The sequence below is a fragment of the Panicum virgatum genome, chromosome 1N (genome assembly GCF_016808335.1).
Source record: "Panicum virgatum strain AP13 chromosome 1N, P.virgatum_v5, whole genome shotgun sequence".
Taxonomy (NCBI): Eukaryota; Viridiplantae; Streptophyta; class Magnoliopsida; order Poales; family Poaceae; genus Panicum; species Panicum virgatum.
Genome location: NC_053145.1, coordinates 47004034 through 47142220, shown reverse-complemented (window position 1 = coordinate 47142220; position 138187 = coordinate 47004034). Strand labels below are relative to the sequence as shown.

Below are 138187 nucleotides of genomic sequence, written 5' to 3'. Positions count from 1 at the left end.
GAGGAGAGAAGAAGAAGAACGGAATGCAGCTGCTGGCGACACTCTGACACGGTCAATGCTTGCTCCAAGCTCCAGCGTGGACCGGCGAGAGCACATTTATGGCGGTAAGAACGACAATCATGGCCATGTTTGGTTACTATCACATCAAAATTTCACAAAAAGACGAATGCCCGCATGCAGTACTAAATGAAGTCTATTTGTAAAATCTTTTTAGGAATATGTGTAAATTTTCGAAATGAATCTAATGAGCCAAGTTTCATCATGATTGGCTACAGTGATGCTACAGTAACCGCACCCAGTCATCCTCCAACCGTGCGGTCAAATGCCTCATTAGCTAGAGTAACTGCTACAGTACTATAGTTGTGGAGGTAATTTTGTAATTTGACTTTATTTAATACTTATAATTAATGGTCAAAACATCATTTCTCTCTCGTGAAAACGTTTTCACGCCTAACTAGTGCAGTAACCCATTTCTGTTAGTACTGCATGCACAACCGGGGGTAAAGTAGAAGTTTACGCTGGGGCATGCACATGCGGACAGCATACCACTAGCTAGTGCAGTAACTGATTAAATGAGAGCGCATGATCCTATTTATTACGGGAAAACCAGCGGTCCAACGATTGCCTCCTTTCGATCAGTGAGTGACCCATTTCTGTTCCTGCCCTCCGGTTGAGGTTGAAAAAACAGCTCAGCATGATTTGCTCAGTTTGTGCACCGTCTTTTTTAATCTTCCCGGCCTCGGTGTTCAGTGAAATTACTTGGATATGTTGATGCAGTCTCACCATTCTTAACCATACTAAATTCAAAGTTCCAGTTTTCAACAAGTCGATGGTCGTATCATGGTAGAAAGCATTCAAGGAAGGGCCAAAAGTTAGTCGTCCCACTGAGGCACCGAGTGAGCTGGCAGTGCCACATTTATAAATAGACAACGTATCTGATGAAAACCAAAATTTCGTGAAAACTCGTGCAAATCACGGTAAAAATCGTCTAAATTCACCAAAAAAATCATACATATAGATGATATGAAGATATACAATCTTGTAAAATATCTTGTCCAAACTCGACTTCATTTGTGAGATATAAAAATAACAAAATTCTAATATCTCACAAACGAAGTCGAGTTTGGAGAAGATATTTTGCAAAGTTGTGTATTATCACATCATCTATATGTATGATTTTTTTGGTGAATTTACACGACCTTTTAGTCATGGTTTGCACGAGTTCTCACAAAGGTTGTGGTTTCCACTGGATACGTAAGTCCAATTTTCACCCTCGAACTATCGCAAAAGTCTGATTTTCAACCTTCAACTACGAAACCGGACAACATAGACTCCAACTGTCAAAACCGGGCAAATTTGGCCCTTGGGGTGGTTTTGAAGGTGGTTTTACGTTTTCTTAAAAAATTAGATAAATCTAATTAGATTAAAAAATCAAAACTAATTCAGTTTAAATCAGAAAAATATGAAACTAGTACCAAAATTTTTCTAAAAATGTAACCTATCTATTATTGCTCCATTTGAATCTTAGTTATTAAAAATAATAAGCATAACTGCAAGTAGCCAAATATTATGAACATAATAAAATTAAATCTGAATAGCTCACAAGTCATGCGACAATAGATAGTTTATATTTTTAGAAAACTTTTGATACCTATTTCATAATTTTTTGACTTAAAATACATTACTTATAAATTTTTTAGTGTAGAATTGAATATTTTAATTCTCACAAATTGGAAAACCACCTTCAAAACCACCCCAGGGGCCAAATTTGCCCGATTTTGACACTTGGATGGCCTATGTTGTCCAGTTTTGTAGTTGAAGGTTGAAAATCGTACTTTTGCGATAGTTGGAGGGTTTAAACCGGACTTTTCCCTAAATAAGAGGTCCTATTATAAAACCTTGTGTGCGTTTGCTGGAGATTTTCAGAAACATTTTTGAACCGAAAGTCTGGCGCCAATTTGAGCCAACGCTAGCTGCATCACCCATCCATCCATTCATTCTGAAGTCCGAACAGCCGAATAAAGCAAGATGCCCCCGGTCTAGCCCTACTAATGAGTTGGAACCCGCACCATACCCAACCTCATCCAAAATTAACATATTTAGATAACCAACCCCACGCAACCCAATTAGTTAATTTCTCAACTCTAACCAACCCGCCCCATTATAAACGGGTAACCCATAAAAACACATGGGTTCTACTATGCAGAGGAATTTAGTGGTTTTACACTTAATGTGGGGACCACATATATATCTAGCCACACTACTTTGCACAGAGTATCTGTTAGTCATATTGATTAATCTCTAAAAATTTCAGTCAATTTCGATAAAATTTTATAGTGTGAACGTGAGATTTTAATTCTAGGGTCTGGCTATTAATGTGGAGTCCACATGTAGTTCTAGCCACGCTGCTTTGCACAGAGTAGCTGCCAGTCGTACTGAGTCATCTCCAACAAATTTCAGTCAATTTCGATAAAATTTTATAGTGTGAACGCGAGGTTTTAGTTCCAGAGTCCGGCTCTTCATGTGGGGCCCACAGGTAGTTCTAGCCACACTGCTTTGCACAAAATAGCTGTCAGTAGTACTGAATCATCTCCAACAAAATTCAGTCGATTTCGATAAAATTTTCTGATATAAACATGTGGTTTTAATTTCAGAGTCCAGCTCTCACGTGAGACCCACATTTATATATAGTCATACTATTTTGTAAAAAGTATCCATTTCAACCCACCCAACCCGCCTCAACCCGCATTTATATAGAACCCGCCCCGACCCACCCCATTAACTAATACAACCCATTTTAACTCATCTAAACACACTCCATTTCAAAACCCACCCCATAAAACTCATTTCAACCCAACCCATTAGCAGGCCTACCCCGGTCGTTCGCTCTACCCGATTTCAGAATGAGTTCAGAGTTTCAGTTCAGACCGCTTGGGTCGATTCATATATCCATGCAACGCAGGCAACAACTCCTACCACGCGGGCGCCCGAGTTCGTACGCGCTCGGCGCGCCCGCATCGCCGGCGAACGGGCCGAACGGGCGGCGCAACCACCAGCAACCGGGGGGCCTGGGCCTGGCCCCGGAGTAGGGTGGTAATGGGTCAGGGCCTCTTCACAGTCCAACAAAACTTTTAAATTGTTTAGTTCAAAATTATATAAAATTAAGGTCCGGCTTTTTTAAGACCCGGCTCTTAGATTTTGTAGTTTAAAATTTTGAGCCCTTTACCACCCCTACCCGAAGCGAGGGAGGATGCCGACAGGGACACATGGTTCCATCAATACGGGAAGCGAGGACATGTCCGCCCGCTCGCTCGTTCCCTCCCTGAGCTCGTCGTTCGCGGCACGCGCGCGCGTTCCGACGAGCGGCGCGCGCGGCCGCCGCCGTCCGCCGACGGGAGTAGCTGGGGGCCGCTGCTGTGCGCGGTTACGTACGTGTGATTGGACGGATCCTCGTGTTATTAGCTAGCAGCCGGGCGGCGGCCGGCGGGTTAGATCGGGATGGTACCGCGTGATTATGTCACGATTAATATTAATACCGCGGTTGTGATCGCCGGGGGCACGCGTAGTTATAAGCCGTAGATGCGGCGTGTCTTGTACATGTCGAGTCGATGGATCGGATCGGATCGGGGGGGCATTCATGGGCGTGCGCAGCCGCTAGCTCTTGTTGATCGCGCGCCGCCTATGAGGTTAATTTTGCTGGTCCGCACGCACGCACGTACGTACGTATGAGTACTTGTGCAGCATGGAATGTGATAGGTACATGCTGCTTAGTACTCCTAATTATGGTCCTGCCACTGACACTAGTCACAAGCTATCACCTTCGTCAAAGGCGATAACACTTTGCAAGTGCAGGAAGGGGCGATTAACTTTATGTGAGTATAATTAAATTTAAAGTATCCTTACTAACACCTATGCATCCGTGGCGCACTGATAGCGCGTCTGACTCCAGATCAGAAGGTTGCGTGTTCGATTCACGTCGGGTTCAATACCCCAGTCCAATTCGGATTCCTTTTTTCTTTTTACTTTCTGCCGGTCCAGTCCAGGCCTCCAAATGTATTGTTTTACGTTGTTCAGGGCCAGGCCTCCCTATTGTTATATGGGCCACTGTCCAACTTGCTTTATGGGCCACTTTTTTTTTAAATAGTGGGTAGTAGTTGGAATGCTTGGTCGTTGTGTGTTTTTGTTCACTATATATAAATACTTTTATCTTCTGTCCCGATCGCACTCGAAATTTTACTCAAACTCTATTCTCCTCATTCTAGGGCACTCATATTCGAATCCATGTGTCATGTTTTCTACCATAATCGACCTCCGAATTATCTCAAGAATAATTTATTCTTCCAATGTCGCAAAAGGGAAAATACGAAGGCTAGGGTGTATACCCTTGTCCCTGTGTGTCACTCTTAGCCCTGTTTGGTTTGTGCTATGCTAAGGAATAGTAATATTTTGACCGTTAATTACGGTGTCAAACAAAGTCATTTTACAAAACCAACTCCAGAACCCCGCGCTAGGAACTCTGAAGAATCTAATGAGGCCTTTGACCGCGTGATCAGATGATAGTTATTGTAGTATTACTGTAGCCAATCATCGATTAATTACCGTTATTAGATTTGTCACGAAACGTTACACCCATCTTTGAAGAGATTTTGTAAATAAATTTTATTTAGTAGTCCATGCATAAAAGATTCTTTTCTAGCAGAGAATAGCGTGGAAGAACCAAAAAGGGCCAAGACCAAGAGGTAGTAGTAAGGATGTGTTTAGTTCACTTTGGATTTTGTATTTTGGGATTTTGGAAGAGAATTTTTCAACACTTGAAGTATTAAATGTAGATTAATCACAAAACTAATTATAGATCTCGTCTTTAAACTACGAGACGAATCTAATAAGCCTGATTAATCCATCATTAGCATATGTTTATTGTAGCTTTGCTGTAATAATTTAGTGTCGAATCACGTCCTAATTAGGCTCATTAGATTCGTCTCGCGATTTATAGTCTATTTGTGTAATACGATTTACTTTTCGACTATATTTAGTATACCATGCAGGTGATTTAAATTTTTTTTTGAATTTTAGGATTTTGGATCTAAACACGCACTGAAACCTAAAGTCACGGATCACATAGGTGCTCCACGTCCAATCCACGCCACACCTATTCCCATCCCCCACGTCCTTTTCCGCTCTCCAATTCGTCGCAATTTTATTCTGGCGTGCCAATGTCTTCCCTTGTCTGGACCAACTTTTGTTAGATACAGAGGCGTCCCCTGCTGACAGTGACAGGGATATGCCCTGCTCTCCGCCGCGACGTATCTTGACCCGGTTCGTCGCGGATGAGTCTCCTCTGCAGTACTGCAGAGGGACTCACCCCCTGACATGTGGGCTCGAGTGATGTGGGGCCCACACATCAGTGAGGGTGAGTCCCTCTGCAGTACTGCAGAGGATTTGCTTCCGTTCGTCGCACCGCACGAGTAGCTAGCTGCCAGCCAATGGTGCTCATGTTCGCGTAACGGTCTTCTGAAACCCATCGAGATCTTCAGTACTGCCGGGAACGGAAAATAAAGAGCCTCCCGCCCATAGTTTCGCGCCACTTCGGCCCTGCAGACGTGTTCTGCTGATGTGGCTGAGGGCGATAGGGCTCCCGGTGGCACCACCTCGCACACCAGAGCTGTATGGATCTGCCCAACTTGGGGGGGTTTAATTAGTATATTATCTTGCCCCTGAAAAGAAGTTTTTTTTAAAGGAATCCCTGAAAAGAAGTGGCAAAGGAGCTGAGCCTGGACCCTGGCCCTGCATCCCATCGAGTTCGCATGAAAAGCTCTGTGCATCTGCACGTCAGGACAGCAGGGTTGGGTTTTGTGGTCTACCAGCGGTGTTTCTCCAGCTCGGAATCATGCCCCGGCATATTCCCAGCACCGGTTCCCAACCCCAGTCACGAACACTACACAAAATGAGAGCACGACCGCGATCGATCGACCTGGCAGCGTGCGGTTTGCGTACACGTAGAGACCGAGTAGGATTGCACTGCGCCGGATACGCAGGCGCACAAAACCTTTGTTAATTGGATCCGTTGCGCATGCGTCGTCATCCGAAACTGAGCGGATCGACGTCCAAAGATACGAGACAGATGAAAAGAAAGCCGGGGGAAGATATGCTAAGATAATCCCCCCCCCCCCCCCCCCAGCGCCCGGTACGCGACAGGCCCGGGGAATCAGAGGATCTAGAAGCGGGCGCACCTGTCCCCGTGGGATTCGCCCCTGCCGGCACACGGCAGTTTTTTTTTCTCTCTTTTGTTTCTCAGCAGGTGAACCAACCTCCCCGTCTCGTCGCGTTACTGCTGCTCAATGATCAGCCGGAGCGCAGCCCGCGGGGCCGCCGTGTTGGACGGAAAGCGACGGGTGGGGCGCCACCACCACCGGTGCCGATGCGGCGGGCACGGACAAAACGGATGACACGGGGGGCCGGATCGCCCGCCGCGGGCTCCACCCACCCCTCCTCCCCCACCTGCGCCGGCGACGCAACGCGGCATGGGGGAGCCACAGGCCCACAGCCAACTGGAAGTGGTGGTGCGGTGGCACGAGGATCACCGATCACACACCCTGGAGAGCTGGAGCCGGCGGCCGTCTCGTGGCGCCTGCGGAAACTAGCTAGATGAGATGCGTGGGACAGAAGGGTGGCAGGGGGGACTGATAGCTCAGGCGCCACCAAACCATGCTAGGAAGGGAGCGTTCAATGCTGGATTAGCCCGGCACGACTATAAGTCAAGCATTTAGGTTTAAGATGATATCACTCCCATCTGTTTCCCTTTCAAAGGGAGAAAGAAGCACTTGCTAGATACTAGGCTCCATGATCGGGTGGATATTTTCCCTTTCGACCAATGTCCAAATTTAATGGCTCTGTGTGTTTGTGGTGCAATCTTCCGAGGGATTAGTAAGAGCTGAGATGAAATTTACTTTATTTTAAATGAGAACATCATGCTGCTACCGTAGAATTTCTGCATTCCAAGTAAGATCATTTTCACGCGGCCACGCAACAATAGTCCTAGCACATTGCAGGATTGATGCGGAATTTCTGCTTTTTAAATTGATCTTTCCAACTTTCACATAAACATAGTCTTAATTTCTGTATTCCAAATAGCATCTCTAGCTGTTACACAATAGTACAAATGTTCATAGAAGTGAGTGTTTGAGTTGTACTGTATAATCTAAAAAAATATTTATTGCGAGATTACTGCAAAATTTCGGCGTTACACATAGGCTGTTCAAGCTGTTCCAACAACAATATTCTTAGTATGTTGCGGGATTGCTGCACATTTTCGGCATCCGAAACGGAACTTTCCTGCTGTCACATGAAAATACTCTTAGTCTTAGTATGTTTCGGCATGCCGGCATTAACCTTGGAATTTTGTGCATTCAAAAGGGACTTTTTCAGTTGTCACACAACAATAATCTTAATAAGTTGCGGGATTACTGCAGAATTTCTGCGGTGGAAAACCTTCACAGTTATCGTCCAAATAATATAATGTTGGTGCGTTGTGGGGTTACTACAAGGTTTCCGCGTTACGTAATATTCATTTGTCATTCAATAGTACTATCAGTATCCCATTATAGTAGTAATTCCAAATCGAATCAATCTACAATTACACAAACAAACTTCTTTTTGTCCCTTTTGCATGACAATATTCATTTGCACAAGTACAGTACAACAGTAATCCCTTTTTCCAATCCGGTGACTAATACTAATTCAATTTTTAATGATCCGATCGCGCAGGCGATCAAGCTCAGTAATCCCAGAGGGAGGCGTCATGGTGATCCATGTGCTGCCGCGATGATGAGATCGCGGCGGGGTTCACCTCCGAGGTGAGGCCGGTGTCCTGCGACGCGCCGCCGCTCAGACGCTCCCTCTCGCCCAGCTTGCTGTACCACCCGCCGCCCTCCCGCAGGAGCTCGTGCACCATGCCGCCCACGCCCGCGCCGCCGTCGTACTGCGTCTGCATCATGCTCGCCAGGAACGGCGAGGCGGAGGCCGCCATGGCGAAGTGGTCCGCGGCCGCCGGGCCCGCGGAGGGGAGCAGGCCGAAGGGTGGGTTCAGGAAGTGGCCCTCCAGCGCGTTGGAGAAGCAGGTCACGTGTTGTGACGGCGGCGGCGGTAGCTCGATGCCCGCCGCCGCCGCTGCTGAAAGCGACATGGCGGCGGCGCCGCTGCCGCCGGACACGTCCATCAGCGGAGGCAGCGCGCACGCAGCGAGGTCGTCCGCCATGGACACGGACGGCCCCTCGACGTCCGCCGCCTCCATGCATGCGCCCGAGCCCGACGACCTCTTGCCGGCAGCCACAACCGGCGGCTCGATGCTCTTCTTGAACACCCTGCACAGCACCCACTCGTCCTGCGCGGCCAAGCAGCAAACAGCGGTTAGATGGATCCACACGACCACACGCCACTCGCTGGCGAGGAAATGGTCCCGACCGAATCCGTAATAACAGAGGGAATCGACGGCATGCATCACATGCAGCGACGCGCACCTTTGACGCGCCAGCTCTGATCGAGGGGATGAGGCGGCTGCTGCTGCTGCCGGCGGCGGCGGCGGCGTGCTTGCCGTCGAGGCGGTACTCGTGCATGACCCAGCCGGTCTTGCCGCCCTTGGGCGCCCTCCCCGTGTAGAAGACGAGCGTCTTCTTCATGCCGACGAGGGCCTTGCCCCTGAAGATCTCCCGGTCCTTGCCCGTCGCCTTCCAGTAGCCGGACTCGGTGGCCCGGTTCGTCCTCAGCCCCGTCGGGTACTTGCGGTCCTTGACGCAGAAGAAGTACCACTCCTTCTCCCCCATGGTCGCCCGAGCTGCACACCACCAGCACCACACATAGCGCGCACGTGCGGCGTCAATCTTTAATGATCGCACGGACCTCTAATCGAATCTGATGGTGACAAGATTGTTGCAGCGATCGATCAGGCGGCAGATCGAGGCTAGCTGCACGTACCGGGCAGGTCCCATGGCTCGCACTTGTTGAGGTCGGCCTCGCCGACGGCGCGCGGGGCGAAGCGCGCGTCGGCGGCCTTCCTGGCGAGGTAGTGCGTGATGAGCTCCTCGTCGGTGGGGTGGAACCGGAACCCCGGGGGCAGCTCCATGGCCTCCTGCCGCTGCCGCTGCTGCTGCTGGTGATGGTGCACGTCGTTCTCCATCTCCTGCCTGGCTAGTGAGCCAAGGATCGCCGTCTAAACCCTTTGTTCGATCACAGCCTGAGATGCATAAACACACAAGATAAGCCGAAGTACTACTCGTCAGCATAAACAACGACGACTTGACGAAGATTATTGGTAACAGTACAAAGCACTTCAATAATCAAGAACCAAAAAACTTAAACAAGCAACAACGACGAAGCTGGGTCGTCGTCGATGCAGCGCGGCTGATAGTACATGGCGAGCGCCATAAAGAAACAGAGATCAGTAGATCACAGGTAGCACAACCATCAGAGCATACGGGTGCGGGTCTGATGGAGATCGAAAAGGAGGACGCTAACCTTTTGGGCTCGTTGCGGGCGGATTCGTCCGGAGGGGGGGAGTGGTGGTGGAGTTGTTAAGGGGAGATTAAAGGTGGGAGGGGGGCGACGGGGGGCTTATATACTGCGAGATGAGGCCGCGCGGCCGGGGGTGGCGCTGCTGTTTTAGAGGGAAAGAGACGTGGCGGCGAAGCAACAGCACGCGGTGGTGCTGGTGCTTGGTGGCCCGGCGGCCGGGCTGTCCGGGCGGGGGTTATGCAATGGGTCTCTCCTAGTTAACCTTTTGACTTTGATGGCCATGCATGGAGTGGTTAATATTTTTTTTTACCTAGCACATGATCCTTCAGTATCATTCGAGGGACCAGTTGGTTAGTTTTGTTCGTCATCGCTGAAAATGGCCATGTAACTCTTGTTTGGAAGAGTGACGCGACTGTTCTCCGTCAAATGTTTTGACCATTTCTCCAAGGTTAGATTGGGCTGGTTGCAATGCATTTTTTTTTACAAATTAAGGGATTAATTATCAAGCTCACGGCGTGAGAATAATAATTAAACCGACCTTTATTTTGATGACGAACTGGAAATTTTCCAAAAATAATAATGAATATTTAAAGTGAATTACATTATGCACAAGTGGAGGTAGTGTTGCTAGTTAAACTTAATAAACTTGCCTTCACATATATTGCGCAACAAGATCAATGTGCAGGAGTCAGCAGTCATGGGGTCTTTGCAACAAAACAGTATTTCCCGTGCGAATTCCTCCAAACGGAAGCAGGTTCTCTATCGTTGTTGCAGAGGGACTTAGGTGGCTGACAGGTGGATCCAAGCCCACCTGCCAGCCAATTGAGCCCCTCTGCCAAAACTGTGCTGACGTGTCCCACCAAACATATATGTGCTACTAGAAATTTTTGTCACTTGTAGCTTGCAACTTCACAGTTTGTGCCTTTTGTATTACTGATCAATGTGCGGGTTTATCATGCTCACGGCGCCGGAGTAACAATTAAACCGAGTTTGTTTTGAAGAAAAACTGAAAACTATCCAACAAGAATGAATATTTAACGTGAATTATATAATACTATACAAGTGGAGGTAGTGTCCGCTGAACTTATTAAACTTGCCTCACATGTTGTGCAACTAAGATCAATGTGCAGGAGTCAGTAGTCATGGGGTCTTTGCAACAAAACAGTATTTCCCGTGCGAATTCCTCCAAAACGAAACAGTACCTTCTTTTGGTATGGGCGACACAAACGTCGTCGCGTACCCGCGTTATGGGCAAGATAAGAGTATCGTGCCAAACACAGCACTGCTACCCGCCTCTTTGGAGCTTGATCCGTCTGCTGTGTCAAGAACGCGTTGATTCGACAGCTGGCGCCCCATCCCGTTTGGCCTGTCCGTCCGATCCGGCCAATGGAAGTGCCCACACGCCAAAAGACGACGCAGCAGGTCCCCAGCCGCCGCTAGCTCGCTCCTCCGACGCGTACAGCTAGAGCATCTCGCAGCTAGCAGCGCACCTCATCAGCCCCGTACATGTGGACAGGGGCGGAGCTAGGTAGTCTCCGGGGGGTGCCTGGGCACCCACGCCGAAATAAAAACTCAATGTTAATCATCAAATTTTCACCTTATAAATTAGAGAGCTAGCAGCAGAATCATGGACAGGGCACCCCCTCGATTCAACTCTAGCTTCGCCCCTGCATGTGGAGTGTGGAGTTTGGGGACCTCTCGGCACTGCAGCAGCATGCTACTGCTACGAAGACGATGCAACTAGCATGATCCTCGTCCAATCATCGGCCGGGGCCCGGGGAGCGCTGCGCAGATCCAATAATGGCCCGTGTAATGTAACCTTGCCCTATGTTGTGGCGCTGCGTTTTTTTTTAAAAAAAAAGTTGTGGCGCTACGTACGAGATCTGAATTTCTGGCCATTTCTGCACTGTTGTGCATGTAAAGCCAGCTCACAGTCACAGTTAACGGCAGGCATGGCATGCACAGAACATTGGATATTTCTTTTGGGCAGCTAAAAATCAACCTCTGGGTGTACTCATCCACATCGAGATCATGGGAGGACCGCGAGATCTTTCCAGTCGGGTCCGTGTGGAGGGGAGCCCACTGATTTTCAGTTTAAGTGGATCGATCCCATCGATCTGATGGCGAGACCTTACCTGAGTTGATGTTTGTTCAATTTATTCTCCACGGTGCATGGCTATTTTGTCACTGTGTGTGTACTTCAATTCCTTCACGAATTGAATTTGCAGAGCGACACTGTATGCCTCTGCCAACCGCCTACTAGTACAGATGGTTATATCGTTTCTCCGTCAGGTACAGTACTCTCTAACTAACTTATTTGTTCTTTCTCGATCGAAAAAATATGGATCCGTTCTGTTATCTTTTGAAGGATAACAGTGAAACTAGCTAGTTTTATCAAGTTGGAAGTATATACGGACTCATTCATAGGGGTCTTTTTGTGAAACAAGTTGGTGGATTCGTGCGTTGCTACGGGTGAAAGACATTTAGCCTTCGTACAATCGTACTCGTAGCCATGCCACACCGTCCTTCAACGTATGCGGTGGTATTACAAATGTACGACCGCGGACATACACGACATTATTAGGAGAACTGGACTAGGAGAAAGAAATTAAAGGGCAAGCGTAGTATCCATACAACACACGCGTATACGTACTGCACAATCCTAACTCGCAAGGCCGTTCGCCACTTGCTACACGTATGGCGCCTGCAGATCACCGGAGCGCCAGGTCGCGCGTAGCACATGCCTCTTGGGCTCTTGGCTCTTGCAGCGGCCATCTCCTTCGGCCTTCCCCGTGGCGCCATCCCGGGCCGGCTGGACGGGTTTCCGGCGGCGGGGTGGGCCCGTGGGAACGGCCGGGGGGCGCGGGCCGTCCCCGCACAGCGCACGTCGCCGTCGTCCCCCTCGCCCCGGCCATTCCGCATTTCAACGGCTGCCCCTGCCAATGGACATGCGGGAGGACACGACGGCGTAGATTCGCGGATGGATCGGATATGCATGCCCGCCCGCCTGCCGCTGCCGGCCGCGTACCGACGTACTCTTGGAGCTGTATGTATGGCTGCGAAATTAAGCGAGCCAGATTAGGTCGACCGGGGGCGCGGCGCACGTGCGTTTTCGCTTCGATCGCCTCTTGGAGCTCGGATCGAGGGATCGTCGGCGTCGCGGATCAGCTGAGGCAGATGGGGAAAAAAATGGTCGGGAGAGACCCGTGCTCGGAATGGATGAGCATCCGTGGCCCGTGGCGGGCCTTTCGTTCCGTTTCAGGCTTTTTCAGTTCGGTAAGCTGGCTGGCTGGCTGCGGTGAGGAGGCCGGCCGGCGGCAGAGAAGGCAGCAAAAGCGGCAGGCAACAAATGTCCCGGCGCACGTCTGCCCCGGCCCTCGCTTTTCCTTTTTTGCCCCGCGGCCGCGCAACGGCGACTTGCCGACTTCCCGTGCCGGAACCGCGCGCGGGCCGGGTCGCGTGTCGCGACGGCCGCCGCGCACGCGCCCCCCGCTCTCGGTTCGGGTCGGTTCGCGCGCGGGGCACCCTAACTTTGCGGCGCAGTGCGTGGTCCCGTCCCGCCGCGCTCGCCCGCCCCTAGCTCGATCGCGCTGCCACGTTGGTTACGGAGCCCCCCGCTACGGTAGCTAGCTCGCCGCGCCGGCCGGCCGGGCCAGGGTTCGTGATCGGCGGCAGAGCACGCAGCGCACCGCTCCGGCCGATGGCGACCGCGCGGGGGCGATTGCGTCCCGCGAGCGGCCCGGGGGTCGTGTTTTAGTACAACCCCCCGCTCCATTAAAGAAGATTATCTCCCCCTAATCATTGCGTGTTGCTTTCCCTCGCTGCTGCAAGGACGACGGCGACGATCGTATCGCGCGCGCATCGGCTCCGAGCTCGCCACGTATCCGTGACGAGGACGACCCGTCCGGCCGACTCTCGAGTGCGTGCGCCCGGTCCCGGACGCGCTCGAAAATCATGCCGATCGATCCATCGTCACGACACGTTTCGTTGTCACTATCGATCGATCACCCCCCACTGTGATGTGATTAATTACCGCGCGAGACCTTCCTAATTAACTGCACAACAGTAGTTAACGGTTCCTTCCTTAATTAACACCGCTCGAGGTAGCACCATGCAGCTAGCTGTCCCACCGTCGGAATCGGCCGGGCTGGGCGCCGCGCGTCACACGTCGCGCCCCCCGGGTCTCATCATTGCCCGCACGTACGCACTGGCGCCGTCGCTCGCGTGCCCGGTCATGCTGCGCGCTGTAGCAAGCAACCCACCGCCACCCACCGGTGCCCCCCGCCCAGGTCAAACGGAACAAAGCGGATCGGAGAGCGACCCGCGGCGCCGGCACCGATCATCGTCGGCGGCACACATGGCGCGACGCCGGTCAGGCCACCTCGCCCGGCCGCCCGCGCCGATCGATCGTGTTGCTTCTCGAGGCTTTTGAGATAGAGGGAAGACCTGCCCGGCTGCCCCGGCCGGTCGACGGTCGTCGATGCAGCTAGCGAGCGCACCACCGCACGATCACACAGGGTAGACAGCTAGGAGCTAGCAGCAGTGGCCAAGTAGCCCAGGCCTTTCCAAAGACCCCACCGCCTTTCTGTTCCTTGCTTGTGCCCCCACTCCTCTCTCCGGCTCACCGGCAGGCAACGCGGCAGCGCAGCGCGCGGCAAATAAAGGGGGACGGCACGGCGGCGGCCTGGCCGGCCGTGCGAGTTCGGCCAGTCCACGGCGAAATCTATGACCCCAGCATGCTTGCGAGTTAAGAATGCTATCCGTTCGGCCGCGCGGCAGCGTCTTCGCGCTGCCACCTTTCCGTCTTCTTCCCCGGCCGGCCAAGCTTTCGTACGTGCAGGCGCTGCGCCCCCCGTTCCGACAGATCGATCACGGATCGTGCGTGTCGCGTCGCGAGTCAAAGGCTAGCTCAAAGCACTCCGTGGCACGCAGCCATGTCTTGACCATGCAAAGGTTGGTGTGTAAGTGTGTTATACTATACTATACTGACATAAACATGGCATGAGTGGTCTGAAACTGCAAGGAACTGCGGCTTCAAAGTCCAATGGTGGTTCAGTTCTTGGTAGGCACCAAACTGCAATGTTCAGAATATGCTATGTGCCGCCGCCAATTGTCTATTGAATCCGTTTGTTATTATTGCTACAAGCCCGCCTTGGCTATCTGTAGTATATATACCAGTCAGGATCTGCCAAAGAAATGAACTGGATGCAACATGCAACGCAAGGTATGATCTAATGATCAGATAGCAAACAAACCGAATGACCATTGAGTAATCCAGATCTGCAGGACTGACGTTGGGGCTGCATTCAGGCAAGCATGCAGGGGAGACCATTTGTTACCTGAATCATCAATTCCTGCTTTCCCCCTAACTGAACAACTAGCTCGTCTGATTTAGGAGTGGTTGCAAAGGTGACTTGACTTCTTGAGATGACACCATCAGAATCACAAATCAGGAAAAACAATATTGTACTGTAGAGAGCTACTAGCAGCAGTGAGCAGCAGTCAAACACAAATAAACAATCCCAAGTTGTTCGTCGCTGATTACGGATCCCCGGTTGAACAAGTACGCGCCACGTCAGCTCGCACTAGCCCTGCCTGTCGTCTACTATGCCCCGCCGGAGATATGAAAACGCAGCTGAACCACTGCGCACTGATAGCTGAAGATATGTAAGACTGAATTGTCAGTGCACAGGTGTGTATGTGTGACAGACACAAAGCTTATTTACTATTTTTGTGACTCTCAAATAAGGTCTTAGTGATTGTTCTAGGGCTGTCTGAAAAAAAAAATCTCAACCACTTCAGATTCGCAGCACTCGTAATGGAACGTAGTATATGCTTATTTCTGCGCACGAGGCAGCAGCGCGTGATTGGAACCAAGTGTAGGGTAGACCATCAGAAAGCAAAGCTTACATCAGTTAGTGCTGTATCAGCAATGCAAGCAATAACAAGCTGCTATTTCCTCCTGTCAAATAACTCTAAACAAAGGTGCTCAGATCATTCTTGTCGAGTCTTACTTTGACACGGTATGGGGCGTCGTCCACTTGTGCCTGTACAAGTTGCTGTCTCGCTTCCAGCATGTTTGGCAGATCACCCTACTCTATCGCTCAGTTCCCCAATAAAGAAAAAGCCCCACCTTTTTCTGCATAAGTTGAGACTTGTGGCTGGCCCAGTACTGATATGCATTGTCTCATCAGAATATGACTGAAAATGAATCAGCACCTAATAAAAATGGTCACGATGTGAGCACTCCAGAGTATATATGATGACGCCGTAAATGATACCCTCTTATTATGCTGGTCACTGTCTCCTGCCTCCAGCATGTTCAGCCTGATCACCTGGTGAACTGTTTCTGCCATTGATGAGTGGACATCTGTAGATGATCATCATTTGTCATCGTCGTCTTCATCTGGATGAATAAATGCTGTCTCCGTTTATTATCATCATCAGACAGCGCCTGAATCAACAGGAAGTCATGGCAAATTAAGCTCCGTTAGAAATATCAAGTTAATAAAGGAGGAGGCATCTGCTGTGTACTTTAGGTTTGTGTACCAACTAGTGAGGTGACCCTCGCATTTGCGCGCCTAGTATTGATATTCTAAATATATCTTGTATATTTTATCTAATTATTATTCATAAATTTAAATCTTTATCAGCACAGGCTATTTACTTCAGTAATCAAGAGTGTTTCTCTACAGCTAGTGTAGTGGTGTCTCCTTTTGCCTATATCTTTTTTTGTCAATTATGTGGCCGCATGGGAAGCACACAATCCTAATCCTGTCACGACTATCTATCTCCTCGATCTTAGCTACTACCATTCGCTGTATTAGTAGTAACATGTTTCTTATCTGCCAGCACTTGCAGCAATGCTGCCCACTACTTAGTTCAACTGGCTCAGTTGTTCTTTTGCTAGCTTCCCTACTTTATGATCTTCTTGGTCGTCTGTTGCTACTATGTTTAATTCTGTCGTTTGTTGCATGGAGCCATGCCTCCATGACCTAATTTTTGTTTGGGAACAATCGATCCAATTTTTTGCTTTTTGAAAGCCAACAAATCTCCATAGTGCAAAGCACAAGATACCGTTCACAATTTCAGAAATCTATGTTCATGTTCAAGCGGGATGACCTTATTATACCAATCATGTCCTGATCGATATTATCCTGGTTACTGATCTGCTTGTGGTGTTATTTTTTTTGAGCTTGTGGTGTTAATTGTGAGGTGCGGTATGTCTTGTAGCAATGTCGGCAACAAATCTTTGGAGGGTGGTAGTCTAATATAGTGCAAAGTCTAGAATTATCTTGTTTATTTTGACTAATAATGATATAATTGTGAAGGTGCATTTGGGATTTTAGTAATATAATAAAATATACGTGTGGTAAAACATGTTAATTGATTGTGTAGCTAGTATCCTATAGTTATGTAGGATATGTAGCTTAATATGCAAAATGATAGATAGATTTATATTTATAAATAGAAATATATTTTAATGGTACTGGTGGGTAATTTGTTACATGTATATGGGTATTTTAGGTTAATTTTTTCGTAATGGCAGTGGTGGGTAATTTTAATTTTTCTTTTTTTTTTCTGATTAATGTGGGAATTTCTAGATTTTGAGAGCCAACATGGATGCTCCATTTATTAACCAAATAATAAGATAATAGATAGATTATTCGAGATTATACTTTTTTTCAGTCAGCCACTACTAGAGGCCTACGCCAGGATAATGAGGTTATTCAATACCCACTAATATGTATGTAGATCCATATCGCTGAACCAAAAGGAGATCTATGGGAGCTTCTCAGTTGTTTGCCCAGTTCTATCACGCCACGTCTGATTCTTATCGGGCGAGAAAAAAATTACTGCATAGCGGCACAGAGAGTGTCGCCTGTTCGCCACGCAGCAAGCTTCTGCCCGTCGCGTCCATTTTACGCGCTCCCGCATAGGGACGACACGTGCGTCGTCGGTGCCTCTCTAACATTTCCCTCTCCAGTCGGCTGCTGCCTTCGTTGATGCTGTTAGCCTGTCACTGTTCTCCACCTTCCTTGGTAAGCGGTTGGCCTTACCGAAGCCACCCCCTTGGCCTGGAGCTGCTGCTCTCGGCCACCACTACACCGTGGCTTCATTCTTCATGACCGGCTTCGACCACCATGGCATCCAACCTTCGTTCCCCATTTTCTGTTCGATGCACCTCATGGCTAGCGGCTCTCACCCCTGCGGTCACTGATGGAGGCCTCCTCTATGGCTAACTGGTGTGTGAGGTACTACTCGCTGCCGCTGAGTAAGAACATGGTGCTGAATCACCAGATTCTGATATTGTTCCGTCAGAACATGTTGCTATGCCGTGCAGACTGCAGACCATGCTATTTCTCTTTTCCTCCTCTACTTCTTCTCTCCCTTTATATCTTCTTTGTATGGTCTGGTTACTTTCTTTTGCATTTTATTTTTATTAGTACAGTCTGGTTTCTTTGTATTTTCTTTGTAGGATCTGGCTTCCTTCTCCGTGTCACAATACCTTTCGTGCACTCACATTTGCTCCTCTAGATTGACCGGATTTGGAGGCAGCGATGTGCCGGTGGAATGGGGAGGCAAGGCAACAGGAGGAAATCTTAATATCCACGCCTCCAACTGCTACTTGTGATAGGAACAAAAAGGTTGCAGGAACATTATAAGTGATTTTGTTTAATTTTGCAAATGAGATTCAATCTGTTCTTTTTAGAATGCGAATTTTCTTTCCTGTATGGCCAGATGTTGCTTATGTAAAATAATGAAAGCCAAATTGTCAAAATGGTTTCTTTTTTATAAGAAAATTGTCAGAATGTTTGGTGTAAAGCTGTAAATATAGTGCCACTTGCAGTATTTTATACTAGGAAAGGTAGATTTTTTAAAGAAAAAGATTTAGGGTGTATGGCTATTTTTTTCCTTACAACTCTAGCCCTGTTTTTTGAAAAAAAAAACAGTTATTTTTATTGCACCTGGTATTGCTTAGAACAATAAATTTGAATCTTTTTCATTCTTGCCGAGAGCAAAGGAAAATGAAGTACGAACCAATATTTCGCGACTGAAACAAACTAATGCGAACGTACATGTGAGCATGATCCCTACCAGGTTGTTTACCAATCAAAACAGAGGGAGAGGATATTAGTGTGCAAAATGCGCGAGTGCAGTACAGGCGCGGCGTTCATTCTCGGTGAACCAAATGGAGGCCAACGAGAGCCTGAGCTATTTTGCCAATGCTATCGCGCCGCGTATCCGCTGGGCGCAACCGCCTCCGTCATGCGGCAGACGCGTACACGCGCCTGGCTTTTTTTACTCGGCTCGCTCACTTGATGATATTCGTGGGCCCAACCGGTCATATGCGCATCACATGTGGAGGCTTCGTGGCGCCGTCATTCGTGGGCCTAACCGGTCATATGCGCATCACACATGGAGGCTTCATGGCGCCATTCTTGCCTCGCTAAAATTTCCCTCTTTCGTCGCTCAACATCACTCTTGCCGTCCCCTGCTCTTTGCGGACCTGCAGTGGCGGACGAGGGTAGATGTATGCTGCTATTGTTTGTTTCGATTTCTGAAATACATTTTTTCTATGCACGTGCTTCGCAAATACTAAAATTCCCAGGTACCAACTTAGATTTTATTTGGATCCAAATGCTAATAGGTGAAAATGCTAAACTTTAGCACTAGCTTCTCCAAACGGTGGTGGATGAGCTAAACTTTAGCCAACACTCAACTTTAATATGTGCATGAGTGTTAATATGTGCTAAAGTTTAACACTTTAGATCCTCCAAATAGACCCTTAGTCCACATATTTTTTTTTTTGTTCAGACCTACATCCTATTTATACGAGGTTGTTTGGATCCAAGTTAATATCTAAAAAATTCTAAACTTTAGCACTAGCTTCTCTTAACAAGAATCCCAATGGGATGAGCTAACCTTTAGTCAAGATCCAAAAAATTTGAAATTTAGCACCTAATTTAGGCAATTCAAACAGGTCCAATTCTACAACCCTGCATGCGCCAACATTATTCGTCGCCTTTATAGTTTGTACTGTTGTACTGCAGCAGTAAAGGCGCCATTAATTTATTATACTATGCTAACACTGATAAATAATAGCAGTAAAGTGCAGCGTTAGCGCGCCAACCATCCTAGTTAGGTTAGGTGCTACAATGGATATCTTGGTTTCTGTTGACTGAAACCAGATTTGACTGGACTGTCCTGCAATTGATTTTCCGCAGACGTATGCTTTTTTTCCTATGCAATCTTTTGAGAGAAGTAGAGGATCTTGCTGAGGGGAATATATTCATTTAGATTGTAAAGTACAACTCAGACACTCACCGATATGAACACAGATACACAAATCGAACATCTATAAACATCTTTGAAGACCGTGCCGACAAATCCTCAAGATTGACGAAGTCACCACATACGTCTTGCTATCAACGGGACGTCACCTACTATTAAATCTACCACTAAAAGCACAACGCCATTAAATTAGAATATTCGATCACATTGGGAGTCAAACCCAGGACTTGAATGATATTGAGGCTCTTATACCTACTAGACTATAGATATTGCTGCTCGATATCACACGCGTGACCTTGAGTGGACCTGTCACGGGCAGCCCACACGTGTTTTGGGTTTAAAATCGGCCCAACAAACCGACCTACATATGTGATCCAGTCGAATTTGTTGCTGGAACAATTATTTTTTGTTCAGAATAAATTTTTAATTGTTTCGACAAAAAAATTTATTTCTCAACCAACCAAAAAATATTCCGTAATAAAAAATTATTTCACTTTATATGATGATTTGACTGCCAACATTTGCCGTCTACGGCCCTTTCCCTGCTGAGCGGAATATGTGAGTGGGTTTGTATTCTGCAGTATGGCCCGCCATGCCAACTTGTCAAAGCTTCTATGGCCCATACAGCTATATAGTGGGCCGGGCCGAATTTGAGCCCAGATAACATCCGCACAACGAGGTTCGGCAATATTCCAATAGAAAAAAGTCATTTCTGTCTCCCTCAACTTTGGACCGAATTCGTTTTTCCTCCCTAGACCACAAAATCGGTTATTTAGACTCCTCGAACTTCCGAAACCGTTCGCGCGACCTCCTTTGAGCGGTTTCAGGGTGACGTGGCAGCAGTTTTCTTTTTTTCTTTTATATTTATTTTGACTGTATCTTTGAAAAATCATATTAAATTATAAAAAAAATCATAAAATAGAAAATCCAATTTTGTTGGACTCCACATGAGTAGATCTATGCAGTGAACATATTATATAGTATACTTTAGTATAATTTTTTTGCTGTAATTTTATATATATACTTTTCTATAATTAATTTATAGATACCGTTTTCGTTGTCTAATTATGGTGAAATTTTTATGGTGGGTTAATCATTATATGGTGGAGCTGTAATAAATATTTTATGATTATAGGATCATGTATGACTGAAATATAGATTTATCTAAGTTTATCTATTGATTCGTCTAAATTTATCTAAGTTTATATAGATAAATCTATATATCAGTCATACATGATCCCATAATTATAACATTTTTACTATAGCTCCACCATATAATGATTAGTCCACTATAAAATTTTTAACATAATTAGACAACGGAAACTGTATCTATAAATTAATTACAGAAATATATATATAGCAAAAAATTTATACTAAAGTATACCATATAATATGTTCACTGTGTAGATCTACTCATGTGGAGTCTATAAAATTGGATTTTCTATTTTATGATTTTTTTGTGATTTAATATGATTTTTCAAAGATTCAGTCAAAATAAATATAAAAGAAAAAGAGAAAACCGCTGCCACGTCACCCTGAAACCGCTCAAAGGAGGTCACACGAACGGTTTCAGAAGTTCGAGGAGTCTAAATAACTGGTTTTGTGGTCTAGAGAGGAAAAACGAGTTCGGTCCAAAGTTGAGGGAGACAGAAATGACTTTTTCCATTCCAATATGCAGTCAATCTATTCAATCCGCGTGCAGTGCACAAAAGCCCTAACCAGCTCGTCACGCGACTACTTGTTCACCAGAAGGTTGCTTGAATCGATGCTTGTGTGAAGCAACTAAGAGGATCCTTGCAAAACAGTTACGGTATGACGTTCCAAAAAAAAAAAAACAGTTACGGTATGACACAGCATTTTTCTTTTGAAGTGAAGTACTACAACACAACATTTGACAACAGCAGCAAAGTAATCTAGTGCCAAGCAAGCTCTGACCTAACATGCGCCACCACTAACATTTGAGTATACATATATTATTCAGTTTATCTCCAGTAAAATATACACAACAGAAAACTGAGTGTCCGCAACTTACAACATAAATAGCATCTGTATTCAGTAATCATCCCTGGTATAGGTTCATCCGATCCAGCAGGTCCATGTCGAGCAGGCAAGCCTAGAAATTGGTGCTGTCCAATCACGCACATCTCATGATGATTTCTTCGAATTCTTGTCCTCCCATTCCTTCCGAGCCTTCTCGATCATCTTGCTCACCTTGTCGTGGAAGCCAGGATATGGTTCGTACCCACCAAATGTGTGAAGAATCTGAAGCAAACAAGATTGTCGTGAGGTGATCTTGTTGTGACCTATCAAGCGAGGCAACAGGGCAGCCAAAAAACCACGGCGATGCAAAAGTTCACCTCTAGCAGCACAAAGAATGGAGCCATCAAGAAAGCCTGGACAAGATTGTCAAGGAGAGCAGGCGCTCGCTTCTGCAATGAAGATAAAGTTTGCAGGTCAATGGGTGTGATTACAAAATACATAGTGTCAAGGCTAATAGCATGACAGAGACTTGCCTCGAAAACTCCATGACCAATGAATTGCATAGTCCAACAGACCAACTGAGCCACCAATACAACCTTTAATAAAAAAATACATGTAAGAGTTAATGATTGAACCATAAGCCATAAAAGAAGTATCTTGCAACTACCTCAGTTCACACTGACAATATGAAAAACAGACAACAAGAGTTTCTATAATCATTTCACTTGTTAGCTCCAGGCAACTAGATTCCAAACATTGCATGCCTTATGTATTCAAAGTACAATGATATAAGATTTTGAAATTCTGATGTTACAAAAGAGGATCGCTGTGCAAGGAAAACACCTGCCTAGTCTAGCTTCTGAAATATGTAAGTTATAGCGACTTACTGTATTAAAAGAACTATTAACTTTTGGGAAGTAGACTTGAGAGTTAGTTTATTTAAACACAGTTTAGCATAGATAAGTAGACTTAAGAATTAGTTTATTTAAACACAGTTTAGCATAGATGTAGTCGAATGCCTTCCTGTTGATGCAGGTAAGTAACTAAATGCAGGCAATCAGTTTGTTAGAAGCACCATTAATGACCACTAATGGTGCAACAATTAGCAGCGGATGAAGTAAAATGCAATCTGCCCTTTTGTGGTTGTGGTTATACAAGAAGTTTAATATAAGGATTAAGGAATTGGCACATCAATAATGAGCAAGTTTGTTATATGATAAATATATAGATGTTCCCTGTCAGAACAATATATTTCTGTGATACAAAGTATGAAAAATATAAACCCTTTTAGCTAAAGGTATGATAGTTGAAGAGTCAAGTGACCAATAGTTTCATCTCTTGGGAGGAGTTTTATGAAGGAGAAGGACCACAATGAACTAAAAATTATTTATCCAGTATGATTTTGTCCTATTTCATGGTGAACATTATCGATCCGGACCTTTGAAGATCAGCAAAAGAGTGCCAAGCCAGTAACATGATGTTAGCAATGGGAGATGGCCCACAACCCTTTTCACAAATTGAAAGCAGCTTTCCAGAACTAATCAGCTAGGATACAATTCGATCTAGTTAGCATCTAGCAAATAATCTCCCGAACATGCTTATTTCTTCTCTAATAACGAAAAGCATTGCACACAACATGATCAACAAAACTACAAAAGCATTGATAATTAATTATGCTCTTAGCCTACCATCCAACAACAAACCAGAGCAGATTGCTAACAATCAATGATATCACCAACACATCTGCGCACAATTTATTTGACCATTACTTCACTCACAACAAAAACTAAATCATAGATGCTGCATATGGATATTGAGTAAACTCGGTCAATAAAAGATGGTCATTTTTCCCCTTGTTACCGTATCAACTATATAAAACTAAATACAACATACTAATAGTTCCCTATGACATCGTCATGTAAACAAGACAAACTCTGAAAGAAATTAGCATGCTATGCAAATGAAATTACCATGAGCCAAGTCGAGTGTTAATGAACTAAGAAAATTCATATAACAGAGCTAGGTCACAATTTCACAAAAGAAAATCCATCAAGAAACTCTGAGAGATAAATCTTTTACCACCTCAGAAGAAAAAAAAAAAGGAAAAAAGCTGATCAAGACTTCACACGTGAACCCCTCTCTAAAATCTGAACTGATAGACTCGTCAAATAGAAGGGCTACAGTAGCTAGTGTCATCCGAATATCCCTACTGCACCCAAAGAAGCGTCAGAATGTCATCCCAAAATCCCAAAGTGTAGTTACAGACTACGAGTACAGGACCAAACTAAGCACCGCCCAGTACTCACTAACACTAATGATGTAGATAATCTGAAAATTAATGCAATCTGCTCTTAATCAGATCGACAAACAATTCCCCCCCCCATGAGTACCAAATCAGCATACTAGTAGTAGAGAAATGATATAAATTGTCGCCGATTACGGGGGCAAGGCACATATACATCTCAATCCAAGCACCGGAAGACCTGACAAACCATGAGGACGACCTCAATTCAACGACCGATGCGAGAGAGCCCCTACCTTCCATCCGACGGAGAAGCCGAGGCGGGCGGCGAGGGCGCCGCTGGCGGCCCAGCAGAGGAAGCAGAGGAGGGCCCCGAGCGCGCCGGCGCGGCGGTCGAGGAGGAAGTAGTAGGTGCCGTAGACCGCGGCGGCGATGCCGGCGGCGTGCGCGAACGGGGCGGTGAGGTGGAGCAGCAGGAACGCGGTGAGGAGGATGGGCCAGACGAAGAGCTCGTGGATGCCCACGTTGACGGGGTTGCTGTGGTACGCGCCGTAGAAGGCGTAGTGCCTCTCCAGGTCCAGGAGGCCGCCCCCGCCGCCGCCGCTAGGCTTCGCCATGGCTCCCCTGACCCTTGGTTTGCTTGCTTGCCGGTGCCTTTGCTGGGTGGGTTTCTCGTTCCTGCGGGCCGTGGGGGCAAGGATGGCTTGGTTTGGCTTTAAGTTTGGGGATCCTCGTGACTTCGATGGTTGAGTACACACCATTCTGCGTGTGTTTAGATCCCACCCCGTAAACGCAAAAAAGCCGTAAACGCATTAAAGTGAAAAAGAATCTTGCTAATTTGAAGTACTAAATGAAGTCTATTTACAAAACTTTTTGCATGGTTGGGCTGTAAATCGCGAGACGCATCTAATGAGCCTACTTAATCCATGATTTGCAACAGTGATGCTACAGTAACCATCTGCTAATTATTAATTAATCATGGATTAATTAGCATCATTAGATTCGTCTCGCGATTTACAACTCATCTGTGCAAAAAGTTTTGTAAATAGACTTCATTTAGTACTTCAAATTGAGAGTTTACACCTTTTTGCGTTTTTGCAAAAAGGAACTAAACATGGCCTCTGTTTTTTTTTTGTTTGAAAAGGAGTATTGCAAAAATGTGACATTCATTCATCACATTTTATTTGGTGCAAAGCAACCCCTAAACTAAATTGGTGCATTTACCACCCTACCTTAATTAACCAATGTTTTGTCATATAATATTGGTTTAAGTCATGTAATCATCTTACTAATCATTGCCTAGCAACGTCTAATGTTAAGTCACTCGAATAAATTTTTTACAGAGTACCCAATTTAGAGGATTTAATTTTTTTTTCGAGTTTTATATCTTACTAAGTATATTACGTTGCTAAGCAGGGTTTAATGAAATAATTCTGTGGCATATAAACTTCCATTAAATCGCATTAAACCATTGTTAAATAAATGTAGGAATGATGATAAATGCACCAGTTTAGTTAGTTAGGGTTGATTTGCTCCAACTGAAACATGAGGATGAATACTTCAGGGATCAAAAAAGACACCTTTTCCTTTTTAATAAGATAGTATCATACAAGAGTTGTGTCCAATTTTTCCTCCCATATAAATTTCAAGACTCGCATTTGAGGAAACGGGCACCATGCGTTGGAGACGACACGGCATACGCGGTTGCGGAGGCAGGCAAGCAGACGCCGTGCAAAGGCGCCGAAGTCAGCCTTGGCATGTGTTTTCTTTTTCGTAGAGCAGAGCAGGAGTGGTGGCTCACCCTGCTAATGGGCTGAAATCCAAATTGTACCCACCTCAATCCATGCACAGCATAGATGACTAAATAATCCACCCCAACCTATTCATTGATGTGCATAATCCAAACCACACCAAACCGTAATTTTCTCTCACTCCACATCTAACCAAACCAACGCCATATCCATGGGTTCCACCCATTAAGAAACCATTTTAAATTAACGGTTTCACACTGCTCACGCCATGCTACTACAGGTCGTGCGGCCGGGAGTTGCCGAGACTCGATTCCAAACAATTACAGGCCACCAGAACACGGAGAGCTGAGTGAATATGGCCGCGTTGAATTATCAAGATAATTCCTCGGCGACTAGCATGCCTACTAGTAAAAATGACAGCCCCATCCTTTGGGCTTTGGGGATCAAGCAATATAACTGAATCAATAATATTGCGATCCCACAAAAGAAAGATGACTAGAGTCTCAGGCAGTCAGGCAACATTAAGCTTCAGGCAACATTCAGGATTTCTTCTCAACTCAACATCAGGACTGCAAAATAAGCAGCAGCCTTACAGAGATACACCAGTGTAACAATCAGCGCTTTCATCTAAAACTGTCACCAGACAGTCGGCAACTACTTAAAAATTGACAAAACAAAAAAGGCTCAGTACCATCATAGTACCAGTACTATTACTACCAATGACCTGCACCAAGAAATATGAATTATGATGAACACAATCCAAAACATACTAAAATTCTACCAATGACCTGCGCCCCTGGGAGAGCCTTCCAAGTTACAATCTGGTCGTCAGAAAACATGGGGAAGAAAATGTGGAACAACATTGACAAGAGCAAACATGCAAAGTTCACTACTTTTTCTTACTAGTGACACTTGCAACCACCTGTAGAAGTGACAGATGATTAAACGCTAGCTCAAACATTTTCAGTGACTGGATAACAGCTTGTAAACAACCTAGGGTGGAAAAGGTGACTGGTTTATTTAGGGTAAACACCACAATTCAGAACAGCATAAAATCCCATATGCAGGAGTTCCAGCAGAAGGAAAAGAAACTAGGATAATCAGAAGATAAAGCATAACAACTCATGCTTGTGATGCTGTACTATTAGTTCACATGCCTTTGTATTGTTGCCTGCATTATCTAAGGTTAAAGTAAGCACTTTCTCCCTTAAACCCCACTCGGTTAGGCTGCTTACAATAGCCTCTTCTAAAGCATAGCCGGTATGAGGATACTTGACTTCCTTCAAACTAATGATTTTCTTCTTAAACTTGAAATCAGCATCCACATAATGTGTAGTTATGACCATATATCCTAAGTTCTGAAGGGAAGTCCACATATCAGATGTGAAGCATACACGAGAGTCTAAGACTGAAAACTCATTGTGAAGATCTTGCTTCATCTTCTCATACATCTTGAGGCAATCATTACGAACGGTTTGGCGCCCTACACATTTCATTGTTGGTTGTAGAGTTTCCATCCATGGCTCGAAGTAAGGGTCTTCAAATTTATTGAATTCGATTTCAGCATGTATGACAAACCGAACCATGCGCTCACGACTTAAGATGGGGTCAAACACAAAGGTATCTAAAGATTTTTTCTTTATGGTGGCTAAAAAATTGTTTCTATCAGCATCCCCAATAGCCGGGCAAGTTGTAGCAATATGACTTCTAAGACTACTAGTGCCCGATTGAGCCCCAAGTCTCAGCCCACAATTAGGCCTGGGCATTCGGTTCTAACCGAACCGATCGGTTCGGTTCTTCGGTTCTTAAAGAAGTTCGATTCCTCAAAAACAGGAACCGTTCGGTTCTTTTCAAGATTAGGAACCGAAAAATTTCGGGTTCGGTTCTTTCGGTTCGGTTTCGGTTAAAACCGATGGAACCGAACTTAGTTGAGGACCCAGGAACGTGCACCGCCGGGCGCGCCACCACCGCCGCCTGGAGCCCTAGACTGCCGATGGGCGAGGACCTCGGCTGCCCGGCCGGCGGCCGTCGTGCGCCTGGCCTACCAGGGAGGCGCAACGCCGTCGCGACCCGCGCGCCGGCTGGCCGCATGCCCCGCTAGAGGCCGCTGGGGAGGGCGGGGCCGCGGGCCCGCGGCCGGGAACGGGCCGCGGTGGCGGTCAGGGAGGTGCCGCGGCGGCGGGCGGGGAGGGCGAGGCGGGATCCGGTCGTCGTCGCTGCCGCTGCGCCTGCCGGGGGGAGCCGCCGCCGCGCGTCGGTCGCGTCTGCCGGGGGGGAGCCGCCGCCGCGCGCTGGTCGCGCCTGCAGCCTGCACCGGCGCAGGGGGCTGGGGCTAGGGCCGGCGACCGGCGGCCATGGGGCGGGCAGGGACGGTGGCCAGGGGGCGGGAGCCGGAGGGCGGCCGGCGCGTGCTCGGCTGCTTGCCAAGGGTGGGGCTGAGGGCGGTGGCCGGCGGTGGGCGCGGGCGGGAAGCGAGGGGGCAGGGGGGAGATGGTGCGCCTCCGTGCCGTGGTCGGGGTCGGGGCCTCGGGCTCGGTCCTCGGGCGGAGTGGAGGCGCCGGTGGCGGACCGGCGGACGGCGGTGGCGGGGCTGGTGGGATGCGGCCTTGCGGGAGTGGAGGCGGCGGGAGCACGGGGCTGGGGGATGAGGGAGTGGAGAGGCTGTCGGTGGAGGCTGAGGGGGTCTGCTAGAGCTAGGGTTCAAGATGGGCTGTTCTACATCTTGGGCTGCTATTGGGCTATTGGGCTTTTGGTTGGGCTACGGTTAGTTCGGTTAACCGAGCCCAAGAACCGAACTAACCGGTCTATTTCGGTTCCGCAGAATCAGGAACCGAACTAGGAACCGAAATTCTCGGTTTCGGTTCTTTCGGTTCCGGTTCCCGGTTCTTTCGGTTCGGTTTTCAGTTAAATTTGCCCACCCCGACCCACAATACTTGCAAACTGCCTTCCAAACGTCATCTACCATCACCAAATCCTGCTCAAAGTATTTCCGTACCTTTGATCTCCTAACACGTGGTTGAGATGAATCATGCCCATCATCGGTTCCAAAGCTATCAGTTGTGTGGGATGTGCTTGCAGACATTTTTGAGGTAATAACAATGAATCTGCACAAGCAAGCAATGGCTGGATCAGTTAAAATACTCATGAATAAAACCAGAAACAAATGTCACCGACTTGTGCCTAATTAGCCAAATGTGCCTGTGTAAATATGATTAGCCAATTGTGCCTAATTTGTCGTGGGGGAGGGCAACTATCCCAATGTCTGCAGCAGCTCCCATTTCATTTTTCCTTAGAATAAACTGGAGCCAAGTTTCTTCTTGGAGAGTAGAAGAATCTGCTGCCTTTAGAACCTAACTCTTTTGTTGATAAAGCTAAACTTAATTCAATGTTTGATCAGAAGAGGCGAGTATCTTTTTCTTTTAACTTGTTTTGTAAAGATTTTGCATTATCGGAGCAAATGTTGAAGGCTGAACTGACTTGCACATGAGCTTGGATCTGATGAGCCTGACAAAATAGACAGCTCCCTTTCAAAATTTGATGATGGTCCTTTCTTCCTAGATCAATTCAGTCTGGTAAATTTGCAGAACTATTTTTGGCCACTCCTTCTAGCTGTTTGAATAAGAAAATCAAAGTACTAATGGTGTTTGAGATTTTGGCCACTCCTTCATCGACGGATTTCAGATATTTCATTAACTTATTTTAACAGGGTGTCCTGACACCAGAACAATGTACTGCAGAAACTGAACAAGATGGACGCATATATGCAGACAAAGCAGGACCCTGAAGTGCCGCTTGCTCTCACAAAGAAGAAGTTTGGGGTATGAATTAACTGAACAAGATGGATGCATAAGAAATTTGGACCCTAACCCTTCTCGCACGAGCACCCAAATCGGAGGAACCACCACCAGCCATGGGCGGCGGCAACGGACAGAAGTCCAAGATGGCCCGCGAGAGGAATGCCGAGAAGAATAAGGCGTCCAAATCGTCTTGTTTCGGGGGCTTCTGCTCGATTCCTTGTAGGCAGCCAGCTCGAGGCCAACAAGAAGGCCATGAACAACTAGAGGGAGGGCCGTACACACCGGCGGAGGCGTGGCAGCGGCGAGAACCGGCGACCGCGAGGCGTGGCGGAGGTGGCGGGAACCGGCGATGCGTGGCGACGGCGGCTCCGTGTCCACGAGCGTGGTGGCGGCCAGCGGGTGCTGGGAGGCGTGGCGGCGGCGGCCAATGGAGGCGTGGCTGCGGCGGGCCGGCGAGGCGTGGTGGCAGCGGGTCGGCGAGGCTTGCTGATGGCGACGGTGGCTGGTGGAGGCGTGGCGCCGGCGAGGCACCCGCGACCGCCTGGCGTCGTGGCGGCCGAGGGTGGTGGAGTCGCAGACTCGCAGGATAGGTCTGGCCGTCCGTGGCAGGTCGCAGGATAGGGTTTACCGTGGATGTCTAACCGTTTTCAATTCATAGTCTTGATCCATTTAGAACCAAATCATTTAGGCCCAATCCAAAGCAGGCCGAACTATTTATTCCAGCATCCAACTCAAACCAAATCAATTAATATGATGTGCCCATTTAAAACCAACCAAAACAAGTCCAGAGCAAATCCAATCCACTAAAATCACTCTGGCCCAAACCATTTGCAAGGTTGAGTGGTGGCGCTGCCGAGGCAGGCGGCTCGCCGCCTCGCCCAGTAGAGGAGCGCCGTTACTGGGGTTCAGACTCCGACGGTGACGTTCGTCCCTGTATCCCTGCGCGTCGCAACCGTTTCCCGCAACCGAGGGTCACGGACTCACGGATCGCCGGCGCCGGTGTCCGTTGACGGAGTCGTGCCGCGTCGTGGGCTTCATGGGTCTTCACAGGCGCGCGTGGGCCGTTCCTCATCTAGAATTGGACGTCCGTGTGAGGCCTATGATGGAAGCTGCTAGTTTGTAGTATTTTATGGTAGGTATAAATAATGCACGTTTCCAATCTCAAAAAAAAATGCATGTTTCCTATATATAAAAAAGGATAATAATGCGCGTGCTCATGGGTTCGTCTGCGCAGATAAGCGTGACTCACCACCTATCATATCGTTAGAACCGATGATTAATCTTCTTGCGGCAGTTGGGTACAGAGCCAGCCAATCGGGGTTTGAACCTTATGTAAGAAGATACCTCCCTCAGATATTATATTCAGAGAGAGAGGTAGAGTTTGTTTGAATGGATTAAGGCCGTGTTTAGATGTTTTGCAAAAAAATTTTGCGATGGAATCTTGCTAATTTGAAGTACTAAATGAAGTCTATTTATAAAACTTTTTGTACAGATGGGTTGTAAATTGCGAGACGAATCTAATGATGCTAATTAATCCATAATTAATTAATAATTAGCGGATGGTTACTGTAGTATCACTGTTGCAAATTATGGATTAAGTAGACTCATTAGATTCGTCTCGCGATTTACAGCCCATCCATGCAAAAAGTTTTGTAGATAGACTTCATTTAGTACTCCATGTATGTGTCGAAACATTCGATGTGACGTTTTTCTTGCGTTTACAGGTTTATGGGGTGGGAACTAAACAGGGCCTAAAGTTGAATGCTAAGCTATAGCATCTATTAGCACTCATAGTTTCTTCTAAAGTTTTTGAGTTTTAACTAAAATTGAGCCCCCCATTAGTATTTCTGTTTGGATATGCTAATGTTAGAGGTTAGTCCTTTGAGGGCGCATTTGGATCCAAACAATCGCCTATTACACTATAATTAAAAAAACAAGAGATACGCCTAACACGTGTTGCAGCCCCCCGAGCGGTCGGCTTTCATGGTATCTTTTGTATTCTATGTGATACACATGATCATTGGCCCCCTTATGTATTTTTACACGTAACAGTTGAGTGAAGTCCTTTTCTTTCCTTAAAGTAGTTATTTTCCACGCTGATTACGTGTCTACATATCACATTGACCACTGTTCTCCGTTATGTAATTTTACACGTAGCAATCATCCGTCCAGCAATTTCACACCGTCCCTTGTGTAATTAGCTGAGAAACAGGCAACAGACTTTTAGTTTTTTTTACCATGCAATCTATTCATATTTCCCGTAAAACTTTGCGGGATGATATTACAATTTCAGACACCACACGTACGTACGACGTCGTCAGGGAAATATTTTCAAGCCGGACCCTTTTTCTATAGTATGGTTTCAAAAAGGAAAAAAGGATCCCTTTTCTGGTTCTCGCTAATTCGGAAGGTGTTTATTGTTTAATTTGAGCTAGTAAGCCATAGGATTTGCAACAAAACCATGGCAAGCATCCAGCAAATACCCTTTATCCTTCTCCATCCAAGGGAGATGGCGCGCAAATCCTGACGATCATTTCGAACACACGATTCCTGCTCCACCGCAGCCTGCCATCACGCGCCGAGTAGTGGCGCGAGGGAGCGGCCCAGCGGAAGAGGAAGACCGCGAGCGTGGCTGCCGCGTGGTGCGGTCGATGAGGAGGCAGTAGGCGCCGTAGAGGCCCCCGCAGGCGGCGGCGGCGTGCCGGAACGGGGCGACGAGATGGAGGAGCAGGGCGACGGCGAGGAAGACGACAACGCGGGCGGCCACGCCGACGCGGTCACTGCAGTGGCAGGCGCCGTCGTAGAAGAAGAGCACGTCGTCCGTCTCCAGGTCGAGGAGGTGGCTGCGAGGCGCCATGGCTTCGAGGAAGTTCGATGGCGAGTGGAAGAAAGCTGATCGTGTGGTTCTTGGATGCGGCGCTCTCGTGGTGTCAGCAGCGGACTGATACTTTGCATTTTATAGGAGGGGCCGATGACAGAGCCCAGACGTTAACTTTTGTCACGTGGAATGAAATGTTTCACGTGAGAAAAAATGATGGGTATATTTTGAGTCGACTCTTGGCGAGTAAAAAAAGCTATCAGCCCCCATTTGTCAGCTTCCTGGTCACGTGTCCTTCACCAAAACCGATACGTAACCGCAGAACTCTTTAATCATCTAAACAGAACTACTCAGTTTTTCATTCATTTGCAGCAGGATTCGGTTTGATGCATCGGCTCGCTGATGTAGTGATGTGTAGCTTCCTTCTACTCTGATGCATCGACACGCCCCTGATGAAGCCCGCTTCCAAGTTGAACGCTGAGTCGCTGCGAGATTATGAACACTGTTGGAGCTTGACCCAACGAATATTGTAGCTATTTCAAATAAAATCTCAAAAGCCTATGTAAGCATGAGGAAGTTGAGAAATGCTACAAACTTTTTAGTCCCACATTACTAATGGAAGTTGAGGATGACCAACTTAAATAGTGAGACTATTTTTGCTTCAGCAAGCCATATATGTGGAAAGAGAAAGGAAATCTCACATACATGTGCTTGCTTTGACAGTTTTATTTTTTGTGATCCTACACAGGACAGGGCGAATAATATTTTTTTGGTAGCGACTGCTCAAGAATTTCATCACGGCACGTCATTCGTCCAAGTCGGCTGCTATGGTGTATCACTGTCTGCAACACCGTATGCTGCACTCCGTCCGCAGAACCGTCTTCATCCCATCAGCACGTTCGTGTTCCCGACGGCACCTGCTCCGTACGTGCACTGTTACATAATCCAGTTCTTAATCATGTTTTTTAAATTCATGATTATGCTATGTCTTGTTGTTAGTACGATTGAGTTGTTTATGTTAGATCTTATCATATTCATGATTTATTTATTTTGGAATTTAATCATGCATATGCCTAATTATTTAACATCCATGCATGTTCAAAGGACGATCCAAGCCTGGGAGCAAATTAAACCATCGAAGAATCCCTCAACGAACAAGACGTGGAACAAAATGCATTTCACGTGGAAGATAAATGGACAGATCAGACTCGCTACTCACATACATGCCACTTATTATAACCTATCATTATCCGCAGTAGCATGGTGATGATTGAGGTGATAAGCAACACATGGGCATCGTTACATTTTGTAGATAAAGCGCCCCCATGTTTAGCCTATTGGAGGGTGCTATTTATTGAGCAGATGAGCTCTGGTAAGTGCAAACTTTTTGGATTATCGGTTTTGCAAGGAAAATAAAGATTATTAGTGGCAGTTGAAAGGAGTCCGGACAAAACTTAGAAGGTTCCATTTGAATTGTTTCGGAAAAAGGGTATTTATATACTATGTTATACACGGCTACAAAAGTTACCACTTTCGTTTATCCGGATATTGCCACAAGAATTCCCAACCCTTCAATGGTGTTGTTCTTTTTATGGAAATGCTAGTGGACGGGAGTTCGACCTAAGTAGAAAAATTGGACGCTGCAGTGTACCACATCTTCCATCCACATCATACATGACTCTAGAGTTTAGAAACTAGAAATGGTAGGCCCTACTGATTCCTTGTCTCTTGTTCCTCCAGCTCAGTTAGGTCCTATTGATACCTTATCTCTACTTCCTCCAGCTTAATTAGGTAGGCAGTGTGTGGTTCCGGAACGAGTTGAGATGGAGTCATTCCGCCCAGTGTTTGGTTTATGAGCATGGGGATAGAGCCATCCTAATAAAGATGGAATATTCCCTTCAGAACTGGGATGGCTCGATCCCGCAAGAACGAGTGAATCACTTCCACGACATCTCTTTCCATGAGCTCCTATCGGGCGTAGTTCTGTTGGTGTGGGGCGGGGCTCAGACTAGTAGCCCAAGACGGAGCTTGGACAACGTGGGGTTGGAGTCCAGGCAATGCAGGGCGGATCTTGCACGGCATGGGAGCTCGGTTCGGTGCGAGCAGGATCTTAGATCGGCGCAGGGGGCGGAGCACAGGTGGAGCCCACTCGGTGCGGGTCGGAGCTCTGGGCGCCCGCCTAGGCAAAGCTACCCGGCAGCGAGAGAGAGAGAGAGAGGCCCACATGTGGAGGGTGTCACAAGGGAGGAGGAGGAGGAGGAGCCATGGCCGAGGGAGCTTGCGCTGCTTCAGTGAAAGAAAGGAGGAAGGGAATGAGTTTCCGAAATGTGTGCCCCACGTAATGGTTGGCAGTTCCATCCTCGTACCTTTAACAAAATAAAAATGAAATCATTCCATTCCTTTAACCAAACACGTAGCATAGAGCGAGCTCATCTCAAAATCAGGAATGGAACCATTTTCCTTCCTCACTAGATCTCCGGCCAAACGTTAGCGTAGATTTCCAATTCCATTTCGCTCTCTGACCAAAATCTGCTAATAGGGATGTAAATGGTACAGATATTTCTCAACTGTATTCGGATTCGATCCGGTCTATAAGGGTTTTTATCCGTCCGTATCTGATTCTGAGTATTCAATATCTGTAACCAATCCGTATCTGAATACTCAAAAGTTACATTTTTTATATGTCAAAACTAGCACTATCCGTATTTGACTCCGTATTCGAACAAAAATATGAAAACAAATACGATATCAGTAATATCCGTCCGTATCCGATCCGTTTACATCCCTATCTGCTAAAAATGATTTCATCTCACATCTGTGCTATTTTGAATAATTCACACTTGAACCACGTACGACCTACACAGTTTCGCTCACCTCGCCGGCCATGCGTCGCCGCCATCGTCGTCCGGTGCGGCGATGACTACAGGAACACGACGGCGAGCCGCGTGAAGTAAAGGCACCGGCGCACCTCGTAGAGCAGAGCAGGAGTGGTGGCGCTGCCGAGGAGGGCGCTCCGACGATGACGTTCCCTGTATCCCTGCGCGTCGCAACCCTTTCCCGCAACCGAGGGTCACTGACTCACGGATCGCCGGCGCCGGTGTCCGTTGACGGAGTCGTGCCGCGTCGTGGGCTTCATGGGCAGGGTTAATGAAACCGGTGGGAACCGGTCCCCGGTCAAACCGGTCCGGCCCGGTTACGGTTTGGGCCGGTATCAAACCGGCCCCAATTTAAAATTCAAATTTGAATTCAAAAATTAAAAATTCTCAAACCGGTCATACCGACTGATAAAACCGGTCAAACCGGCTGGTAAATCAGTCAAACCGGTCGGTATACCGGTCGGAACCGGTTGCACATGCGATTTTGAATTTGGATTTGAATTCAACCGGTTTCCAGTCAAACCGGTCCGGTAAACCGCTACCGGAGGGCAGCGGTTTGACCGGACCGGTCGGATTTGTAAACCCTGTTCATGGGTCTTCACAGGCACGCGTGGGCCGTTCCTCATCTAGAGTCGGACGTCCGTGTGAGGGCCTAGGATGGAAGCTGCTGGTTTGTAGTATTTTATGGTAGGTATAAATAATGCACGTTTCCAATCTAAAGAAAATAAATAATGCACGTTTTATACAAAAAAGGGTAATAATGCGCGTGCTCATGGGTTCGTCTGCGCAGATAAGCGCGACTCACCACCTATCACATCATTGGAACCGATGATTAACCTCTTGCGGAAGTTGGGTACAGATTGTGGTGCCAGCCAATCGGGGCTCCAACCTTATCTAAAAATACCTCCTTCAGATATTATATTATTCGGAGAGAGAGAGGTAGCGTTTGTTTGAAGGTAATGGCTTTGGTACAGCCAGCCGTAATTTAATCCACTCGCACGGCCGCTTCCCATTAACCGTTCTTGTATCAAACGGCACACGCATTTTCTCCTTCCATTATCTACTAGTCGCACATTTTCAGAAAGGGGGACCGTGTGTCTGTTCATTCCCCTTCTCCCCTTCTCTCTAGGGTTTGTCTCTCTCATCTCGCATCCACGGGCGATTCGCGCATCCACCGTGCGCATTTCTGGATCCGGGCGGGATTGGAGGGGAGAAGAAGGAATGCATCGGCGAGATTGAAGCAGGGGGAGGGGGGAGCGCAGAACCCGATCAAGGTGAGATGAATCCCCAAGTGTGCATCAGACAGCACATCCTAGCATCCCTCGCTCCCTCTCCTTTCCCCCATTCTTCAGTTTCATTTCTTCTCTCATCAATCCCCGACTCGAATCTCGCCGGAGGATGGCTTGCAGGGGAGATTCCGGATGCGGCGGCGAGCAACGGTGGGCTGCTTTACCACGAGGTTCATGAGGGGAAGCCCTGCGTCGTGCACTGCGTCAACACCTCCCTGCAGGGGCCCTTCTTCTCCGTGTTCGACCTCGCCGCGCTCGCCGCCGACCTCGACCAATGGGAGCGCCTCGTCATCCTTGAGGGCTCCTAAAGCCTCGGCGCGGCCAATGCTGCCGGTGGGGACTTCCTCACCAAAGGATCCCACAACATCTCCCTCGGAGTGACTTCACCATCCAAGTCAGTCCAGGCCTTCCAAGCTCCTTGTAGATTTAATCCAGTTGTGTTTCATAGGCTGGGTTGGTTTGACTGATTTGTAGATTGCAGCTTGTTCTGTGGGCTCAGTTTCTACTTGTTTGTCTATTAAGATAATTAGAATTTAGGGGAGTTTTGCTTGAGCATTGCTGTTTGGATCCCTTCGATTGATTTTGTAGTAGGTGATTCTAGGTTTAAAGTGCCAGTGTATACATTAATAAGATGGAGACTAGAAGTGCCTAGTTTAGAATGAAAAGAAAATTGTCTAGACAATGCATTAAATCAGGTGATTGCCAATGGTGGCGCCATGTGAGGTCTGCACGTGATAGTTATAGGCTTTGTCCTTGAATATATGATGATTAATCATGCTTTGTTGGATACGAATGGGACAAAGGGACTATCAGTACTTCATATCTTAAACTATCAAAGAACTGAATTGAAATTTGCATGATTCTCTACAGGCGATTTGATATGGGATTTTACTAGCAAGAAAAGCAGCTCTGTTTGATATTGTGTATTCAAAGTGCCTGATGATTTTTTAATGTTGCCTGACATTTGTGTTCTAATTAAGATGCCTGATGATGTTTATTATTTTTCCTAAACCACATATCTGATGATGAATGAGGCTTGATGAATGCTTTGTGCTTGCTAGTAAATCGAATGATTGCTTGTGCTATTTTTAAGCAGCTTTCAGAATTGGGCTTTATCTGTCCTGGCCTTTTTACCTCTCACCTATTTTAGATAAAGTGCTCTGCTTCAATGTGGAGGTAGTTTTTATTCACGGGAGTTTTATACGTTGAGAAAAGCAGCTCCTCCTTAGAATAATATGCTTTGCACCACATCAGACTTTGAACCATATTTTTGTACATATGAATACTCAATCAGGCTTGCTTAATCAATATATTTCTGTAGCAGTTAAAATGAGGATAACATGCTCCAATGTTTGTACTACCGGATTATTTATCTCAGTAGCTTTTCACTACTTTTATGAAAGAATTTGTGGTCATCTCTTCACCATAGATTTTTTTTACTCATAATCACTGGTCTGCAGACATTCCGTGAAATATAGAGACTACTAAGCAAAACTAATGGCAAAGTCATTGGTGATGTTATGACTTCTTCGTCTCTTGCGGTGCGTGAAAATACTAATCTTGATGATGCCACAAGGTTGCTACTTGAAACCAAATACCGGAGATTACCATATAGTTGATAGTACAGGGAAACTAGTAAGTGGATCCATCCTTGTAGTTCTGGTTCCTTTTGCTTTAGATCAATACCCTTAACAAAAATTTTTGAGCATTCTTGTTTGTAACATATGAAATTTCCATTCCTGAAATTATGCCTTTAGGTGATGATATGCCATCTTCTTCTACTGATTTTAGTTCTTGCAAAATGCTAGGGTTAGGTTGTGTGGGTTTTGATTATTTTTGCCTGTTCATTTGTTTTAAGTTGCTTCTAAGTTCATTATAGTCGTGGGGTTTTTCTCCTTGGTTGATTAGGTTGGCTGGGAGATTGGGTGCTGAGGTTATGTGCCACTGCCATGCGTATGTGGATCCTGACAGCTGCTGGGTAGCCATGTTGGATTTAGCCTCCACGCAGTTGCATGGCTTGGGTGCCTACAGAATAGGTTTTGCTCCTGGGAAATTTGGACAGGTCCGAGCTTGTGGTCTTGGCTCATGATCCGGAGCTTGGGCCTTTGGGTTTATAGTGCATTAGTCAACCAAACCGTTGTTTGTTCTACATAGTAACAATAACAATGATGGTGGTGTTGTTGACGCTGTGCTTTACTACAATTGAGTAAGGCTCCCAACTGAGCATGCTCATCAACTCTTCTGGGAGCTCTGTGCTCTTGTATCATGCAAGGCAGTAACCGCTGTTTTTACCGAGTCTATTTTTCAATTTCCTTTTAGATTAAATTTGCATCCATCCATCTCCTTTTACTAGGTCTATTCTTCTGCATGCTTGTTAGCTTTTTTCTGTGTTAGCTTTTTTCTGTATGGTTGTTGCCTTTTAATAAATTTTAATAGGCATTTTAATACTATCCTACTAGCATTTAAAATGTTCACATGAAGCAATTTAGAAAAATTCCCGCTTTTTGCCGATTAGTGCATAAGCATTGCATGCAACTTATGCCAAACAACTAGCATTCTGGTAGAACTTATAAGCATTTATAGGTAGTAATTAGGCGACAATATTTGTTATAGATGGGCAATAATATGGTTCCCAATAAATATTTTCCTCAAATCAACTCAACAAAAATATCAACACTAGGTAAGCACTTTAGGCAAATTATATATAGGAATTAGGCAATAATATTATTATAGATGGGCAATAATATTGTTCCAATAAGCATTCCCCCCAGTTCATTGTTTGTGTCTGGTTTGCTGGTTAGTTGTACAAATAGGCATGAACAAGCTCACAAGTCACACAAAGGCTTGAATTGGGGGATTTGCTGGTTATTAATACTGATTCAATTTCTTGTTTTGCTGGTTAGCTCATCATCAATTTAGGCGATTTTGCTGGTTATTAATACTGATTCAATTCCTTTGTTTTGCTGATTAGTTGTCCTCATTAATTTAGACAATTTGCTAGGTTATTTGTACTGATTCAATTCCTTGTTTTGGTGCTGTAGCAGGCTCACACAAATCTGATGATGGTGTCGGTCAATATTTTTTTGGTGCTAGAGAATGAGGCCTGAAGATTTATTTTGTTTGAATGTTTGGATGGGTGAAAATTGCCTTTGTATATGCTTTAATTTTCTTAGAGTTCTTCATAAATTTGCTTAATTGGTCTCAAAAAGTTGCTCCATGTAACCATTGAGTTGAATGACAGTATTGGTGAAGTAGAAATAATATAACGTGAGCAGATTAGGAGGGGTGGTGGTGGTTGTAATTCTAGTAGATTTTTTTTGTGATACTACCTTTTTTTATATACTTTTTGATGTACCGACTCAGTGAGTTCCAAATATGGAAAGTAGTTTTTTTTATTCTATTGGTCTTTCCTAATCAGGGGTGGCCGTACTGTCGGACTAAATTACGGCCGGCCGTACGTTAGAAGTCCTTGTTTGAATGTGTTAAAGTTGAGTGCTAAGCTATACTCATAGTTTCTTCTAAAATTTTTGAGTTTTAGCTAAAATTGAGCTTCCCCGTTAGTATTCCTATTTGGATATGCTAATGTTAGAGGTTAGTCCTTTGGGATCATTTGGATCCAAACAATCGCCTTATACACTATAATTCAGGTTGCAAGTGGGTCAGGTTTGGATCAACCAGTGACCGACCCAGCTGACCCATAAGCATTTATTTTGGGTTTTGGGTTAGTCCGACCCATTGCAATATTTACATCAGTGACCCAATTGGTTAACCCAAAACAAATGCAGCCAAGTACGTCGCCGACTCGCCGTCCGCCCGTCCGTCGCGGCGGTGCTGTTGCTGGTGGTGGTGGTGTGCTTGGCCGTGGGACTCGTCGCTGGTGGTGGTGGTGGTGTGCTTGGCATGCAGCACGGCGACGAACTTGCCCAAGATCTCGGAGCCGGCTTGTACCTCCACCCGGCGCTGGAACGGGAGGCCCTCTCGGAGCCGGGGGGTCGTCGCTCGTGCTGGCGATGCTGCCGCCGGCGCCGGCCGCTCCGCTCTTGAGGGGCAGCGCGCGGCCGCCGCCCGCCATGTCCGGCCCCGCCTCCGCCGGCACGGACCGGCGCCGGCTGCCCCTTTCGCTCTGGCGTGTGCTGCTCCGCCGCGGCCTCGTTGCGGCGAGGCCTTCCGCGGGGATAGAGATGGGAGGCTTCGCCCCGCTGAGGAAGGCGGCGAACCGGTCGAGCACATCGGGGTGCTCCCGACGGAGCCCCGCGCGCGCGGGACCTGACGGCGCGCGCGTCGCCACGGCCCTCTCCGAGTCCGACGAGGAGGCCGAGCAGCTCGTGGTGGTGGTGGTGTGCTTGGCCAGACCGGCGTCGCCGCGCTCCGGGAGCTGCGCACCCTCGCCGCCGCCCAGCAGTCCGTCACCAAGGCCATCGTTGAGGCCGGCGGCGTGGCCCTGTTGACCTCGCTGCTCGGCCCCTTCACGACGTTGGGGCAACAGGAGGTAAGAAGTGGGGGCTTCTATGTGCTGGATCTCTGATGATTTCCCCGGCATGGCTGCACTAGCAAAGACCTTGGATCTCGGCGAGAACGATGATGGTAAGGCTCTCCACCTCAGTCCTCTGATATTTTGTTGGGTAACCCAGTAACCCACACGGTTGGACCCAGAGGACACCATAAAATCTGTGGGTCGGACGAGGGCGCGTTTAGTTCTCAAAAAAAAATTTTGGTTGTCAAATTAACAGTTTGACCAGATATCGGGAGGATTTTTCGGACACTAATTAAAAAACTAATTTCAGAACTCACCTGGAAACCGCGAGATGAATCTTTTTAAGGCCTTTGAACGCATCATTAGCACAAGTGGGTTACTGTAGCACTTATGGCTAATCATGCACTAATTAGGCTCAAAAAATTCATCTCGCCCTGTACATCCAAACTGTACAATTAGTTTTGTTGTTTAACTACATTTAGTACTCTATATACGTGTCCAAAGGAGAGGCACAAATTTCGAGGTGAAAATTTTTTAAAACTAAACGCGCCCAGAGTTTTAACACCATTCTATATTGTTTGGGTTTTGGGCCATCAGGTCAACCCGATAAAACCTGCATCCTGAACTATAATTAAAAAAAAGAGATACACCTAACACGTGTTGCAGCGCCCGAGCGGTCGGCTTTCGTGGTATCTTTTTTATTCTATATGATATACATGATCATTGGCCCCTTATGTATTTTTACACGTTAACAGTTGAGTCAAGTCCTTTTCTTTCCTTAAAAGAAAGAATAAAGTAGTTATTTTCCAAGCTGATTACGTGTCTACATATCACATTATTGACCATCCCTCACTCCCTTATGTAATTTTACACGTAGCAATCGTGTAATTAGCCGAGCGGACCCTTTTACTAGTATGGTTTCAAAAAGGAAAAAAAAAAGAACCCTTTTGTGGTTCTCGCTAATTCGGAAGGTGTTTATTGTTGGAGCTAATGGCAAGCATCCAGCAAACACCCTTGATCCTTCTCCATCCAAGAGGCAAGAGAAATGGCGCGCGAATCCTGACGATCATTTCGAACACACGATTCCTGCTCCACCGCAGCTGGCCATCACGCGCCGAGTAGTGGCGCGAGGGAGCGGTCCAGCGGAAGAGGAAGACCGCGAGCGTGCCCGCCGCGTGGTGTGGTCGATGAGAAAGCAGTAGGCGCCGTAGAGGCCCCCGCAGGCGGCGGCGGCGTGCCGGAATGGGGCGACGAGGTGGAGGAGCAGGGCGGCGGCGAGGAAGACGACAGCGCGGGCGGCCACGCCGACGCGGTCACTGTAGTGGCAGGCGCCGTCGTAGAAGAAGAGCGCGTCGTCTGTCTCCAGGTCGAGGAGGCGGCTGCGAGGCGCCATGGCTTCGAGGAAGGTCGATGGCGAGAGGAAGAAAGCTGATCGTGTGGTTCTTTTGGATGCGGCGCTCTCAACTCTCGTGGTGTCGGCAGTGGACTGATACTACTGCCTTTTATAGGAAGCAAGAGCCCGGCCCAGCCTTTCGTTCGAGCCAACAGCCGGTAGGAGGGGCACATGACAGAGCTCAGACGTTGACTTGATTCTCACGTGGAAAAAATGATAGCATATTTTTCTCCAAATAAAAAATGAGAGCGAGGATGCTTCTTGTCCTTGCTAATTGCCTACTCAACATTGGTGTGTTTCACATTCCAAACTAGGAACTAGTTTATCAATCAATGCTTATTCGTTTGTCAACAGATTGACAGTGATTGGCAGTGAGAAGAGAGGATGAGCTAGCCTGAGCGTGACACGGGCATCGCCTATTATTGATCCGATCCCTCAAATTATTTGGGCCCAGGTTTCTTCAATTATCTAAAGTGATCCATGAGCTTTATTTTCAGATGATCACATTTCTCAATATTAGGCTAGAAATACACGTATGTTATTATCTAAAATGAAATAATCCGTCATAAAGTGATAGCATAATTTTTTTTTTGAGATGGACTTGTGACGTACTCATTATATATTAAACTAAACATATATATTCCTGGGCTCCTGGATTATAAAGTCATATGCAGCTTGTAAACTCCATATGGTGCGCTCGTGCTGTTTGAATATATATGTTAAAGTTGAGTGATAAATTTTAGCAACTATTAGAACATCACCGTTAACAGCCTGTTTGGGTATGCTAGTGTTTTTTAGTCTTGGTTAAAGATTAGCTTACTTCATTTGTATTCTTGTTTGGATTGGCCACTGAAGTTGAGCACTTTTAGGCATTAAGTTCTTGAATCTAAACACTTCCTAAATAGACAAGTTAGTACTAAGTAGCCATAAGTGGTTATGCCGTCAAAGATAGGAAGCAGCCAGAACGGGAGAGATTGTTGTGCAGAGAAGAGGAGCAAAGCAAGCAACTACCACCTTCTGTTTTTTTTTTGAGAGAACGACTACCACCTTTTGTTACTACTCCTGTTCTAAATTGTATCTCCGATTTTAACAAATTTATAAGAAAACACACCAATATTATAACATCCGATTAGATTTATTAAATCCACCATAAAAGGTACCTAATCATTTATATATTACATGCATTGCTACTTATATATCTTTTATAAACATGGCTAAAATTTATATTTAGGGGATATAATTTACGACAAATCTAAAGTGAACTATACAATCACCTGATATTCAGCTAGAGACACAAATTAAGCAGGCGCCTACTCTTGTTTCACACTTGCACAGGCTGGTTGTACTGGTACACTGTAATCGGCTAAAATACAGGACTGATGGAAAGCGAAAAAAAATGCAAGCCATTCATCTTAGCTTCCAGGTTGAACGCTGTGAGATTATGAACATTTTGTCTGATTTGTACAATATTGACACGCAATCTCCAAGCATATATATATCACAGATCAATATATCGCTCATACTGCCATACATCAAGACAAGAGTCTCAGACCAGCTGCCTGATGTTCACAATGGGAGGAACACACAGACAAGACTACACTCCACAACCCTGTTCCTGGACTAATCAACTTGATCATTACGGAAGATGGCACCTGCGCAAATCCTACTGACCCATGAGTTCTGCCCGATCGTACAGCCGGCAGAGGAAGGCCGCACCGCGCGGTAGAGGAGGAAGCAGTAGGCGACGACGTAGGGCCCTGTGCAGACGGCGGCGGCATGCGGGAACGGGGCGACGAGGTGGAGGAACAGTAGGGCGGCGACGACGAGGAAGATGTGCCAGAAGACGAGCGCGTGGGCGGTCGCGCCTACGTCGTCGCTGCGGTCGTAGGCGCCGTTGAAGGAGAGCACGTCGTCCCTCTCCAGGTCGAGGAGCCGGCTGCGAGGCGCCATGGCGATTGCGTCCCTGCCTGCCTGGACGTCGGCGGCAAGAGCGGCGCGGAGGAAGATAGAAGACTACTGAATGCGACGTTGCTCCTGGCGTTGGCTATATGTAGTGACTAGTGAGATGTTCAAAGTACGATCCCAGCCTAGTGGGGCCGGGGCCAATTAAACCATCGAAGAATCCAGACTCGCTACTCATACTGTCATACATGCCACTTATAAAAATTGAGGTGAAATGCAACACATGGGCATCGGGTGAGATTTTATTTGAAAATATTAAGTTAGTGAATGAGAACAAAAGTTGAGGAGGCAGTTAGGAAGAATACATGGTTAGAAATAGTATGTGCACGTGAATAATACATCACAAAGAACTATTGTATCCATTTGGTTATAAAAAATTTTATCAAATAGGAAATTTGATTAAATATTGTAAGTAAAATGGCCCCATTAGTCCATTGTTTTGTAATTTTGGTGATTGAGTAACAACGCAATCAATGGGACTAATGAGTTTGTCAAGTGAACAATTATAGATTCCAGGGATGAAGAAAAAGGCCAAACAAAGCAAAACACGAAGAAAGAACTCAAAGAAACGCTGAATTGGACGAGTTCTACAGAAAACAGTAGCACCGGATGAATCGGTGACGCAGCACCGGTCTAACCGGTAGGCGTCGGATGCACCGGTGCTATAGCACCAGAGTAATCTGAACGTCTGCACGTGTACTTACATGCAGGCATTCAGGTCTCTGAACCTTTTGAACGGTGGATGGTCCGTCCTTGTAGAACGGATGGTCCGTCTGTGGTCCACGTCATCGATCCATACCTAAAAATCGCATCCACGTCATCGATCCGTAGAGTTCTCTTCTCCCTCTCCCTCCCTTATATCTTCCCACAGGGAGTTCTCTCTCACGCTCCCTCATCTTACACTACTACAGAATACATCATCGCCAATGCCCCATCACCGTCGGTTTGTTTCGAACAGGCGGTGATAGTCTATCACCGCCGGTTCCAAATGGACCCGGCGGTGATGCTTACATATCACCGCCGGGTCGTATTACGAACCGGCGGTGATATGTAAGCATCACCGCCGGGTTATAATAAGACCCGGCGGTGATGTGTTCTCCACCTATTTTTTTTCATTCTCCTCACCCCCACCCCCCCTCTCTCTCCGGTCCTTAGATTTTTTTTCCTCCTCCCCCGCCGGACCTTATCCTCTCCCCCGCCTTCCTGCCGCGCGAGGTCCGGCGCCGCTCGCCATTCCGTGGTCCCCCGACCGAGCCCCGAAGAGCTGCCGCGCGAGGAGGTCTGGTGGGCCCCCGCCGTGTCGTCGCAAGGAGCTACCGCGCACCCGACTGCTCGGCCCGCCGCGAGGAGAAGCCGCGCGAGGAGGTCCGGCACGCCCCCGCCCCGCCGTAGTGAGGAGCTGCCGCGCCCCCGACCCCTCGGCCCGCCGCGAGGAGCTGCTGCGCGAGGAGGTCCGGCGCGCCCCCGCCCCGCCGTCGTGAGGAGCTGTCGCGCCCCCGACGCCGTTGCGTCTTTGGATCCTCTGATCCGCCCGCCGGATCCTCCGCTCCGCGTCCTGCCTGCTACCCTGCTGCATTGCGCACACTTTCAGGTACGCCGCCCGCGCTCGTACGTCTTCTCTTTATTTCTTTCTACTGAATTTCGGGATCCCATAGCTCAGGTCAGCTTCGTTTGGTTGCTCGCTGTGGTTCAGTTCTGCGTATCTAGGCCCTGCTCCGGCATTTATCAGATTTGTGGTAGCATAGGACGTCATTGTGCTTGCTCCACTGGAATTTCAGTTGTAGTGTGACACAAGTGGTTGGACTCTAATCGCCCAGATCACAAAGGGCCTGCATTTAACTACCTGCTTAAACATATGGTACAATCATGTGCGTTCAGGTTTTGTTGTCTATTAGGCTTCCGTTTTCCCTAATCTCTTGTGTTCCTTTTGCTGCCTGTCTTGGTTCGGCTATTTCTCTGTGCTGAATATTTAGTTTATGCCTACATGCAGCAGAGTGATCAGGTTCCATTGAGAACTGATCGGAGCAACAATTTTTTTTTTTGTGACATTCGATTTCAGCAGCAAGCCGTGCAGGTCGACGATAGTAGCAGCAGCTTTTGTGTTGCATTGTGCCGGTCGACAACTACAGCATAGAGTTCATCAAGTTCTCGGCTTCTAGCAGGTCTACTCAATTTCGTTTTAAGTCTGTGCAGTGTCCGTTTCAACTAGATACCTGAAAATTATTGTGACATCGACAAGAAAAAGTCAGTTAGCAACTTCTCTAACTAGATACCTGAAAATTATTTCTACTTATCCTTTATATGATTTGCCATAGCAAAATGGAATTTGAGCAAACCAAGCTTCTTTACTCATATGTAGCTGGTTGTGCAGCTAGTAGCTGAGTATAGCATAATCTAGGTGGAATGCATAGATCATATCGTTCTTATCAAACATTGTAATATATTTTGTGTATGGACTCTTAGTGTTCAATCTTGATATATGGACTCTTTCGTTTAATCTTGATGTATAAGATTATATGGTTGGACTTTGCTACTACAATTACATATTATATATGCTGTACGAATGGTGCAATATGATTATATGAATATATTTTTTTGATGGAAAAAAGTCATCACCGCCGGTTCAAAACAGAAACCAGCGGTGATGAGTATGCATCACCAACGGTTGGCGCCCTCATCACCAACGGTTTGAGAACTGGCGGTGATAAGCCTTCTTATCACCAACAGTTTTACAACCGGCAGTGATGGCCCCTCTCATCACCATCGACTTAAATCCAACGCCCCCCAAACCGGCGGTGATAGCCATTTCGAACCGCCGGTGATGGGGGGCGCTGGAGTAGTGTTATCTCCTCCCTACTGCAGGTGGCCGGCGTCGTGTGGTAGGCAAGGAGAAACCGCGGCACGAGGCTGCAGGCAAGGAGCATGGAGGCAAGCGGCGGCGCAAGAGGAGCCGCGAGGCACGGAGCCGTCGATGTGGAGCAACCGCGCGTGGGGTTGTGGCCGAGCGAGGCCGGCGGCGCAGAGCCGTGATGGCGGTCCAGAGCAGCGGAGCCACGGCGACGGCGCAAGGCTGGGGGCGCGGAGCAACCGCGACTCGGGGCTGCGGCTGGGCTGGGCCGACGTTGCAGAGCCGCCGCAATGGTCTAGAACAGCGGAGCCACAGCGATGGCGCGGGACCGGCGGCGCGGAGCAACCGCGACACGGGGCTGCAGCCGGGCGGGTCCGACGTCGCAAAGCCACCGCTGCGGTCCAGAGCAGCGGAGCCATGGCAATGGCGCGGGGCTGGCGGCGTGGAGTAGGCGCGGTGCGGGGATTCGACTAGGTGGGGCTGGCGACGCAGAGACGCGACGGCGGTCCAGAGCAGTGAAGCCACGGCAATGGCACGTGGCGAGGCGCGCGGCTATCATTTTTTTATTAATTTTTTATCCAATCTGTAGGGGAGGGTCGTGGCGTGACCCGTCCCTAAAAATCGATTTCTAGGGACGGTCCATGGCATGACTCACTCATAAAAATCGATTTCCAGGGGCGGGTCACACCATGACCCGCATTTAGAAATCAATTTCTAAGGGCGGATTATGCCATGACCCGCCCCTAAAAATTATTTTTAGAGGCGGGTGCGTTAGCCACTCCTAGAAATAACATTTTTAGCAACGATAACTTGGGCGGGTCTGGAGTCCACCCCTAAAAATGGCATTTTGACCATCCTTACAAATAATTTGTGTATTAGTAAGTGGTTATGCTGTCAAAGACAATAAGACAGGAAGCAGACGGAACGGGAGAGATTGTTGTGCAGAGAAGAGGAACAAAAAAAAGCGGCTACCATCTTTTGTTACTCGTCCAGTTCTAACTTATATCTCTAATTCTAACAAAGTTTAAGAAAAGGCACCAATATCATATCATCCGATTAGCTTTATTAAATCCACCATAAAAGGTACCTAATCATTTACTCGCATTGCTGGTATGTGTGTGTGTGTGTATACACACGACAAAACTAAAGTGAACTATACACAATCATCTAATATTCAGCTAGAGATACAAATTAAGCTGGCGCCTACTCTTGCTGCACACTTGCACAGGCACTGTCAAATTGCGATCGGTTGGTTGTACTGTTACACTGTAATCAGCTGAAAAACAGGACTGACGGAAAGCAAAAAAAAAAATTGCAAGTCATTCATCTTAGCTTCCAGGTTCAACGCTGCGAGATTATGAACATTTTATCTGATTTGTACATTATTGATATTCAATCTCCAAGCATATACCACAGATCAAGATATCACTCATACTGAGTGGTGGAGCTCCCCATACGGCACCATGGGGCAGTTGTCCCAGCTTAATTAGCGGCACAAAGACCCCCTCCTCTCCCTCCTCCCCCATGGCAGCATGAGTGCTGGTCCTCCAGACTTGACAAACCAAGATCAAGTTCTGCCCCCACCAAAAATCTTAAGTGAGCTACGCCACTACCGTCATACATCAAGACAAGAGTCTCAGGCCACCCGCCTAATGTTCACAATGGGAGGAACATACAGACAAGACAAGACTACACTCCACAACCCTGTTCCTGGACTAATCAACTTGAATCCTACCAATTCATGAGTACTGCCCGATCGTATAGTTTGCCTTCATCGTGCACTGAGCAGTACGGCGAGAGGACGCAGGCTGCAGCCCGGTGGTGGAAGAACGAAGGGTTGAAGTCCGCGTCTTGCGGTCGAGGAGGAAGCAGCAGGCGACGATGTGGAGCTCCGAGCAGACGGCGGCGGCGTGCGGGAACGAGGCGATGAGGTGGAGGAGCAGGGCGGCGACAAGGAAGATGGGCCAGGAGATAAGCATGTTCGTTTTTATTAGAACGTCCATGGGAATATGATACTGATGCTTTACACCATGGTAGAACAAATACATATATTTTGCTGCATAAGGTCAAGAAAATTGTTTTGCTTCCACCTGCTGAAATTGTGAAACATGACAAAGCGCTTGCTGAAATTTCTAAGAATGATAATGCTTTAGACCCACCTGCTGAAACTAAGTTGAAGGGAAGTGCTTTAGTTGCTCAGACATCTCTTAATGTTGAAAATTATGTTGATGCAGCACCATGCCATACCATGCTTTGCAGACATGTTTTGCTTTCATATGTTCCTACTCTTATGTCTAGCAAAGTGCGCCTTGTTGTTCCTAACCTTTTTGTAGGAGTTGGATGGTGGGATGGAGTCAAGAACGACTCTAATTCAAGAAGTAGAGGATGATGAGGACATCACCATGATGGAGGCACTCAAGCCAGTTTTATTATCAAGCTACAAGTCATCGCCAACTTGGACTGCGCGTTCAGTTCAGATTCAGCAGACAGCCCTGCTCTCCAATGGCAATATCTCCCTCATATGGCATCCAAATAAGGTATTCTTGGATGTGTTGGAAACCTAAAAACAAGAAGCTTCTTTTGGTTCTTGTCCCAACTCCATAAGATTTGTGGATCATTTTGTGTGTCCACGACAAGGTGCCGTGTGCCGTGTCACCTGTTTTGGGCTGAGTTGGCCTTTGTATCATGTCAGACCCTATGCCCATGTTGTGGGCGCCCCCCTGGTCGCCCCCTTTCTGGTATAAACTCAATAGCCGCAGCACATTAGGGTTGGGCTTTGTTTAGTGCTTGAATTTCCCTTGAGAAACAGTCATTTTCATTGTAACTTTGACGTCAAGTCATTTTGCTGTAAATTAGGACCCCTGTTCTTGTTCTTCACCATTGTGGTGAACCCCATCTTGTTGTTCGCTTCATACACATCTGCAATTTCAGATTGCGCATTTACCCTTTCTTACTTGTGTTTCTCGATTCGCTTGCAGAAAAAGCCTTCTTGGCGAGGTCAATCAAATTGTGCTTGATTGATAACCGATAGAGCAGCGGTATAATGGTTGTAGGACTTTGAATCATGTCTGATTAGAAATCCGGATCTCCAATGTCTAGTCTAAACCAATCAAATTTACCATACCTCTTGGAAGATCGGGCAGGTGCTACATCATGGAAGTGGTTCTTTGGAGGCAAGGTTTCTGCCGCTGAGGCAAACAAATGGCTGAAGGAACGAGAACCTTCGAGTAAAAACTATGTTATGTATTCCATCCCAAGAAAAATGTAACTCTCGCTTTTGAATAAAATAAAAAACAATGCAAGAGTTGCATTCTCTTTCAGGACGAAGGGTGTATTTTATTTACAGCAAGGGTGGAGTGGAGAGTACATATGTGCGTGATGACTGATTAGAGTGAATGACGCGTCAACGGATATTAGAGTGTCTCTTTGTTTGGGCGGTGCTAGGATTTCTCATAGGGTGTTCCCAACTTAAAATACGTTTTATATAACATGCTAATATATAAGTATAGAATTTATGCAATACAATCAAATTTTAAAAAAAAAAACATAATACGTCACAGCTGAAGCAAGCAAAGAGATGGAGAAGCAGAAGCCCTCATTTTGCTGTATATTTCTGGAAGATAGATGCAATTCACTTCTCTTAATGTTTCAACTAATCTACAAGAAAATTATATGATGTATCGGTTTACAGTTCCAATGACCATCCAAATTCCTAAAGTCAAACAGAAATTGAACATAAATCAATTCGCGCGGGAGCTGGCAATCACGATGAGAATGGGCCAACCCGGACCTGGCCTTAAGGCCAATTTTTGAGGCCATGGGCCGACCCAAATCAACATTTTGCCTATGGCCTTGATGACCCAACGAGCATCATGGGTCGACCCAAATCAGAAGACAAGCATGCAATATCATTGTGCGTGTGTGCATGGGTATTGGAGAGCTCAGAGGTCGTGTGTACAGAGCAGCAAGATACCTCACATCAAAAATTTCAGACAAGATAGAGAAACCTCCCTCGGTAGCATAGCCAAACTTCCATTCAAAAAAAGTTCTGACACAGCTCCTAGCATTACATGATTCTAACAGCACCGATCAACTCTTGGTTCTTGCTTCTCTAGCATGATGGGCAAAACACTACGAGTATGATAGAAGAAACTACTTGAAGATTTACACAGACGGCTTGCGAAAAAGACAGCATGTTCAGACTACAGAGTTCAGACTCCAACTCCAGAGCCACGAGTTCAACACTCAGGTGCTGCTCTCTTCCTACTAGTTGTTCTTAGCTGCAATGCAGGAACATGCGAGCAACAGTCAGACCAACATCTGAAAACATTTTCAGGCTATGCAAAAAAAATTTAACGGGACCTACAGAATCATCTCCTGGATGTTAATCAAGCGGGTCATGCCTCATCAGCGTCCTCATCACCTACATGTTTAGTACAAATGAGTTGATATAGAGATACAATTATACAATTAGGGTCAAAATCATACTTGAAGGATGAAATTAAGTAGCATGCCAAGGTTCATAAAACATCAAAGAATAGAGAACAGAGAACAACAGCAGCTTATGACAGAGCATTACTGGCACATAGTTATACAAATGGTGTTTGTGCTACATGAGCAGACAATTATAACAGCCACCAAGAACATAAGAATAGAAACCAATTACTAACAGCTCCAATGAACACGAAAATGTGCATATAGTAGAAGACAAATACCTTCAGCCAAGATGATGTCATGAATTGAATCTATTATGCGTTGAGTATTACTTGTAGCTCTTATCTCTTGGAGGAACACTAGAGCTTCAACAATATCTAGGGTCATCCGACTTTGAAAATCCAAGAGAACTCTAGACCCAGTACTAAATGCAGACTATGATGCTATTGTAGAAGCAGGAACTGCTAGTATATCTCTCACCATAAGAGTCAATGTATGGTATTGTACAAGTTATGCCTAGTTGTGCAACTATTTTCTCAAATTTTTCCTTTCGAACAGCTGAGCTTTTTATATACTTCACAGACTCCCGTATCTTGATGATCATTGGGTCAAGATATTCCAGCCCTACTTGACATATCAAGTTGATTACATGAGCAGCACAGCATTGATGGAACATCCTGCCACCAGATATTAGCATGTTTTTATTGAGCAAATGGGTTTTCAATAACTTCATCATCGCCCCCATTATTTGATGCATTTTCAAGGGTCACAGAAAATAGTTTGTCTTCGATCTTCCACTCTCTTATGAACTTCTCTACCGTGCTGAACATTGCCACTCCCGTGTGGGGCGTCTCCAGAGCTGTGAATTTCACTATTCTCTTCTGTGACTTCCACTCATCATCAATATAGTGAACACTAATGCATATGTACGCAACCATTACATTGGATTTCCATAAGTCCATTGTCATAGAAATTTTGGATTTTGACTTACGGAGCAAAGCTTGCAGAACTAGCTTCTGTTCCCCAAATGCTTTCAGACAGTCATTGTGTGTTGTATGTCTGCAAATTATCTTGAAGGTTGGGTTTAAACTGGGACAAATCTTCTAAACCCTTCATACTCCACAAGTGAAAATGATAGCTCATGCAACATGATCATTCTCATGAGCTCTTTACGTGAAACAGCCTGGTTAAAGGTCCAAGGCCCTAGAGCTACTCCATCTGGGATCATGATAGAAGCACTTAAATGGCCAGCTACTCGAAGAGCTTTCTTCCTTTCATTGCACCTTTTCAAATGCTTGCGCAATGAGGTTGTTCCATGTTTACGCTCAGCACAGATTTTTCATGCACAATGCTTACACTCAGCGGCAACCACTACTCCATCAACACGGATTGGTTCATACTCTTTCCATACCTTTGACAAGAACTTTCTCATAGGCTCAAAAAATGATCCCATGTCAGTATCAATTATCTGAAGCCCTTCTGTTACTGCTTCTTCCGCTTCATCCTCAAAATCCTCCTCTTCTTCTTCATCGTCATCTTCTTCTTCATCATCATGAATTTTATAGTCGGCATCTTCATCATCATCAAACATTTCGGTATCATCAGTTAAACCTGATGAGAGAAAATGGCATAAGAAGTTAACATTCTAGTTATAAAACACATTCCTTATGAGTAGAAGGTATAAGGCATTAACAGTTCAACTTGAAATAAATTTTAAAAAAAATACTCACCACTGTAAGCTTTGCATATGTTTACTATTGAAGGAGACAACTCCACTGGTGGTGGAAGCCTTGTTTTTGCTTCACCAGGTGCCACAAATGAGGTACCCATTCGGTACACTTCATGAGTCCCTTCTTCCTCTTCCATTTTTCTCCACAACTAAGCGATACTACAGATAATATAAAATTGCTAGTAATTAGAAACTACTTTCCTAAAACTGCTCTTGAGAAGAGTAATTTAATCCAAGGTGAAAGAAACAAAGAATGGCCATAGGCTTCCTTGGTACCCATAGGCTCCCACTTGTAAACTCTAATTGGACCCGTGTGTCTATTAAACAAATAGGAGAAGACGACAATATTATCAGAGGTCAGTAGAGTAGGTGGAGACTGATAGGCACATGCTACCACAAATTGACACCACCTTCGGACTAGAAAATTTCAGAGCACTACAAGTAACAAAAGGCGGGCATATATTATTACACATCTGATCTAACAACTGGATAGATGTGCAAAACATTATCCTTGAGCTAAATGATTTGTACCCACCTTGTACAATTCAGCGTAGCTGCAATTTAAAATGGTCAGCATTGTTTCGTCAGGCACGAGCTGTGCAGGCACTTATATACAATAGGAAAAGAAGAGCGGTTGCTTCAATTTAAAATGTTGCTATAATCATTTAATTATCCGACAAGAGCACCAAAATATTAACCAAATTGTCCTCTCTTGTTCATTCCGTCGAACAGCTTGTGTGCACAACAAATGCAAGAGAAGAGACCCTAACTCGAACATATGCAAGAAGCTGAAACTAAGCATCCAGGACTGAAGAAGTACGATCACAAAACAGCGGGAGGTAGCTGCACGCTCACCATGCAGGCACGAGTGCAGGACAGGAAGGAAGCCCTAGAGGCGTACGCTTATGTAGAGGAAATGGGATGAACCAGTGGCTTTGAAGGGAAGTGTGTGCCTAGGGGCTACGGAAGCCACGCAAGCGGTGTGATTGGGTCACGCCGTGGCGACTCGGCATCCACGGCGCGGCGGGCGCAGGTCAGGAAGCCGCTGAGGAGGGGCGTGGCTGCAGGCGCGCCGAGGCGGTGCTCGAGGCATGGGCCAAGCGGGTGGGTCTCGCGCTGGTGACCCTAGGAGATGGCTACACGGCAAGAGGGGAAAGAAAGAAGAGACGAGAAGCTTACCGGAGGGGAGACCCGCCAGAAGGGTGGGCGAGCTGCGGAGTCCTCGATACACTGTTCACACTGGTACTGTTCATCACTGTAGCACACGATCTCATCCGCCCGTTCCGGATCGGACGTCTCACATTCCTCCAACCTCACTCTGCAGTTGTTTTCAACAACTGCAGAGGATCTCGTTCCCCGCTGCCGGGGGGGACGGTACGCCCGCTGTCGCCTGCTCACTCGCCTCCATGCCCAAGCGGAGGAGTCTGGCGGCGCACACGTGGAGGAGTCACGGGTTGACCCTATCCACCCATCGGATCAACAGATTTTAATTTTAAATGAACTGTTTCTCATTTGAGGCCGACACGGTGATCCATTGACCTTGCTATTGTGAGTTGGGCCAGCAACCCAATGAGTAGACCCGGGCCATTCTCATCTTGAGCCGGCAAAGTGTAGGTGTGCAGAGAGTAGAGCACTGTGCAGACATGAAAAGCACTGAAACATCACTGCAAGAGCGAAGCCAGCACGCGGTCGGGTCAGCTTCATTGCACACCAGCATCAGCTTCATCGTGGAACCTACTGATTTTGCAAAAATTCATAGGGGTCGGTGGATCCCGACGCCTAGCTACAGCTTCACCCCTACGTCACTGCTCCTGTTGCCCGCAGTCCCTGCGGCAGCGCTGTGCGAGCTGCTCCTGCTGCTGGCCGGCGTCGGGGCCGTCGGCCGTCAATGGCTCTGTGTGTGCTCATGCGCCATGACAGCCTCACACAAGGAGTCAGCATTGGAATACGAACAAAATTGAACGGAGTAAGGATCGAGGGGGTAAAGATTTTGGGCCCAATTTTTAGGATGGGCCGCGGCCCATACGGACCATCCTCTAGCTCCGCCCTACCTACCTAGTTTGATGGGGCAACTGGCAACTCAGTCAAATGACACACGATTAAATTCTTGAACCATATTTGCCATTGCAACCGATGATTCTGAAACTTTGCTCAGCATTTCTGAAACAAAAGCGTCCAAAATCTCCTTATCCATTTCTGAACCTCAGAACCAAACAAGCGCAAAAGCTTTGCACATTCATCCACTGAAAGGCCCAAAAAGCTCCAAAGCGGATAATATCTGTAACGCCCCGGTGCTTCCCTTCCATTCCAACCTCAGAAAAACAATCTCCTACCTGCCCTAGACGCCAAGGCGACAATCCTGCTCAACAGTGTCGCTTGCACCACTCCACTCAGCTCTCAGCTTCGCCAATCGCCATGGCCACGCTCGCCATGCGCCTCATCCTCTGCTCCTCCACCTCCTCGTCCCCCTCGCAGCGCCGCCGACGGCCCCTGCCTCCCGGCGCCACCGGCGCGGGCGGCTCGGACAAGCCGCCGCAGCAGCAGCAGCAGGAGGCGCCGGCGCCACACTCCGCCACGCGGCGGCTGGCGGTGGCCGCGTCCACGGCGCTGGCCGCCTCGGCCGCGCTCGCCGCGCGCCGGCCCGCGGCGCCCCCGCCCGCGATGGCCGCGGAGGCGGCGTTCGTGCCCGCGCCGACGCCGCCCGGGGCCGTGCCGCGGTGGGGCACCAAGTCGTACGTGCGGGAGCGCTTCTTCGAGAAGGGGCTGACCGCGGAGGAGGCCGCCGCGCGCATCCGGCAGACCGCGGAGGGCATGCGCACGCTGCGGCCCATGCTGGAGACCATGTCCTGGAAGTACGTGCTCTTCTACGTCCGGCTCAAGTCCAAGTACCTCGACCTCGACCTCACCACCGCCATGGCCGGCGTCCCCGCCGGCCGCCGCGCCGACTACGTCCGCGTCGCCAACGAGCTCGTCGACAACATGACGGAGGTGCGCATGACGATCGTGTCGTCCAATTTTGCACTGCTGAATCCCGGCTGAAAATGCGGTTCCTAACTGTTTTTTTTCGTTTTCTGAAACAATTTTCGCATCGCGTTCTGCGGTTGTCCGTGTGGTGTGTGCAGTTCGATCGCTTCGTGCGGACGCCCAAGGTCTACGAGTCCTACCTCTTCTACGAGAAGACGCTCAAGTCGCTGGATGACGTGGCAGAGTTCTTCGTCTGACGTACATATACTGTATAAGTTGTTCTAGGATATATGTTGTTGTAATTTGGCTTTCGATGAAGCCTTCGAACACAATTCTTTTAGAACAAAAAGAAACATAATTAATTATTTTCGCGCAACAGACGACCTCGGCGCTGTGATTAGTTCACCTAGGAATGTGAATACTGTTCATACGCGATGCTATTCTCTTATGATCTCGCAATTGCTGAAATCCACTGCAACACTGGGGACTGTACTTTTTTTTTTTAAAGCCTCCCCTTCTGGGTACAGATATAGTATATGTTCTTGTACGCATACAGAAGTGCACCACACACTCACACCCCTACACACATACACAGACCTACATCTACACACAGAAAATAAGATCGTGTCATTTGTGATATCGGCAGAGCCAGCTCGGTTCTGCAGACGACAGGCACATCGTACTGACCATTGTGGCGTCACGCGAGGGAGGCGACATGAAACTTCACCGACGACAGTCTCCTGCACAAGAAAACTCATGGACCCAACACGGCCGCCGAAGCACACGACAGCGAAGAAAAGAGAAGCCCGGAGTACTTTATTCCACGAACGTGACGCCGACTCTCTCATCTGAGCGCCGCCGGGAAACCACAGCTCATGCTGCCACCGGCCCGGAGGGGAACCTCACCACGAGGACCGACGACATCAAGACGAAGGACAGGGAGCCCAGAGCAAGGTCCAACTGCCAGCACCGAAGAACAGCTCTACGAAAGACGCCGCAAGATCTGAACGCGGCCGTTACATCTCCGGCGGTGACAAAAGAAGAGAAAGTCCAACGCAGCCATCAACCAACGAAGGCAGCCACGCAGACAAAGCAGCCATGACTATTCTCCAAGAAGAAACAGCCGCAGCACACAAAAGCTCACATCTGAACTCAAAAGGAAGGAAACAAATCTCACGCACCCCGCAGCAAGAAATGCATCTCCGTCACCGATTATGACCCCCACGTCGAGCCGGAGGAACCAAAGGCCTAGCAAACGCCAGATCGACACCTCCAGATCAAACCTAAACTACCATATTACTAGATCTAGCAGAATATAGTAGTATATACAACCGGCTGATGAACTCCCCCGGTTCCCCCATCCACTCCGAAGCCGGCGAGGTCGCCGGAGCGGAGGGGAACCGGCCGGAGTCGCCCCGAAAACGATTACGCCTCCTTGTCGCCTTCTCTCTACTGTAGCGCTGGAAGGAACTGGAAGTAAAACGGAGAACAGACCAGCCTAGGCCACGATTCTCTAGGCCCACCTGTGTAGCGACTTTGGGGACTGAACTGAATGACCCAGATGCTCGCCGGAGAATATCCTTGGCCATGGCCACCTAGGCCTGCGGAGTGCTCTTTGACTCGATTTTTTTTACGAATTTTCAAAAATATACAAGCAACCTAAAAAATTGTAAACCTACCACTGCCGCTGAATAAAATGGCTTCAGCCGGATGAACCGGCGGTAGATGCACTGTCGCAACCCTATCCTTGATTCAGCCGGTGGAATTTTTCTAGCCTGTGCAGCTCACTTTCAAAAAAATCATATAATCTATATAAACTCGGATGGATATAAACTTTATATGAAAATAGTAGACCTACAAGAGAAATATAACTTTTGTAGTTCAAACTTTTCTCATTCAAAGTTATATTGAGACTCAAATAATCGACAAAAATTTCAGATCTAAAATTTAAATTTTAGTGCAAATACTGGACAGCACATCTTCAAAAATTATAATAAAATATATGAACTTGTACGAGATAAAGTTTAAATGAAAATTGTAGAACATCCGACCCATTGAAAATGAGTCCGCTAGCGAGGGTTATGGTGTTCGATTTTTTTTTATTCGAAGCCATTTTGGTGCTCAAATAATTGACACAAGCTTTAGATCCAAAATCAAATTTTAGATCTAAAGGTTTTATCGATTATTTGGGCACCAAGATACTCCAAATGAAAATGAAAAATGTTTGAACTACAAATATGTAGATCTCATCGAGATCTACAATTTCATATAATTTTCGTATAATATTTATCATATAAATTAGTTATGATTTTTTAAAGTGAACTATCTAGGCTAGAGAAATTCCGTCGGATAAACCAGCGGTTGCCATGATGCACTTGCCGCCAGTTCATGACTTGAGCTATATAGAAATGCAAATTTTTAAGTTGGGCGTATATTTTTAAAAATTCGTAAAATAAAAAAAAATCCTCTGACTCTTCTTCCGCGGCGGCGGCGGTCGTCCGCAGACGGCCGCGCTGTCGATAGCAACCAGAAACCACCCAACACGACGAAAGGGGAGCACCATATTTTCCAAACGCATACATCACGACGTCTCAAAAGTTGGCTGAAAAAAAAACACGACAACGGATATTTCAGATTTGAGATTTTCAACGGCTCCGGCGACCCGGATGCATCGCAGCTAGCTTTCCTCGACGCTTCGTGAAAGCGAAAGCGTACGCCGCCGGCTCGTGCCCGAGAGCAGCACGTCGTCGATCAGCGAGCCGAGGTTCGCGAGCGACTCCACCGTCGCCCGAGCGGCGGCCTCCTTCCACCCCGCCGCCCGGCGCGCCATCTCGCTCCCCTTCCCGTCCCCGCGCATCGCCTCCCGTATCCTCGCCGCCACGGCCTCCCGCCTCACGTCGCCGCCGACCTCCGCCGCCACGCCCCACTCGGTGCACGCGTACCGGCAGTTGGTCTGCTGCTCCGCGAAGAAGGGCCAGCACAGCATCGGCACGCCGGCGGCCAGGCTCTCCACGGTCGAGTTCCACCCGCTGTGCGTCAGGAACAGCCCCACCGCCTCGTGCCGCAGCACCGCCTCCTGGTCGCACCAGCTCGCCAGCAGGCCCCTGCCCCGCGCCGCCTCCGCGAACCCCGGCAGCAGCGTCGCCGCCGCCGGGCCGGTGCCGCCCTTCACGACGTCCGGGCGGACGACCCACAGGAAGTCGTGGCCGCTGCCGGCCAGCCCCCACGCGAACTCCGCCAGCTCCTCGCCGCTCATCACCGTCACGCTGCCGTAGTTCACGTACACCACCGACCGGGGCTTCCTTCCTTCCAGCCACGCGAGGCAGGCGGGGTCCTCCCGCCACAGGCCGCAGCTGATCGCGTCGAGAGGGCCTCCGGCGGGGACGACCTGCTCCGCGACGGACGCGAGCGGGCCGATCGTGTACACGGCCGGGATGATGGCGCGCATGGCGTCGAGGGCCGGCCGCTCCAGCTCGTCGAAGCTGTTGACGATGACGGCCGCCGCGGACTCGGAGCGCTCCACCTCGTGTAGCTGGAACGTGAGCAGGACGTCGTTGGGGTCCGTGGTGCGGAGGAAGCTCGGGAAGTCCTTGAGCCGCATGTGCTTGCTCATGCCTGGCGCCCAGCCCACCGGCATGTCCATGAACCCGTTCGTCAGCTGATCTTCGTCTGCACGGCCAAAAAGAAGAAGAAATCTGATCGGTGATCGCTCCCCTTCGATAGATCGGAGAGCCAGAGCAGAGCATACCTTTGAGCGGGATGATTCCTCGGTCGATGAGGGGGCGGAAGTTGCGGTAGCCCATGTAGCCGCAGGCGCTGGCCGTCCAGAAGAGCGCGCACGGCACGCCGAGCTCCGTCGCGGCGTCCACGCTGAAGCTCATCAGGTTGTCCGCCACGACGCAGGCCACGGCGCCGAGCCCGGCGAGCAGGCTCCTGAAGTGAGGCGGGCAGTGGTGCTTGGTGGCGTGGCTGATGGCCGCGGGGTCCTGCGTGGCGTCGGCGTTGGACGCCGGCAGGCCGTCCGGGATGGTTGCGAAGCGGAAGCCCGGGAGGCCCGCGACGGCGGCGGCGCCGCGGGAGCGGACGAGGCGGCGGTGGTTGTACTCGGTGTTGACGAAGGTGACGTGGAAGCCCCTGGCGTGGAGGATCGTGGCGAGCTTCAGCATCGGCGTGATGTGGCCCTGCGCCGGGAACGGCAGGCACACCGCGTGGGGCTTCTCGCCGGTGGCCGCTCGAGTAGCGGCGGCGCTCATCTGTGCTTGCGCCTGGGAACAAGGGAAGGGAGGGGACCGAATTGCTTGGAGCTAGCTTTCTTGTTCCTGCAAAGTGCAAACTAGGCAGGGAAAGACTGAAAAGTAGTAGCTTCGGCACGCACCTTTTGACTTAGAATCTTCCAAATGCTTATCCTCGTAGCTTTCTTTCTTTCTTTTTGAAGCATCGAGCAAGTGTGAAGTGTGTTCAACCAGCCTCCACAGTAGATCTTCTATGTAGTGTCTTCGGCTATGAATTAAGTGCTTTATTTATTACTTGTCCATTTTCTAATCTGTCCGATCAGACTCCGTTCTTATCACCTCTTTCATTCTCGATGTGAGAGTCTTTATCTCTCAGACTTATTATTGTATAATAGTTAGCTTTTTCATGGTCCACTTATTTCTCTCACAAAATTTCTTAATTTTTTTATTGAAATCGGTTGTAAGCTTACACAGCTCATCTCTCTCTCCCTCTCTCTCCCTCCCTCCACCTAAGCATTCAGCCTGCTTACATCCTATTATTATATATGCTCGGAGCGAGTTGTGACCTTTATTTCCTGAACCGATGCAGAGATGGATAAAGTAAGATAAATCTGCAAATCTGCAAACTTCCAAACCTTGTAAAATAAGAACCAAAGGAGTCCGAGCAAAAGTGTTTCAGGAGACAAAGAAAGAAACAAAGAAAATGAAAAAAATTACAACTAGGCTTCTAGATATAAAGACAATGCTTTCTTATGTTTCATCTTTGCTCTAAGAAAAACCAGAGCAAATTCTATCTTGAAATGCCTCCTACATGCATCTGGGTGTGGTTGAATACCCATGAAAATAAGATCATTATGCTGCATCCATATGCACAAGCTCGATCACCTCCATGAAGAACGGGATCCCTAACTGGGCTTTAAGAGAGTCGAAAGCAGACCAAGGATCATCTTGGGTGACTTGCAAACCTATGGTGGACCAGCAGTCCCTTGCAAAGGAGCACGTGAGGAAGAGGTGTGCAAGATCATCCTCATGGTTAAGAGAGCAGCAAACACAGTTATAGGGGGAGAGGACCATATTCCGACGTCTCAAGAGGCCCCTTATGCTTAGTTTATCTCTGAGAAGTAACTAGAAGAAAACTTTGTGCTTGTTTTGGCATGCCGATTTCCAGAGCCAAGTGAAAATTGGGGGTAAATTCATATGGTTAATCAGGTGCTTATACGCCCTAGAAGAAGAGAAATAATTGGAACCCCAAATGTATGATCAGGAATCCACTTCTTGAGAATCAAACAAATTATCCAGGCCGAAGGTTAGATCAAGAAGTTGTCGGTAAGCTATTTGAGAAAGCGGTAACTGGAAAAGGAAGTCAGGTCCAAATAGTGGTGGTGAATGTAGGATGTAAAATTAGGGGGGGAGGGGCGGGCGCATTTTCCTCTTCTTCTCTTCCTCCCTTCTCTCTTTTTCTTCTTCCTCTCCTTCATTCATAGTTTAAAATTTTGTAGGGGGCTCTTTTTTTGTGTTTTTTTTTGGGGGGGGGGGGGGGCTCCATAGAATCCATTGGGGTAGGGGGCCTAGAGCCCCCAGCACCCCCTGCATCTGCCCCTCGGTCAAGAATCCTCTCTCGCCCCTTTTGACTGAGATGCTCTTATTTTTTGCAAAGGAATATAACTCTTGATAGGACTGGGCTGGCACTATAATGCCTCAAAGATCATCCCAGAGGAGGCAGCTCTAACCATCACGTAAATTAACAATTGACATGCCTTTGAAAGAAACTAACTGTTTAATATTGTCTCCACACCAAAAGGAGCCCTTTTTCCTTGAAGACGGTAATGAACCATTGCTATAGTGTTTGTCCCAGATGAGGTGGACCCAGGGAATGTCTAATATGTTGAAGAATTTGTGCAGATTCTTTAGTAGGAGAGCCTCATTCTGAGTTTGTAGCCTTAACACCCCAAGCCTTAACTGCACCGAAGCTGGACTTTGCATTCTTAGGGTGTGTTTGGCAGGGCTCCGGCTCTTCCAAAAACAGCTCCGGCTCTGGCTCTTCAGATGGAGCGGCTTTTCTGGTGGAGTTGGAGCCGTTTTAAAAAATGTTTGGCAAAACAGCTTCACTTGTTAGATTGATGTGTAAGCCGCATGAAGCCATGATTTCATGGTTTCACCTTACCTATGTAAGCCGCTGATGGCTTCAGGACCGGCTTCACACGTGAAGCCGGTCCCAAAACAAACGTTTGGGAGGGCTTCACCTGAAGCCGCTCGTGAAGCCGCCGGTGAAGCCCTCCCAAACGGGGCCTTAATAAATTAAAACAGGGACGGGATGGGACTTCGGTTAAGAAAAGGGTACTGCGTGTAGTGCAGTAAATGTTCAGCAGCCATCAGGCCTCTGGAACTCTGGAAGGACATTGCATCATGAGCTTTCCGCAAATGGGACACTAGAACAAATTCCTGGCTGCGCATCAGTAAATTTCCCTTCAATCAGAGCGCTAAACTTTAGTCTATGTCACATCAAAAAAAATATTGTTTAGAAGTTTTAGATAAAGTCTGATTACAAAACTATTTGTAGAACGCTGGGCTAAACTACTAGACAAATTTAATGAGGTATATTAATATATAATTAGCAGATTGTTACATTAGTATCATGGTAATAAATTATGTATTAATTAGGCTCATTAAATTCATCTCGTGAATTAGTACTCATCCGTGCAAAAAGTTTTATTATTAGATTTTTTTGATATTCTAAATAGCAAGGTTTTCTTTGATGTAACATTCTCTTTGACGTAACATGAGCTAAAGTTTACCCCTTGGATAATCCGCTGGCTAGTCACAAGATGCCCAATATTCTGAAACTCGACGAGATCGCCTACTTTGACAATTTAAATCACTTTCATTACTTGGAGCAACGGCTATGTATTGTTCTTTATGGTTGTGTCGAAATACTTTGATATTTGAAATAAACAAACTTTCTTTTTTAGATTATCTTCAAATTTTGCACACTCTGCGCACATGGACTATTCTGGAGAAACCTAGTATACATGGATTAGTTAGTTGTTCTGGCATCTCGACAATTAGTATAAATGACCAAGGTTCTTTTTATCAGGGCACATAGGGCACATGGATTTGCTGTTCGTTCAAAAAAAACATAGGCAACATGGATAACAGTCTAGTATATGGATTGATGGTTATCAGAAATTTAGAATACCATGTACTTTTCTTCTGTGTAAAGGTTGTGTGCCGTCAGATAGAAGCCGTGATTTTTTCTAGTCGGGAATTATTGGAGCATTGTCGCGTCACCTTTATATAATGCTGTTTGAAATTAATAAAATTTCCTTTTAAAAAATAGGGAAAAAGTTTGTTTTTCAACTCTGAACTATCACGATCGTTCGATTTTAGACCCTGAACTACGAAACCAGACAACCCACACCTACGAACTAACCAAACCGAGCAGAATACCCCCCGAGCCGAAATCAGAACGGTTTCGGGCCACGTTAGTGTGGTGACGTGGCTGCGCTTGCCCAGTCAGCAAGCCAGCCCAATTGAAATGGCATATCTCTCTCTCTCTCGTTCCCCACTCCTTGACGAACCCTAGCCCAACTGAGGTGACGAGAGCGGCGGCGGCGGCTGACGGCACCCCGCATGGCGACATCCGGGAGCTCAAGGACCTCGCGCAGCTCGTCCCGGGCATGGAGCGGCTACAACATCGAGGATTACTCCTCTCCCATCCCTTACCGCGAGCGGCCGCTGGACTATGAGCCACCGGTGTTCTGCAAGTGCGGCACGAAGGCGGTAAGGTGGATTTCATGGAGTGATGAGAACCCTGGACGAAGGTACCTCAAGTGCTTTTTTGCACGGGTGAGTTGATTCCATCCACATTGCACGACATTGCTTGTTTTGCGTGCTCAGTCCATAATTTTTTGCGATTTTCAAGCTGGTGGTTGTGATTTCTGGAAGTGGTACGAGGGTAACATGGCAACGCCATTCATAGCTGAGCTGCTGAGAGACTTGCGTGACGCCGTCAGGACGCTGAAGAAGGAAAATAAGGAGCTAGAAACAGGGATTGCAGCTGCTGAAAATGCTGCTCAGGATGCTGTGCAGAAAGCATAGCAGAAATGCTATGAAGAAGTTACCAAGCTGAAGAAGCAAATCGCTGAAAATGAAGCTACAAAGCAGGCTTGATTGCAAGTGTGAAAGCGTTAGAGAAGGAGAGAGTTGTGCTGAGGATCCTGATTGTGGTTTGCCTTGCTGTTGTAGTAGGACTAATGTTTAGTTAGCGAATGCTCTGTATGATGTTTTGGAACAACTGGTTATGTAATGTCCTAGATCAATGAATGGGTTTATTTGGTTGAAATGATGTGAACATATTTGCCGACATAAATGAGAGACTGATGAAGCTATGATAAATTTCACATATAGCACACACAAATAAGGTTCACATACACCAGACATAAGGTAAGGCACAAACAATGGACATAATTTCAGCACACACAAATAAGGTTCAAACAACATTACATAGATAAGGTTCAGACTTCCCACACACAACTGACACAAATAAGCCATCACTTTGGCATATATGATGTTCAGAACACTGAAAAATAAGGTTCAAACAGCATTACATAGATAAGGTTCACACTTCCAGCATTACAAGCCAGGAGATTGCATCTACTTCTTAGAAGGACCAGAAGGAGGTAACATCACAAATTCACCGTATTTTGCAGGTTTTGATGTCTTCCTCTTAGGTGCCTCCTGGGCTTTGGCTTTACCATAGCCTGACCCTAAGATTACATTAACAGTAACACTAGAGCTTGCTTGTGATTGGGGAACTTGTGCCTGGAGTTTGATAGAACCAGTACCACCACTTGCTGTGGACACCTTAGCCTTTGCTGAAGTCTTAGTAACTTTTGCCTTCTCTTTTCCAGCCTGCAAACAATTTATAAGCTTGAGCACAAAATGGTAGAGAACAAGTAGCATTGTTGGGTCAGGATAGGAAACATACCTTGGACTTTGATGCAGTTTAGCTGCCTGAACTCAAGTCTGAACCTCTTTTCCTTTTGCTTGAACCCACTTCTGCAGCTGAACAACTTTGTTGGGTGCTAGACAAGAGAGCCATGGCATTTGAACATGGTACAGAACCTGCTGGTGCAGAACCACCTCTGGCTGAATCTGCTGTTGCAAAACCACCTTGTGTAGAACCCACCTTGGGCTGAACCACCTTGTGCTAAACCATTCCTCTTAGTGCAAGTTGATCTAACCCAAACCATCAAACTTTGAGCTAACCCTAAAATCCCTAACTTAGACAAATCGAATCCCAAATCAATGACCCCGTCAAATTGGATCTGGTTGAGGGACTCACCAGATCGATGAAGCCGTCAAAGCTGTGCCACAATGACCCAACACCAACGGCCAACACGATGAAATGCAGCTCCCTCACCACCGATGGGTGCGCTGCTAGGGGCCGCCGCCGCCGCCGCTCTCGTCGCCTCGGTGGGGCTAGGGTTCATCAAGGGGTGGGGAGAGAGAGAGAGATGCCATTTCAATTGGGCTGGCTTGCTGACTGGGCAAGCGCAGCCACGTCACCACGCTGACGTGGCCCGAAACCGGGCTAGTTTTGGCTCGGGGGGTATTCTGCATAGTTTGGTTAGTTCGCAGGTGTGGGTTGTCTGGTTTCGTAGTTCGGGGTCTAAAATCGGACGATCGTGATAGTTCAGAGTTGAAAACAGACTTTTCCCTTAAAAATAAGTAAGACGTTTGGATCACAATTAGGATTCCATGTATGAGTCGATATGATTCGAAGAGGTCAGCTATCATGGAAAACTCGAGACGGTCAGCGATCGCAGTTCTTATCGGATTCCACACTTTCAAAAACCCGAATTCTACTCGTACGATCTTAGTAGTTCCAGTCTGTTACCGCATAGAATTGGAACACAGATTAGACACTGTTTGCGCAATATAAGGGGAAAAGCTAAAGCATCATCGTTATCTGTCTCCGTCCACCACATAAACATGGAGGCATCACAGCTCCCGCTCGATCTCCTCCTCGAGATCTTTGCGCGCTCCGGCCCGGCCACCGTCGCGCGCTGCGGCGCCACATGCAAGCTCCTCCAGCGCCACGTCGCCGACCGTGGCTTCCTCCGCCGCCTCCGCGCCGCCTCCTCCGACCGCTTCCTCCTCGGCCTCTTCTACCACCGCAGATTCAGCCGAGAAGGCGAGGAGAAGAGCACCCGCCCCCCGCCCCTGTTCGCCGCACCCAAGTCGTCCGCCGGCTCCACGGCGCTGCCCAGCACCGTGATCGCGCGCCTGTCGGCCGAGCTCGCCGGGCTGTACGATCCCGTCGCGTCGCGCGGCGGGCTACTGGTCCTCAAGCTCGGGCAGTACTTCGACACCAGCCTCTGTGTGTGCGACCCCGTGGCCGGACGGAGCTATGTCCTCCCGCCCAGACGGATCTCCGACTACCTGCACGTTGTCATGCCCGAGGACGGCGAAGGCGGCGGCGGCGTGCCCTTCAAGGTGCTCATTGCGAGTAGCAACCTCCGGACTCAGACCTACTCGTCCAAGGCGGGCGCGTGGGGTCCGGTCACCCACACCGCGGAACACGTCCCTGGGGACTACCAGCTGGTGCAGCCTTCCCAGGTCGTGCTCGGCGGCGTCGCGCACTGGCTGTACCACCAGGGAGGGGCACACCTCTTCAGCGTGCTCGCTCTGGACGTGGGCACCGGGCAGGCGGCGTGGATCGAGGTCCCGCGGGACTGCCACCGGCGCCGCAGGGTCACCGTGGTCGAGGAGTGCAAGGAGCTGCTCCTGGCGTCGTCGGCTGACGGGGAGCTCGCCTTGCTCGTCTGGGAACGGCCGCTCGCGGTGTGCATGTGGACCGTGTCGCCGTCGTCCGCCGGCGCGGATCCCGGATCGGGGAGGTCGTGGGCTCGGCGCGTGGTGATCGACTGGGAGGCGATCCTTCGGTCGGTGCGCCCAATGTCCAGCCCACTCGCGTGCCAGTGGATCGCCTTCGAGTGGTTCGCTGAGGGGAGCGGCACCGTTGTCTTCAACATGCACTTAGTCGGCACCGTTCTGCTCAACCTGCGCACCCTGGAGGTTCGCCATCTTCAGAGGTCGCGTGGCAAGTCCTTCCCCTTTTGCCTGTACGAGCTGGATTTGGCCTCATTGCTTGCCTAATAAGCTCTCCTCTCTTCTTTTCTCCACCTCAGTATTTGCTTGGCAATAAGCCAATTATTGTACTTGCTCCCAGTCTCGAGATGAGATCACATATGTATACTTAAGCTAGTCTCAGTGTACAGTTTCATAACGTAATTATCGAGACTAAAATGTAACTGCACCGGCTAAGGTGGTCCACATTTAGGACTGGCCTTGAAACTTCCTAACATGAAATTTAGAACATAGTTAAAATCACAAATAGTATATCCCACCTTTCCCATGAAGTTCAGAACCCATTTTGAGCACATCAATTTGGACGAAGTTTAACATGATTTCTTTCATACTAGCAAAGTATTGACTCACGTATTTTAAAAATATTAAACATGTATTTTATGTTTATTCAAAAATACAAATTAGCCATTTGTATTTATTGCTAACAATGATACCTGTGGTTGCGGATCAGCATGTCGACAAATATCAGCAGGGGAATCAGCTACATCACATCCCACACTTTTATGTCAAAAGTAAAACTACAAGACTATATGTGATTTGGCAATAATCGATTTCACTTTTTACATGGAAACTATGAAGGGTCTGTCTATGTGGTGGGCCATGTTTTTAGACTTAGAATATCAATATTCCAATGAGATTGCACTTAAAAACTTAAGGGCTCCCCCAACAAGCTAATGGCATTAATTCAAGTCTGAGGCAATATGATATGCATTAAGGTAGAGATGTGCCTGGCAGTAACCAACAGACAGATTATATTTAACATACTCTAAATGGCCTAGGAGATTAAATATTCACAGACTAATTTCTATTGCCAGCCGTTCCATTTTGATTTAATCACCGATGCAACAACATTAAAAGGTGAGGTCATGGATGCTTTGCGATTATCTGTGATTTCCAGTTTGTCATATATTTCTCTCTGGACTCATGCTCAATGATTGCAGTCTCATTTTAAATGCTTTTCTGTTAATGTAGATAGAGCAAAATGATGAGCTTCAATTGCCTTGAGGAATTTAAAAGTTCATAGTAATCTACATGCCTTCTCTATCTGCTCTTTCGATGTTTTACAGAGCAATTGCAGGCCCATAAAGGACTGAACGTTTCTCGAGTATAGTAATGTTGGTCTGCTCCTTTATTTGTAATTTGAGTCAGCATTGGCAATGTTAGCTGCATGTACTTATTGGCTAGGAGCAACCTTCTCTACATCATAGAATTCATCATCATAATCCTCCGACGGTTTGATCTCCACAGGATAAACATGGTGCAGTTCATCACCCGTGTACCCGTATTCAATAGAAGTTTTTTTCTTGGCACATGAGTTCATCACCTCCTCAATGTGGCCCAAGTTGTACGCGCCGGCGCCGCAGGCGCAGCACGCGCCCTGGTCACCGCCACCGTCGGCCGGGTAGCGGAGTTGACCAGGCCGACAGAGTCAACCTCTTACAGACCTTGACCATCAGGACCGTCCATCGTGCGAACGGACGGCTCTCGGGCACAGAGTTGGCTCCTCTCCACAACGCCGCAGTGGATAACGCACAGCAGCCGTCGGCCTCCCCCAAAACCCCAGCCAAACTCCGCCATCGCCATGGTCACCCGCACGCGCCTCCCGCTCCCGTCTCCCGCCCCTCCCCACACCGCCACGGGCGGCGGCGGCGTGGAGTTCCGCCGCAAGCTCCACTTCCTCTCATCCGAGCTCCACCTCGACCCGTTCCCGCTCCTCGCCGCCAACCCCGCGCTCCGCTCGGCGCCGCTGCCGCTCCTCCGCGACTCCCTCCGCCTCCTCACCTCCCACGGCCTCTCCGCCCGCGACGCCGCGCGCGTCTTCTCCGCGTTCCCCTCCCTCCTCACCTCCCCGCCCGGCGAGCCGCTCCGCTTCCTCTCCGCCGACGCGCCGCTCCCGCCGCCGCGCCTCCGCGCCGCGGTCGTCCGGTCCCCGCGCCTCCTCTCCGCGTCCGTGCCCGGCACGCTCCGCCCCGCGCTCCTCTTCCTCCGCCGCCGCGTCGCGCTCGTCCGGGAGCCGCTCCCGCTCGCCGCCGCGCTGCTCCTGGCCTTCTCCGTCGAGCGCACCCTCCTTCCCAAGCTCCTCTTCCTCTGTCACGCCACGGGTCTCCCTGACCCCGCCGTCTGCGCTGTCCTCAGGCGCGCCCCCGCCATCCTCTCCTACGGGATCGAGACCAACCTCACGCCCAAGCTCCAGTTCCTCGCGGAGCGCATGGGGAGGGACCCCGTGGTGGAGCTGTCCGAGTTCCCGCACTACTTCGCATTCAGCTTGGAGGGGAGGATCAGACCGAGGCACGACGCGCTGAGGGAGAGGGGCATCGAAATGTCACTCAGAGACATGCTCACAAGCAACGATGACGAGTTCAGGGAGCGGCTGATCTAGGCGACGTTGTCCGACACCAAGGCGAGGTTGTGAGCTTGCATTCAGAAGCACTATGTGCTGGGTGCCTTACAACATCACCAATGGCACCGGCAGCAGTTTGGGACGTACACTATGACGGCTAAAGGTCCATCAAACACAAAGTTATGTTTCCTCTACTTGCTGTGGTGGAAGGCGAAGAATGGGCCTGATGCATGAGTTGTTGGAGAACAATGCAGTGATGAATAGCCATGGATCTCCCTCGACATAGGTGCGTGATAATCATCCGATGTCCAGATGAGTTTTGCAATAGCTTTGTTCTTTCTTTTGCTTTTTTTCTTTCTTTCTTTTTGGTGCAGTTGCTTTAGGGAAAGGGAATGGTGTGGATTTGACACAAACCAACTTGTATTCATACTGTTTGTTATTATGACAAAGGATTTTCACACAATCTTTGAAATGCCATCGTTTCATTATTTAATTTCAGTATACTTGATTATGACTGTCAGAAATTCAAACCCATGCTCACATGTGTCTAAAGTTCTCAATTGTTAGGACTTGTCTCTCTGATCTGTCAAATCCTCAGAGTCAGAAGGCTGTTAGCATTGTATTTTGGTGGTAAAATATGCACTCAGACTGCAAACAGTTTCTACGCCTTGAGTGCTGATATCCAATAACATTAGAAACAACAAATTTGGTAATGAATGGCTCCCAACTTTTAGCACCCTGAAAAACAAGATGCTCCGGAAACATTGGATAACCTGAGATGCAACGGACTAATCTATCTGTATGGTTCATTGTATTAATAATTTACAATAGTGTTGGGCACCAGAAAATGAGGAAGCTGTTAAGATTTCTTTGCCGTCATAAAAAAGTTAGTGAGTTGCCTGATAAGTAAACCTGACCATATCAAATCATCAAAATTCCTTCTCCATTAGTCAGTATTGCAGCAATGTGCTTGATGCGTCCTTAGGAGCTTCTCCCACAGGCATAGCATATCTCTTGGTTCTTGGTAATGAGCAACAATGTACCCATCATTGCAACCGTCAATGTTAATTCTTGTGTCTGTTTCATATTTTACTGGTAATCCATCCCTCTTCAGATCATTGACCCATATGCCCATTGCTACATCTTCTAGTTTAAACATCTGCAAAGAATCATTTGGGTGTAGATAACATATGAATTAGCTCCATAACACATCAGACAACAAGAAGATAGACATTAAGTAGAGTTGAAAGCATCTGATGTTGCAGGAGTGACGGCACTTGCTGCCTGTGATATTCAAGCAGAACATTTTGCGAAACAGCGAGCTGAAATGTGGGCAGCTTGTCTGGATTTTACTAGGCTTCCCTGCTTATATTTGCTTTCTGGACCAGGTTACTTTCAATCACTTGTTTATAAGCTTATAACTTGAGTTTCTCTTACGGGAGATAGCTTTTGTTTACTAGACATAGTGCAGTTCTTGGTATGCAAACAAGTTTGCCGTCAGAAGAAGTGTTTTGTTGCTTGAGGGATCAGTAAGCTAGTTTCCCATATGGTTGTACAAGTCACATATTGAATAGACATACCTTTAAATGGCTTGCTTTATACCAAGCGTTGATTTCCCTTGCAATGTCTTGGGAGACCACATATCCTGGTCCATGAGCCCATGGTGGGTATTTCTCTTCAGGCCACTCCTGCAGAAAACAATAGAAATGTTGGCATTTACATTTCTGGGTGATGGTATTAACAAACTCGTATGATAACCCCTTGTGTTTCTGCTATAAGAGCAGCATGGTTCAAATTGACTTGCATAAATGCCCTCAGCAACAAGATTATTTCACTGACTCAGAAATTCAGATTCAAAGGGATTACAATAATTGTTTTTATTTTACTTCTTCAGGGAGGAGCCTTTTATGTGAATAATTTACCTCTTGGCTTATGTACCATTTGCTTTCTGGATTTCTGTGGGGACTCGAGTCAGAATCTATGCGACCATAAAGTAGCCCATTGCTGACATTAAGCTGTTTTATTGTGGATCGGATCTCATCTACACGGACAAAAGCATCATCATCTGTTTTCATCACATACTTGGCTGATACAGCACTGGTCTGGTCACACAAAACACAGTTAAGCACACTGAAACACGAGAAGCAGGGAATGGAGAAGTGTAACTTTGTGATAATAGTGTTTACCCCATAGATGCATATTGCTAGTGTCTTCCATGTTATCAGGTTGTAGTAATCTACGAAGGGCAACATCTGGATATCACCATATGTGCGTGCCTCATTCCAGAGTTCTTCGTTTACCATGAGGTTTGTATGCTTTATAAAAAAAGGAGAGAAGTTCTTAGTCTGGTAGATAACTCTTGTTAGTTTACTATATACTAAACTTAATGTCTTAGTGTTTTACCAGGCCAACAAAAAACCGTACTGCTACTGCTCCTTGGCGCACAGCATCATATTGCATCCATGTCCTTCGAATTACCATCCTGCGCTTGAAGTTGTTTGCTGTTGAAAATATTCCAATCAGAAGGTCCACATCTTTGCCGGCTGGAATAGGTGATGACTTCAGCATTTCAATATTAGAGTTTTCCAAATCTTCTGATGTGGGCAAGCCGCTTGCAATCGCACTTACAAGTTTGAAGTCACCAGAAATTTTTACTTCAGTAACAAACCAAGGTTCCAAACCCTTGTAACAGAAGCACCGTTCGTTAGGATTGGTCTTATATCAGATTTTTTTTTCTAATGGTCCACATGTAAGAAAGTTACCGCTCTATATGCGAATGAAGTGATGTGTTTCCCATCAACTGTCATATGGATCCCCTCCAATCCTACACGGAGCGTTGCAATAGCAAGATATCCCTGTTTAAATGGAAAATATGTGCTTGATTCTCCATGTTTCTTGGCAGCTGTATGATGTTTTGAGCTCATTATGTCCCTGCCTTCTCTGCCCACCATTGCATTACATCTCTCCAAATCGTCCACTACAGAAGATGTTGCATTAGCAGTGTGCAAAGCACAGAATTAGACTGTCTGCAAGAGAGAAGTTTGAAGTACCTTGGGTTGCATTGTTAGAGTTTGTGCTGGGGCAGCGATCCTCGACCCCCCAGCCATTGTTCGCAGTGAATGTATTCTGCACTATGACTGGATCTTTAGTAATTTTGTCACCATTTAGTCGGACATTGTACTGCAGTACAGTAGGCTTTTCAGGTTCCCCTGGAAGTGCTGCCCCGACAAGATCAATCCAAAAGTTACCAGAGAGCACTCCAGGAGTGCCTATAAGTGTTATCGATGAACCGACAATCAGCCCACAAGGTACACCAATGGTGGAAGAATCAGTCCCCGACTTGGAAGCGTCCATTCTGCGAATCGAGTATGGGCACAGCCTCTCTTTTTCCCTGTGCTGATAGCTTGCATTGTGAGCTGATGCCGTCAAGTTTCCCCATGCAGTTCTTCCATCGTTGATCGCCTCGCTTGCATGAGGAAGGCCATTGGTGATGCTGGATAGCTGCTTCATCTGATTCCATGTGTCTAGCCACTGAAACACTTCTGGAGAGGTCCTGAAATCCGAGCTGTTTGAAGTTGAAGCATCTGTTGCTGCTGCTCCTGGAATGGTTTCTTTTGCTTCCACTGGCCTATTGAGCCACTCAAGGGGATTGGTCTCGAGGATTTGATACCGAGATATCCCTGAAGTTGAGCTGCTCATCGCTATCAGGTACCGCACGATCACCAGAGAGAAGGCGGCGATCGAAACTGTAATGGCGAGCTTATTTGTCATCCACATCTTTGGTTAATTTGTTGCCTTTTCCCTGGTGCTGTGGCGATCACAGAATCAGAACATACCTTGGCTTCAATGGGATATTGGCAGCCCTCTAGGCTAGTCTTTATCCTCCTTCCCTTCTGGTGAAGGTCCAGGCCGGATAGCACCTGCCAGAGCACTGGATGTTACTCCTCCAGCTTGATCACTTGTTCTGTTATCGAATTCAAGCATACTAGTACACGTTATGACATTTCAGGGCACCCCAAGAACAGAAAAATACAAATTTCAACTAAATAGTTGAAATCCGAGCACATATATAGACTGGGTGACAGCTACGGACTGAAAGCGAAAGGAACTAAGGAAGTTGCCGGCCATCTCTATGGCTGACCATTTCAAAAATGAAAACCAGGGAAGGCCAAGTGTGCGCCGTGCCGGACCAGGCGGCCACAGTCAAGTCGTGCGTGTGTCGCCGGTTCTTGCAGACTTCCATCAAACGCGTGGGCGGCAGTTCTGACTTTTGTCTTTTCGTCAGGAAATGTCCAGGACGGTTATTCTCAGGCAACGATATTTGTCATTTTGTTGATGTGTTTTCCTTTGTGGCATAACGTGCCTAAACTATAATCTTTTATCCCTTGTATTCTCGGAAGGGGATGTCCGTTGTCTGAAGCCCAAAATATATCGTCTATCATCTAAAAGCTAAAAACACATACTGAAAGCCTATCAATTACGAGTTTGCCAAAGGTTTTTTTTTTTTGAGCAGGAGTTTGCCAAAGGTTGAGAGAGAGAGAGAGAGTTGGATCACTCTGCAAAACATAATTGATGGAGTAACTACCATGCAAGCAGGCTGTGTCGAGCAACCGCTCCGTTTTCTTACTGAAAAAAAAAACAGAGGAGCAACTGCTGCTCTTCTTGATCATGGCACTAACTCGAGCTAATCCAAATCAACAAGAAAGCAAGAATTGCTCCGGACATGGTCCATGGATGAAACTTGCTTCTTCTGCAGAGAGAGAGAGAGAGAGAGAGAGAGAGAGAGATTAATTACCTGGTGCTTGGATCTTCGGTTATGGAGACGGATGGTCGTCGCAGGGAGATAGATGAGAGGAGGAAGAGGAGGAGAGGGAGGCGAGGCGGCAGGGCCTTAGCATATGCCTCCGGGCTCCGGCCGGCCGAGGGGTTAACGGGCGACAAATACGAGACCGCGCGTGGTGCTGACCGCGGAGACGCCCAACCAAAAACTGCCGCTGCAGGCTTGCAAGCGCAACTCTTTTTTTTTGAGAGAGAGAGGATGCCAGCGCAACTCTTCATTCGCCTTGACGGGCCTTGGGCTCGTATTATTGCCATCTGCGAATCCGAGCGCCATGGGCTGCGAGGTGCACATCTTGATAGGCCTCACGCACGCAGCGGATGGGCTTGGGTAGTAGATTCTTTCTTTCGTTTCGTTTCGTTTCGTTTCCTTTTCTTTTCTTTTTTGTTTTATGTACACTATCGTGCGGCCTGCTGAAAAGGAAGAAAAGAAGCCAGGTGCGCCGGCAGCCGGGCCCACCGCAGGCGGCCTTGGCTGGAACCCATTAGCCCAGCTAACGGCCGTTAAATAACCAGCGTCGATTGGGTGGAAGTGTGATAAGGGGGAAGGTCTTGTCCGAAGTCTAATTGGTCTACCGAAAAAACAAAAATGAAAAATCTGTTGGGTCTACTCTTATAGCTGAAAAAACCAATTTGCCGGCCTTTGCTATGATAGCGCTGTCAACCGATCCCTTGAGTATTCAGTCGCACATCATTTTCTTAGAGTACTTAATCCCGGTTGTTCGAGTGAGCTCTGGAGAGTGTCGTTGCTTGTCCCAATGCTCTTTTGAAGAAGAAATATCTATATTTTGGCTTTTGCCTAAAGAATGCCTCAAAACATATCCGCATCGATGGATCAAAATAAAGAAGCTACGACTAGAAGGTAGTAATAGATTATAGTTCTAATATCTCCTTCACAACCTAATGCAGTTTTAAGTCATTCTTAGCAAAAAATATGTAAAGTGTGAAGTCGGACTTTTTGAATCCGATCCTTAAATTTTTTTAGCTGAATTTCTAGACCATTTATCACTCCTAATTACAATACACTACTTCTAACTACCATTAATGTCAGCGCTATGAGATCCCTCAGTTCTAGCATTATAATTGTTCTTATGGAGTAACACTATCCCAACTATCGTCGTTCTCTCGTATTGAGGAGATAGCAAAATCTCAAAATTGTATAGTGTCTGCATGTGAGGTCGAGAACAGAGATACTAAAGGTAAATGCATTATTAGCTAAAAGCACTTTGCCATAAACAAACTCGCGAGTCGTGCATGGCTCAGTTAGTTATATGTGTTTTTTATGGTAAAACTTGTCCATGCAAGTTTGAGCCTCTGATTTGATGCAAATACCTCTTTTGCTATTTTCTCAATAGTAAGCGATATGCACGTTAACAATAAAGTGTGTATGGTGATTTCTTCAGACTTCATCAATCTTGGGATCTATCAATCTAATCTCATATGGTCCCTGACCTGATAAGATATGCATGTGTTTTGTGGAAAAAAAAGTGATCTACTACTACATGTTATATAAGAGGAAATCCAAACCTGCCAAAACCTTAACTTCTTTAAGGATAAAAAAGTTGGTGCATATAGCTAGGTAGAGCCCGCTACGCGCATTCATAGATGTGATTTGTTGTATTATGTTTTAAAGAAAATAAATTTTATCACCAAATAAACAGTGTCATGTTATTGGAAAGTCTGAATTTGCCTAAGACGACATCTTTAATGGGAGGAGAAGGCAACAATCTGATTTGTTGATCCTAGAAAAAACTCTCACCATGACTTTTAAATAAAAGAAATGTATAGACAAACAAGGTAATTCTAGGACTACATTTAACGCATCTGCCGTCATATACCAGCATGAATATGCATAGAAAAAGGTAAAAGTAAGCATGCTTGTCTATTCAATGCTACAAGCAAATTACAAAAATGGTGTGCATGGCAAACGCGTGCATGATGCTGTAGAGACACGCCTAGCGACATCTCCACCATGAAAAATGAATGAACTATCAACTACCAATAAAACCACAATAAAATCGAAAATCCTTGAATCACGGTACCAATATCCACATAGAAAATCACCACACCCAACGTCAACCTTGGCTAAATGAAGCTTCCTGCCCTAAACTTAATCCCTGTACAGCTGACTGTAACAATCTTGTGAAACCACGCTGCAGTCGCCACGGTTTGTAGAGCAACAGGCACAGCTTTCATGGCATCTCACATGGCCCGACGGGCGGGGGACATTTGCTGTGGGCAGTTAGCAAATACCAGCTGTCTGGCCGTCTGGGATCCATTAATGGCTTCTGGATAAAATGTCCAAGCGGATGCGAATCGGAAATGCCCGTTTCCAACCGATGCACCAACGATCTACAACCCTCCGACTGCCGCGTGGGCCCGGTTTCCGTGGGAGCCACAGGTCAGTTAGCTTAATTCGCACGGCGGCAGGTGCGTTTGGGCCCAATCACAAGGGAAAACGACGCCCAGCAGCGAAGCTGACGGCTCCGTCACGGCGAACGATAAAAACGCCGGGAGGCCACCACGCGAGACGAACGCCAAGGAAGGGAAAAATCAGAAACTTTTTTTTTTCGAGATATTTCGGAAGAGGAGGGAGTGCCTGCCTCGCAGGCTCGCAGCTCATTCGCCGAGGTAAAAAGGCACCTGCCTTTCCTCCTCCATTTCCCTCTCTAGTCGCCGGCAATCGTTTCCGACCTTGCGTTTCGTGGGGTTCCCCGAGGCGAGGGCTTCGATTCGACCCGGGAATCGCCCAAATCCGCTTGGATTTGACCTCTCGGCTCGCCCCCCACGGAACGAAATTTCTAGGGTTTTAGCGTCAGATTTCTCCCCCTTGAATCTGTTCGATTTTTTGCGGTGAATTCGACTGGTTTTGATCATTTCCCGACGTCTTGTTTTATACTTTCATTGCAGCGCACGAGATCCTCTAGAGTTTTGCGCGTTTTGCTGCCAAATTTCGTGGGTGATTTGCGCGTATGGGGGGTCATGTCGCGGTGGATGTTGGGGAGCTCGTGGCGTCCCGACCCGGCGAGGCAGCGGGGTTGGTGCCCGGCGGCAAGGAGGAAGCCGAGGCGCTGATTGGGATGGTGGAGTGCCGCATTTGCCAGGAGGAGGACCTGGCCAAGAACCTCGAGAGCCCCTGCGCTTGCAACGGTAGCCTCAAGGTGCGTGCTCCCTTATTTGTCTTCAAACTAGATATTCTGGTTCCATTATATGTTGCTTATTCTGTTTGCCTCTGATTCGTGTTATTATTATTCATAGATACTAAATTCTTAACTCTAATGTACCTGGATTGCAAGCATCAGCTAACCAAAATACATCAATGAGACTTAGTCCTGAACCTTTGTTGGGACAATTAGCTTGGCTGTTGGAACACATGCTGTTTGGTGCCTCATCTGCTCTTAATTAGTTGTTGCTTTAGATGTTGTGGCTTTTCAGATATATGTACATATTACGCGGCTCTTCAGTGTCTGATATATAATCTTATTTGCTGCTGTGGCTCTTGATATTTCCATGAAAAAGTAGTTCCATAGTATTTCCATGTTCTCATAAGATCCAGCTTGATTTAATCATCATTGTTGCTTAAAGAGTTGGTCATACCTTTTCCCTTGCTGCCACCTACTTTCTGCAAGCTTAACAGACAAGTCACAGGGATTTTTATCTGGTGTGGGTTGCCTTCAACTGAAGACAAAGTAATTGTCATTGTTTGCAAGTTGTCTAACTGCTTATGAGAATCTGCCTTAACATTTTATATGCGCAAACCAATACAAAATGTGTTTGCTAAATTTTGTTATATCACATTTCTTTGCATAGTAGTGCGAGCGAATGCACTTAGTTTTGCTAAATGCTGTTATATCACATTTTTTTCCACAGTATGCCCACAGGGAATGTGTGCAACGTTGGTGCAATGAGAAAGGAGACATAACCTGTGAAATCTGCCATCAGGTAAACAGTTATTTCTTCTTTAGCGACTCCTCCACATATAGTAAAATGGAAGCTTCACTGGACTTTTTCCCGTCTGTTTTCTTTGAATGCATTTCACTGAAAACATCTTGCCTTTTTTATTCTAACAATTTATTTGGTTGCACCTGGTAATAGTGCATTGTATTATTATGTTTTCAGTGACTGTTTAAACATAGGAAATCTTCAAGTACTAGGGCTTACCATAAGCAAAAGAGGGTTGGCACCTGCATTATAACTGAACTTTGTTTAGTTTAAAGGATTTCGGATCATAATGATTCCATAAATTTTAATTTTTGTAACTCGAGTTGTAACCTTTAAGCCACAATGTGTATTTTTTATCTCTGGCATATGTTTGCCTTTGAAGAAGCATTTATGTATTTCCTTGCTGATTTGAATGTAAACTTTTTTGCTGTAAATCAGATTATGAGTTTTATTCTCTGTTGTTCAGTCGTACAAGCATGGCTACACTGCTCCACCCCAGGTGCATCATGACGAAACTACCATAGAGATAAGGTATATCATCTTCTTTCACGAAGCTAATATTTATTTCCACTTCTATCCTGGTGTTTTATGTGAATGGTGTTTCTGTAATTAACAAAAGGCTCTGTTTTTATACATCATAAAGTTTTTTTATTTCTCAACGTGTGCTCTTTTTTCCTTCATTTTTTAGTGGTGGAGATTGGACCATCTCTGGCAACCGTTTGGATCTACATGATCCTAGAATCTTGGCAATGGCTGCTGCTCAACACCGATTGCTTGAAGATGAGTATGATGAGTATACTGCAACAAACAACAACACTACTGCGTTTTGCCGTTCTATATTTCTGATTGTAAGTTTTGTTGTTTCTAAGCTAGAAAGATGTACTCTTTTAACCTCTATTATTTTGAAGTCATAGTATCCATAGAGAGATCAACATCTCTTCAATTCAATTGGCCCTGCACCTGAACTTACCTTTTCACCTCAAACTACGATTAGAACCCATGCTGCTTATTTCTTTCTGAAAGTTTCATCTTAGCTCTTTTTGCGCCTTTACATTATTACTATAATATAGGTCAAATGATTTTACTTTCTTCTCCTACTTTCCCTATTCTACCATGTAATATTAAATGGTATGTACCTATCCTCAATGTTTATCCAGTTGATGGCTCTGCTGCTCCTGAGGCATACACTAACCATTACTAATAGTGACGATGAAGATGATGCATCTGCTATCTTCTCGGTTAGTGATTAATGCACTGTTGTATTTCTCCTATGAAAATTTTCTCTATCACTGTAAATTTAACAGGCTGATAATCTTGGACAGCTATTTCTTCTGAGAGCTGCTGGATTTTTACTGCCTTGCTACATTATGGCGTGGGCTATTAGTATCATGCAGCGCCAAAGACAAAGACAGGTTGGTCTAATGCAAATGTTTTGCTTTCTTGTGTATTTAATTTTGAGGAAGAAAATTTCCACAATTATTCATACCTAGCATGATATGAATGAGTTAAGAAACCTAAGAATTTTTTTTCTTATTTTTGCACGTATATCCTTGTTTGGCATAGCCAAATTTGCCCTTTCTGGTCAAACATGAGGTTCCTGTGTCAGGAAATTAGATCACTCCTTGTGGTTCAGTTTTAAGTAGTTTAGCGTGCTTCGATTCTGGGGGGTTGGACTGCAACAGTTTTTACTCCAGTTGCCAGATGAATTAAGAACAAACAATTTTTATCATGTTTATGTAAGCATGTTCTATTTGGGTGTCTCCATTCTGTTCATGTACTTATTAACATTTCATGTTTTCATTAAATACATCAGGAAGAAGCAATGCTATTACCAACGGAAGTGGCAATCATTCTGCACCGGAATGGAAGAACAATGCAATTTGCTGTAGCACCACCAGAATCTCCTACCTCCCCTCAGCCGGAACCAAACCAATAGAATAATAAGCAACAGGTCATCTCTTGAGTCATACCAGATGCGTATCAGCATCTGTGGTTAGGAACTGAAGCACATTCTGCAGGCCTGTTGCCTCAGCCACCTGGAATGGCCATGATGCAGGAAAATGGTGTGCCCTTCTTCGGATTGTGTTAACACTTCACAGCTGAGGTTCAATGCTTCTTTGACAGGCTCTCGGCATCTTCTGTACATAAAGACGTTTCTTTAATAAGTGAATATAAGTTAAATCAACAGAAAGTTCGAGTTTCTGCCATGGGACTTAGGTTCAAACCAGCTGCCAAGTAGCTTCTCTTGTATAACAAATTAGATGCTACAGTTGTGCTGTAATTTTTGGATGCCTGTCTGCTGACTATTATATCGCTCTATCTCTATGCATGCTTGAGACAATCATACTTCCCAGCGGGTCCAAACGATTCTAAAAATTTCATGATATCAAGTATAGATGATGATTGCCCTTAGAATAAGCTTCAGATGCTGCGTAATGGTAAGTTTGGTTAGGTGTTGAGTGTTGCAGGATGCCAGGATGGAATCAGCTTGAATGGAACTGAACGAAATGTGCTAGGCAGTGCTTGTTCCTCATTCCCATGATTTTTGATGCATGAATTCGTTCAGCATCTTGAGTTAATACTCTTGTATGGATGAAATGGTCCTAGGCATATTTTCATTATCCGCGAGCTGTCCTACTGGGCAGTGTATCAAGCACCTGCAAGACATGGAAACGGGACAACTAGGCAAAAGAAATCTGATCCAAAACCATTAAAGAGGAACAAAATTTAGGTCATTCAACCAACAGAGATGGATGAAACTGTTCCTCTTGCCATTGCCAATAGCCGTGCTTTTCTTGTTTGCTCATCAAAGGTTCAATGACATTTGCCCTAAAAAAAAAAGGTTCAATGACATTTATAAACGGCTATGGACAACATTGCGGCAGACGAAAACCAACCAAAGTACAAGTCCTGGATGCTTTTAATCGTAGATTGAAATACATATGCTGTTAAATATAATTTGACAAACCTCCAGTGCATAATTGTCAAGATGGCCGAGTTGGTCTAAGGCGCCAGTTTCAGGTACTGGTCCGAAAGGGCATGGGTTCGAATCCCATTCTTGACATCAATTTTTTATTTTTGTTTTGTCCACTTTGAGGCCAACGGTTGTTTATTGTTTCTGTGGCAAGTATTGGAATCCCATTGTTGACATCCATTTTTTTTTATTTTGTTTTGTCTACTTTGAGGCCAAAGGTTGTTTATTGTTTCTGTTGATTGCAGATTTGCAGGCGAAGGCAATGTCAAATTCAGATGAACTATCTGATGCAGGCCTGATCTGATGTGTATCTGAACTAGCTAGTATGCGTGAGACTGACAACGAATGTTTAGCTAGCAAAATAACAGATGACAAATGTCTGGCATACACGAAAACTCGCTTTGATGACATCCTCATCAAGTTCATTCACTTCAGAGTTCAGACAGACAAAAGAACACATCTTTTATTGGAGTTACATTACATCTTGCCTCAGATTGCCACAACCTCGGCACTCTCGCCCCTACCAAAAGCATGTCTGTACAATTTCTCTGATTCTCTCTATATCTGAATCTTTCGATCTCTTAAGAATCTCACGGAACAACCTCTGTTGTTTCTTGGACAAGGAAAGAAAAAAGAAACTACTGAAGGAAACCAAACCTCTCTTGTTTCTTGGACACCGGAGCGCTCAGCATTTGTTGTGTATCGGGTCAGATCCTCTCTTGACCCGGCGCTTGCTCATCCTGTCGGGATCGAACACGGCCGACGGGGCGGCCCCGGCCCCGGCTCCGGCCGCCGCCGCGCGCTTCTTCTCCAGCGTATCGAACCTTGCGGTTGGCAAGACGTCTGGACTGCTGCTTGGCGCCAGAACGCCGAGGCTTCGGACGGCGAGAGCCTCCTGCGTTGCAGAGGCCAGGAGAACGAGCGCGACGACAATGGCCAGGCGGTGGTACTGAGCATCCATCCTCATTCTCCTTTCTCCTAACTCCGATCCTAATCGAGTAGTAGAAGAAAGAGGCAGTTTCTGTCTATACGGAGGGTGTGGCAGTGTCGCAATCTGAGTTTGGACTAGAACTGCAGAGTGGAGGCTCAGGAACTATGTCCTGTTGCTTGTGTCTGCAGATATAGGGGTTCTTGGTAAGATCTTGGTCCAAAAGCATAAAGCTCAAAGTGATTGGTACCGAGCTGTGGCTTTATGCCATCATGGCCATAGCCCATATGCAATCCAGTCTTGCAATTGCCACTGTGGCAAGTGTGCTCCAGTCCAGTGAGGGCACATTCTGCAAATCGAAGGCTGTCCATGAAGATTCTGGCCTTGGGAGGCCCAAGGATTTTATATTTTGTGGGGATTGGAGAATGGAGAGGAAACCCTCCAAAAACCAGACTACTACTACTATACATACAGCCAGCACAATGCTTTATGGTCCATCAGCTTCGTGTGATGTGTATGGTTGGTTCGGTCGGAAGTTTCTGTTTCAAGCGACGCAAAATCAGCACGCTTCTCGATGCAAAAACTGCGCAAGAGAACACACCATTGTGGTGCTTTGTACGAGTTGTTACTTGTGCTGGACCTGTTGCTTTATGCTCTTTTCTTCTTTAAATCATTCTTGGCTTGTTCCGGCCTGTCTCCTTTTGCTGTGGATTTAGTGGGTCCCGGTGCATGGCAAGCCCGGTTCAAAGATCCAAAGAGCAGTCACGACCAAAAGCGCCCTGGAAGCAACATTCCCTCATCTGTCAGTTTGTTCAAAACATGGGTGATCCGATCCCTTCATTTGTTTAAGTTGGAGCATATTCGAAAGTGTGTTATACCGAGAGTAAGCATGATTTTGCAAATAGTGTTAAAAGAATATGTGTTAGGGCCCAAGAACCGGCCCAGCTCAGGAGCAGCCGCCGGCCCCGGCATGGATCACGTACCAGCGCAGGGGGCGGCGCTCAAGTGTCTAGGAGCCACAATATTTGCTTTCCTTTTATGTCATTTAATTTCCCTAGTTTGAGACAATTGTAAGTTAAATACCTGTACTCTGGTTTGGAAAAGAATTAGGCTGAGGATTAATCTCAGTTGGCCTCACGGGCCATCCCAAACCCTTGCGCCTCCTCTCTCTGCCCTCACAGCGCCGCCGCCGCCTCTTCCCTACGCATCGCCCAGCAACCACGGCGCCCCCTCGCCGGCGCCAGTTCAAGCCTCCCCTTCCTCCCTCGCACGCCTACAACCTACGCAGTCGCGGTAAGATCTCTGGTCCTATCAATATGACTCTGTTCTATGTAATCTTGGCGACTGATAAGTAAATAAAGGTATTCGAAAGTGTTTTATACAGAAACAAGCATTTTTTCAGAATAAGCATTAATCTTATACAGAGAACAAGCATGATTGTGACAAATGGTTAATTTGGTCCTCAAACACTCATGAAAAGACCATTTTGTCCCACTCGCATCTATAATCTGTATGAGACATTTGAGCCGGCCAATATAATACCCCAGGGCAATTCAAAGTTCTTCAGCAAGTCAACTTGAGGGTGCAACTCGATTAAGAAAGTATTTTTTGAATCTATATGAAAATTCAGCCAATCCATTTTTGAAGTTTTTAATTAAAAAATTCGAGTGTTCTAATCATTGATTTGAGGTTTATTTGCAAATCCTTTTTGTGATTGAATTGAAGGTTTAACTTTTTATTTTCTAGAGTTGGTTGTTGGGCTCTAACAGATAGCGTGCACTCTAGCAAGGTTGCATTGAGGGTCGGGGAAGGAGGACGATGATGGCGAGGTGGGGAAGAGAAGGATGAGAGATTTTTGTCTTCATGTTGCATAGATTTATTCATTGCTCCTAGTAACAACACTCCTTTGTCATATATCCTTTACCTATAAGAAGCACATGGCAAGTCTTAATGATGGTGAAAAAAGAATATCTATGCAGCATACTTAGTTTACCTAGTTCAATACAACCGAGTTGTACAACTCATTTATGCTGCAGATCAAGCATAAGATGGAGGTTCATATACCGGACAGTCGTATATCAAACCTAGTAGTAGCTCTGCCAAACAGTTGGATCTTCTACATACCAATTTCCTTTCTAAAACTTAGTTCAAATGCACCAGTTATTGATAAAATCTGATCTAAAGTAAATTTCCTAGTTAACACCAACAAATATTGTGTGTCTTTGTACTTTGGGAACACGAAATGCGGAAAATCCAAATTGAAATTTGGAAATGATAGTTGTTTTGCGAACAAACCTTTCAATGCCCGAATTTTAATTTTTTACTAAATTAACAATGAATTACACACACACTCTTTATGTAATCGGACCACTACAAGAAATCTGTTGATCCATGACGCTGCGATTTCGTCATGGATCACCAAAAAAACTTCATAAAATAGTATTTGTGACGATATCAAAATTCGTCATGTATTGAGCGTCAAATTATACCTCGTGACGTTTTCAGCAAAATTGTCACAGATTACTCAATCCGTGACGATTTAAAACCGTCATAAAATAGTCCAAGCCCACCCATCTCAGCCCAGGCCCATCATTTATGACGAAAATAAATATCACGGATTTAATTGAGATGTCACTCATAAATGACATGGCAGCTGACATGGCAATGATGTGGCAGCTGACATGACAATGACATGACAGCTGATGTTGTGATGATGTGGCAGCTGAAATGGCAATGACGTGGCAGCTAACATGATGATGACGTGGCAGCTGACTTGGTGATGATGTGGCAATGATGTGGCAGTGACGCCATAGTCCATTTGTGTACAACCCCGGCCACTAAAATGGGCCAGATTCAGCCCACCATTTATTACTAGGTAACAAAATCATTCAGGAAAACACAGCCCATATAAAAGGCACAACTGCAATTCCAACCCAACATACATCAAAATCACATACAATTTCTCCATCCAACCCAGCCTTACATCACCCTAACCAGGTTACATCAAAATCACATACAATTTCTCCATCCAGCCCATCATACATCCTACTGAAACAACATCAAGGTCCAACGTCACCAGAAACAACATTCTAGGACCAGAACAGAAAAAATGTCCATCAACCATTAACCAAAAGTCCCACTAGAAACAACTACCAGCATAGTTGTGTTCCTGCAAAAATTTGAAGTTCTAGAAGCTAACATACCATCTTGTTGCTCAGCTTTGTCTATTTTGGCCTAGCAGAAGCTCAAGTTTCACCTCCAACACAGCTTGCTTCTTCCGATTCTCCTCTTGGTCTTTGATCCTTGCTTGTTGTGTCTCCTGCATTTGCTTTGACAAATCATTCATTGCTTCACGCTGGTTGTTGACAATTGATTGTAGCTCAACATTTGTCTTCCTCTCCACTTCCAGTTGTGCTTGAACATTCTGTAGGCTGGAACGACGGTTCCTAATCTTGACGCCCACATTCTGAAGGAAGTGACTGTTTTTTTTATTCTTGTCAAGCACATCAGCTACAACTTCAGTTGCAGAGTTGGGTTGTCCATCATCTGTTGGTGTGGCCAGCTGGTTTTCCATTTGAGTCTAGCAAACAAGGAAGTAGCAAACAACATTAGAGAACCAGTTCATGATCAGAAAATAGTTGAAAACAAGCATATCTGAAGAGCACTTAGAAGATGTCTTACAATAGCTGACTGTACAGTAGGCATGTATCCTTTTTTTTTCTTGCTGTAATGGCAGATCTTGAACAGATCAACGGCATCTGGTTCTTTATCCTTGTAGTCGTCTCCCTGCAAACATTATATGATGCAAATTAGTATACTTCGTTACAACACTTCATATTGGTCACAACTGGAGCATTTATATGCATCAGTACAGCAACAAATTCAAGAACAGTAAATAGACATATACTGTTGCAGCAAGAGTTGATGGTCTAGTAGAAACTAGAAATATCATTTGCTAAAACATAAGTAACAGCATGTTCAGGTAAACAGCAAGCGAATTATGACACAAGTTGAATTAAGTGAAAATATGACACATCACAAGTGATATTAACATTTACTTCCAGCAAGTGAATTATGACACAAGTTCATACAGCAAGTGAAAATGAAAATGTTGGTTATGACCAAAATAGTATGACAAGTGAAATATGACATTTATGAACAAAATGGGCTGAGAATCAGCCCCTTTCAGGACAAACAACAATTCAGAACAACAGCTATAGACCCTCAAAGAAACCAAGGCTTTCAAAGCCAGCATGGAACATTAAGCTAGATAGTAGCATAGCAAATGGATTGCACATCAACTTTGCCATTCATTAATATGTGCTTCTTCACAAGAGCCTTACCTAAGTACTTCTGATTAAGGCATCTACTGCATGGGCACAGAATTTCAACATTGTCACTAAATTTCCCTTGAACAAAATTCATAAATTCTTTGACACCATTAATATATTCAGGGGATAATAATCTGCCATGCACTCAGCTTCGATCCATCTAATCAAGCATTGCAGAAACAATCAAATGAACAAGTATGCACAAATTCAAAAGCTACATTCAACAAAGTAAACAAAAAAACAGATCGACATATACCTTGGCTCCCGGCGGTGCTGAGGTGACAAAGAAGAGTGGAAAGGCACAGGAGGTACAGGGCGGCTTGATGATGTCGCGCTGCCAAGGATGTTGAGCTACCCTGCCAATGCAGGTGGGGTGGAGGATGTCGAGTTGCCATGGGCCGTGGCAGTGGAGCTGTTGCTGAGAGGATGTCGCCCTGCCACAGCAATGGAGGCGGGGTCGTGGTCACCGGGCTCACCAAGCTGTCCGACACCAAGCACAGGTACCTCAGGGACCCCACCGCCGCCCTCGCCCTGCACGCCCGGGGAGCAGCACCACGCCCTCGCCGTGCACACCCGGGGAGCAGTGCCACCTCCTCAAGATGGCGCGCAAGCTAGCTCGAGTAGTTCCTCGGCGCCAGGGACGCGGAGGATCAGCGCGTAAGGGACGCGGAGGCCGAGCGTGCCAGGGACACGCTCACCGCCGCACTCCGCGCCGAGCGCGCGTGGGGGGCCGCGGCTCCATCCGGACCAGATCCTCCACCTCACTGCACGGGGCGCAAGGCGGCGGCGAGGCTGGACAGGATCCTCCACCTCGCTGGATGGGGCGCACGGCGGGGGTGAGGCTGGGCGGCGGGGATGGGCGGAGGCAAGGCTGGCCGAACGGGATGCTGGGCAGCGGCGAGGCCGGGTAAACGGCGATGCGCAGATGCGACTAGGAGCAATCTCGTGGAGCTCGGCGGTGAGCACCGCTCCACCCGGACCGGATCCTCCACCTTGCTCGATAGGGCGCGCGGCGGCGTCATGGCTGGGCAAACGGGATCTGGGCGGCGGCGAGGCTGGGGCCTGGGGGAACGGCGACCGGGAGTCTGGGAGCAATCTCATGTATTTTGACTAAAATATTTGGTCAATAAGGTATAAAACAAAAAAGGTTTACTGCTACATCACCAACAACCAAGCACCGCAGTGGTAAAACTTGTCCGCTAAATATGTGAGGTCAGGTGTTCGAAACCCGTTTCCACCCTCACAGGTATTTTTGGTTAAATTTCCAGCAAAGCGGACGTGGCGCGGCATGCTAGCGTGGCACGCAACGTGTTAAATTTCCAGCGAAGCTGGCGTGGCGCGGCCCGCTGACGTGGCGTGTGCTCAAAAAATATAGATGAAATATAAAAGAGCCTAAATATCAAAAAAACAATAAGAACATTTGGTACCCAATGGTAACTATAGTGATTTTTGACCTGGGTAACCCAGGTTCTATTCCTGGCCGCCACATGTTTTTTCCCCTATTTTTGGGTATTTGTTGCTGATTTCTCTTTTTTTTATATACTTAGCATGACGATTTTGTCTGTGACAATTTTACTGAAATGTCACAGTGTTTTGGGCCTGATTACGACGAAATCGATAAATCGTCATAGTATCCTGGGCTTCATATCCACACATGTGAATCCATGACGAAAAACAGATAATCGTCATAGATGATGCGCCATTGTGACGTTATCTGAAAACGTCATGAGAAAATCGTCATAGATCAACAAATTTTTTGTAGTATCGACCACCATAATCTAACATCCAAACTCGTCTCTCCAACTCCAAACCGGGTCAAGCTCAAAGATGCAAAGTTGCGAACACATGATGTGTCCTCATCTTGAGTATGCTTCAGTCGGCCCATCTCATGCATGGGCTTGGAAAGCTAGTAATGCAGCCAGCTTCCCATCCAACCCAAGCCCAAGCCCGGCCCATATATTCGTCAGGTCGGTTTTTTTTAGCACGTCGGGTACTCGGGTTGGGTCGGGTGTCCCATAATCAAGTATAAAGTCAAATAAAAGATACATAGTGGATTAGCTGCATCAACTTGGAGCCTCGGAGGTAGCCACAAGGTAGGTGGGGCACACTAATTTAATATAATAATTTTTCATGCCGCACATATTATGTGTGAGCTTAATCATGTAAAATAGAATAATATAATGTTACTCCATCCATTATGAAATACAAGAGATCCTGTAGATTCCAGGACATATTAGGTAGACCTAAAAAAATGCATGTACCTTAAGTTAAAACGTGAGGAGATGTGTAGGATGGCTGTTTTAATGGCAGTTAGATAAGGACGAGCCCATTCAACTCGTTCTTCTCTCAGCCAAATGCCCAAACCAATTCCGCTAACTCTGAGGATGATTAATGAACAATGGCTCAAATATGGCTAGAATACCTTATCCCCTTGTTTAAATGCAAAATTCAAAATTCCAAAACTATCACATCAAATGAGAATCTTACATGCATGGAGTATTAAATTTAGACGAAATAAAAAACTAATTGCATAATTTGCTTGTAAATTACGAGACGAATCTAATGAGCCTAAGACCACTCCCAATGAGAGTTTCATAGGGGTTTCATGCACATTAATTAGCATGCCATGTAGGATTATATGATGACATGGCATAGTATTTAAGAAGAAAGAAAAAAAACTAGTTTCATCTAGATGAAACTCTCTCTACACGAATACCAACACACTATGAGTCTTGAAATTAAATGCAACATAAATCCCATGAAACCACAACATGAAATTATGCATTGGGAGAGGGTGTTTCAAACATTGTTTCCTAGTTCTTTTACTTACATGGCTATCTTGGAAACAACAATATGAAATCCTCCACTGGGATTAGCCTAATTAGATCATGATTAGACATTAAATTGCTACAGTAATTGCTACATTAAACATATGCTAATGATATATTAATTAGGCTTATTAGATTCGTCTTGCGATTTACTGACGGAATCTGCAATTAATTTTGTGATTAGACTATATTTAATACTTCAAATGTGAAAAGATTCTCTTTCAAAAAATTTACGGGGTGCATCTAAACGAGGGCTATATTTTACAATATATTTTAAATCTTTGGATGTCTTGTATTTGAGGATAGAAGGAGTACAAGATAAAATATGTTCCAGTTTTGCTAATAGACGACAAAGATAGTACAAAATCCAGGAGCTTCATCTTCATTTACTCCACCATTCCTAAATTAACCTTTAACTTTTGGAGAAATGTCTTCACTAATTCTTGGGATTCCTATATATGCATGTTTGGCACAACCTCTACTCCGAGATCATAGTTAGGTACGTAGTTTGTACACTAAATTAAAATAATTTAAATACCTATGATTAAATTAATTCATAAACAAAATGATTCATGGAAATGCTCTCGATGTATCTACAGCTTTAGATCCTAGACTTCTTACAGCCAGCTGTACCAAGCTTAAAAGGAAACCCTTAGATCCACATCTTTCACAAACACCTTTATGTGCTCCCTTATTGGGGTAGCCCATTTTACCCGTCTGTGATCTTCCGTTCTCCTTTTATAGCCCATCTAAGGTGGCTCTGCAAAGAAGTTACACCACCGTAGCTAAAATGTTAAAATGACTGATTTTTTTATTAATTTACAAGAGGATACTAATCCACTGAGAGAGAGAAAAATATTGAAAGCATCATTTCCATAACATTACATATTTTCCTTTTATTTTCACAATGTGTGTATAGAGTTATATATACTCCACATATAAAGATATATTGGACTATGTTATTTTGGTCGCGTGATTGCGTGAAGATGTTTAAGAGGACCAAAGAGCAAAATATTCTTGCTCATTGCGCAACACATTAAGCGGACCGACTACTTAGTGGTTCCGCTAGCGAGAGTCCTACCTTGATTGATCATTTAATTATTTATGACTATACTTTGTACATAGGGAAGTAATCCCTACCATACTTGTGTGCTCGAAAAGTGGGACTTTGACATGAAGCGGTCGAGATACATGCCGAATGTTGGAATTAAATCAGACAAGTGAGCCAGGATTTTGAATTTGGGCGGTGCCAAAATTTAAGAAATATGACCAAGGTTAGAAAGATGATGGTAGCAGGTAGGGCGGAGGCAGCGTGGGGGCACGGGGGCTCAAGCCCCCTACCCCAGGAACTCCATTGGAGACAAAGGAAGGAGGAGGAGAGAGGGAAAGGAGAAAGAACAAGAGGGAGGAAGAGGAAGAAGCCCTCTAGATGCTGGGGCTGGCCTCGCCACCTTTTGGTGCGATGTGATCTCCTCCCGCTGCAAGGGTGGTGAACACCGGCGATAATGAGCAATATACTTAATAGGTAAGGGAAGATGGTCTCGTTGTATCATCATTAGATGGACTGAAAACAAAGTATAATGAATGGAAAATAAGTTATGGAAGAAAAATATGCAAGGGAGAAAAAAAGGATATTGCTATAGCTGGCAGCCATGCGTACCTCCTATGTGGACCAGGTGAATATCATACCATTAATTAGCATCTTATTTATGGATTTTTCGTTCTTGCAGGACCATGTATGGGTGGATAGTAACGAAGTCTTAATAAACAAGGTAAAAAAAAACTAAATCGAGTGTCCAATTGGCTTGTTCCTACACCGTCGTACGCATCCTGCGGCCGCTGAACTCACCAAGACCAGCACGCACCGCGCCGCACCCGATCCTTAGGGTTAGGGTTTTAGAAAACCCCCCTGCGCGTGGACAGTCCCGCATGGATCGGACGGCCCGGCCCACCCCGAGCCGACCCAACACTCACCGGCGCGAATCTCAGCGCCGCCCTCTATAATATAGCTCGCGCGGGCATCGCGGCCTTCTCCCCAGCTCCGCCTCCCTCTCCCACCCGCACCCTCCGTCTCCTCTCCCGGCTCGCGCAGGCAGGCGACACAGCGAGGCTAAAACCCTAGCGCGAGGAGGCGTAGAGCGGCTTCGCGATGACGGCGCCGGCGGACAAGGGGAAGAAGGCTAAGACCGAGGCCGGCGGCGGCGAGGAGAACGAGCAGATCGACGGCGCCCTCGTCCTCTCCATCGAGAAGCTCCAGGAGATCCAGGACGAGCTCGAGAAGGTGAGCCGCAAGCCTGTCCTTCCGCTCCCTCTGCTATTTTTGGGCTTTCCTTGCTGCTGTGTGGTCGGAACCGTCGGATTTGGCTGTGGGGTTTGTGTAGGTGCGTTGGCTGTGTCGAATTTGGGAGGAACCGCAGCGGTTGTGGTATTGTAGAATTCTCTGGCAACTGAGCGGCCACGGTTAGCTAGTGGTGCTCAAATTATACCATAAGATGGAATTTCTAGTTTAGTCTCCAGCCCCAGCACAGTAGGCTTGTGCTACAGTGTGATACGTACGTGAGATAGCTTGTTATGTCTTAAGGCTACTACGACATTTACAGAATATTTATCAGTGCTACAAAACCTGGCTAGATTAGTCACAGCATTTAGGTGATCTTGACGGGATACCAATGTACCTTGTTGCTATTAGCCCCCCCAGGGGATATGTTCCTGTGTCATAACTGTGTGAGCGTTTTATGTCCAGATTGTGTTAAAATTGGTGTGCTGGTTCCTTCATTTGCAAAATTATAACAATACAATTTGTGTAACATATTCTCAAAAACTGTAGCTACTATTTCTTATATGTTAATTGCACACCCCAGTATGAGTCGACTTGCTTCCCACATATGACTCAGCTTGTTCACAATCAGTAAATTTCTAGACAGGTTAGAGATCAGTGGTTCCCAGCCTAAACTATTTACTATTGATTCTCATAAAGAAAAATAACACTGCCATTATTATGATACATTTGTTCAATGCTGACAGGTAAATGAGGAAGCAAGTGACAAGGTTATGGAGGTGGAGCAGAAGTACAGTGAGATTCGCAGACCAGTCTACCTCAAAAGAGGTGACATTATCAAGACAATACCGGACTTCTGGCTGACAGCGGTTCGTAGGTTACTCGATGCAATACATTTTATGTTTATATTGGACATGTTTATGGACATATGATTCTAATCTATTGATGTATGTGCTGTTGCTCTACAGTTTATGAGCCATCCTCTACTCAGCGAGCTTCTGACTGAAGATGATCAGAAGGTATTTTTTTACCTCATTCCATCAATTTATTTCTGAAGTCCTTGAAATTCTTATGAATGTTGAATGGAAGTGAAAGGGCTTCTTTTGAATATATCTGGTGCTTCTTGATGGACCTATATAAACATTGAATTCTCTTATGATCTTTCGTTGCAGATATTCAAGTACTTGGATTCTGTTGATGTGGATGATTCTGATGTCAAGGCAGGATACTCCATTCATCTTGTAAGTACCATTTTTTCCTGCAGTTATGTATAGTTCCCACACCGCCACATGGCTTCTCTTGTATTTAGCTGTTTATTAATATTGAACTGGCAGAACTTCTCTGAGAATCCATACTTTGAAGACACAAAGCTTACAAAGACCTATTCCTTTGCTGATGATGGAACAACCACAATAAAAGCTTCTCAGATTAAGTGGAAGGAAGGAATGGTACTGTTATATTTCCAGACTACTCCCAATACTTGTGTTTTAGATGGAGAAAAATCTAATGTCCCTTCAATAATATGTGAAGGGACCTGCAAACGGAAATGGTATTAACAAGAAAGGGGCCAAGCGACCATTGGTAGAGGAAAGGTATGTTGTTCATATTGCCTTGCCTTCATATAACTATGCAACTAGCATTATTGCGTTCTTTTGATATACCTTTTCTAACTAGATTCTCAAGTTCTTTATGCTGTCTTTCTTGTTCGTAGTCTCCTGATACTGGTTTATTAGATGTATATATGCCACGGTTGATATAGTGTAATTAACTAATTAAGTGGTGCCTTCTATGTTAAAGTTATTCACATTGTGTCATTGTCTATAATTCTATATACATGCCTTTCAAGTGTTATTGCTTAGCAGGATTTCTAATCACATACCATTTTGTTATGTATTATATTTTTTTTGTTTGTGTTATTGTGTAAACCTTGTTGTGAAGACATTAGCATAGTATAGTTGGCTTTGTGACTGCTCAATAACTGGAGTACATAAGAAACCTGTTCCTGTTGCACTTGTTATTTGCTATGTTACTTGTGGTTTGCATTTTTGTAGACGTATTCCTATTGAAGTCTCTAGCTTTCAAATACTTCTGCTATAGAAATGTATGACATTTGGACAAGGCACAGTCAATTTTGATGAGCATTAACATACGGACTTTACCAGTAGGATTTTCATATAAGGCACCGCTATTAGTACTTGCAGTGGGTTTAATAGTGTTCTTAAGGCGGTAAGACATGGTGCAGTGACTCTGGTAGCCTTGTCGCTTAGGCAATGCCTAGGTGACCTGGATGCATGTACCCTTGTGATGACATAGATACACGTTGTTTCGTAAGCTGCTAAGAGGCACAAGAACCTTGATTCATAATGCCTGGAAACCATCACATGACAAGAATGACATAGACTTATATAAAATGCTTGTCTTGGTCTCAACATTGCTGCCTGTTTGCAATTGTTTTTATCAATATGCATTCTTCCAGTCTTGTTTGTGCTTAGTAACCCCCCTACTTAGTAGCTTGTAGATAAGTTGCACACTTGCAATCTTGTTCTGTTCTGTTCTGTTCTGTATTTTATGATTAAGCCATGGGAACTCAAAAGAACACATATTTTCTTCCAGTTTTTTCACCTGGTTTGGCGATACAGAGCTCAAGAGTCTTGCTGATGGTGTGCAAGATGAGGTAAGAAACTCATGCGACTCATCTTGATAAGGCCATTCATATTGTCACTGGTCCAACTCAGCAGTGTTGTTCACTATGGCTGTCCGAGTTTATTTTTCCAGCTTCTATTTGTAAAAAACTGAAACCCCAGCAAACTGATTTACATTTGTTTTTTTTCTGTTTTCTGCTGTTTAGTTTATCTGAGTATTCATTAATTGTCTAGCTGATTTTTGGAAGACCAGAAGTTTATATTTTTCATTCCTTGCGCAAGAGATTTTCTGAGACTTAAATTATGCAGGTGGCTGAGATCATCAAGGAAGACCTGTGGCCTAATCCTTTGAAATACTTCAACAATGTCAGTGGTTTTGTCACCGTGCTGTTAAATTAATCCTAAGCCAATTGTATCTGGTTCTTAATTTCTGTAATTGCAGGAGGTTGATGATGAGTTTGAAGGAGAGGATGAAGATGATGAAGATGTAAGCTTATTATATTGTCAGCATTTTGGTTTCTTATGAAATAAACAGAATAGCATCATAGCGCTCATTTGCTCCTGAATCGATGAACTAACAAGACAGTATAAGCTTGGACAACTGCTGCCTGTGCTGTAGTACTTAGTTTGGAATAAGCATGTACTGTCTTGTCGCCTTTGTTTTGTTGACAAAGCTTTTCATCTTTGATGCATCCCGTGGTTTGCAGTTGGATGGTGAGGATGGCGAGGATGACGACGAGGAGAACTGAACCCTCAGGCTTCGATTTCAGCTGTTGGTGGGGACTCTGGCTCTGAAGGGTGGAATTATGTGACCCTTTTGCGAGATTTTTTTTTGTTTGTTTGACTTAGCTGGAACTCACCGTAGGGAACATGCCAATGCCTTATGAAGTTCAACCAACTTGAAAGGAGACCGCTATATCATAATCTGGGGTATATCTATGAAGGCAATTTGACCTGCTGATGCTTGTGGTCAGTGTTGGTGCTGGTGCCGCAGCCTTTATCTCGGCCCCTTGTGTGATTGTGTCTGTTCCCGTGCTTTGGTTTGTCTACAGGGTGCGTGTGATGGCATTGGCATGTCCACTGTCCAGCCGTTACTAGTTTGTTTCTGATGGCCGTTTGCATGGATCTGTGTCTTGTGAGTCCATTGTCCTCTCAAGAGTTAGAGGTCAAATCGCGGTCCAGGCGTCCTGCGACATCGGCCAGTCTTGTTATTCGATTGGCTACTGGCTGGCGAGAGCTGCTGGTGCTGGGCGACGCGCTTCTGCCAGATCTGTCGCGTTATCTTATGGCGGGGACTATGTATGCGGTAAATCTATTTTTGGCGCGCGTCGCCAAAATACGAGCTATCGCAGTGAGCGGACGCAGGTCTACTCTTGCATGCCCGCGCCACATAGATATAAAACGCGATTTTTTTTTTTCATTGGCTAGTCTTCTTTCGCATTGGCTGGGGCCATAGATCATCCCGTAGAAAAGTCACGACATTTCCTATAAAAAAGCCATGACATGCTATGGATTTCGTGCATGCAGATTTGGAATCGAAAAAAATACCGTAATCCCCAAAGTGATTATGAAAATCAAATTTCAATCACGCTTCTAATGACAAACTCTTCAAAACTAGAGCACACTTATATTTGAATTATATTTTTCGAAACAATTTATTGGATAGGAGCGCTTGGAGACTAGCCATCAACGTGTCTGAACCGTGACCTTTGTGTCTTTTGGGTTTCATCTCTAGCCTACCCCAACTCACTTGGGTCAAAAAGCTATGTTGTTGTTGTTTTAGAACAATTTCTGTTCTGAATTTGATTTGGTTATGGAACATTTTATTTTGTTCTCACATTTTCTATTTTGTGATGCAACAGTCATATTATTTATTGGAACAATCTTATTTGATTAAGAACAATTTCTATTTTGAACAGTTGCTTATGCATTTGCGTATATTATCTTTTCTTTCATTGATAGTTAAGCCGCGTAGCACAAGAACAGAGTCTTTGCTTTCCTCGTGGGCCGCATGGGCATAGCAATGGTTGGAGTTGGGTCGCCGCCTTCTGCGATAGTGCTGGTGCCCAATCACATGCATGCCCATTGTGTGCGGATTCTATTTATCGTGCGTGTGGCTAGAGGATGTGTTGTCGCAGAAGAATTTTGGCCACCCTCAACAGGTGGAGGTCACTACAGACGTGATCACGGGACAACCCAACCCATTCGGGAAAAAAAACTGATCCAATCCAAATTATTTGACCCGAAACTAAAAAATCCGATCCAGCTTGAAAATTACGCATAAAAATGCGGGCAAATCCGACCCGACCCGATCCGATCAAATCAAGGGTCGGGCGTGGGCCAATATTTTTTGACTTGAAACCTGAAGTGATCCGACCGAACAGATGATCAGGTCTACCCGTAGGGAATGCATAAACAGCTGATCACATCTGCTTTCATGCAAACACGTATTCAAATAAAATGTTGTAGTTCACGAATGGATTGAACATATTGCATTTTTACGGCAAGATACTTCATACTAGATCACCCTTGACTATATTTAGATAATATTTTTATTTTCTTTAGAACAATATTTTGAACATTTTGTTTTGTTCCTTGAATGTTCTGTTTATTCTCAAACCACGTTATATTTGATGGAGCATTGTATTTATATTTCAAATAATTTTCTAGAATATTTTTATTTGTTCCTGAACAAATTTTATTTCCGAAGCAGTAATAATTGTTCTAGTATGATTATCAAAATTGTTCCAACTAAAAACTATTCCTCAAATATATTGAGTATGATCTTGTTTTCGAGAACTATTATAATAAATATAATAATACAACCAAGAACACTTAATTCATGAATTAGAATTTTTTTTTATCTAGATTGCATATGCTATCTATGCATGTCACTCCGACTACAAACCCAACTTCCATCGCCTCAAGGATGGAGCAAGCTAGAAGAGCTAGACATTCTAAATAAACTTAGTTAGCTGGCTTGCTTCTACTTTGTTTAGCTTGGTCGGACACTTCATCTGTTAGCACTGCGTAGATGCAGAATCCATGTATGTACAATGGTAAAACCTCTACACATATTGCTTCACCTCATTTGTATATAGCTATATGCAACATTTAAGCTGCACCCTCCCTCTCTTTCCTTATTTTTTAAGGTTAATTGGATCTGTGCTATTACAAATTTACAACTTCTGAGTTCTACCATTACAATTCGCCTATTCCGAATGATGCCATTACAATTCGTTTGAACTCTCAAACATTCCATTTTCTACGTATTCAATGACCTTGGACCCACATGCAGGCGCCCGTATTACAGTATAGACCAAGATACCCCTGCTGTAATCCTCTCTCTCTCCACCCACTGACATTAAAGCCCCACATGTCATCCCCTTCCTCCATCCATTCTTCTCCTTTCCTCTGCTTCTTCTTCGTCTCGTCGCCATCGCCGATGGCGCCTAGATCTACAGTGCAGCCACCCCATCGCCCTCGCCATCCCCGTCGCCGCTGCTGGTCGCCGACCCCGCCACAGTGGCCACTGCGCCCGATATAGACGCGTTGGGGGCGAGCTGGTTTCTAGTTGTTGTGGGGACCATCGAGCTCGCCATGGCTGCGAGCGGCGCAGAGTACGGTGAGCGCAGCGGCATGCGGCACTATGGCGAGTGACGCAGCAGTGGGAAGCAGCAATGCGGGCAGTTCTCTTAATTTCATTTTTCCCCTTTGCATCAGCGAGCCTGCAACTTGCTGATGCTGCAAGCTTCAACTTTCTCATGTGCTTCGCTATCTCGTGCACTATATCCAAGCCATCAATAGCTCGAGTACTATATCCCAATGTATTTGGGCACTGATTTGTGCTTCGATTTGAACAACAAGATTTCGATTTGAACTCTAGGGACAATGATTGTTCCCTTCAATTTGTGTTGCCAGCAGATTTATCCCTAACCTTGCAGCGGCCGCCGTCTTGAGGTCTCTGTGGACCACCCCTGCGGCAGCACCCCTTGAGCTCGAGCATGGCCTCGGCGACGGCCATCGGAGCTGGGAGGGGAGGGCGTGGGGGAGGATCTCGGGAGGCTGGCAGGGGAGGGCGTGGGGGGAGGATCTCGGGAGGCTGGAGGGGCTGGGGTTCCGGACGGTTCTTGGGCGGGCTCGGAGGCGTCCGGTCATGGCCGGCAGCAGCGGCGGCGAGACGAAGAAGAAGCAGAGTAAAGGAGAAGGGACGGAGGTTGGGGATGACATGTGGCGCCTTAATGTCAGTGCGTGGGGAGGGAGGATTACTGCAGGGGTATTTTAGTCTATACGGTAATATGGACGCCTGCATCTGGGTTCAAGGTCATCGAATACGTAGAAAATGACATGTTTGTGAGTTCAAACAAATTATAATGGCATCATTCGGAATATGCGAATTGTAATGATAGAACTCAGAAGTTGCAAATTTGTAATGGCACAAATCCAATTAACCTTATTTTTTAATGCTCTTTTATTTTGTTTTCCTTCCTTTTTTGTTTTCGCTTATTTTTCCTTTATATCCCCTTCATTCTTTTATTTCTTTATTCATTTTAGTCCTATTCAGCTCTTTTTTATTTAATTTTCTTCCATTTCATTAGATTCTTTTCTCCATATAGCTTTCTTTTCTTTTTTCCTTTTGTTTCACTTTTATTTTTAATTTTCTATATTCTTATTCTGCATTTCTATGTCTTTTAGTCTTCTATACCATTTTTATTTTCTACTTTCTTTCCTTTCAATTTTTATTTTGTTTTTAATTCCAATTCTCTATGTACATATAATTCTACATAGTATCAGAATATTTTTTATTTCTTTCAGATATGGTTCGAAGATATTTTTTCTTATTTAGGATATTTTGCTCTAAACATTTATTTATTTTAATTTATTCTTATATTGACCTATTTTATTTGTTTTCTTGAATAATTTATTCATGTTGTGAACTAAATTTTTTCACTATAAAAATATTTTTGTTTATGATGTGAGCACACCTATTCTTCATGTAAATTAATATGTCCGTACATGGATCAAATTTGTTTACTTTGTTGTTAGACTAATTTACTGTATTGTTGTAGATAAAATTATTTGATTGTTTATTCATTTGTTCATGATGTTCAATTTTTATTACTTGTCTACATTATTAAATGTTTACGATGTTTTATTCTTTTTTTAGTACACTATAATTTGTGCATTATATATAATCATTTTGGTCGTAGAAAATAACTATTTGTTCGTCATGTTCAAATATTTGTTCCCGGTAGTTGAAATTGACTTCCATATTAAAAATATTTTTTAAAAAAAATTTAGACAAATATAGGTAAGTGTGGTCTTATTTTGAAGATCTTGTCACATAAAACATAATAACACATCTGAAATTTAATTTTGATATATGGTTTAAGAATTATATATTTTTAGTTGGAACTCCATTGCACATGGGTGGTATCATCAATGTGTCTACACTTGCATGTATGCATCTCTTATTCTCTTTTCCGTGCTAGAGCACTTGTAGTACTTCCTCCATCCTAAAATATAAGGCATTGGAGAGTTTAAAATTTGTATCCAAATATAAGGTATCCTAGAATTTTTTGGACAAAGAAATCATTTGTGGTGGGCTAGGGGAGTAAAAAAAAGCATGCTAATCTCATTGGTTTTGGTGGGGCACTAAAAATTAATCAATTAATTAATTGAACAATGCATTAATCCGGAGTACATACGTCTTTTCTTCACCTCCAAATTTATCTGCAAAAACACAGGATACCCACATTTCAGGATGGAGGGAGTACTACTTTATCGAGTCAAGTTAGCATGGCTGGTTAATTAAATAGTCCTGCTTCTAGTTTGTTGGGCCGTGATCCATTTAATCACGTGCGGAAAAATACTTTTAGTTAAGATCATGGTTGCGGATTTTGTTGCCACTGGCAATACAACGGTCAACGGTGCGGAAAAAAACACCCTTATCCTATCCCTTTTAGCTCCAGTTCTGTGGTGGCTTTAATTTGCGTCCGTTTCGTTCTCGCTCGCGTCGCGTGGCGCTATCTCCCGTCCCGGCGCCGAGCTGCGAGAGCGAACAGGCTCCCCGTTTTCTACTCTACCCGCTACTTTCGGCGGCGAACCCCTTGCTCTAGGCGTCTAGCTCGGCCAGATATGGATGGGAAGCATGTGGTGTGGCCGCTGCGAGAGAGTGTGAGGCGCCTTGCTTGTTTGCGTTGTCGACTAGAATCGCGGAGCTGTCCGTCGTCAAACCAGATGGAGGCTTCCTTGTCCATTGCTGTTGGCTCCTTGCACCATTCCGTTCGCCATGGTATATCCATCCTGGAACACACAGAAAATACCCTACACTGTACTGCCAAGAGTAATGCAAGCCTTATTAGCTAATGCATCCAAATGAAAAGAGTGGAGAACACATCCCAGTCCTGTCCAACAAGAAGAAGTTATTCTTTTGACCGTTGACGGGAAAAAGGCGGGTGTGTTTGGGGTCAACGACGACCATCACTGGCGTGCCAATGCCTCGCGGCCTTACCCAGTTGTTTTTTTGCACAACCACGAGGGGGCATTGCGGGCAATCGAATCTCTCGCCACTTATTTGGCTCGCCGATGAATTGACGTGGCTGGCGCTGCCACAATCCAAACAGGCCCTTGAATTATTGAAGATGGTGAGTGTGTATATAAACGTCTGCGTCTCTACTATTTCATAATAAAATAATAGAAACAGTGCAAGATGTATACCTGCTAAGTGCCACACTACTGCATTATGGCCCGTGATTATTGCTCGGAAGAAAGAATAAACATGGACACGGTGGCTAACCGCATTCACGGTCATGTGTGTGGTGTAAAGCACGCGCCCCATCTCATGGTGTGGGCCTGGCTAGTTAGCGCGCGCCCGCTAGGAAGGAAACTAACAAACGATTTCCGACAGCCCGAAAACTTTCCATTTTGGGAACCGTATCCGTTCTCTTTTCAGGTTCTGTGGTCGGCAGGCGTCTAACATTAAAAATTTACTGGCTCAACTAATCAGCGCGTAGGGGTCCGAGCACTCGATCTCACACCGGGAGTGATTTTATTTTCTAAGTTTCTCTCTCCACGATTCTCTTTCTAGAAAGTTGCTAATAATAGTACATATGTATAAACTATGCATGATATTTTTTCAATTATAACTATTAGATAATAATTTTTTAGCACAACTTTTACTATACTTATAATTTATATGCATAATTTTTTCAACCAACTTTTATATAGGATACTTTTTTAACACAATGTGTACAAATTTTACGTATAACTTTTTTCAGCCTCCTTACTAAATGATAATTTTGAACATAACTAAAATTTTCACACAATTTTGATGCATAAGTTCGTCATACAACTTGTGAAAAATATAATTTGTCGAGATAACTTTTCAACACAACTCACTGGATAACTTTTTATATACAAATTCATCATACAAATTCTAAGGACAATGCTTGATATAATTTTTAGTAGATTTTTTCTAAAGTCTTTGTCAAGAGAATTTCTCTAGAGAAATACATAGTAGAAAGTAAAAAGTTAAAACCTGAAAAAAGGAATAATAAATAGTAGAAAGTAAAAAGTTAAAATCTGAAAAAGAAAATAATAATAATAAATGCTGCCATTACGGAACACAGGGAAGAAAATAGAAAAGAAAAAAAAAGAGAAAATCGATACCTGCCTCCCGCCTGGCTGTCACGTGGCCACGTGGGTGGGCACTCGCTGGCTGTTCACGTGGGTGGGCACTCGCTGGCTGTTCCGTCGCGCGCCACAAAGCGTTATGGCGCGCGATTGTTGTTTCGGATTTGCGTCATGGTGTCCTCGAACAAGCCAACAAGCACACACGATAAGTTCCTCCTTTTTTCTCTCTCCAACATATGAAAACGTCACTTTACATTAGCTACTCCAAAGTTTGCATTTCTATAGCTTTTCACACATAGAAAATGATCTAAAGCGTTCGGTCCCCACGTGATGCTCGTTGTCATGCGCTTCACTCCAGGAAGGCGCCGGTATTCAATTCAGCAGATCGTGCACGCCCGCCAGCCATCCGCCACTGAGCTCCGCCATGATTGGAAGCGCCAATGCAGGTCTCCGTCAAATCATGGCCATCGTTGAAAAAAAATCTGTTTATTTCTTCCTTTCAGGATTCGCGTACACACAACCAAAATTCCAAGCAAATAAGACGACAGTGGACTACGCTGTCCCTGACTCTTGGAACGGTGCCGGAAAGCTAGCTAGGTCACGTTCCATTCTTTTTCTGGTAATAGTTTAAATGTTTTTTTTTGTTGTCTAATGACATTCTTTTGAATATTCCAATTTGATTGGGATGTTTAACAAGACCCAAAATTGCCAACGATAAGGTCACAAGCCTTTGCGTTTATACTCTAGCTATATATTACAGGAAGCTAGTCATTCTCATTCAATTGATAAACACTGGAACCTAGTCATTCTCATTCAATTGATGAACACATACCATAAAATTTTATCAGTGTACGTCCAACCTGTACAACCACTCAAAATATAATTTAGAGGAGTAACTCCAGTAGACCCTCTAAACAACCCCTATTTCAAGTTTAGAGGATTAAGTAAAAAAATACTCCCTCCATCCTAAAATAAGTGTTATTTTAGCATTCAAATTTTATCTCATAAAGAGTGTTATTTTAGCTCGTAATGAGAACCATCTAATAAAGCAATATCAAGTACTAAGAAAATATTGTATTGTATCGAAAAACGTATATGCCAATCAAATACTTAGTAGATGCCATTTTTCTAGTTTTATAGTTCCAACTATATAAATTATTGAGGATCCAGAAAATTAAATAAATAATAAGATTTTCAATCACAATTGCTAGAATTAATTATAGGTAACAGTGAAAGGGCATGTAGCCTAGTAGTTATAGGAGTCTCGGTAGCACATTAGGTCATGGGTTTTGACTCCCTGTAGGAGCAAATATTCTAGTATCTAACGGCATTGTGCTTTTAGAGGTAGGAGATGTATCCATTGATAACGAGCCGTCTGTGGTGACTTCGAATATGCTCATAGAGGCAAGTTTTGCGTCCACGTAATCTAAAAAAATAATTAGAGGTAATAAAGTTAGGAGTCGACTAACCTACGGCCGGCTGTATTTTAGACTAAATATACGGCCGCTCCTTTTTAGGAAAGTAGACAAACTCTGCAAACTTAGCTTTCCTTTTATGACAAAACTCTGCACAGCGGTCAGCGGGCAGAGGAAGCAACATAAAATAAATATGCAAATCCTGTTTCTGCTCTTGGTTATCCAAGTGGGCCCACATAGGCTTACTGCCCTCAGAAATAGACAAAATTTCTCTGCTAGACAACGGGGACGACAACCAGGTTCTCGCCGATGAAATAGAGAAAATTGATAAAAATGCAGAAAAGTTACTCATGGTACATATGTATCACAAATCCACTATTTTCTCTATAATCTGATGATCTAATTCACAATTTGAATCAGGATTTCACAAATAGATCCATTATTGCCTCATATATGGCACACATTGGTTTCAGCAAAAATCACAAAATAGATGCAGGTCGATTGTTGTTCTTAAACAACTGTATAAACAGATATCTAGCCATTCAGGCTGCACGCATCAGGCTTGGCAAAAACTGAATGAACTAGGCAATATGTACTACCATGCAGACTGCACATAGCATTTCCTTCCCTTCTTAATGGGTTGAAATTTGAAATGCCTAATATCTACTACCATATAACCTGATTTGGCCCCCCTTCTCACTGTCTGAAGATGGTTACCTGCAATGTAACAAGGGAAATGAAGATGATTAGAGAACCTATAGTACGAAAAAAAGATGGAAAAATAACCTGCTGAGTTACATTGTTTTGCTTTGATACAACCATGTTATTGCCTAATAAAATACCTACTAATTTGCATTTTAGCATAGTTCTAACAACATTTTTTACTGATGGAAAAATTAAAAAATGACTATTGGATTGCATTGTTTTGCTTGGTTCTGACCACATTTTTGCCCAATGAAAAATACAAAACTGCTAATATAGAACAGATGTAGAACACACCTGTATTATTGATAATTCAGAATCATATTATTGCCTACTAAAGTATATTTGTTTGCCTAATTTAGTAGCATATTATTGCCTAAAGGATTACATCATTTTGCCTAATTTCCAACTATGATATGAACATCAATGATCTATGGGTGAGAGAAACAACAGAACAAAACTAACAGAATACACACAAAAAAGAAAGATCGGATGGTGATGCTATAAAGGTTGGATAAGCTGAAGAACTAATTTTCTCATACAGTAGTAAGCACTTGGTTAAAAATTGTAGGCTTGTTATTTTGAACTCACGAGCACCCTAGAATAAATGCGCAAGCAAAATAACAAAACTTAGAATAAATGTGCAAGCAAATAAAAACAGTGTTTTGCCTGACCAAGAAGAGAGCAATAATTTTGCCTAACTAGTAACAGCATGGACTAACACAAAACTGTAGGAATATGGGGTAGCAAAAACAAAAATTTTCTACCGCATAAACCAGGATTACTGCAGTTATAGATCACGGGATTACCACTAGACGCGCGGTTGCGGAACTTCTGTAGCGCGTCGGTATAGTGCAGATGGAAGCCGGCAGTGCAGTTGCGAGAACCTCCTCTCATGGGCTCGTCCTTGTGCAGCAGATGCGGCACCTCCAAGGTATCCACACGTACGAGAAGAAGCGTCGCGATCCGGACTGCTAGGTCCGCGAAGGCGACCTAGGGTTTATATAGCCCCTTAGGTGGGCTGCCTTGGGCCCCACCTTGGGCGCCCCCTTTTGGGCCGAAAAGGCTCATTAGTGTACCTAAGCCCAGTTTAATTCGGATCTCATCCTTATCAAGCTTCTTTCTCTTAAGTGTGTGACCCTATGGGATCATATGCGAATAGACATGGCCCGAGTACTCTTACTCGGCCCAATAGTAGACAGTGGTCTCTAGCAAGATATGTCAACTCCTATACGCACACAAAGATCATATCAGACGAGCCGCCACAATATCATATACATGATGTTCCCTTTGCCTCACGATATTTGGTCTAGTTTAAAGCAGACCACTCTTTCTCGATCCTGTGATTCAGAATACTTGGTTAACTCTTAACCCCAGCATGGCCATGCATTTCCTAATCCGAATCACTCGAGGGGCCCAGAAATATCTCTCTCTTGTAGAGAGGGGCAAATCCCATCTTGACCGACTATGTCTCACAGCATGCTTCTTGACAGACCCGAAAGCCACCTTTATGACTACTCTGTTACGGTGCAGCGTTTGATGGCTCCTAAGTAAGTCGGTTCACATCTTGAGTACATACGACGATCTCAGGTCTTAGGACACAGCGTACATATTGTGTAATGAGAAGTCATCATCTCGTGTTGGGTCAGTTCAATCTCATGTCTCACATGAGCCCACATTATTAGTTTGACATCCCCATGTCCATGACTTGTGAAACGTAGTCAATCAACTAATACATGTGCTAGTCTAATATTCATGTGTGTCCTCACATGAACTCCGACTAGGAACATTTTAGAATATTCATACAAGTATAGAGTTTCACAAATACTTCATATAAGCATTAATCAATACAAGTTATCATCCATGAATATTCAAGGTACACTTTATTAACCATGAATACAAGGAAATATGATTGCCTCTAGGGCATATTTCCAACAAAAACAATATTGTTGCCGAATGAAAGTTATATTATTTCCTAGTGAAAACCATGTTATTGCCTGATGAAAACCATATTGTTGCCTAGTGAGAAAGATGTTGCGGCATTTATTAAGGAGGGGCAATCATCGTTCAACATGCACGTATATCTCTAGCGAGCCCAACTACAATAGCAGAACCATGTCACATATAATCTCCTGAAGCACCAATGGTGATTTAGAAAAAACAATCATGTCAAGAGAAATCTAAACTACCTCAAGCTTTTTGTGTGTTCTTTCAATCTATCTGCTGATGGAAATGTTGCTCCCAGCTCCTGTGAGGTTGACACGTAATCTTAAAGTTAGTCATTGTATAGTCCAGAAATATGCTACTGAATGAATAATTTTCTTGTTCATTTAGAAAAGGTTCTCTGCACATGAATCGAACAAATTTATTGTTACGATAGAAAAATGGCAGAGGGCCACAATTCGCAAAAAATGCTAAAAAGTCAGAACACAAAAGTGCTTAGCTAGTATGATTAATTTGCATGCTGGTTTAGCATAAGTTGCATACATGAAATCCAAAAAAATAATTAGTAGGAACACATGAAAATGCTAGAATAAATGTTTGAACTATGTCTGTCAGGGACATACAGTTTGATATACCAAAAATCTTCTGGTAACAGATCAGGTTCACCTCCATAGCTCAATTTGAAATAAACGTCGAACCATGATATGTAAATTGCTTGACTGTAATCGGAGAAATGCTAAAGTCCCAAGCTATAATTGCGAAAGTACAATATATTAGTCTAAATTGCTAATATGACTTAAATAAAATGCTTATCTATAATTAGAAATATGCTAGAGTGCTAGATTATAATTGCAAATAATGTTATATACTATAATAACATTAGTAATAACTGAAAAAAAATACTAGATAGCCAGACCATCCACTTCACATAGCACTTGTGGCCCAACCTTCTGAACACAGCATACTCATCATGAAAAGAAAACTGAACATAGCAAGAGATGGAGGTCTTACTATTTAGCATCACTTTATATTATTATTTTTACTCTGAATAGATAAACATAACATTCAATTCAAAAAAAACAAGAGGAAATATCTAAAGATGATATGAACATCAACTATGTATTGGTGAGAGCCAAAAGAAAGATGTTCATATTACTAATGTTATTATAGTATATTGCTGGAAAGGATCAAAAGCCAGCGATAAAAGCAAGGAATGATATCAACAAAAAAATATTTTGGAGGAAAAGTCCTAAAAACCATCAGTTCATAACGCTGCCTAGTAATTTTTAGTAATTACTAAACACATGTTGAAATTTCGCCAAATAGTTATAAATAGAGACTTAATAGAGAAAACTAAATTCGTTCCTAGCAAATTTATTCCTTTTAACATAAGCAGGATGACGCATTACCAAGTTGTATGGTGCACCAGCTCTACAAATCACTAGATTTTATAGCTGTAGCTATAAAATTGCTTGACAGAGAAAACCATAATTTCTAGAAAAAAATAGAACACCCGTGTATGCATGCCTAGGTAAAAAAAATAGCTACAGCTGCTATGCTGATGGACAAATTTTTTTGAACACAACAGCTAATGATAGGAACAAAAAGGATATTATAGATGAACTTAATATATTGTGCATGCCTAGGTAATAGAAGACTTCATTTGCATTACAGAGTACATAGAAAACATTAACCGTAAATATCTACCATGGTTTCTTATTTTAGTAACTACTTCGAGTTGCAAGTTTACTGAATAATCTTTCTGCCCTTTACTGAATAATGCATCCAATCTGGTCTAATGGCACAAGCAAACGAAGAGTAACTTGAGGCTTGAGGTACACCTTCTTCACTGTCTTCATTCCCAGGACCCTCATCAGAAGCAAGCCTCTCATGAACTCTAAAGAGAGCATTCTGAGCAGGGCAAACCTTATCTTCACCATCATTAATAGTATTAGTTTCCCTGCTTGAGCTAAATATTGTGATAACTCGCTCTTCGCAGCCATGAACACTCTCGCCAATCCTAATCTTAGTTTGAGTCTCGGTCCTCTACTACTTCGCAATCTCTCCAACATGGCCAATGATACTCCCAGTTTTTCTAGAGGCGTAGGGGTAGCCATATACAGTATCATCGCGACCAGGAGCATAGGAATCATCACCAGGATTTTGCCTACAGGTTTAACAACATAGTTAAGAGGTAAAATCAGGTGTGTGGAACCAGTCTGCACTATCTAGATTTGTCTCCCTATAGAATCTTTATCCTAGGAGCAGAAGTGATCATCCAAATACAGCAAAATATTATAGGAGAACACAAAAATGCTAACTTAAGATGGATAATTTGCCTGTTGAATTATTATAAGTTGCCTTAACACCATCCATGCCTCAATCCAGGAGTGAGGGGGAGGAGGAGGAAGACCCATCGTCGTGGGGCATCGACAGCGAGCCACCGGAGTTGCTGGGAATCACGGGATGAACGAACGGGTAGGAGGGATTGGGGTAGGGAACGGAGCACTACTCACAGATGAAGTCGAGGATGATGCTATTGTCGGAGAGCCACACCGTGGGGTGGTGGAAGTAGGCTTGCCCCTCCGGCGGCGCGATGCGGATCCCCATCACTGTTGCCACGCCGCTCGTGTCGCTGTTGGAGACACTGAAGTTGAATAGCACCACCCCGTCCCAAATCCACCAACTCTGAGCACTCCGTTCACCGGATTGAGGCCGCATCTCACCTCGACGCTGACGAGCCAAAGCGCCTTCCCGACCTGTGTGCAGTCATCACCCGCAGCGCCCCACCTCTCGCATTCACGGCCTCGCCTGCTACGCCGTAGCCGCGAGCCACCCGCCTTCACACACACATCGCACCGCCTGGAGTGGACCCACTGCGCCCTCCTCGAGCCCCTATCGCGGGACCCGCACCCCAAGCATGAGCGCAACCACCACCGCTGCGTCCGACCCCGGCAGCCGGCCGATGGAGCGATCGAGGCCACCCGGAGCGATTAGGGTTTGGTGGCGCCCCTGGGGGAGCTGCCTGCCTGACACGCAGAGGAGGGAGGGAGACAGGAACACGGCGCGGGGGAGAGGTGAGGTGAGCGGGAGGAAGGTTGGCCGGCGAGGTCGCATCGATCCATGCCGCCGTCGCTGCCTTGGCATGCCGCTACCGGTAATGGTTGGAGAAGGAGAATGGAGGAGGGGGGGAGATAATGTTACATGGGACACACGCACATGGGGGCTGAGCGAGTGGTACAAATAAAAAGTTTCTAACGGAGCAGTGTGCGTACGATTCAACCAAATTACGGCCGGCCAGATGGAAGTCATTATCATAAAGTTATTTCTTAAGATGAGTAATGCGTTCGAAGTTTTTTAAAACAACACTTATTTGGGATTGAGGGAGTACACTCTAGCAGACCCCTCTATTTTGGGGGAGGTCTTCAAATTTCTTCTTCACCCAACCTTCCTAGGGGTTTCTATGGATCCCTATGGTAGTTAGGATTGAGGATTGTTGCTGGAGTTAGTGCAAATTTGAAAGGCACTAGAAAATAGAGGTAATTCCTATTAAGTTTGGAAAGTATGATTTAGGAGGTTATAGCTGAGTTGCTCAAGAAAATGATTTTACAGAGAAAACCAACCCGACTACACTGCCGTTACTAATGAAAACAAGTTTGTAGATATAAGAGCATCTCCAGCAATAGCCCCTAAATCACAGCCCTCATATAGTTTTTGAGGGCAGGTCCACATCTCATACTCTCCAAATAATACATCCAACTCCAGCAGAAGCCCTCATATTTGAGTCTTTATCCAAGTCTAGAGGGGCTGGTGAGTTGGGCCCACAGATAGAGAGCTCCCTAGAGACCCCAGGCCTAGGGGGTGGAGGGGATTTGGAGGCCTCCTAGTTTAGGGACTCAATCAGAGGGCCTGCTGGAGTTATTTTTTTTATTTCACCCTTCAAATTTGGGGTAGGGAATTTGATAGAGGGTCTGCTGGAGTTGCTCTAAGATAAATCCAACTGGATCGATCCCAAGTAACTACCCAGCTCTGTAGACGCGTTAGGGCCTAAGGGGAAAGGGATACCATCAAAATATCTGTGAGGATAAGGTAAAACCGTAAAACCAAATTATACATGCTAAATCTCAACCATATCAAGTCTATTCAAACCTTCTTGATCATTACCATCATGACTTTCGATTTTGTTCTTATCGAAATAAATTCGTCAGTAAAACACGATCAAACTCTTACACGCCCACACCTACCCCGTTCCATCAATATGTAAATAAACATGAAAAAAAACTCCAATACCAATTGTCACGGTGACTAATGATCAAGCTGGCACGTGAAATAAATCGCAACCAACAAGGTAACAATAACTAACCCACTTCATTGACATACGTAGCCCCTATCCACCCGTATCCTGAACCTCCGTAAATTCCTGCCAGCTCGGCAAAACCCCTTACCAAGAAACAGATTAAGGACGGGGGATAACCTTCCCAAACGGATAAACCCATCGGGCCCTCCGTGTCGCTGACGGTGGGCCACCCGCCGTAAACCACTCGTCGCCGGCCACCCCCGCTCGCCCGGCCTTTAAAACCCCCCCCCCCCCCCCCCCCCGCGCCCCGGCCCTCCCGTCCCACCTCATCCGTGATCATTCACCTGTCCCTGTCCCTTCTCTCCCGTTTTCCCCTGCGACCAATCCGCGCGCAGCGTGCTCGTTCCTCCTCCTCCTCCTCGATCGAGCCGCGGCGGCCATGGAGGGTGACGGCAAGGAGGCCGCAGCAGGCAAGCGCCTCGACTCGGCCACCATGAACCTCGAGGGCGGCGGCGCCGTCGCCGGCGGGAAGAAGGGCGACGGCAATGCGGCCCGGAAGCCGGCGAGGGGCATCGTCCGGCTCTTCCTCGCGTGCATGGTCTCCGGCGGCATCCAGTACGGCTGGGCGCTCCAGCTCTCCCTCCTCTCGCCGTACTCCCAGGTAAGTGACGAGACGCATCGTCTCCTTCCCGTCGCCCTCCCGTGCAGTACTCGATCGGTTTTCTTCTGTCCATTTGGCCTTGTTTGGTTAGGCGCCTTTTTTAGTCTCCGCATGAAAGACCAAATGAAGTCTATTTGCAAAAAATTTTTAGTGATGGGTATAATTTTTCACGACGAATCTAATGATGGTAATTAATCAATGATTTGCTATAGTGATACTACAGTAATCATCCTCTAATCGCACGATCAAAGGCCTCATTAGATTCTTCAAGAGCGCGGGGTTCTGAAGTTGGTTTTGTAAACTGACTTTGTTTGACATTATAATTAGCGTTCAAATTGTCACTATTCACGCTGCAAATCAAACTTATCCTATTTTTCTTCGATCGTTCTCTGAATCCGCATTGCCTCATCGATGATCCTTTGCCGTGCCCTCTGCAGACTCTTGGGATCTCGCACAGCTACGTCTCCCTGACATGGATCTGCGGGCCTATAGCCGGATTCGTGGTGAGTGCATTTTATTTTACTTTTATCTATTATTATTTTTTACCGTGTTTATTTTCTTCGGATAAAGATGAAGATTTCATCTTCTTCCCTTAAACTTCTCCAAAATCTTCGCGTACGCATGAAACGGCTCGCCTGCGATTTATTTCCATCTTAATGGTCTCTGGCATGGCTGACTCAGTTTACTTTTACCGGAGGATATTTCGGAAGGGATAAGATAAGATAAAAATAGAAAGTATAACCAACAAAATAAAATGACCAAGAGATCCGTTTTTCGTACGTGCAGTTATCTTGCTGCTCGTTCTCCGATCCCGGGATTGAATTAATGCGCTCACTGACTCTGCTGGCAGGTGCAACCCATCGTCGGCTACTACAGCGACCGGTGCACGGCGAAGCTTGGCCGGCGGCGGCCCTTCATCCTCGCCGGATGCATCATCATCTGCCTCTCTGTAAGCACACGTCCATGGCGCCAGGCCTTCCATGGCCATGTCTTTCTTGGCTCTCTACGTACCGGCCCCAGGAGGAGAGCGATCTCGTCGGATTTGTTTGGTAACTGACTGACTGACTGAGATGTTGGTGATGCTCCGGCCAGGTGTTGATGATCGGCTTCTCGGCGGACATCGGCCGCCACCTCGGCGACACCAAGGAGAACTGCAGCACGTTCACCGGCTCCCGGTGGTCCGCCGCCGCCGTCTACATCGTGGGCTTCTGGTTCCTCGACTTCGCCAACAACACCGTCCAGGTACGTCGTCTTCTAACTCTGCCCGGCCGGGCCGGCACGTATGCAAATCGTTCTGAACTTTACAGACATGATGAGAATGAACCTTTTCTTTTTGTGAATCTATTTTATCATTTTAATAGGGACCTGCTCGCGCGATGATGGCTGACCTTTCCGGTAAGCAACTCGGTTCGATCTTGTTCAGATGATTGGACTTGATGATCACGCAAGCATGAGCTCGGAAGGCAAAAGTTAGTAGTGATGCTGATGTTGCAACTGCTGCTTCCTGCAGCCGGACAGCACGGCCCCAACGTTGGCCAGGCGATCTTCTCCCTGTGGATGGCTCTCGGCAGCGTCCTCGGCTACTTGTCCGGCGCCAACGCCAAATGGCACGAGTACGTCGCCTGATTCTTCTTCACCTCCTCAAAAGCATTCGATTTTTTTTCCCCTGATGAAGCATCTGATTTGGTCATTGACTGATATGTGTTGTTCTTGACGCTGCTTGGTTCGTCAGGTGGCTCCCATGGCTCAAGACGGCGGCGTGCTGCGACGCCTGCGCAAATCTCAAGGGCGCCTTCTTGACTGCCGTGGTGAGTCCTGAGCACCGCGTTCTCCGGCCTCGCCGCACGACGATCGCAGCCTCGTCCTCGTCGCGCTTAGATCTTGACGTTCTAATCTCGTGCTCTCTCTTTTCGGTCAGATCCTCATTATCATCAGCATGTCGGTCACCTTGGCCCTCGCCGGCGAGGAGCAGCTTGGCAAGGACGACGTCGAGGCCTCCTCCGGCGGCGCGTGCTCCGCGTTCGTCGACCTCTTCAAGAGCCTCAGGAACCTGCCCCCTGCCATGTTCAAGGTGCTCGCCGTCACGGCCGTCACCTGGGTACGTGCGCCCATCCATCCAGCTGCCCGTAGGTTCATCTTCCTTCCGCTCGCGGAATCATCGACGACTGACATGGCTCTCGACGGATTCTGGCACGCATGCAGCTCTCGTGGTTCCCCTTCTTCCAGTACAACACCGACTGGATGGGCCGGGAGATCTACCACGGCGAGCCGCAGGGCCTGGGCGGCAAGGCGGACGCCTTCAACGCCGGCGTCCGCGAGGGCGCCGTGGGGCTCCTCTTCTGCTCCATCGCGCTCGGCGTCACCTCGTTCCTCATCCCCAAGCTGTGCCGGAAGCTCACGTCCCGGGTCGTCTGGTCCATCAGCAACCTCATGGTGTTCGTCATCATGACCGTCATGGTCGTCCTCGGCATCATCTCCATGAAGGGCTACAAGCCCTCCCTCACCGCCGGCCTCCTCGGCCCCGACCCGACGTTCAGGGGCATCGCGCTCGCCGTCTTCGCCGTCGTCGGCATCCCGCAGGCCGTGAGTTGGCTGCCGCGCGCGTTTTCGATTTGCTGCTCCTTCGGGATTCGTCCCGTGCTGCTTGCTTATCCGATTGTCGCGTGCTTTGCAGGTGCTGTTCAGTGTCCCATGGGCCGTGGCGTCTGAGGTCGCCACCGAGGAAGGCGGAGGCCAAGGCCTCACCATTGGCGTCCTCAACATCGCCATCGTCCTTCCACAGGTAAAAGAAAAATCATCTGTTCTTCATCATCGACTTGCCTTCAAGCATCATCTGCACAAGAAGATTGCTGATCCCGTATTGCTCCTTGATCGTGTTCAGCTGGTGATCGCGCTCACCGCCGGCCCCATCGACGGCGTCTTCAACAAGGGCAACACCCCGGCCTTCGGCATCGGCGCCGCCTTCGCCCTGATCTGCGCGGTCCTGGCGATGGTCCTGCTCCCCAAGACGAGAGGGGTGTCCAACGCCACCGTCATGGCGGGCGGGCATTGATCTCCATCACCCGGCGGCAGCGCCGAGAGCGGATCGGAAAATCCAGCATCTGCATCTCGGTTCCTGCCGCGCCCGATTCAACATATGTAAGGAGAAAGGAAGTGGACACTGATAAGCAGGAAGGCAGGGTTAGTTGGTCTGATAAACCCCAAGGTCAAGTACTCGAGTCTGTTCATATATGAGGCTCTGTTGGGGGGCCTCATGTTTATCCGCGTCGAACTCTGTGTTGGGTTTTCCCCTTTGGACACTGCAGCAGTAGAGGGCGAGGTAGAAATTCTCCAAATGTTTTGCATGACTGGAGATGCCCATCTCAAGTTCTCTCTGATGCGGTGGTTACAAAGCCTATCAATGAAACGCATTCTAAATATTTGTTCTTGGTGTGACACGAGTAGCATCTGAATGTTTTTGTTTTTTTGCTAGCACAAGCTTCACTGAATTTAACTCTCCTATACTGAAACTCTGTCCCAAAAGACTTCCTGGTCAAAAATTTCACCGTGCCACTGCTGGCAACCTGTACCACCAGGCGCCAAAGACTTCCTGATCAAAATTTTTACCGTGCCACAGTTGGCATTTGGCAACCTGTACCACCAGACGCCAAAGACTTCCTGCTCAAAACTTTTACCGTGCCACTCTGTTGGCAACCTGTACCGCCAGACGCACGTTTCAGGGAACTGTGAGCGCGAGGCAATGCTTGTGTGCGAACTGCTCAAGGACCCACCCAGATGGCAGTTAGCCATCTCCATCTCGGTGAACGGCAAGCTTGCAGGACACCAGGGATCCTTGCAGCAAGGAGAAGGACAAGCCCATGTGTGCCACCCAGCGAGACGGTTAGCCTTCCTCTTCCTCCCCATTATTTTCCCAGAAAGAAAGAATCGTGCTAGCTGAGCCTTGCCAAAGTTGACCCCTGTGCTTGTGCTGGCAAACAAGCCTCAGAAGCGCATGCAGGTTGCTGGCAGTGACATCGTAGCTGGAGCCAAGTTTTGGCGACGGCCAGGTGATTCCTCCACCCATCCATCAAAGTGAAGTTCCATGGGGGTCGACAATGGTGGTGAATTTGTCAGCATGACAACTCGTAATTCCAGATGCTCCACAGCCTACAAATAGGAGGCCCCAGGGACGGAGGCGAGCGCACCAGCCAGAACGAGTCCACAGCGAGAAGCACCACACGATCATCCGGAGCACGGGAAGGGAAGCACAAGCAGGCCGCGCGCCGGGCACATCGGCATGGCGAGGGGCTCCGTGTCCAGGATCGTGGGCGCTCTGGTGGTGGTGGCGCTCCTGGTGGCCGGCGCGGCGGAGGGCCAGGTCCTGCCGATCCCCTGCTGCCGCATCGACTGCTGCGACGGCAGGCCCGAGTGCTGCGGCCCCGGCCCCTGGATGGCCCCGGCGGCGCCCAAGGCCGCGGCCGCCACTGCCCCGCCGCCGCCCGGCGCCAGGGCTAGGCCGGCGGCTCGCGAGGTCGGCGCCGGGAACTAGGTCTATCTACCACTCTACTAGTAGCTCGCAGACCTTGGCGTCGTAGCCTGCTTCTGCGTGCGTCGGTGTGTGTGCGCTCGCTCTACTTGTGAGTTGTGAGTTCCCAAGCATAATACATGGAACCTTCGTACTGCAATCCAATCCACGTGCAGCATGATATCATTTCATTCCCGTGTTCACGATCATGTCATGCCTGAACACCTGACGCCCGCCCTTTCCCCTGACGCCGCCGAGCCGGCTGCCCGTGTAGAACTGCACGCCGCCGCCACGCCGGGCTGGTCCGCCCACAGCTCCATCGCCCGCCCCGTCGCGCCGTCCCGGACGCGCGACACCGGCGCCGTGCCTGCGGCGGCGCCGTCCACAGCGTAGTTGGTGTCGTAGCCCACGGCGCACGGCAGGAGCTTGCCCGCCCACGGGCGCCGGCGCGAGGAAGTCGTAGGGCGTGCCGGCCACGGGCGCCAGCCGCCAGGCCGCCCGTCGGGATGCATGAGCGCGGCGTCCACGCGCGAGTACCGCGACGAGAGGAGCTGCACCGCCTCTCCGGAGACGGGGCGGCGCCGCTGCCGTCGCCGCCGAGGTTCCAGTAGGCGTACGTGGTGCGCGATGTTCACCGGGGTGGCCCGGCGCCGCGCCGTGGCGTTCATGCGCGCACGCTCAGCACGTGCCCAAATGTGGGGGCGAGAGCTGGTACGTCACGCGTTAGCGCCGGCGATCACCAGCAGCGAGCACAAACGACTAGAACACCCTGGAACGCAGCGCGCGGTCACCGCGGCGTCGACGACGAGCTGGACGCGCGCGCGCGCGCGCGCGCGCGCGCGCGCGAGAGAGAGAGAGAGAGAGAGAGAGAGAGAGAGAGAGAGAGAGAGAGAGAGAGAGAGAGAGAGAGAGAGAGGTAGTTTCACTGCGTAACGACGCAGCTTGTTCTGATGCATTGAGTGATCTATATCACGGAAGAGATCCGCATCCCCCGCCACGATTAGCAGCTGCACGGTGTGCCTTATTTTCCGGTCACCCGTGCGACATGCACGGCATGCTCGCCATGGCGGGGAGTCACCCTGAGGACGCGGTCTCGGCGTGCCCACGTGCAGTCTCCGTGGCACCCAAGATTCTACGCGATTACAAACGTGCTTTGCAACAATCAAAACACCTACCTAATGCAGCTACATGCTGATACAAGTTTTGACACGATTAAGCATCAACAAATCACCCCCTTAATCTTGTCAAACTGTGACGACGCCGAGTTGCGTCCTCATCTCAATTAACCTGTTTCTCCCAAGAGGCTTTGTCAAGATGTCTGCCAACTGGTCGTCAGTCCCCACATGCCAAACGTCAAGGATGCCATCAGCAACACATTCTCTGATATAATGATATCGAGTGTCAATGTGCTTGGATCTCTCATGGTACACAGGATTCTTACAGAGCTCCTGGGCAGATTTGCTGTCAATATAGAGTCTGAACTTCTTCACTTCAGTACTCGTGAGATCAGCTAGCAGCCTGCTCAACCACACTCCCTGACATGTTCCAGTTGCAGCAGCTATGTACTCAGATTCACATGAGGACAGTGCAACCACCCTTTGCTTCTGTGAACTCCAAGTAATTAGGTTCGAACCAAGAAAGAAAACGACACCTGAAGTGCTTTTCCTCTTCTGAATGTCCCCTGCATGATCACTGTCAGTGAAGCCAAACAGCTCTGAATGAGTTCCATTGACAAACTTGCACCCCAGTTGTGTGGTTCCTGCAACATATCTAAGTTTGGTGCCTCCATGAACCTACTAACCATCCCAACAGAGAAAGCAAGATCTGGTCTTGAATTCACCAAGTATCTAAGGCTTCCAACAATGCTTCTGTACTTTGTTGCATTAGTCACCAGCTCAGGCTTGCCAGGCAACAGCTTGATGTGCTGCTCCATAGGTGTGTCCATAGGATTGCACCCCTTCATACCTGAGATATCAAGAATTTTCTTTGCATAGGCACCTTGACAAATAGAGATATCTCCTGACTGCTGTTTCACCTCTAGCCCCAAATAGTAGCTCAGCAAGCCCAGGTCACTCATGTTGCATCTGCTGCTTGAATGTAGCAATACCTTTGCTATCTGGCCCACAGATTATGAGATCATCAACATATACTCCAACTAGAAGCAGAGAACTCCCAGTTCCTCTTCTGTACACTGCATGTTCTTCTGTATTTCTGACAAAACCCAGTTTGCACAGCTCTTGATCAAGTCTGAAATTCCAAGCTCTTCGGGCTTGCTTCAGTCCATACTCCATACAAAGCCTTCTTCAGTCTTAACACTTTTGTAGGTGTTTTTGGATCAACAAATCCTGGAGGTTGCATTACATACACTTCTTCTTGCAAGTCTCCATTTAGAAAGGCACTCTTTACATTCATGTGGTGCACTTCCCATTCTCCCTGAGCTGCCAAAGACAACAGAATTCTCACTATTTCTAATCTAGCAACAGGAGCAAAGACTTCATCATAATCCACCCCCTGGATCTGTGCATATCCCTTGGCCACCAGCCTGGTTTTGTATATCACAATGTTACCAGCTGGGTCCTTTTTCACCTTGAAAACCCACTTCAGACCAGTTGGCTTGTGGTCACTTGGTTTTTTAGATGCTTCCCAAGTGTTGTTCTGAATGATGGCCTGCATCTCTGCCTCCATAGCCTTTCTCCAGCACTTTTCTTCTAGAGCTTGCTCAACACTAACTGGTTCTTCAGCTGCCAGCATGCACATACCACTATACTCAAAATCATGAATCTGTTCAGTGTTGTCATACAGGTCTGCTAAAGTCCTGAATCTCTGTGGACTTTCAGTTGAACTGCTTGAACTTGAGCTTGCAGCCTGCTGTGGCGTATGAGCTGAGCCTGGGGTCCCACCATGGATGGGTGTTGCTTCTAAAGGATCCACAAACTCTCCCCCAGCTCCTGACATCTCCCCCACAGTCTGTGCTGCAGGTGGCCCCTCATTCGGCACAAAACCATCTATTGTCGGATTTTGGTCAGTCTGTTCATAGTGAACTATGAAGGTGTCAGTTTCCTGTTGAACTGTGCTGCTGCCTGCATTTGTCCAGTCCCAAGGCCTATTCTCCTCAAAGATGACATCCCTGCTCACTACCAGCTTTCTAGTGGTAGGATTATATAGTCTGTACCCCTTTGAACCAGACTCATATCCAATGAACATCATTTTCTCTGATCTGTCAGATAACTTGCTCTGACCTGGACCAACTAGCTTTACATTTGCAACACATCCAAAAACTTTCAGATGACTAACCTTTGGTTTCTTGCCATGCCAAGCTTAAATGGGGTTTTGTTGCTCAGAGTCTTAGTAGGTGACCTGTTCAACACATAGACAGCAGTGCATATTGCTTCTCCCCAAAAAACTGATGGAACCTGCATAGACTTCAGCATACACCTTGCCATTTCAACTACTGTTTGATTCCTCCTTTCCACCACACCATTTTGCTGAGGAGAATATGGGGTGGTGGTGTAGTGCTTAATTCCACCATCACTGCAGAAGACTGAGAACAAATTAGAAGTAAACTCTCCCCCTCTATCTGTTCTCAGGGCTTTCAGCTTTTCACCAGACTCAACTTCAGCTCTGAGCTTGATCTTCTTGAAGTAATCCAGAGCTTGATCTTTAGTCTTGAGCATCTCAACCCACATATACCTGCCGCAATCATCAACAACCAGCAGAAAATAGGCTGCACCTCCTAGAGTCTTGGGAGTAATATGCCCACATAAGTCTGCATGAACAAGTTCTAGCCCTTTTTCTGCTCTGAAACTAGAGGCCTGTGGAAAAGGTTTTCTGTGTTGTTTTCCAAGAACACATCCATCACACACTTGCTCTATTCTTTTCACAATCGGCATGCCTTCCACCATGTTTTTCCCACTGAGCTCATGAAGTGCTCTGAAATTTAGGTGGCCAAATCTAGCATGCCATTGCCATGCTTTATCGTCTGACTAGGCTAACAAGCACACTGGGGGTACTAAGTCAAATTTTACAGTGTACAATCTGTAAGCAGTTCTTGGAGCAGCTATCAACAGAGTTTGTTCTTGATCAAACACACACAACTTTCCATCACCTAGAGTGATCTTAAAACCCTTTTTCTCCAACTGACCCAAACTAACAATATTACTTTGCAATTTAGGAATGAAATAAAAATTGGTCAGTAACTTGTGCTGTCCTTGACGACCTTGCATCACCACCGATCCAATGCCTTGGATCTCAACACGGGATCCATCTTCGAAACGCACCGTGCCGTGGACACCTTCATCAAGCTGTGTCAGCGCTGAACGTGTCCCTGCCATATGGTTACTGGCGCCTGTATCCAGCACCCACACACCATCAGGCACATGAACTGGGACCACGTTCTCCGTCAGATGAACGATCTGAGTTAGCCTGCGTACGACGTCAACATCGCACGTTGCCAGCATCAACGCCGACTGATATGCGCCACCCATCACCATGTTCTCCTCCAGCTGGCGTGCCTCCTTCTCCTTCTTTGGCCGCTTGCAATCTTGTGCCCAGTGGCCATATATGCCACAGTTTCGACAGCGCCCCTTCCTCCTTGGTGTGCCCTCGGACGTCAATTTGACAGGTCCTGTGGCACCACCGTCAGAGCGCGCTGCCGGCTTGTTCTTCGTTTGGCTGCCGCCGGAGCTGCTTCCGCCGCTGTCCTTGGAGCCGGCCTGGAAACGATGCTTGTGTTTCTCAAGCCACTCTTCTTCTGCCAGCAGCAGTCGTCCGGCCTTGTCAGTGATATGTTCCACCTTCTCCTCGAGGCGTTCCTCCGCCGCGCGCAACCGCCCGATCAGCTCCTCCACGGTGAGCTTCTTGAGGTCGCAGAGCATCTCGATTGAGACGACCACGCTAGTGAAGCGTGGGGGGGGGGGGCGACGTGCAGGAATTTGTTGACAACCTTCACATCGTCGATCGTCTCGCCGAGAGTCTTCAGGTCGGCGACGAGATTGGTGATGCGCATGTCGAAGTCGTCGATCGTCTCCCCCTCCTTTAACTGGAGGTTCTCGAACTCCCTCAGGAGCTTCTGGCCGTTGACGTCCTTCACGTGATCCGCACCGAGCCGCATCGTCTTCACCGCCTCCCACGCCTCCTTGACGGTTTTCTTGCCGCCGAGCGTTTGCCACATCTCCTTGGGCACGGATTGCAGCAGCGCACTCATGGCTTGCCGGTCCTGCACGCGCTCCATGCCAGCACCGCCGGGATCGATGGCGTCCCAGATCTCCATGGCTTCGTAGTTGCACTGCATCAACATTGCCCACTCGGTGTAGTTCGAACGCGACAGCATGGGCCACATCAACGAGCCCTCCTTCACGCCACCGGCACCAGAGCTGGGACCGACATCGCTCATCTCCTTCTTGGGTTTCTTCAAGGCTGGTGATCTAGGCGGGCTTATCGATCCGCTATAGAACATCAACAGGCTCTGATGCCAGTTTGTTAGCGCCGGCGATCACCAGCAGCGAGCACAAATGACTAGAACACCCTGGAACGCAGCGCGCAGTCACCGCGGCGGCGACGGCGAGCTAGACATACGCGCGCGTGCGCGCGCGCTCGAGAGAGAGAGGTAGTTTCACTGCGTAACGGCGCAGCTTGTTCTGATGCATTGAGTGATCTATATCACGGAAAAGATCCGCATCCCCCGCCATGATTAGCAGCTGCACGGTGTGCCTTATTTTCCGGTCACCCGTGCGACATGCATGGCATGCTCGCCATGGCGGGGAGTCACCCTGAGGACGCGGTCTCGGCGTGCCCACGTGCAGTCTCCGTGGCACCCAAGATTCTACGCGATTACAAACATGCTTTGCAACAATCAAAACACCTACCTAATGCAGCTACATGCTGATACAAGTTTTGACACAATTACAGAATGAGAAGCATCAACATCACGTACGTACACGCCCAGGTCGCCGGGGAACCCTGCGTACAACTGCAGGGTGATGCATTCCAATTTCCAAACCGCACTCGTCTGCACGGTGAAGAAACCTGGACACCGTACCTTGCTCCCCATCGAAGCTATGGTAGTAGAGAGTGATGTACGGGGAGTCGCCGCCGTCGACGTGCTCCTTCGCCGTCCTTACGACCTTGCTGAACCCCCGGTGACCGCCTGAAACGAACGATCAGATCAGTTCTTTTGAGAAGAAGGAAACGAACGGACAATCACATCGATTGGAGCAATCCATCTGCGTGCAGACTCTGCAGAGGCCTCGGTCCGCGTGCAGCCTCAGCTCTCGCCGTGGAGCGAGCGAGTTGTTGCCGTCGTTGCAGTACAGCCCGGTAGGTCTTCTCGTCGAGCGGGAACCGGGCGCCGGCGATCCTGTTGGCCACGCGGCCGATCAGACCCCCGAAGTAGGAGGTGCCGTTCTGCATGTTCACGTAAGACAGCAATAGGTGAACTCGTCGTACAATGATATTATATCATAGACTGTCTCCTGAATGACATGTAATTTAAGATGACTTAACAGACAATCTCTACAATGGATTGTCTATTTAGTTGTTCTATAGAAATTTTAGCTTATCAGACAGTTGTTTAGTGAAGCAACCACTTCTTTCTCTTACCTCCCTCCCTTTCTTCGACATCATCAAAAATTCTATGTAGCATTGCACGAGACAGATCATGAGTCTATCTACATGTAGCATTGTACTTACTATAAGGGAGATAAATTTGGAGCCAGACAGATCCTGTAAGGACAGCTCCAACGTATTTTTTTTGGTGGTGCTAGTAAGAGAGAGAAACGGATGAAAGGGGTGCTATTCATTGGAGCAAAAAATTTCGTGGGTGCACCACAAGCACCGGAGGCCAAGTTAAGCATCCGGTGCAAAGGAAGAAAAAGATAGAATGTGACTGTTTGTCAGAGAATCTAGTTGAAGAAAGTACGAGTAGGAGTAAATGAATTCTTGATTGGTAGTATTTTTATTTCCTAATGGATCCCATCTTAGCACATGATAACTAAACGTTGGAGCGTTTTTTGCTAGACAGGCTGGATATGACGTGGCTTCCTTTGCACCCTGGTGAAAGATTATAAGCTGGAGCTGCTCTGATCGGTGTGCTCTCTTGACTTCTTACCACGTAGTCAGCGACGGTGTCGTAGCCGAGCACGACGTCATCGTGTTGCGCGTTTCTGTTCGCCGTCTGCATTCTTCTGGATGGATGGGCAGCAAGCGGCTGCATGCCAGTGCTACCTGCTAGCCAGTAGCCACCATGCGGCAGTGCGGCACTCTAGTATGTGGATGTCTGGATTGCACCAACGGCGCCTGGTGATGCTGTGCTGTCATCTGCCTGCCGGGTCTTCATCAGCCTTGGACACTTTGGCGCGTGCAGCTAGCCAGCTAGGGATGGAAATAGTAGATGGATATCCACATTTTTTTAATCGGATCAAAAGATAGTGCCAACACGTTCGCATTTAGATATCTACTTAATTGATAATTTGGAATAACAAAAATATTATGCAAGTAGAGCTTAAAGTATGAACATATGTAAAAAAGAGACATCATTGAAATAAATTATTGATTAATAATATTTCATTAATTTAATATATCAACAAAAAGTAAGTATAGCAGTAGACAAAAAATTTGTATATTATAGGAATGCAAATTGATGACTCTTAGGTGCACCTCTTACCCTCTTTAGTTCAAAGTTTTGTACTAATTTTTCAAAACAAAATCTGATTTTGAAAAAGTGGTACAAAATTTTGAACTAAATAGGGTTGAAGGTGCAACTAAGGGTCACTAATTAACACCCCTAGTATATTAAGATGATCTATAACGCTAAGTAAATTTAATGTGGTATTTAAAACTAATTTATATGAATCAATATATCAGTTTCAATTAAGTCAAAATAATATATTGATAATATAGTTATGAGAGGTGCTTTATCTATACAAATACAGATAATAATGGATATCTACACTTATTTCTGATATGGATTCAAATTTTGATAGAGAAACTTATGAGAATAAACGAATTCGGATACATCCACTCTAGTTACATATTAGAAATGGATGTGAATATCAACATTTATATTCACATTTAAGCGGATATGGAATGTATGGAACTTGCAAGCTCACCTCTAGTGTTGTTGTTTAGGTATAAAAGGCGTCTCGAGACAAGAAAAACACGGTCCTAGGAACTCCACAACGGCAAATGACGGCTGCGTGAGACTACACCTGTATGATCGCACCTACAGAACCTACCCTTATAAGCACATCTGAGAGACTAAGTTGGCAGAATCACGAGATTGATGAAGTCATCATAGGTGCTTCGGTATCGATGGACATGCCGCCTACCACTAAAAGAATAGCGGAATGCAATGCAAGTCTAGGACTCACCTGGGTGGTCATGTTCCACCACAAAAAACCTTACCAGCTGAGCTACACTTACGCTTAGTTCGCGTGAGACGATCACTTACACATGTACAGCCGAATGCTTTGAACTGTGGAGTGTACAATGAGAATAATCATCAAGCAAAAACATTGCAAAAGAATCAAACTTCTGATAAACACTAGACCAGCATTGTAGGCTCGTACAACACTTCAAATACCAGTACTATACCACACATCCATAAAAAGCCTATTCCACATCAAAACTTGATCTTGAGAACCATCAGCTGCCATTTCAGCAGAGCAGAGTGTCGCCAGAAGTACAGTTTTGATTATTACACACTGACCTTTATTCACACCAACTGCAGCTACAAAGCCCAAAAGCTTTGGGACCTGCCACGAATGATTCAACATAAAACAAACAGCCCCTACAAGTCGAGTGTCCAATTTGCAAATAGAGCATGTAGTGTATTATAGACAGCCAATCTAACAGCTAGTACTAGTTTTTTCCTGTTTCTCTTTTGATTTGATGAAGAAAAAGATGCGTGGAAGTAGAGAAATCGAGCCTCAAGAGCGCTCCCTGCTTCAGAGCCTGCCGACGTCGACGTTCCGGAAGCTGCCGCCGAGCAACGTCAGGAGGCCGCCGCCGTGCACCCTCCCCTCGGGGACGGCGACCGCCCCTCCCTCTCTGCTCCTCTCCGGCGGCGGCGCGGCCGGCGCCAAGGACTTCATGGAGTGGGGGACCAGCACCTGGGGAGGGATCAGCTCCAGCCTCCCCGCCGCGGCCACGGGCGAGCCGTCGCAGTCCGACACCGTGCTCGCCCCGGAGGACGAGTGCTCGTTGTGCACGTTCCCGGCGCCGGCGGACCGGACGAGGCCGTGGAAGAGGCCCGGCCCGATCATGCCCGCGACCGCGGCGCCGCCGCCGCCGCAGCGGCGCTGCTGCGAGGCTACCAGCGTGGCGTGCGCCGCGCAGAGGCCGCTCCGGCCGCGCGCGAACTTCTCGCAGCCGCCGCCGAAGTTGCAGCGCTTCCCGCCGCCGTGGGCCTTGCAGTACTCGGTGCTTCCCTGGGCGCTCTTGCCGCACCCGTCCACCCTGCACCGCTTGCCGCCGCCGTGCTTCACGCACCGGTCCGTGCGCCCGCGCGCGCTCTTGCCGCACCCGGGCACCGCGCACCGCTTCCCGCCGCCGTGCGCCACGCAGAACTCCGTGCCGCCGTGGACGCTCTTCGGGCACACGCCGCCGCCCTCGTACATGCACCGCTTCCCGCCGCCGTGCGCCTTGCACAGCGGCGTGCTGCCCTCGGCGCCCTTGGCGCACCCCTCGAAGACGCACCGCTTCCCGCCGCCGTGCGCCTTGCAGTAGAGCGTGCTGCCCTGCGAGCCCTTGCGGCAGTCCGGGTATTGGCACCGCCGCCCGCCGCCGTGGGAGATGCACAGCCCGACCCTGCCCTCGGCGCTCCTGATGCAGCCCTCCACGGAGCACCTCTTCCCGCCGCCGTGCTTGATGCACCGCCCGGACTTGCCACGCGCGGCTTTCGGGCAGCCAGCGTAGCCGCACCGCCGCCCGCCGCCATGGGCGATGCAGTGATCCGTCTTCCCTTCCGCGCTCTTGGTGCAGCCGAGCTGCAGGCACCGCCGTCCGCCGCCGTGGGCCTTGCAGTAGGCCGTGCGGCTCTCGGCGCCCTTGTGACACCCAGGCTTCTGGCACCTCTGCCCGCCGCCATGAGCGATGCACAGGCCCGACGCACCTCGCGCGCCCTTGGAGCACCCTTTGAACCTGCACTTCTTGGGATGCCGGCGATGTACAGGATTGCTTACCACGGTCACAACGTCAGAGCTCACGCCGAACGAAGCCTCCGTCAAGGACGCCGAAGGTTCAGGGCTGAGCCGAAAACCACTGTGATCACGAACAGTACTGTCGTAACTGTTGTGATCTGTGTGGTCTACCAAACCCTGTGCCTCTTCAGCTGCTGCATAGTCTGCCCCAGGCGCGAAGACAAGGGATGGCATGTAGCCACCGGAGCTCCTCCTCGCCGACGTTGAGCCCTCATCGACGGCGCCGAAGGAAATGATGTGGCCGGTAGGCATTTCTCTGTGTTGAATTGCTCCAGCGTTGCGGCCCTGGCGAGCCCCAAGGCTCAGCGCCCCTGGATCAGCGAAGGAGAAGCTCTGGCCAAACAAAGTCACAGGTGCTCTAGACTTGTCTGCTCCGGCAGGATGCTGATCGGCAGAGTTAGCATCCGGAGTTGGTCCCAGTCCGAGGACTAGTCTGCACCCATCATCTTGCGCAGGCACATGACTAGACCTTCGCAAACCTCTCTGGCCATGGCTGTAGCTGTTGTCCATTGATGAACCCAACCGGTCTAGGCCAAATGTTATCTGACTCTGACCATGGCTGCCTGATGTGTAGCTTGTCATTGAGAAACCAATTGACACTGCAGAATCATCCATCAGAGGCTCGTTTCTGCGGTGCAGGATACCCGCAAAACCGTTATTCATCAAAGCTAAATGCTCTGCTAATACAGTGAAGGTGGTGGAAGAGCAACGATGAGATCAGGGGTTTACTGATCTCTTATATGTGCACTGTCGAGTAGACGAAGTGAAAGAATATAAGCAGCAGTGAAGTACCACTTGATCCACCACTAACAAAGCCTGATGTGTCTGCCCGGTCCATTACAGTCTTGCTCCAGTATAAAAATTGTGATCCAGGAGGTATTTAACCTCTGAGGCTCTGACAGACTAAACTGTATAGTGATGTTCACTGATAGTGGATCTTCAAAAAGCAGAGGAAGCCAGTTGCTCTATGCTAGTGAAATCTTCGGAGTAGAACACTGCAGCAAGGAGTGGAAACACGGTTGAGATTCTGTTCTAGAAAAAAAAACTAGGGCCCGGTTAGTATGTGAAAGTTTCACAACAGTATGAATACTACCCCGTGAAATTCTTGCATTCCAAACATTGTGCTCCACAGTTGAGAATGGTATACTGTTATTTAATGTCCACACCACCCACCGCATCATATAATTGAGCTTAACCATAGAACTATTCAAAGAAAGAAAATTTCTGTTTTACTGTACTTGGGAAAAGCTTACACATTATTAAGGAGATCATGAACCAACCATAAGAGCAAATATTATAATGGGCTGTAAGTTGGCTAAATGCTGAGGTGGAGGAGAGAGGAAAGAAAAGAGAAAAAAGGTGGGCTGTAAGCTTATAGCCGGCTTCGACACAAGAACCAAGAAATCTTGTGAGAGAGACAGGTGTGCTATGTATTAATGATGAAGGACTAAACCACTATACGAATAGGCTGAGAGGTATGCTACAAGAATCCTTGCAGCCAGCAGCAGGCTAAATTATTAACCTTGCTCTAATTAGGAAAAATGTTGACCAGGACCTATTTCATTAATAGACCAATATTATGTGGCAAACCAGAAAGGTCATAGTACTCCAAATGAAGGTAAACAGAAAGGTAAAACATACTGTCGTAACTATTCTACTTGTGTCTGATAGCTGGATTTTTCTCTCTCCAAAATTAAGTACGTTGGTTTGAGTTTGGACGAAGAATAAAAAAGATGACAAGCCCAAACATGACATGAGTCTGGAACAAAAATCAAAGAAGACCATCGTGATTACTTGAGAACAAGAGTTTGCGCAATATATATAGCTATGTTAATAACTTAATATCTTCTCTTCTGCAAACGAAGATAAGCTGACATCTCGGCTGATCAAGTTGACTTTCCTAGCTATCAATCCCTAGATAGGTTGTGCTAAAAATCTCGAGAAAACCAAATTAATTTCACTTGACTTTATGCATGATTGTTCATGAATCAGTCAGTGATGGTACCAGCCCGTACAAACCTTATATAGAACTGCATAATTTCGGTTTGCTCAGGTCATACCTATGCTTACAAGCACACAAGAATCCAATCCGTTAGAAAGAGCAGGGTCAGAGCTCATGCCTTTGAGCAAATTTTCTAAGACAACAGGAAGAGCCATTCAGTTGACTCGACCGTACAGCAATTCCAATAGCCGTGGAAAAGAATATCAGGGGCGTGAGATGATGAGAATCGGTTCAGTTGAGATAAATCTTATCAGAGTCCCCAAAAACTAAATCAGGCGTGGGTTTCTTAGCGATCATGAAAGAATTAAGCTAATTACAAAAAAAAAACTTAGGTAGTATTCTACTTAACTCTTCTACCCCTACAATTTCTTGGAAATGGAAAAGGAAAAAATAAGCACCTACTAAAATTCGGAAACACCGAAACACATGGGATTGGGCTAGTACCTATATATGATAGGTGTCATGGACAAAGTGTAGTGAATATGCTACTACTTGTCAAGCATAAAGCAGGGCAAAAGATTGTCCTCCCTTTCATTTTTGAAAACCAGGTGTTTGATCTAGGATGGTTCCAGAAAGATATGAAAATAGAAGAATATTTGGAGTAAATCTCGGTGCACTGAGGAACTTTTGGCCTGTTCGGCTGGACCTAGCTAATAGAGGTGCCGAGTTAATCTACCAGCAAGCCGAACGTCTGGTGGTGGCCGCCGAATGGCTGGGCTCAGCCCAGCCCAGCCAGTTCCCACCAGCCGAACAGGCTGAGACCCTGTGTCGCCAGTCGCCACACCTTCATCCTCCAATGAATGAAAAAGAAAAGAAGAGAGAGAATTTCCTGTGGCCAGTAGCCTGGTGTTGCCCAAATCGCGAACAGTACCCAAGAAGGCAAGAACAGAGCAAAACCTGAAAAAAGAAAGTCTGGAAGAGTCCAAAACTCTTCACAAAGGACTCACCCTCAGTCCCTCACCCTACCACATCATAGCCCTCAACGGGCGCACCAAATTCACGCAGCAACTCCGGTGACCACCACGCGGCAAGAGCCGGATTGCCGGGACGGATCTGAATGAACAACATAGGAATCGCCTGCCGGCAGCCATCCATGGCGGAAGGCTCAAGAACCTCGAGCCAGCGGTCAGAATCGAGAGCTCACCCGCAAAAGCTACCACGCATGCATGCCCAGCCAGAGGCTTCTCGGTTTGTACCTCTACGCCTGCCGCAGGGCAGCTGAGCAAGCAAACGGAGGGAGAGCTACGGCCATGGCAGAGAACCGACGGTATCTCGGCCGGGGCAACAGAGGCGGAGAAGAAAAGAGAGGAGAGAGAAAGGAGGGTGGAGCAGGGGAATCACCTCGCATCTCCGCGGAGAGAATCGCAGGCACGGCGGGAGGGAGAGGGAGACAGACCGGGGCCGGGGGAGATTTTATTATGCCGAGGCAGGCAGGCGGGGAGGCAGGGCGAGTGGCGCCTGGCCTCAGGTCTCAGGCTGACGGAGCAATGCGGCGGCGGTGGCGGCTGCGGTGCGGGGAGGGGGGCTCGTGCGTGCGCGCGCGCGCGCCCGGCCAGCCGCGACGTCACGTGACGGCGCCCCTTCCCCGCGCGCGCTTGGCTCCAGCTGTCCCGCGCCGGCCGGCCGGGTGGCTCCAGCCGACGCCCGGCTGGCTGGTGGCGTGTGTGGCCTACGTTTAGCTGGGACCTGGGGGGCTCCACGTCCAGCCCGGCGCGGCCCCGGCTCCGGTGAATTTTTGCCGCCTCGCCACCAGTGGCTACTTTTGTGGAACCGCGACGGCGCATCGGTAGGTCTCCGAGGCCGGGGGAAGACAATGGCGATGGCTTCAGCATCTCTCCCCCTGCCCTCTTGCCAAGCAAGTGATGTTCTCTTTTTTTTCCTTGGGTGGAAATAGAGAACGTGTACCATTACCACGAGGCAGCTAGCCCTCCTCTGGGAACGCGCACGACCAAAAATTGTAAAACAAAAGGAAGTCCAAGACGCAACTAGCAACTTGCCGTATAGAATCAAGTGCCATCATGTGTGTGTGTGTGTATGTGTACTCCTTTCAGATTCAACGTGCGACTACTGAATCTCAGGGCTTTGCCCAATGGCCGTCGATTGCTTTGTCAACCGCGCGCAGATGCCTGAAAAGTTCAAGATTCTTCTTTTCAAAAAAAAAAGAAAAAAGAAATGTTCAAGATTCCTATGCTCGAACAAGGTTCATTCAAGCAATGCAAGCCACGCTATGCAACTAACCGTGCAAGTGAGCCAAAGAACCACGGTGACTGGACCAGCTCCTAGCCTGCACTGTCACCCCGTCCCTTTCAGCGAAAAGAAGAGGCCAGCCACGGCGGGTGGTGCAGGTACAAGAAAAAGTCTGATTGGATCGGGTGCTCTAGACTAACAGGGGAGGGGTGAATTAGGCACTCTAAAAAACTTAGACCTATGGCTCCAACTAATTTGCACAAAACTTAAACTAAAACAAGCTATCTAGATGTGTAACTATGGTTGTTCTAGTGTGAAACCCCTATCAAAAAAGAGTTTAGCAACCTATAGCCTTTCCAATCAAGAAACTACTCTATGAAAGTAAAGACAATACAAATTGCTAGTATGAAATACGGAAGCTTAATGAGCGGGATATGAGATAGCAAACTCTTGACGCGGGTGTTTATCCCGTGGTTCGGTTAGCCACAAAGGCACACCTACATCCACGTTGTTGTAGCACTCACTAAGAGTATTGCTACTCGGCCACCAAGTCTCTTCCGTGAACACAATCACGGTTACCTTGATCCCGGGTTCCACTAAGGAGCTTCTCCACAAAGGATGGGGGTCTCCACGTCCCCCGCACAAAGTGTCGTCGCCGCTCCACACCAAGTCGGAGGGTCGATGACGTTGCCAGCGAGCTTCATAGCTCCAAGGGGCCGGCGCACCAAGCTCTTCTTTTGGTTCACTAAAGAACCACAGCACAAAGGCTCAAGGCCTTGCAATCTCACTCACTAAGAGCTAATCTAGCACTCACACTTTACAAGGCTAGTGCTAAAGGCTAAGGATATGATCAATGGGCTCTTGTATGGCTTGGAGATGATCTTGGGTGTGTGTGTGACTTCTAGCAACTCCAACAAGCTTCAAATGGCCGGGGGATGCCATATATATAGGCCTCCAAGTCGTGGAGCCGTTGCTCCAACGGTCAGCAAAAAGCTGTGTACCATCGGATGAACCGATGCCTCTGCATGGGGTAGCGTCGGTTCATCCGGTCACTCTCAGACCCGAAGTAGCCGTTGGCTTCTCTGACACAGTTGCAGTAGTTCCAGGGACCATCGGTTGAACCGATGCTTGGGATGTCGGTTCAACGGGTCACATACAGCAACTGGACTAGCCGTTGGGCCTCCCTCTTCTGCTGATGTCAATGCACCGATGCTATGCTCCGACGCCTCGCCGGTTCAACCGGTGCTGAAGACTTGGCTCCTGCGTACTTGACATCGTCTCTGGAACATGGTATGTTGAATGCACCGATGCCTATCTTGAAGCCGTCGGTTCAACCGGTGCTTCACTTGATCTTCACATGATCTCCAGAGGCGCATAGACTTGTGCCAATAGCCAGGCCGTCGGATCATCCGACAACCATCGGATGCACCGATGACTATAGCATCGGTTCTTCCGGTGCTACTGATTTCAGTAGAACTCGTCCAATTCAGCGTTTCTTTGAGTTCTTTCTTCGTGTTTTGCTTTGCATGGCCTTTTTACTTCATCCCTAGAATCTATAAATGTTCACTTAACAATACCATTAGTCTCATTGATTGCGTTGTCATTTAATCACCAAAATCACTCGAAATAGCATAAATGGTGCCATGTTCGTTATAAACTCTGACGCTGCTACACGATCACGCGATTGGCTACGAGATTACGTGAGCAGGCTGCGTTTCTTGGGGCCTCTCGTTCTGGATCCTTTCGCACGAATCATCGAGGAGGAGCGCCTGAATTGGTTTGGTTGGTAGCCAGATTCTTGTTGAGTGGGTCGTGCTTATTATTGCTGCTTTGTTCGTGTCCACTTGCGTTCATGCTTATTAAGTGGTGTTATATATGGAGTATGTATGGTCTCAACAGAAAAAGAACTGTCCTGTGGAAGATGGGACATATATAGGCTTCTTCCTTTCCCTGCAGCTATTATGTGTGTTCTAGTCTTTACATCCAGGGGCGGAGCTAGGTAGACTCCGGGGGGTGCCCGGGCACCCACGCCGAAACAAAAACTCAATACTAATCATCAAATTTCCACTTATAAATTAGAGAGCTAGCAGCAAAACCATAGATAGTGCACCCCCCTCGATTCAATTCTAGCTTCGCCCCTGTTTACATCTATGCTGCTATGCATGAGCTAGTTCCAGTACCTAGAAATTGGAGTTGACTTGAAAAGCACTTATATGCCTATGGTTATTCGCAACTCACATAGTTTGGTCATCTGGTTCATTCTTCCATGATTTAGGAAATATACTGGGTAAATGTATGGAATATCATTTAATTTTTTAAAAGTCCTGAAGTACTTCCAGAGCCAAAGAAATGCCTTGTTTCTTTTCCAAATGTTTTTTGCTACGGGCATCTCCCCTTAATTCCCTACAGGAACTAATTAAAATGATATGATTCTTTTTTCTAGCAATTTTATTAAGTAGACAAGGGTATGAAACTAGCAATAATGGTGCTTCAGACCAAAACTCCAATGGGAGGATATATATATATATATATATGCCAAATAAATAGACAGACAGATAGAGTAGCCAACTAAGGACAAAACAGTCCAAATTCAATGCATAGTAATATCATATATATTATCTTATTATCTTTGAAATTATTGAAAGGAACTCATTAGAAAAGATAATCATTCAGGGCTTTATGTTAAAGAGAAAAGATATCAAACCTAGGATCTGAGGAACTAGATGTTTTTCATTAATAAAAAGAAATAGCTACCCGAATTTGATTTGAAGAGGACTCGCACCTAACCTAAGTGATTGGAATGTACAACCACATCTCCCCCACCTAGTTCAGTTAGTCTAGGCTTCATCTCCACATGTATGTAATATGTAGATGGTTGTTTGTAACATAGTTTTGTTTATTATGGTGTGAAGATGGGTAATGTAAATATGTAACCATTCTATATCCTTGAAGTAAAGTCCAACTAAACAACTAATGTTTTATATTCCACATTTTTTATGTATACCCCTGTTGGCGAGAGCTACTTCTAAATCTTTGCAATTTTACATATATGCATATGTTGATCTAGTAGCAGGAATTTGTAGACTATTATTGTTTAGTAACATTGTTTTGGTCATGGTTTATTCTTTTATGATAAGGACACGTACAAACAAGTGCATGTCATGGAACAGATTCAGTTGCACACTTGGGTATTCTAAAGGCTTGAAGTGAAGTCTAACTAAACAACTACGTGCCTTGTCCTTTGTTTCCTCTTTTTATTATTTTGTTGATGTGTCTCCCTCCCCGTGCGAACTGATTTGGTGATGAGAGACTTTTTCTAGTAATTTTCGAAATATAGACGATTGAAGCAGCACTACACCGGTGGACCAAAAGGCAAAAGCTCCAATGAGGAGAGATGATACCATTACACAAAAAAATGGATAGAGAGAGTGGCCAACTTAAAGACAAGCAGCCTGCTGTCTAATCAAAAGGATGCGCTATTTGTTCCTCCGCCTATAGTGTAGAATACTCCATTAATTTTTCAAGGATTTAATTAAAAGGATCTTGACATTCGCATATCGGTAAACATACTAGTTAGCCTATTGTTAATTTTCCATTTGAAATTCTTGAAAGAAAGAAAAAAACTGCTATAAGAGACTATGATGAGTTTCACGCATCATGTACAATATGCATGCACTTCGAAGGGGAGAAAAAAATATCCTCTAAATAACATCCTCATGGATTGCTCACATTGGAAAAAGTCAGAGATTCGAAGAGGATTTAAGTTTCCAAACTAGACCTAAAAATGTAGAAATCAATGGTGTGAGCGTGAGCTGAGTGTTCTCATGCATCCTCCTCCTGAGGAAAAGTCGCTTAGTATATTCTTGGTCTGAGCCAAGAAAATTCAAGGTGCCTGTTACGCTGGCTGGCTGCGTGAGAAATCAAAACGCAGGGCATGCAGCGTTGGTGCAGATTCTTGAGGTGGTGGTGGAGCGAATAATCAATAATTGCGTCGGCCCCCGGCCCCCTCCCTCTCGCCGTCGGAGTCCCTGTCGCCTCAAAGGCCTGACTGTGATCGGAGGGACGACGCGGTTCCGCCACTGGCCGAGCCGCTCGAGGCAACGCGATGTCGGCTCGGCTCGGCTCGGGATCGGCTTAACAAGCCGGGGCTCCTTCCCTTCTCCCGTGCGGCCGTTCCCGCGGCCGAGGCGCGCGCGCTCCGCCCCTCCCCCGCCCGCCTAGAGAAATTAAAAAAACCTGGCGCCGGAGCGAGGCCCCCACGCGCCCCCACCGACAGGGAGCCCGGCCCACGGAATCCCGCCCCGCGTGTCAGTGAGCGCCGCTGAATCTCCCGCGGCGGGGGAGATTCCTGGTAGCCCGTGCGTGGGCCCACCCCCACCTCGCGGCGCGCGCGCGCCTCCACCGGATCGGGCCTCTCGCTGCCCGCCGCGTGGAGCGCCGCCACTCGCCAGGCTTGTTGTTCTGGAGGCCGACGCCTCGGTGGCTGCATGGTTTGGCCGGTGAGCCCGCTAGCTGGGCGCTGGAGGTGGTAGGTTCGATGGTGGCCTTGGTGCCTTGGTGGGTGGTCGATCGGAGGAGGTCGTCGCCCGGTGGGATCGGAGCTAGCGGCCGCGGCCGCGCCGGTCGCTTTCGGCGGGGCCTCGCCGGATCGCCGGAAATTAAGCTGCCTGCCGGAAAAGGCTTGGAAAGGTACCGGGGATATGTGGAGCTCCATACGTTTGCCGTGTCATTTTTTCCTCGTCAAGCCAAGGGATCGGACGGAGGAGGCCAGGAAGGACTGTTCGAGTGGCTCGCTAGTTCTTGGTTTGGTGCTGTGCACTGTACGTGCTGCTTGTGCTGCCCTGTTCCATGGATCCAATCGGAGTGAGGCTGGTGGTTCGGGTCACCACGTAACGATGGCGGAAACTCGCGGTCGATCGGGGCCAATGATTGGCCCCGTCTCGTCAGCTCACTCGAAAGGTTGGTGCTCTCGTGCTGACAACGGATCGAACGAACGGGGTTGGTATAGTTCGTTTAGCTTGGAAAAAAACTTACCAAGGTGCGTGCGAGAAAATTTTCACGTGTTTTGCTTCTGCGCTAGTATTCGTGCTTCCAGCGTGTTCAGATCAGATTTGCGATGCAACGGCGATGATGCAGGCGGCGACTGCAGCAAGTTGCGCGCGTTTTGGAGCTGGCGATTCATCGCGGGCGATAATGGACGGTGGGCAGGTTGACTAGAGCACCCAGATGATTGGGTCCAAAAGTTGGAGGAACATATTCTCAACAGCCTGTTGCTTGGGGGCTCCAACTTCGGATTGGACGGAGGGTGCTTGCTGCAGCAAAATTGTACATGTATATAGTGTACTATACTAGGTGGCATCTATATCTATATACACTGCGTTCGGCTGGCTGGAGCTGGAGTGGTGTGAGAAAAAAACACTGTTATCTGGCTGGTGGCTGGAGGCTAGTGCTGGAGCGATGTGAGAGAGAAATACTGTAGGGCTGGAGGCTGGTGCACCAGCCGAACACGGTGATAGGCTATTGTAGATCGCCCAATCGTAGAAAATGACGTACGATTATTGGACATCTACGCCATACCCGGACATTTTTAAGGCGCACCTTAAATTAGCACTTAATTTTTTTAAAAAGAAATGCATTGATAACTAGTTCCCAATCGTAGAAAGACGTACGATGGAACATCTACGCTATACCCGGACATTTTTAAGGCGCACCTTAGCACTTAATTTTGTATAAAAAAATGCATGGATCACAAATCTTAATTAATAACAGCTCGGGTTTCTTCTTCTACCTCCTGCCATTCTCCTTTTGCTCCAACCCAATAACGCTTCTTTGCCATTGCCAAACAGATCGACACCGCTCCGTTCCAAACTAACCATTGCCATGCATCATCCTCCAACCATATACCTATTAGTACGAGTATGATCTGATAATCTCGCATATCGCTATCCACTGCACACGAAATCAAAACTATGATAAGCCCTAATGATTGTCTCTAAAGCACATCGTCCCGCATGAAGATGGAGAACAAGACAAGCGCGTGCGTGAGATCGGTCAACAACCCGCCCGACAAGACGAGTGGGAAGACAAGAATTAGCTAGTGTATGTGCCAATCAAAGCGGGGACAAGAAAACACTCGGGCTAGAGTTTAGCTTTGTTTCCCCGGCCCGTTACAGAGAGAAATTAAATGTCTTGGTGCTTGCTGATCCGATATATGTTAGGAGTTAGGCCAATAAATCTTATTAGGTGGTACGTATTAGTTCGGTCTCTTTGCGCGTTAAATTTATCCGATTTGCAACTGATGAGTGCATGCTGATCGATTCCAGCTAGCTACTATATAGATGAAGATAAACTTTGAGAGCTAGAGATAGAGAGGAACCGTTCTCAGCTCCCTCGAATCCAAGCTGTAGCTGAGTCATGCCGGCTGTAACACCACATGTGTTAATCACCTATAATTAAACTAACCATAGTCATTAGTTCAAAACTTATACGACAAATTACCAACTCAAACTTGATTCTGTCAGCCTGGGCCAGACCGGTCTGACCGGTCTGACCAGTTGGGGGCTGACTCCACCGTTTTGTTGGCCCCACATCATGTAAACCTCACTCCCTCTCTCACCAACTTCCTCAGTCTCACCCCGTGCTCAGCTCGCCCCTCCCGAGCTCTCCCCTCCCCAAAGCCCTAAATCCCCAATCCATCATTTCCATTTGATTCCAAGGCCTAGGAAGGATCAAATCGGCGTGGGGAAGCTTCTTCTTCGCGATTCCCTCCCTGGGGAACAGTGGATTCAAGTTCTTCGCGTGAAAAGGACTCATCCAAGATACTCTAGCTAGGAATGAATCGATCTCCTTTTTCTAGATGATCTTAGGTGATTTTCTCTGGTAAAAAATGTCTAAATGTATCCCTGAACTAGTACCTAGAAGGGTTTAAGGACTTGTGGGCGATTTTCGCCGCGCCAAGGATTCCATCTTTTGGTCTGGGTTGAACCGGTCTGACTGGTCGGAGGGACCGGTCTGACCGGTAGGGGCCCGGACAGTCCGGCCATTGGATCGGATACTCCGAGTTTGTGGTGATCTAGACATTCCAGAGTTAGGTCCGGATTCTCCGGACTTGGGAGTCCGGATACTATGGATTTTTGGTATCGAGGCGCGCACAGGCCAGACCGGTCTGACCGGTTTGATATACCAGTCTGACCGGTGCTAGCAGAGCTGAGAAGGTTGAATTGGGGTTAGTTGGTGCAAATGGTTAGAAATTAATGTGGTTAATGGTTACTTTTAATTTTATAGATCATGCATGCATTTCTCATGTCATATGCATATGCATACGTGTAGCAGCCGCCATGGAGGAGGTGATATACGAGGTGGTTGCGGAGCCACAGGGGCCACAGGGGTAAGCCCCACAGCAGGAGGATCGTGGGGAGTCGGCCCAAGGCCCAACTAACCCCAGTACGGAGCAACAGACGCAAGGCAAGCCCCGGTGCACATCCTACTATTTCAAATTATGACATTGTGCATTAAGTTTATGAACTGTTTGGAACCCTAGTTGCCTGATCCCTAGACTTCGTTGAGTTATACTAGTGTGTATAGGACGATAGAAGTGTTATGCTTAATGGTTCTCGATAGAAGTCGAGTGAATTCTTGTCACTCGCGAGATATAGGATATTTAGAAGCCGAATAATTTCCGGTTACTCGCGAGAGATAGGATATATTCGTATTCCAGTACATGAGTATTGAATTTGATATGGAATGAAAGGAAATTGAGACCGGACGGGGAATGAGGATGATATATAGGTATGGCAGCAG

At 46.7% G+C, this 138187-nt stretch overlaps 13 protein-coding genes, 4 long non-coding RNA genes, 2 other non-coding genes and 1 pseudogene across 24 annotated transcripts; 8 read left to right on the top strand and 12 right to left on the bottom strand.

Moving 5' to 3' along the window:
* The first annotated feature begins 3913 nt into the window (after nt 1-3913).
* On the top strand, nt 3914-3985 carry TRNAW-CCA. Its single transcript has one exon. It is a non-coding gene; the product is annotated as a tRNA-Trp (tRNA).
* A 3589-nt stretch (nt 3986-7574) lies between these two features.
* On the bottom strand, nt 7575-9583 carry LOC120656200 (NAC domain-containing protein 92-like). Its single transcript, XM_039934233.1, has 4 exons — nt 9511-9583; nt 8971-9229; nt 8517-8830; nt 7575-8380 (listed from the first exon to the last, which is right to left on the bottom strand). Exons 2-4 carry the CDS (start codon nt 9170-9172, stop codon nt 7775-7777), a joined length of 1122 nt encoding a protein of 373 aa, XP_039790167.1. The 5' UTR covers nt 9173-9229; nt 9511-9583; the 3' UTR covers nt 7575-7774.
* Nucleotides 9584-21641: 12058 nt separating this feature from the next.
* Nucleotides 21642-24734, bottom strand: LOC120656199 (2-hydroxy-palmitic acid dioxygenase mpo1-like). The gene is made up of 4 exons (XM_039934232.1): nt 24322-24734; nt 22317-22379; nt 22161-22232; nt 21642-22065 (listed from the first exon to the last, which is right to left on the bottom strand). Exons 1-4 carry the CDS (start codon nt 24640-24642, stop codon nt 21949-21951), a joined length of 573 nt encoding a protein of 190 aa, XP_039790166.1. The 5' UTR covers nt 24643-24734; the 3' UTR covers nt 21642-21948.
* Nucleotides 24735-31794: 7060 nt separating this feature from the next.
* On the bottom strand, nt 31795-32485 carry LOC120654126. The gene has a single exon (XM_039931689.1). The coding sequence runs from the start codon at nt 32428-32430 to the stop codon at nt 32104-32106; it is 327 nt and encodes a 108-aa protein (XP_039787623.1). The 5' UTR covers nt 32431-32485; the 3' UTR covers nt 31795-32103.
* Nucleotides 32486-36221: 3736 nt separating this feature from the next.
* On the top strand, nt 36222-39951 carry LOC120656198. Of its 2 annotated transcripts, XR_005667833.1 has the most exons (3): nt 36222-36541; nt 36677-36950; nt 38017-39951. It is a non-coding gene; the product is annotated as an uncharacterized LOC120656198 (long non-coding RNA). The 2 variants fall into 2 exon arrangements; XR_005667832.1 differs by having other exon boundaries at nt 36677-39951.
* A 1834-nt stretch (nt 39952-41785) lies between these two features.
* On the bottom strand, nt 41786-42494 carry LOC120656197. Its single transcript, XM_039934231.1, has one exon. It carries the CDS (start codon nt 42421-42423, stop codon nt 42097-42099), a length of 327 nt encoding a protein of 108 aa, XP_039790165.1. The 5' UTR covers nt 42424-42494; the 3' UTR covers nt 41786-42096.
* Nucleotides 42495-43921: 1427 nt separating this feature from the next.
* On the bottom strand, nt 43922-44373 carry LOC120653595. The gene is made up of 2 exons (XM_039931305.1): nt 44095-44373; nt 43922-43945 (listed from the first exon to the last, which is right to left on the bottom strand). The coding sequence occupies exons 1-2, from the start codon at nt 44371-44373 to the stop codon at nt 43922-43924; spliced, it is 303 nt and encodes a 100-aa protein (XP_039787239.1).
* A 6858-nt stretch (nt 44374-51231) lies between these two features.
* LOC120656196 lies at nt 51232-54556 on the bottom strand. Its single transcript, XR_005667831.1, has 5 exons — nt 54252-54556; nt 53398-53555; nt 51949-53278; nt 51600-51656; nt 51232-51513 (listed from the first exon to the last, which is right to left on the bottom strand). It is a non-coding gene; the product is annotated as an uncharacterized LOC120656196 (long non-coding RNA).
* Nucleotides 54557-55690: 1134 nt separating this feature from the next.
* LOC120656195 (photosynthetic NDH subunit of lumenal location 2, chloroplastic-like) lies at nt 55691-56760 on the top strand. The gene is made up of 2 exons (XM_039934230.1): nt 55691-56384; nt 56519-56760. Exons 1-2 carry the CDS (start codon nt 55812-55814, stop codon nt 56615-56617), a joined length of 672 nt encoding a protein of 223 aa, XP_039790164.1. The 5' UTR covers nt 55691-55811; the 3' UTR covers nt 56618-56760.
* A 2049-nt stretch (nt 56761-58809) lies between these two features.
* LOC120656194 (7-deoxyloganetin glucosyltransferase-like) lies at nt 58810-60893 on the bottom strand. The gene is made up of 3 exons (XM_039934229.1): nt 60736-60893; nt 60109-60625; nt 58810-60029 (listed from the first exon to the last, which is right to left on the bottom strand). The coding sequence occupies exons 1-3, from the start codon at nt 60796-60798 to the stop codon at nt 59038-59040; spliced, it is 1572 nt and encodes a 523-aa protein (XP_039790163.1). The 5' UTR covers nt 60799-60893; the 3' UTR covers nt 58810-59037.
* A 4182-nt stretch (nt 60894-65075) lies between these two features.
* Nucleotides 65076-65717, bottom strand: LOC120656193. The gene is made up of 2 exons (XR_005667830.1): nt 65580-65717; nt 65076-65503 (listed from the first exon to the last, which is right to left on the bottom strand). It is a non-coding gene; the product is annotated as an uncharacterized LOC120656193 (long non-coding RNA).
* Nucleotides 65718-69248: 3531 nt separating this feature from the next.
* On the top strand, nt 69249-70583 carry LOC120656192 (transcription termination factor MTEF1, chloroplastic-like). Its single transcript, XM_039934228.1, has one exon. It carries the CDS (start codon nt 69327-69329, stop codon nt 70122-70124), a length of 798 nt encoding a protein of 265 aa, XP_039790162.1. The 5' UTR covers nt 69249-69326; the 3' UTR covers nt 70125-70583.
* A 253-nt stretch (nt 70584-70836) lies between these two features.
* On the bottom strand, nt 70837-75064 carry LOC120656190 (beta-1,3-galactosyltransferase GALT1-like). 3 transcript variants are annotated; one of them, XM_039934227.1, is made up of 8 exons: nt 74881-75064; nt 73136-74049; nt 72848-73062; nt 72489-72767; nt 72272-72400; nt 72008-72187; nt 71666-71773; nt 70837-71244 (listed from the first exon to the last, which is right to left on the bottom strand). In XM_039934227.1, exons 2-8 carry the CDS (start codon nt 73860-73862, stop codon nt 71032-71034), a joined length of 1851 nt encoding a protein of 616 aa, XP_039790161.1. In that variant the 5' UTR covers nt 73863-74049; nt 74881-75064; the 3' UTR covers nt 70837-71031. The 3 variants fall into 3 exon arrangements, with proteins under 3 accessions (XP_039790161.1, XP_039790159.1, XP_039790160.1); XM_039934225.1 differs by having other exon boundaries at nt 72008-72400; nt 74881-75062; XM_039934226.1 differs by having other exon boundaries at nt 72008-72400; nt 73136-74005; nt 74881-75062.
* A 2349-nt stretch (nt 75065-77413) lies between these two features.
* Nucleotides 77414-81212, top strand: LOC120656189. 2 transcript variants are annotated; one of them, XM_039934223.1, is made up of 8 exons: nt 77414-77552; nt 77832-78082; nt 78792-78863; nt 79330-79394; nt 79552-79711; nt 80021-80101; nt 80186-80275; nt 80677-81212. In XM_039934223.1, the coding sequence occupies exons 2-8, from the start codon at nt 77894-77896 to the stop codon at nt 80797-80799; spliced, it is 780 nt and encodes a 259-aa protein (XP_039790157.1). In that variant the 5' UTR covers nt 77414-77552; nt 77832-77893; the 3' UTR covers nt 80800-81212. The 2 variants fall into 2 exon arrangements, with proteins under 2 accessions (XP_039790157.1, XP_039790158.1); XM_039934224.1 differs by lacking the exon at nt 77414-77552 and adding an exon at nt 77568-77735.
* Nucleotides 81213-81846: 634 nt separating this feature from the next.
* On the top strand, nt 81847-81927 carry TRNAL-CAG. The gene has a single exon. It is a non-coding gene; the product is annotated as a tRNA-Leu (tRNA).
* A 10017-nt stretch (nt 81928-91944) lies between these two features.
* On the top strand, nt 91945-95953 carry LOC120656188 (NAP1-related protein 2-like). Its single transcript, XM_039934222.1, has 10 exons — nt 91945-92205; nt 92949-93071; nt 93171-93221; nt 93375-93443; nt 93537-93650; nt 93733-93794; nt 94816-94876; nt 95154-95210; nt 95287-95331; nt 95552-95953. The coding sequence occupies exons 1-10, from the start codon at nt 92074-92076 to the stop codon at nt 95591-95593; spliced, it is 756 nt and encodes a 251-aa protein (XP_039790156.1). The 5' UTR covers nt 91945-92073; the 3' UTR covers nt 95594-95953.
* Nucleotides 95954-104497: 8544 nt separating this feature from the next.
* LOC120654125 lies at nt 104498-107251 on the bottom strand. Its single transcript, XR_005666995.1, has 3 exons — nt 107164-107251; nt 106786-106844; nt 104498-104611 (listed from the first exon to the last, which is right to left on the bottom strand). It is a non-coding gene; the product is annotated as an uncharacterized LOC120654125 (long non-coding RNA).
* Nucleotides 107252-111159: 3908 nt separating this feature from the next.
* On the top strand, nt 111160-114919 carry LOC120656187 (sucrose transport protein SUT5-like). Its single transcript, XM_039934221.1, has 11 exons — nt 111160-111498; nt 111936-112001; nt 112349-112447; nt 112591-112740; nt 112860-112893; nt 113009-113111; nt 113231-113306; nt 113417-113596; nt 113701-114081; nt 114173-114280; nt 114380-114919. The coding sequence occupies exons 1-11, from the start codon at nt 111277-111279 to the stop codon at nt 114548-114550; spliced, it is 1590 nt and encodes a 529-aa protein (XP_039790155.1). The 5' UTR covers nt 111160-111276; the 3' UTR covers nt 114551-114919.
* Nucleotides 114920-116185: 1266 nt separating this feature from the next.
* On the bottom strand, nt 116186-123212 carry LOC120653594 (annotated as a pseudogene).
* Nucleotides 123213-124512: 1300 nt separating this feature from the next.
* Nucleotides 124513-129746, bottom strand: LOC120656186. 2 transcript variants are annotated; one of them, XM_039934220.1, is made up of 2 exons: nt 129542-129746; nt 124513-127193 (listed from the first exon to the last, which is right to left on the bottom strand). In XM_039934220.1, exon 2 carries the CDS (start codon nt 126859-126861, stop codon nt 124945-124947), a length of 1917 nt encoding a protein of 638 aa, XP_039790154.1. In that variant the 5' UTR covers nt 126862-127193; nt 129542-129746; the 3' UTR covers nt 124513-124944. The 2 variants fall into 2 exon arrangements, with proteins under 2 accessions (XP_039790154.1, XP_039790153.1); XM_039934219.1 differs by lacking the exon at nt 129542-129746 and adding an exon at nt 127292-129521.
* Nucleotides 129747-138187: the final 8441 nt, after the last annotated feature.

Bases quoted from the DNA above. Each gene is read 5' to 3' on its own strand.
- LOC120656200 (XM_039934233.1), bottom strand. From the start codon at position 9,172: ATGGAGAACGACGTGCACCATCACCAGCAGCAGCAGCGGCAGCGGCAG. The intron at 8,831-8,970 runs GTACGTGCAGCT...GGTGGTGTGCAG, and splicing joins CGAGCCATGGGACCTGCCCG to CTCGGGCGACCATGGGGGAG. The intron at 8,381-8,516 runs GTGCGCGTCGCT...TTGGCCGCGCAG, and splicing joins TCAGAGCTGGCGCGTCAAAG to GACGAGTGGGTGCTGTGCAG.
- LOC120656199 (XM_039934232.1), bottom strand. From the start codon at position 24,642: ATGGCGAAGCCTAGCGGCGGCGGCGGGGGCGGCCTCCTGGACCTGGAG. The intron at 22,380-24,321 runs GTAGGGGCTCTC...TTTTTATTAAAG, and splicing joins GCTTCTCCGTCGGATGGAAG to GTTGTATTGGTGGCTCAGTT. The intron at 22,066-22,160 runs GTGAACTTTTGC...TGTTTGCTTCAG, and splicing joins CATTCTTTGTGCTGCTAGAG to ATTCTTCACACATTTGGTGG.
- LOC120654126 (XM_039931689.1), bottom strand. From the start codon at position 32,430: ATGGCGCCTCGCAGCCACCTCCTCGACCTGGAGACGGACGACGTGCTC.
- LOC120656197 (XM_039934231.1), bottom strand. From the start codon at position 42,423: ATGGCGCCTCGCAGCCGCCTCCTCGACCTGGAGACAGACGACGCGCTC.
- LOC120653595 (XM_039931305.1), bottom strand. From the start codon at position 44,373: ATGGCGCCTCGCAGCCGGCTCCTCGACCTGGAGAGGGACGACGTGCTC. The intron at 43,946-44,094 runs GTCAGTAGGATT...GATGTATGGCAG, and splicing joins CGATCGGGCAGAACTCATGG to TATGAGCGATATATTGATCT.
- LOC120656195 (XM_039934230.1), top strand. From the start codon at position 55,812: ATGGCCACGCTCGCCATGCGCCTCATCCTCTGCTCCTCCACCTCCTCG. The intron at 56,385-56,518 runs GTGCGCATGACG...TGGTGTGTGCAG, and splicing joins TCGTCGACAACATGACGGAG to TTCGATCGCTTCGTGCGGAC.
- LOC120656194 (XM_039934229.1), bottom strand. From the start codon at position 60,798: ATGCTTCAAAAAGAAAGAAAGAAAGCTACGAGGATAAGCATTTGGAAG. The intron at 60,626-60,735 runs GTGCGTGCCGAA...CCTTGTTCCCAG, and splicing joins GGAAGATTCTAAGTCAAAAG to GCGCAAGCACAGATGAGCGC. The intron at 60,030-60,108 runs GTATGCTCTGCT...TTGGCCGTGCAG, and splicing joins AGGAATCATCCCGCTCAAAG to ACGAAGATCAGCTGACGAAC.
- LOC120656192 (XM_039934228.1), top strand. From the start codon at position 69,327: ATGGTCACCCGCACGCGCCTCCCGCTCCCGTCTCCCGCCCCTCCCCAC.
- LOC120656190 (XM_039934225.1), bottom strand. From the start codon at position 73,862: ATGTGGATGACAAATAAGCTCGCCATTACAGTTTCGATCGCCGCCTTC. The intron at 72,768-72,847 runs GTAACTTTCTTA...TTCTGTTACAAG, and splicing joins CTTCATTCGCATATAGAGCG to GGTTTGGAACCTTGGTTTGT. The intron at 72,401-72,488 runs GTAAAACACTAA...TTTTTTATAAAG, and splicing joins TACGGTTTTTTGTTGGCCTG to CATACAAACCTCATGGTAAA.
- LOC120656189 (XM_039934223.1), top strand. From the start codon at position 77,894: ATGGGGGGTCATGTCGCGGTGGATGTTGGGGAGCTCGTGGCGTCCCGA. The intron at 79,395-79,551 runs GTATATCATCTT...TTCATTTTTTAG, and splicing joins GAAACTACCATAGAGATAAG to TGGTGGAGATTGGACCATCT. The intron at 79,712-80,020 runs GTAAGTTTTGTT...ATGTTTATCCAG, and splicing joins GCCGTTCTATATTTCTGATT to TTGATGGCTCTGCTGCTCCT.
- LOC120656188 (XM_039934222.1), top strand. From the start codon at position 92,074: ATGACGGCGCCGGCGGACAAGGGGAAGAAGGCTAAGACCGAGGCCGGC. The intron at 93,072-93,170 runs GTTCGTAGGTTA...GTTGCTCTACAG, and splicing joins CGGACTTCTGGCTGACAGCG to TTTATGAGCCATCCTCTACT. The intron at 93,795-94,815 runs GTATGTTGTTCA...ATTTTCTTCCAG, and splicing joins CGACCATTGGTAGAGGAAAG to TTTTTTCACCTGGTTTGGCG.
- LOC120656187 (XM_039934221.1), top strand. From the start codon at position 111,277: ATGGAGGGTGACGGCAAGGAGGCCGCAGCAGGCAAGCGCCTCGACTCG. The intron at 112,741-112,859 runs GTACGTCGTCTT...TCATTTTAATAG, and splicing joins TCGCCAACAACACCGTCCAG to GGACCTGCTCGCGCGATGAT. The intron at 114,082-114,172 runs GTGAGTTGGCTG...CGTGCTTTGCAG, and splicing joins TCGTCGGCATCCCGCAGGCC to GTGCTGTTCAGTGTCCCATG.
- LOC120656186 (XM_039934220.1), bottom strand. From the start codon at position 126,861: ATGAATAACGGTTTTGCGGGTATCCTGCACCGCAGAAACGAGCCTCTG.